General features: G+C 39.4%; 1 protein-coding gene and 1 non-coding gene across 4 annotated transcripts; both read right to left on the bottom strand.

Annotated features, from left to right (window-relative positions):
* Window positions 1–1,549: 1,549 nt before the first annotated feature.
* On the bottom strand, window positions 1,550–104,764 carry GALNT1 (polypeptide N-acetylgalactosaminyltransferase 1). 3 transcript variants are annotated; one of them, XM_075993529.1, is made up of 14 exons: window positions 104,628–104,764; window positions 68,401–68,534; window positions 66,280–66,334; window positions 57,771–58,012; window positions 46,045–46,219; window positions 33,578–33,744; window positions 27,403–27,610; window positions 22,689–22,859; window positions 20,008–20,125; window positions 18,028–18,208; window positions 16,861–17,000; window positions 10,894–10,992; window positions 10,192–10,326; window positions 1,550–3,578 (listed from the first exon to the last, which is right to left on the bottom strand). In XM_075993529.1, the coding sequence occupies exons 4-14, from the start codon at window positions 57,907–57,909 to the stop codon at window positions 3,432–3,434; spliced, it is 1,680 nt and encodes a 559-aa protein (XP_075849644.1). In that variant the 5' UTR covers window positions 57,910–58,012; window positions 66,280–66,334; window positions 68,401–68,534; window positions 104,628–104,764; the 3' UTR covers window positions 1,550–3,431. The 3 variants fall into 3 exon arrangements, with proteins under 3 accessions (XP_075849644.1, XP_075849643.1, XP_075849646.1); XM_075993528.1 differs by lacking the exon at window positions 68,401–68,534; XM_075993531.1 differs by lacking the exons at window positions 66,280–66,334; window positions 68,401–68,534.
* LOC142861789 (small Cajal body-specific RNA 24) lies at window positions 78,102–78,231 on the bottom strand. Its single transcript, XR_012912939.1, has one exon.
* Window positions 104,765–144,179: the final 39,415 nt, after the last annotated feature.

Below are 144,179 nucleotides of genomic sequence, written 5' to 3' on the forward strand. Positions count from 1 at the left end.
AAATCTTCCAATTTTATATTTCTTCTTCAAGGTTATCTTGGATATTATGGGTTTGTTGCATTTCCATATACACTTGTCAATTTCTACAAGAAAGCCTTGTGAGTGGCCGGGCACAGTGGCTCACGTCTGTAATCCTAGCACTCTGGGAGGCCATGGTGGGAGGACTGCTTGAGCTCAGGAGTTTGAGACCAGCTTGAGCAAAATTGAGACCCCATCTCTACTAAAAATTACTTGAGTGTGGTGGTGTACACCTGTAGTCCCAGCTACTCGGGAGGCTCACTTGAGCCCAGAAGTTTGAGGTTGCTGGGCATAGCACTCTAGCCTGGGTGAAGAGTAAGACTCTCGTCTCCAAAAAAAAGAGTAAGCCTTGTGGGATTTTGATTTCATTGACTCTATAGACAAATTTGTGGGAAACTCACATCTTAACATTTTGCAGGCTTTCAATCCATGAACACAGAATATCTATTTATTGTAGTGTTCTATAATTTTTCTCAGCACTGTTTTGTAGCTTTCAGGGCAGAGGTCCTGCACATCTTTTAACTTTCTTATCTATTTTATGCTATTATAAATGGCATATGTTAAAGTTTAACTGTATTTGTTGTTAATGTATAAATAGATACATAACTGAGCTTCATATATTTGCCTCATGTTCTGCAAAATTATTAGTTCTGGTAAATTTATCAAGAAAATGCTTGGTAATCTTCAGGAAATCAGAGAATGTAAGAAATGTCATATAATTGGAAACAGATCTGATTTTCCAAATGGCATAAAAAGTGACTTACTCTTTGTATACAATGTCTCACAATTTACCAACTTAGAAACACTACCTTCTGAATTTCTTTCTCCTTTGAAGAACTTGTTAACTATGGAGTTAAATTTGCTCTTGGTATATTTCATGGAAGATGAGGAGTGTACCAAATACTCACAGAGAGATGCCTCTGTTTTTCAGCTAAAAGCAGAATGGGGTAATGAGAACATGGCCTACACACAGTCCTCCATCTGTGGAATGGTGAACACTCTCAATGTTCAGTGGCAGAACTACTTCTCATGAATGTCAATGAAGATAGATATATTAAAATGTACTGGGATTGAGTGGGGTGAATAGATTTGTGAGATTCAAATTATCCTTAATTGTCACATTTATTAATTCTTCGCTGGTCAAATAATAGTTCCATCTTTTCATCCTTTACTTTCTGTTTCATTCATTCTTTTCTTTCTAATTTGATTTACAATAGAATGATTAGCATATATCCCTAATCTATAAATAGTTATGATGAACAGGGATCCACTCTAACTTCAAATAAAACCAATATAAGGCAAAACTATTCAGGAAATATTTTGTATTTTCAAAGTATTTAGGAATTCTGTTATTAGAAAAATAAAGGCAATGGGATTATCTATTAGGTTCTAAAAGTACCCATGAATTAAATAATCACTTACAATCCCAACTTAAAAACAAAACAAAGCCTTAAATCACATTGCTGTTAAGCTTTTTTACAGTAAGAAATAAGAAAGACCAAGCTACGTTGGAGTATAAAAACCTCAAATTCTGAGCATGAAAATAATTTATTGATTAGACATCTGGTTTATTCAAGCACATTAGGTCTACTGAAGATAGAATTACCATAGCTCATGGAATAGAAAAAAAATTCCATCCAGCATCTGCTTCATTTCAAAATCCTAGGGACATGGTTTACGCATTCTGTACTGCAGTCTCACCCTAAAGTGTCCCCCTGTGCTTGATGCGGATGAACTTGAACATGATATGAGAAACTCTGTGTATACTCAACTTGGCAAGTATCATTAGTGATGTGACTTTGAGAAACATTCTTAGGCACAAGAAATAGCACTGCCTACAGTGAGAGTCTTTTATAATCAAAAAGAAAAGAATTCCATTAAATATAATCTTACAAACAAGAAAGAAAATATGCATTTTTGCCAATGGATTGTTTTACATATCAGGGAAAATGTCACAATGAGATTTTCTAACTATGAGATTAAAAGATTAACTTTTAATTGATAATCAACTTTTAATTGACACTCAGGTGGTTTTGTGGTACTAAAGATCAGAGAAAAATAAAACCAATTTAACCTAAATGGAATTTAGGGAAGAAATGCAGGACTATTAATATGGAGTAATCCCTGCACTTCTTTGGCTAAGTCATTAAAAAATGCCAATTAAACATTTTCAGTCAAATTTTATTTAAAAAAAAGCAGCAGATCAACATTACAATTTCAAGAATCTAATCTAAATATGCACTTGACAATGAAGCACATCTGAGTATGGAGTGAAAAAGGTCTTCCAAAAAAACCATCAAATATATTATCTCCAAATACCCAAATAATAAATCACTTCTGCAGGCCTTTTGTTAAGTGGAATCATAAACAAAGAACTGAAGATTTATTGCTGTCAAAACAAATCTGGAGTACAGTAGTATGAATCTTGGGTATTAAGCATAATCCGTAGAATCAAGTTAAGAAGTTGGAAATCTGGTAGGAAATTTGTGTGTGTGGATGTGTTTGAAAAAGTCTATAAGCCAGTTGACCCAAGAGCAACTGAGATATCTAACTCATTCAGTTGGCTGCAGACATTATTATGTTAAATTTCCATTTTTTTAGAAGGCAATTAAAAATCACAATTCCAACAGCCCACAAACCAAATAACCAAATAAAAAAAAATTGTAGAAAGAAATTAAAACTATGTTCAAAGAGCCTTTTTTTCCAGCTCAATTTCAGCACCCCAAGGAAAATAAAAGCATCCATGACTATCACAGATGAAAATAAAATGAATGTCATTGGAATCAGTTATTTTTCCCCACTGAGGTATAAAATCTATATAGAAATTTGATACTATACTATAACAAATTGTACTTCTCATAGTTCTGTTTTAATTTTCTTTAAACCCTGTTTAATATAGTTTTTTGTTGTTGTTGTTGTAAAAATGTTTTCATGATTCTGAATCTGGTTCCAGTTCTTTTCATTTATTTTTAAATCAATATTTAATATACTGGCTACCAGTTCTAATCAGGAAAAAAAATCTTGGAAATCTCTTCATTATGACAGCACATTCAGTAGAAATTACTGATGTGCAAGCAAACCATAAAAGATGCAGCTCTCCGGAAAGCACATTTTGTTGATTGTTTCATTGTCTAAATATTCTTTACCATGATTCTTGATGAAAGACTCTTTCAATCTTGTAAACATCAGTGTGCACAGTCTCACTACTATGCAGTTTCACGTCCGTGGACAGGAAGAAGGCTGGTTCACAGCTAGTGAAAAGCTAGAGGAGTCTAAGTTTTAATGGCTGATAAACCTTACATCCTGCAGAGGAGGAAAGCACTTTTCCTTTTTTGCTACGTAAGAATGTGGCAGAAATGTATGCTGAGGTAGCCCAGTCAATCCTTATTTCTTCTTTTCTTGTAAATTTGGTCTTAGAATATTTCTGGAAGGGTGACATTTCGAAGGAGCCACTGCTGGGACCGGCTTCCATTGCAGTCTCTGATGCTGGGCACCTGGCTATCCTCTTCCGTGGCTTTATCCAGGCACTGATTACTGTTCACATGCTGCAGGGTTAGTTTCTGAAAGTGACAGAAAAAAACACTTAACATGAAAGTGGAAAAAATTAAAACACTTCAATCATCATTTTTGGTGATTATTAAATTCCTCTGTAGAAAAGGTGCCTTTGGGGGCAATATAAACTATTTAAAAGACAATGCAGAAAAGGTACATATTTAAAGATAGTATTAAGAGCTACGTGGAAGGGAGAAAGGCACTGGGGTACTGTGGGGCATTTGCAGTAAAATGACCTAAATTCTAAGTCCTAATTCTGGCATAAGCTCTGTAACACTACGTGAAACTTTTTTTTTTTTTTTTTGGTGCTTCAGTTTCCTAAGGAAAAAAAAAGGGGGGGGGGGCTAGATTAGTGGTTCCTAATTTAGGATCCTTAAGCTATTTTCAAACAGCTATTTCAAAATTGTTTCATTTCCCTGTGATAAGGCTGTTTAAGTTAATTCAGTGACTCCAAACCTCAAGTTTTTAGAAACGCAGGTCTTTCTGAAGACTTAAAAGTGTAAGAATGTCGGGACAGCTGAGATTAGTTACAATCGATCTTAAGTTTATATCCATATCAAATCCAGAGACTATCCCTGTGGTTGAGGAAGAAGAGCACAGGGATGTGGAGTCCACAGACTGAGTTCGTAGCCTGGGTATCTTGGGTTTTTTCATTTTTAAAATGAGAATCACATAACATATGAGGGTCTAAGGACTTACCAGTATCCAGCCATGTAACTGTTCTTGTTATATTAACAATGGCTGGATACTTGCCAGGCAGCTATTATATTTTGAGCACATTTTGTGAGGTAGAGATAATGAGGTTAAAGTACAAAGCACCTCACTTACAAAGGAGGTTCTTAATAAATGGCTGACAGTTATAGCTATACATCTTCCTATCTACTTATTTACATTCTAAATTTGATGCTGACTTGTTGGTTTTTAGGATAATTTCAAAAGGGCAGGACAGGTTAAGAGTTAACAGATACACAGTTGTAATGATCCACACCAATGACTCTGATATAAATTCTGATCTTCAAGTATTAATAGTTATACAGGAATCTGCATTACGAGTTAACCTGTAAGTTTACATAACTAGGAGGAAATGTGAAATGTTTAGCACATATGTATCTGATTCTTTTACTCATGGCTCTATTTTAATTTAATTCTTTTATCTGGAGCATTTCATTTTCTGAGGCCTCTGAATTTGAAACAAAACAAAATATAATAATTATATACAACTATTTTGACTTCCAGCCATTTATTATTCTTCCACATTGTGGTCAAAGCGGTAACTGGCAAGGGGCAGTACACATTTGCAGATGTCACCATCAACACTGACTTCAGGTTCACTATTATATACTTTAATGCTTGCAAATGTGTAAGAATAGGACCTGAAAGAGAGTCAGCATGGTTGTGGTTATTTTTATTTTATTTTTTTAAGTAGATCTTGTATAATTTATTGGTTGAGAGTTTGGGCTCTGCAGTCAGACACTTCCTGGAGTGAATTCCAGATTTGTCATATACCAACTATGTGTCCCTAAGCAAAAACTTAACCTTTTTGAGATCCAGGTTCCTGATCTGTAAAAAGGGGATAAAAACACTCACCTTACCGAATTACTGTGAGGAAATGTGGAGAAAATGTACACAGAAGTGCTATCTAGCCCAGAGTAAGTACCTGATAAATAGTACTTACAATTGGAAAACCCAACATCTTAGCAACGTCCTGAGCAGCCATAAACACAACTTAGCAGCCAGAGAGCTGATGCTCAGCATGTGCACTGCGGTCAAGGCCTCAGTCTCAGGCACGATAAGAGCAACACAGACAAGCCCTCCAGCATTCCAGAAGTCACTGCAAAGCTTCTCCCAGTAGGCATGCCTTATCAGGCCCACAGTCAGTGTAAGTAAAAACAAAAAAACAACTAAATCCAACAAAAATTTTAGTTGGCGAGTTGATCTCTCTCCTCCTCCCCCCCCCTCACTTTTTTTGAGATAGGGTCTTGCTCTGTCACCCAGCTAGAGTGCTGTGGTGTCACCATAGCTCACTGCAGCCTCCAACTCCTGGGTTCAAGTGATTCTCCTGCCTCAGCCTCCCAAGCAGCATTAGGCTGGACTAACTTTTCTATTTTTTTTGTAGAGACCTGGGTCACGCTCTTGTTCAGGCTGGTCTCGAACTCCTGGGCTAAAGCATTCCTCCCATAGAGCTAGAACCCATTCTACTAAGTGAAGTATTTCAAGAATGGGAAAACCAGCACCACATGTACTCACCAGCAAATTGGTATTAACGAATCAACACCTAAGTGGACGTATAGGAGTAACATTTATCAGGTGTCAGGAAGGTGGGAAGGTGGAAGAGGGGATGAGTATATACAACCACAACGAGTAAGATGTGCAACGTTTAGGGGATGGACACGCTTGAAGCACTTACTTGAGGGGGCATGGGCAATACATGTAACCTTAACACTTGTACCCCCATAATACGCTAAAATAAAATAAAATAAATGAAAAATAAAGCATTCCTTCCAACTTGGCCTCCCAAAGTGCTAGGATTACAGGCGTGAGCTGCTGTGCCTGGCCTTCTCATCCCAATTTCTAAAAACGTGTATTTCACTTATCTAGATTCATTAAAATAAACCCATCACAGAAACATAGGTTATTGCTCCGTGCCAGGCATTAAACTGTTCAACATCCAGGCAGAATCCCCATAATTCAGAAGGGGAGCAGCCCCTCGGGAGACCTGGACTCTGGTGAACGACCCTGTCCGAGACACAACTCTGGCTGCTGACAGCAGGTGCGGAGCTCTGTGGCTCTCAACACTGCAGGCTCTGTCTTCGCAGCACTGGGCAGAGGACCCAGGCCACACTGACGAGCCTCCACACAGAGAGAGATCAAGGCACCCGGACAAGCCACTGCTGGAACCAGCTTCCATTGCAGTCTCTAATGCTGGGCACAAATATTTAACTGTAACTTTTGAAGGGGAGGATAAAAGCTGTAATTAATCATGCCATAATGCCTACCTGCAACCTAGAAAAAATAATTTGCCCACCTGCTGCCCTCAATCTCTAAATGAGATTGGGTATAAATCTACATCTTATTCCAGAAAAGACAGACATAAGTAATCAAAGCTGAAGAGCCTGGTGTCATGTTATCAATTTTATATAATCTATGATATAAACAAGACTTAAAGATACATGAACATACACATTTACCAAAGACAGATGGTATTGTGCAAAGAATCCTGGATCGAAAGTCAAGAATTCCAGGTTTGAGATTTAGTCACACCATTTACCTGCTCTGTGACCTTGGGCAATTAACTTCTAACCTCAGCTTCAATTTCTACTTCTATAAAACAGTGTCCCACATTTTATTTCTAGAGTTTCTCTGAAATCTAAGAGTTCTTGGTTTTAGGTTTAGAGTCTAGATTGTTGATATAAATATCTGTTATTTTTCCAGACTGTTATGTTTTCAGTGGATGGAGACAGGACAATTCTAATGGCCATTCCCCTGCAGAGCTCCCCATTCAGTCCACTCAGGACCGCACCACAACTTGACTTCTCCCCATGCCCAATTTTGCCTTCTCCTTCTCCTTTTCACAGGTATTGATCCCAAAGGGGTTACCTAACAAATATCCTATGCTAAATTTTATCTTGGAGTCTGCTTCTGGGAGAAACCTGTTTGTAACATTAAAATTTTATCTCGGGGGGGGGGGGGGGGGGAACGTTACAAAGTGATCCAGAAGTTTTATAACCTCAAACTCATAACTGGTTCTTTCTAAATATTCCAACCTATCTCCAGCTTCTTACATGTCTTATCATAACTTTTCTTTTAGAAGACCTGTTATGGTCAACTGTTGGCCAGCCAACAGCCATTCCCAATCCCTGTCTCTTGGCTACCTCATACTATAAGAAGCCTAGAAAACCCAATGCTTGCTCTCCCAGCCTCCCTTGCAGCTAGGTGTCACTATGGGGTATGAGACATAAGCAGAGCCTAAGGGGGTTCCAGGAAAGGCTTTTGCTTTCCTGATAAAGAGCAATAATATGGTTTTGCAACACTTCCCCTCCTATTTTCTTTCTGCCTTGAGTTGGGATGTGACAGCAACCATCTTGCGGCTATAAGAAAAAGCCAAGAATGTTACAGCAATGTTATCCCTGACATCACTATGCCACTGAATCTACCTACCTCCAGACTTAATGTAAAAGTAAATTCCTACTTACTTTTATATTTATTTTAAGCTACAATCAACAGGTTTTTATATTGCCAAATGAATATACTGTCATTTTCTAATGAACTTAAAGGTGGGAAGCTTGGTTGGGCGAGGTGGCTCACGCCTGTAATCCTAGCACTCTGGGAGGCCGAGGTGGGCGGATTGCTCGAGGTCAGGAGTTCAAAACCAGCCTGAGCAAGAGCGAGACCCCGTCTCTACTATAAATAGAAAGAAATTAATTGGACAACTAATATATATAGAAAAAATTAGCCAGGCATGGTGGCGCATGCCTGTAGTCCCAGCTACTCGGGAGGCTGAGGCAGAAGGATTGCTTGAGCCCAGGAGTTTGAGGTTGCTGTGAGCTAGGCTGATGCCACAGCACTCACTCTAGCCTGGGCAACAAAGCGAGACTCTGTCTCAAAAAAAAAAAAAGTGGGAAGCTTTTTCATTTTTCAAATTTTTTTGGTTGTTACAATGGCTGTAGGGTGCCACTGGCACTTACTATCTGCAGCCAGAGATGCCACACATCCTGCAAAGGATGGGGCAGCCACACACAAAATGGCAGAAGCATGCACTAGGGGAAACACTGGAACAGAACATTCAGTCCATTTCCTGAGCTATTAATATATTTAATACCATTTTTACTATAGTTTGACTCTGTGAAGACCATGGTCTCTGTCTTCTACCACCTAACAATCTAATAGTAGAGAAAAGACTGATAGGTAGCTATAAAGAAGCATAGCATTATAGGGATCAGAGACTATTTATTTATTTACTTACTTTTTGAGACAGAGTCTCACTCTGTTGCCCAAGCTAGCATGCCATGGCGTCAGCCTAGCTCACAGCAAGCTCAAACTCCTGGGCTCAGGCGATACTCTTGCCTCAGCCTCCCGAATAGCTGGGACTACAGGCATGCACCACCATGCTCGGCTAATTTTTTCTGTATATTTTTAGTTGGTCAATTAATTTCTTTGTTTTTTTAGTAGAGACGGGGTCTCGCTCTTGCTCAGGCTGGTTTCAAACTCCTGACCTTGAGAGATCCGCCTGTCTCTGCCTCCTGGAGTGCTAGGATTACAGGTGTGAGCCATCACAGGGAGAAAAGATAGCCCAAGTCATAAATTTGGGCAACACCTCCATTTAAGAGGTAGAATAAAGAAGCAGAGAAAGCTAAGAGAAAAACTTAAACAGTAGTACATCTAAAGCCAAGTGCTAAGAAAATTTAAAATACTATCTGCTTAGCAACAATAAATGCTACAGGCCGGGGGTGGTGGCTCACACCTCTAATCCTAGCTCTTTGGGAAGCTGAGGTGGGAGTATTTGCTTGAGGACAAGAGTTCAAGACCAGCCTGAACAAGAGTGAGACAACAACTCTACAAAAAGTAGAAAAGTAGCCAGGTACAGTGGTGCACACCTATAATCTCAGCTACTGGGGAGGCTGATGCAGTAGGATAGCTTGAGCCCAGGAGTTTGAGGTTGCTGTGAGTTATGATAATGCCCCTGCACTCCAGCCTGGGTTACACAGTGAAACCCTGTCTCAAACAAAATAAAACAAATAACAAAAAACCCCCAAACATCCAGTAAATGCTATAGAGAAGTTAAGGAAAAAGAGACTGGGACGCTCCTGACTTTGCATTCAGGTGCTGTTTCTATATAGCATCAGGGCAAGACAAGAGAGAGGGATGGAAGACCAAGAGCCATGAGTGCCGGCCATTTACTCTATGTTACAGAAAGAGGGAGAGAAGTAAGATGGTATGCAGAAAGTAAAGTAGGAACTAAAGTTCTTCCCAACATGAAGAAGAAAACTAGTTCTGTTTGTAAGCTGAAGGAAAAAGAACCAGATAAAGAGATTACTAAAGATGCTGGTCCTGGCTGCAGAATCACAGGGCAAAAAGCACAAGGTGAAAGATCAGGCAGATAGGAGGACAGGCAGAGAGGTTTAGTGGGGATGCTTTGACTTATCTTTTAAATACCTCTATGTGGGAACAATTTATGGGGGGTGGAGAGAGAGGCTCCAGAGGAAAGCAAAGATAAATATGAAAACTTTTGTTATATATGTCACTGAAAAATCATCACAAGCTAGAGTTTTGTTAATTAAAACTGACCTTTTACTTGTTTAATTCAGTAATTTAAAACGTCTACTTCTTGCTCTGTTTCTCCTAAACTAGACTATAGAACTTGAGGACATACAGAAGGAACAGTGGCTACTTAGTAACAAGAGCACAGGGACTGGAGGCAACTGTAATTTTGTAAGACTAATAATTAAAGAGATTAAAACATCTTCAATTTACTTATTTTTCCTCATCTGTCAATTTCCAGTGTATAAGAACAGTTTGATCCATATTTGAACTCCATAAGAATTCATTCCTTTAGCGATAAAGTATATAAATATATCCAATGACACACATAATTTTATTCCTACAGGCAACTGCATAACTCACCACTGGGTCATACTCCCAAAGCTGGTTGCCTTTTAGGTGGTGGCATTTAAGCATTGTGACTGGGCCATTAAGTTTGGAAACATCTAAGCAAAGGTCATCTGTTCTAATTTCTTTGTTGGCAGTATAAGAGAAAACCTGGAAAACAAAAATGCACACATATAAGCTTAAACAGAAAAAAAAATTAACATTTCAGGTGCCCAATTATCTGGCAGGAAAAATACCAGTATTTCAAGATACGTGATTTTTGCACTTTATTAAAGTAGTGGAGAATAAAATGACTCAGAAAAACTACCACTAAGTTTATAGAAAGGAAAGTAAAAATGATCTTGAGTTCTCTGTATACAATGAGGGTATTGTCAAGGGTTGTCATCTGTTTGACTAAAAAAGGCAAAATAAATTTCATGCTCAGCAATGTAAATACAGTGCTCACAAGGGGCCTTTTACAAATGTTTCATTAAGAAAGAAATCATTAGATTGAAGGCTTCCTTTACCTAAAGGTCTTTATTCCTCATTAAAGGTAGGAAAATATTTCCTGAAAGACGTCATGGGATAAAAAAGGCAAAGTAAAAACAAATCTGAAAATTTTCCCCTTTAAATGTTTACTTTTTTTTAATCCCCAAGGGGTGGGACTAAAGGCATCTATATACATATTTTTAATTTATTTCAGAATATTATGGGGTAAATGTTTACGAAGATACTCACCTGATTTCCTCCCATGCCGTGACAATTAAAAATTCCAACTTTTTCATTCTCTTTTCTAGCCATGTTATCTAGACATTGATTTGTTTCCACATTTCGTATCTATGGGACAACAAATAATGAAAATATTAGAAGTTAAAGAGGTTAATTAGACAGATACACACATATATGGATAAACTAAAAATAAACCTAAACTGTCCCCAGTACTACTCTGAAATAACCTCAAATTCCCCAGGTGCGGGGGTTGGGGGTGGTGGTGGTGAATGGAGATACAGAGGATATAAGACATAAAAAAGAGCATTGCCTAAACATTTTTATACACAAAATCCACTCCCTTCGCCCTAATACCATGTCTTTCTAATTGAGCACCTTAGGTTGCTATAATAACCTCAATTTTCTCATCAGTAAAACAGGGATAAAAATCTCTCTCTCAGGTTTGTTACATGCTCTAGATGACATAATGCACACAGAGGCCCTAGCAGAGACTGGCGCATAGCAGGCACACAATAACTTGGTTTTCTTTCCTTATCAACAGACACAGAAACTCTTCAACTCCCCCTTCTGGAGTAGCAACTTAGGTGTACCTCGCCATCACTTAAAAAATATTATTTTTGCTGTAATCCTAGCATTTTGGGAGGCTGAGGTAGCAGGATCACTTGAGCCCAGGAGTTTGAGGTTGCAGTGAGCTATGATGAGGCCACTGTACTCTAGCCTGGGCGACAAAGCAAGACCCAGTCTCAAAAAAAAAAAAAAAAAAAAAAAAAAATATATATATATATATATATATATATATATGTTGATTTTGGCTTTAGGAGTTGAAAATAATTATGAATGCACTCATTCCTGGGAAACAAGGCAAGAACTGAGAGCCTAAGGTTTTTAGTTTCTATTATAGTCTCACCAGAGTCTCAGTACCTCTTTTAGGGTGAACAAGTAAGAGCCCTGATAAAGCACTTTTGAACCCACCATTAGCGAATCTGGATTCACTTATCCACACTCTCTGCCACAAGGGACATACTGGTTAGATCTGAGAAAGAATATGGGTGTCACTGGCTAAAATCACAGGCTCTCAAGCCATGTTCAAATTCTGTCTCTTCCTCTTTGTGGTTGTGACCTTTGCCCTGTTGTCTAAACCATTTATTTGAGCCTCAATTTACTTATCTGTGAAGTGGGATAGTACCGTGTTTCCCCCAAAATAAGACCTACCCATAAAATACGCCCTAGCAGGATTTCTAAGCATTTGAGCAATATAAGCCCTGCCCCGAAAATAAGACCTAGTGATGGGCGTCGCTACGCAGCGTATCTGCACAACCCATGCATTTCGTTGCGGAGCGGTAAAGAAGAAGAGCAGCCCTTCTCATCTGCCCCATTGTGACAGCTACTATCCCAGAGGTGACTGGAAAAGTGCAGGCAGCCCCACTAACAAGGATGGCTCCCCCTGTCAGGTCCCGGCCATCCTGTGCGTGCCGCAAGCTGAGGCTTTGAGGGGAAAATAACACATCCCCTGAAAATAAGCCCTAGGGTGTCTTCTTGAGGAAAAATAAATATAAGACCCTGTCTTATTTTCGGGGAAACACGGTAGCACTTATCTCATAGTGTTGATGTGAGGATAAACATCAACATTAATTTAGTTTCAGGTCCTACAGGAGCTATGGAAGTCAGAGTTAACTGAAGCCAGACATTCTAAATATCTATTACCTTAGTCATATTTATATTTCTGATATCCCTTTCTGCTCAAAAATCTATGATCTCAACATTCCCTGGGTCCTTGAAGCAAAAGACGTCTGAAAGGCTAAACTCGTGTTGGCAAAGGAAGGCTCGCACAGGTGAAGCTATGGTCACAAACACAAGACCTGTTGCCGAACTGTGGCAGGTGCTTGAGAATGACCTCAGCCCCAGAAATCAGATCTTGAACCTAGATGATGTGACCTAGTATTAGGGCATACAAGGCTTAAGACCAGCTGCTAAGTTAATAAGGCAATAACAAGCATGCCCCGAGTGTGGACTCTGTGGATTATCCAGAAGCCCGCCTACATCAGGCAAGAGCAAGCTGACTCGGCAATCATCTACCATCTATCAATGGGTTAGACAAGTGCCTCTTTGTTAACATACGCCTATACTTTGGCCTAGCTAACAATGCTTAGGCATTGTGCAAACTGGGTCAGTTTGAAGGAAAAAAAGTACTCCTCATTCTCAATTCTTTTTTTTTTTTTTTTTGAGACAGAGTCTTGCTTTGTTGCCCAGGCTAGAGTGAGGGCCGTGGCGTCAGCCTAGCTCCCAGCAACCTCAAACTCCTGGGCTCAAGCGATCCTCCTGCCTCAGCCTCCCAAGTAGCTGGGGCTACATGCATGCACCACCATGTCCGGCTAATTTTTTCTATATATATTAGTTGGCCAATGAATTTCTTTCTATTTATAGTAGAGACGGGCTCTCGCTCTTGCTTAGGCTGGTTTCGAACTCCTGACCTCGAGCAATCCGGCTGCCTCGGCCTCCCAGAGTGCTAGGATTACAGGCGTGAGCCACCTACTGCGCCTGGCCCACTTCCTCTTTCTTGAAACACATCTTTCGCTTAGTCTCAGGGACACCACTCTCTTGGTTCTATTTCACTGTTCATTTCTTCTCAACCTTTTTTTGTGGATTCCTTCTCATCTCTATGATTTCTAAAGTGTAGAGTTCCCCAAGATGTGGTCCTCAGTCTTCTCTCTCCCACCTACGTTTGATCCTCTTAGAATGACCTCATGTAGTTTTTGGCTTTAAAAACTGTCTATGTACTGACAACCCTTCACTTTGGATCTCCACCATCAATGTCTTGCAAACTGAAAGATTTTAAAAGCAACTACCTACTCAACATCTTCACTTGGATCTCAAACTTAATGTGTCCCAAACTGCACTGCAATCCCTTCAGAACCTGCTTGGCCCACCGGCTTTCCCATCTCAGTGACAGCAACTCCACAGCACCAGGTCTCAGGTTTGACATCGACCTTGACATAACCCTTGACTACTCTCTGCCTTTTGCCAACACAGCTGCTCTACTCTTGCTCCCACACAGTGTTTCTCTATGTAGCAGATAATCTGGTCCTTTGCTAATGAAAGTTTGCTCATGTTTCTCTGTAGCTTCCTATCTTACTCAGAATAAAATCCAAAGTCCTCACTGTGGCCTACAAGCTCTATGTGATTTGATCTTCTTTCTTTGACCTTATCATCTATTACTCTCCCACATGTTCACTGTATTCCGGACAACTGGCCTCCCTGCTGTCTCTGGAACATGCTATGTACACCCTCATCTTAGAAACCTTTGTACCTGTTCTTCCCTGTGCCCAGAATACTCTTTCCCTAGAAACTCATATGGCTTGCTCTTTTACTTCCTTCAGATCTCTGCTCAAAAATCACCTTTTGAGAGGCCTTTTCAACTTCCCTACATAAAACAGCACTACTACCCATGCTCACCAGTCATTCTCTATCCCTTCTGCCCTTGCCACCATCTGACATATTGTATATTTGTCATAATATACCTTCCCACATAGACTGTTGATCTCAACCAGAGCAGGATCTTTGCTTTACTCACTGCTATATTCTAAGTACTTAAAATATTTTTGAATGAATGAAAGGACTGAAGAAGTAACAACCTCCTCAGGGTGGGGGGTTACTTTTCCTGAGTGTTAGGAAGATTCAATCCTGGGATACAGCCTGGTTGTAGCCCGGTCCACACTTGTCATCATTTGCTATTGTGACTTACAAAAAGAAATTTCATCCTTCTATTAATTTCTATCACAGAAGGGTTAATTTTTTTTTCCTACTTGGCTTCATATTTTTTCTAAAAGCAATTTTATAATGAAAAGTTCATAAAGATTTACAATGAAGTCTTTTTTTTTTTTTTTTTTTTTTTGCAGATTTTGCAGATCTGCAACTGCAGATGGTGCAGCCTGTTAAGGAAACACATGGCTCTAGTGAAAGAATAGTGGGGAAAAAGGCAAGATTCCACAGTACTGACCTATTCCAGGTATGTCAACTTAATGGAAATTGAACTCTTAGGGAAGACAAATGGGAGAAAAAGAGTATCATTTAGACTGAAAGGGTAAGAAGGAGGAAGGAGGCAAACAAGAGAAGTTTAATTTTAGTTCTATCAACTGAAGAAAATGCTACAATAAAGGCTCCTAAGGATAAAGTAGGGGCTGGAACAATAGGTGAGTGAAGATAAGGAAGGCTATCAATGATTGCTCCTGACAGTGTATCCCAGGGGTTAGTAAACATTTTCTTAAAGGGCCAGAGACTAAATATTTTAGGCTTGTGGGCCATAAAAGTCTCAACTCTGCTGTTGTACTGTAAAAGTAGCTACAGGCAGGAAGTAAATACATGGGCATGGCCACATTTCAGTAAGTTTATTTACAAAAACAGGCAGCAAATTGGATTTAGCCTGCAGGCTGAAGTGTGCTGATCCCTGCCATGGACAATCATATGCTTGTGCTCCTAGAACTCTTCCTTTTCCCTCTAGTCTAGAGCCTTTCTTTAAGTCAAGTGATTACAGGGTTAAGACAAGAATGGATTAATCTTTTTACAAAGGGCCTATGTACAACTAAGGCATTTTAATTGCTAAGACTGTCCTAGAAAAAAATATGCCAGATTCCAAACAAAGGAGTTTGAGGAAGGGGACAGTAGAGGAAGAAATGACTGTACTATAATAAGGTAGAAGTTCTATGTCCTTTTGTAAAGAACACGTAGGATATAGAAACAGTTATGTATCTACTAGAAAGGTGGATAATAAAAGGAGGAGCTAACAAAGAGATAAAAACCACAGGATTGTGAGTAATCTCTACAAACACAAAGGCTATTCATACAAAGAACTGTCCTTTGTGCATTAAAAGATAGCTGCCTTCAAACTTTTTTGATTGCAACTCATGGTAAGAAATATTTTACATCATGACCCAGTACAAACAAAATTCCTTTACTGCAAGCAATGCACTTTCATATATTCTTTTTTTAACTCTTAAACAATGGTGGTCATAAGCAATTAAATTGATTTGTAATCTACCACTGGGCGGTGTTGAAAATCACTACCTTGAACAGGATGATCTTGGGGAGTTAGAAGATTATTAAGAAAAGATACCTAGAACATTTATGGTCCAAAATCCTGAAGCATTATACTGTAATAAAGAAGAAAAGGAAAAGCAGTGCTTCTAGGTAGAACATAGCACTAGCCCAACACTTCTACTCCCAAAACTAGAAGGAAAAATCAGTTAAATTGCAAATTGGTTGAAGTGCTAACTTAAGGCAGACTAATGATTCAGGTATGCATATTGAAAAGTCTAGGGCAATCATAAAAACAAAAACACAAGTATGATAACTAAGTCAATAGAAGAGAAAAAGTTCAATTAAAAAAGAATGGCTTTTGGCCTGGCGCGGTGGCTCACACCTGTAATCCTAGCACTCTGGGAGGCCGAGGTGGGCGGATTGCTCAAGGTCAGGAGTTCGAAACCAGCCTGAGCAAGAGCGAGACCCCCATCTCTACTATAAAGAAATTGGCCAACTATTATATATAGACAAAATTAGCTGGGCATGGTGGTACATGCCTGTAGTCCCAGCTACTTGGGAGGCTGAGACAGAAGGATCACTTGAGCCCAGGAGTTTGAGGTTGCTGTGAACGAGGCTGACACCACGGCACTCTCTCTAGCCTGGGCAACAAAGCAAGACTCTGTCTCAAAAAAAAAAAAAAAAAAAAAAAAAGATATACCAAAGGCCCAACTGTGAAAAGTTGGGGGTAGAGTATTCTTATTTTAATAAAATATAACATGAAAAAAATTTAATAAGACTTCAAGTTATGAGGTAGACTCTGTCAACTAGCAAAAACTTCCCTACACTTGAGGTTATATAATTTTAATATGAAGGTCCTTCCTTTATTGGAAGTTTAACCTCTGTTGTTTTTTTATAAAGAATTAAGAACATAATAACCATACAGAATACACATATTTTTACCTCTCCCAGTGAGAAATAGTGACGTGGAATTTGAGAATCAGGATAAATATTCTCTAGGTACCAAGAGAAAGGTTTGCATTGTAGTTTCTGTCTTAGACCAAGTCTTGATGATATATCTCCATAATCTACCTTTGTAACACCTGTTGAAAAAAAATAATTGACTCTGAATTATTAGTGTTCCATTAGATAGCATACATCTATCTGTATATTGAATCTAACAATCCAGATGAACGGGAACAGTGGTATCACTTGGGTGCTGTGTGACTATACAAGTCACATCCCATGAATCCACCACCCAAAGTATAAACCACGAAAAGACATTAAAATGTGTTCTAATTTTTCAAGGAAAAATTAAATTTATGTGAGAATAAAATACATGCTAATAATATTAAATACAAATATAAGTTATATGGGATCGGAACACTTTAATGTATGTTACGGCAAAACCAAAAGTATTGAGAGCTATTTTGCTCAAATACTCAACATAGCAATTGTTTCCAGTCAGCTTTCTCTCACAAAACTCACTGAACAGTGCACAATGCCACTCAACACTCCTGCTGAAACTGAAAAAGGAGGGTAGAATGGTACCAATGTCAGGCTGACTTACAGCTGATGGAACAGCTCTTCTCACAAAACCCTGAACAGCAGAGCAGAGTTCCTAGGGAGAAGCCCCTTGCAGCATGATACGGGGTTCTGCACTGGCCTCCTGACAGCAAGGAGGGTCTGCCCATGGGGAATGCTCGGAACCCACTGCTAAAACCGCAGTTTTGTTATGCTAAACGAAGAAGCCAAGAATCAAGATGACATATGCTAGGAAAATGCCAGAAAATCAACAAAATGAAACTTCACAAGAATAAATATTAAATGTTGCAGTTAGGTTTAAAAAAAAAAAAAAAAAAAAAACAGAACATGGGTAGTAACACCTGGACTAGCAATACTGACCAGGATAATTTATTACTACTGTTAATAATATATTATTCCAGGCATTTTGCCAAACACTTTCTATACTGTGTGTGATTTCATTATTCCTTACGGTGACCTTATGAGGTGGGTGTTCACCTCTGCTCAAAGCTCTGCTTCCACTCTTCTTACCTCTCCTCAGAATGCATCAGGATCACGGACAAGAAAGGTACGGTCTTGTAATTTTTAACGCAAAATAATGCTAACCTGGAGAAATTATGTAGAAGAAATTCTTGAATTCATCCATCCACACTTCTGCAAGTCGTCTGTTATTTTTATTGATAATCTGCCCTGTGCCTCCTGGAAACGTGTAGGGTGTAGCTTTCCGAAACACATGCCCGACGTGTGAGCACGTAACAATTTCCAAAGTTCCTCCACACTGCCAAATCTGAAAGCAACAGCAGAGATGACCGCGTAAGGTGGAGCTGGGTAACCAGGAAAAAGTTCAGCTGGGTCTTCTCATGGCATTTTTTCTTTTCAGCTGACTAGGGGTTTGGCTTTTCTTTAAACTTAAATGGAAATACTGTAGTTACTGGTAAAAACCTTCCAAAGTACCTTCACACTACCAAATCTGAAAAGAACAGCAAAGAGGAACATATAAGACTGGTGGTTTTTAAAAAGCTGTTGACATCTAGTTTAGCTGTGAAAAAAATAAAGAAAGAATAAAAATTTTATAACTATTTTTAAATTAAAAAAAAAAAGTTGTTGACATCTGCTGAGTTTCATAGAATCAAGGGCAGACAGTGGGGCTCCTACTATATGGCTACAAAGCCAGTGCTTCCTCAGGAGCAAATGTTTCTCTAATTTTTGCTTATGATCAAATAAAAAGTTGAAGATTAAAAAAATACAGAAAGAATAAGTTAAAGGCTAAATACGGAAAAGACATGAGATCTAGAACAGTACTTTTCTAACTGCAGGCTAAGAGGACCAGAAATTCAAATTGATGAATTACAACTAGCACTTGTTAACAAGGACATGCTGTTTCACCAAATGTTTAAAGTTTGTGTTTTGTGTGTATAAAATGCATCAGTTACTGTGGTTCATGGTAAAAACAAAACGAAACAAAACAAAAGAACTGACCTGGCCAGATTCTAATCTGTTTGTCCTTCTCCAAACCTGTGTTACAGCTCGTACATGAAACTGAACAAAGGAATCTAGACTAGATCCATCAAAAGTTCTTCAGTGCGATAGTGAAAGCATGTTTTGTTGTCTTTGTTAAGACAGCAAAACAAAAATGGGGGTAAAAGAAAGATCATCAAGTATGGGCTCACATCCTTAATTTAATGGAATCCTTCTCCTTTCAAAATACATATTTTCCTCCTAAGTTAAAAATCTCATAACTATTTATAATTAAAATCATGCAATTAAATCAAAACTTTGAAAAGTTTTGATTTTGTTAAATATTCAGTGTTCCCATCTTCAAGTTTTCTCAGGATCATAAAGTGTTAGAGCTGGATAAGATCTATAAGATGATGTAGAGTTCAACCCTCTCCTTTTACAAGAGGGCAAAGTGATTCACCGGGAACAAAACAAGTTCGCTGGTTCAGATTACAGCACACTTGTAGTTTCCACTATAATAAGTTATGTGTCTAAATCTGATTATTTAAAAAAAAAATACAATGTCATATAAAAATATGTTGATTTTAGTGAACATGAAATATAAATACTTTATATAAAGTTGACTGGGTTTAAATTAATTTAGAGCCATTAAAGAATTCTTTTGTTTTTTTTTCTTTTTATTAAAAAATATAAAGCTGGTAAAAGTGATCAGGTTTTATATAAGAAAACAATTTTCACACCAGAAGGAAAAAGCATATTATAAAATATGAATATGAAATTATGTTTGGGCAGTTAAGTACCAAAGTAGCATATATGAACTTCATATTATTTTTTATTTTTTAGAGATTAAATTGCTTCCTTGAAAATAACAGAAATTAAAAACAACAAGGGAATCTTGTTCAAGTTTTATAATCGAACTCTAAAGGTAACTGAATTATTTGCTCTAACAATTTGAATGCTTAATGAACCCTTAATAGTATCACCAAACTTTTTATGGACTGAAGGCTCTGAAGTCAAATTAGACTCATATTAAGTTCAATTTTTTATTTCTTAGAGACAGCATGAATAATCAAAGCATATCTATGTTTGAGGTTAAATAAAAGACGTATTTTTTCAAAGAGAACTTACCCTAAAAGAAATTTCTAGGTTTTCTCCTCCCCAAATATCCATTCCAGCATCATATGTTCCAATTTCCTGAAAGTAATCTCTGTCTATAGAAAAAAGGCCTCCTGCCATTGTAGGTGTTCTGAAATTCAATCATAATACTATACCATTAATTTTAACAATTAAGTAGTTTTATAACTGTTTATGACTACTGAATAAATGCATATTCTCACACTTTTTCAGAAAACTTTTATTGGCCTCCAGGGTTTTTCCGCATGTTTATGCTACATTATTTGGTCTTTAGCCAGGTCTTGCACCATGGTCACGCTGACTGCTAGACCCGTTTGGTTGCAGCTTCTGCCCAGACACCCTTCTCTGCCACGGTCCTACAGGTGCTTCACATCTCTAGCACTTTTCTTGGTCCTCAGGTCCTGACCAAGCTTCCACCTCAAACTCCTTAAACTGAAGCTATTCCTCGCAGTTCTCTCCATTGGACTGTGTACCCACTCCATAGTTCCTAGTAACTATAAAGGCTGACTGTATTAACCAACTAGACTCAGGTTTTTTTTTTTTTTTTTGAGAGAGAGTTTCACTTTGTTGCCTGGGCTAGAGTGCTGTGGCATCAGCCTAGCTCACAGCAACCTCAAACTCCTGGGCTCAGGCAATCCTTCTGCCTCAGCCTCCCAAGTAGCTGGGACTACAGGCATGCACCACCATGCCTGGCTAATGTTTTCTATTTTTGGTAGAGGCGGGGTCTTGCTCTTGCTGAGGCTGGTCTCGAACTCCTTAGCTCAAACAATCCACCTGCCTCGGCCTCCCAGAGTGCTAGGATTACAGGCATAAGCCACCGTGCCTGGCCTGTGCCAGGTTTTAAAGGGTGGCAAATACTATAAAGACATAAGATAAAACAGGATGAAAACAATGAAGCCCTTTCCCTACACCTACCAAACATCTTTTAGGAAAGGAGGAGACAAAATAAAGAATAAAATCACTGCCTCCTGACTCAGTATGGTACATTTTCTGCAAAAGAGGAGCCCAATTCATCAAAATATGGCCCAGGTATGCAGAGGGTAGGAATAGGTGAAATGAAACAGAGAAATGATAATGGAGGAGGATTTAAATAAATGAGTATCAGCCCATTTGATTTCCAAGAAGGATGAGTAAGGAGAAACAGTGGACTCCAACTAGGAGAAAACAATTAAGTTCTGGGGCCCGAGAATACCATGAGGACCATATTTTAAGATGAACTTGCCACCTCTGTAACCCTAAAATGTACTCATTGTATGCTCTCCTGAGGCAGCATTGGCCTTTCCACAGGAAACAGTTGTTACCAAAAAAGGTTTGGACTTATTTTGATTTTTAGAAGGAAAAAAAAAAAAAAGAATGAGAAAATGAGTCAGAGAAAACAGGCCAAAATCCTGAGTTATCATTTAGTACAGGAGTTTTTTGACCTGAGTTTTTTGTATGCTAAATTTTCTGTATGTGCATGTGCATTTTTCCCTTTCATTAGAAAAAACCCATAGCTTTTATCAGATTTTAAAAAGAAGTCCATGATATTCAAAATATTTAGGAACCCCTGATTTAGCTGGTGAATTGAACTACAGGTATCCCAGTGCTTTGAGACGCCAAGGCAGGAGGATTGCTTGAGACCAGAAGTTTAAGACTAGCTTGGGTATTATAGCAAAAAGTAAAAAGTGTCTGTAAAAAGTTAGAAAGAAAGAAAGAAAGAAAGAAAAAAAAAACCTAGCTGCACATGGTGGTATACACCTATAGACCTAGCTACTCAGGAGGCTGAGACAGGAGGATTATTGGAGGAGGGAGGGAGGGGGAGAGAGAGAGAGAGAGAGACAGACAGACAGACAGACAGAGACAGACAGACACACTAAAAGAACTAATAGTAAAGAGAGGAAAGTCTCTTATACTGCTAAGAACTCAGGCTGGCTAGGGCAAAGAGCATACAGTTAGCGATAAATCTCTTTAACACTGGCAGAACTACAGTTGAATTCAAGGGAAAGCTGACAATGAGATGCCCCCAAATAGTAGAAAGCTAAAGCTTGGTTCTGAAGGAACTCAATTACTACAGAAGCAGCAGGTTGATGAAATTGGGATAAATTCTAGGATGGCTCAGAAAGCCCAAAGGTCCCAATTTCATGAAAAAAAAAAATCTATATATGACCAAGTATAGAACAAAAGAAAAATCAGAAAATTCATTAATGGAAATCCTTTTCATACTTTGTATAATACTAGTTATTTTTATGTTTAATACAAGCTTTCCTAACTCTACCAGTACAAGCCTGAATTTAAAATCTTATGTTATGGTGCTAGGACCCAGTTTTAGGTAATATTTTCACATACTGACACAATTAATTAAGGAGCCATTTAAGCTACATATTATTATCCTCAAGAACTAAATTAAAGCACAGATCTGGCTTCTACATTTGCAAAATGTTCATTATGTTATCATTTCTCATGTGCATTAGATTTACAGAATGAAAAGTTCTAGTTTTATTAACTGATTGGAGGAAAAAAGTTCCCCTTTTAAAATACTGATATATGAAAGCCATAGAAAGATGGCTCTTAACTACGTGCAAAGTACACAAATGCTTCATGTTTCTCAAAATACATTTCTTCTTTGATATGATTCCCAGAGCTTCACAATCTTCTGCCAATAAAACTTTAGAGAAAATGTTTAACAAATCAATTACCTGACAGGAAGAGTTCGATCACCTTTCCTTCTGTCCATTTCTCTTTGGGGAACAGGATACCAGCGAAAATTGAGCTTCCAGTTGAATCCGCCATAGGTCATATCAGACCCTGCCATGTACTCAAAAGTGTCATCACTGATCACATCAATGATAGGACATACCACTGTTCTCCTAAAATCATACAAGTGAATTTAAAAGTCTTTCAAAATGTTACTGTTTGATGCCTACTGTAATAATATGACAATTGTATTCTTAGTGTTTTTAAAATAAAAATATACTCTATCATGTTAAAGACAATGGTGAAAAACTTTCATGGTGTAGTTATTATACTGAACTAGCATCATAATTATTTACAGGTTGATAACCTTCCATCTCAAGTATGAATGTGAAAGCATTCATACTTTCACATATTTGCTACACGTAAAAATACTTAAAATGTTTCTATGTGTTTTCAAAAACAAAAACACTGTTATTGACTACATATTTAAGAATTTCAAGGTAAAACTTTTCTTAAAAAACCCTTGGACATTTTAATTCTTTATAGATAAGTGAATGTGTTCACATATATAATATTTTGTTTTTGTTTTAAGAGTAAACTTCTAGTAGTGAGATTACTGAATTAAAGGCACTACTTCTTCATTGCTTTCCATAAATGTTATAAGCATATATTTCTCCTGGCAGTTTCCCCAGAATGCTATCAACTTTGGATGCTATTTTCTTATATTTTTGCTAATATAACAACATTAAATAATATCTCTGGCTTTTTAAGATTTGTATTCTAATTATTAGAAAGGATATGGGCGACTTCCGGGGCCCCCGCTCTTGGGACCCCAGAACCTCGTCCACGATAAAAAAAAAGAAAAAAAAAAAAAAAAAAAAAGAAAGGATACTTTGCCTGCAGGTTTGTATTTCCTTACATAAACTGAACATATTTTTTTCGATTAGCACTGTGATTTCTTTTTTAACAAATCTGAAATGACCACATCATTTGGTCATTCAGACCAAATCTGAATGACCATCACACTAAATGACCACAGACCTTTCTAAGGAAAGGTTCCCTACTCATAGCCTTTGGCAGCCATATTTTATGTGATCCATCCAATAGGTGTCTTATTTAAGAAATCTTCCACTCCTCCAAGATCATAAAGATATTCTCCTATAATGTCTTAAAAATAAGTATATTTTTGTTTTTCACATTTAAGTCTTTAATCCTCAAGGAACTGATTTTGGGTATGATATGCACTAAATATCCAATGTTATTTGTTTTCTTCATGGAGAACCAGTTGTTCCAGCACTATTTAATGGTCTCTTTTTCTTCTGCTGTAATTATCAGTGCCTGCTCTGTCATAAATCTATCTAAATCAAGTATGCATATAAATATGGGCTGGTTTCTAGATGCTACTCTGTTTCACTAGTCTATTTGTGAATTCCTGCATCCATACATCACTGCCATAATCAGTATAGCTTTAAAATACATCTTGATGTCCGGTAGGGCAAGCCTCCTTATACCTGACTCTTCTACAGGAGCATCTTAATTATTTTTGTTCTTTTTGCATTTGTACATCAGTGACAGAATCAGCCTGTCCGGTTTCTCAAAGAAAATTTTGTTGAGATTTTAATGAAAAATGCATTGAACTTACAGATCAATCTGGGGAGAACGGATATTTTTATAACATTGACTTTTCTATCTGTGAGCATCATCCTTCTTTCCACTTAAGATTTATCAGTGCATTTCTTTTTTTTTTTGAGACAGAGTCTCACTCGTTGTCCAGGCTAGAGTGCCGTGGTGTCAGGCTAGCTCACAGCAAACTTAAACTCCTGGGCTTAAGCGATCCTCCTGCCTCAGCCTCCCAAGTAGCTGGGACTACAGGCATGCACCACCATGCCCGGCTAATTTTTTCTATTTTTTAGTAGAGATGGGGTCTTGCTCTTGCTCAGACTGGTATCGAACTCCTGAGCTCAAATGATGTGCCCACCTTGGCCTCCCAGAGTGCTAGGATTACAGGTGTGAGCCACCGTGCCTGGCCTATCAGTGCTATCAGTGCATTTCAACAGTTTTATATTTCATGCATCTTTTGATAAACATAATCCTATGTACAGTCTATGATTTCCATTGCTATTATAAATAGTATCTTTTATTTTTACATTATATTTTCTAACTATTCCTTGCTGGTGTGGAGAAGGTAACTGACTTTTCTATAGTGATCTCCTATTTGGCAACATTGCTAAATTCTTATTATTTCTATTATTTTGTGTAAAGATTATTTTTCTTCACAGATAAACACATCATCTACAACTGACCTGTTTTCTTCTTTCCAATAAAAAAATAATTTATTTATTTTTTGTATTACTACAAAATCTAAGACTGCTAATGATTCTATCTGGTGACTCAGGACATTCTTATCTTGCTCCATTTTTAAAAATGCTTTTACCATTTCTTCATTAATATGAAGTTTGCTTGTTAAGGCTTTTTTTTTTAAAGCTATGCTTTCCTGGATTAGTAAATTTCCATTCTCTAATAGTTTGCTAAGTATTTTTTAATTATAAATGGATGTTAATTTAGGAGAACCCCTTTTTCTGTACTTATGGAAGTGATCGCAGGTGTTTTTTTTTTTTTTTTTTTTTTTTTTGAGACAGAGTCTCGCTTTGTTGCCCAGGCTAGAGTGAGTGCCGTGGCGTCAGCCTAGCTCACAGCAACCTCAAACTCCTGGCTCAAGCAATCCTCCTGCCTCAGCCTCCCAAGTAGCTGGGACAACAGGCATTCGCCACCATGCCCGGCTAATTTTTTATATATATTAGTTGGCCAATTAATTTCTTTCTATTTATAGTAGAGACGGGGTCTCACTCTTGCTCAGGCTGGTTTCGAACTCCTGACCTCGAGCAATCCGCCCGCCTCGGCCTCCCAGAGTGCTAGGATTACAGGCGTGAGCCACCGCGCCCGGCCCGCAGGTGTTTTTAATAAATGTGTAATCATAGTTTTAAAAATGTTAATGGGGTGTATTACATGAATTGGTTTTATAATATTATGCTGAAGCAATTAGCTTTATATAATATATACATGTACACACACACAGATATATATACACACACACATATACATGTATTGCTGTTCCAATTTGCTGGTATTGTGAGATTTTTGTACTAGTGTTCATGAATAGCTTTGGGCTGTAATTTTCCCCATAGTTCTTTTCTAGTTTTCATATCACAGTCATACCAGCCTCATAAAAAGAGCTTGGTTGGTTCCCTTTTCTCTATATTCTGTATACAAATTCTTAGGGGAAATTTGTCTCTCCTTTTCTCCTCCATACCAAGGTTGAGATAGGTAAGTTTTCTTTCATGTGGTAGGATTTATTTTTCATTCTCACTTTCACTGAGGTATAGATTTCAAGATTCCAGCTTTATACAGGTGTTTGCTATTAATCTTTCCACCTTAAGCAGGGCTTAGGATTTGTCTCCTATACTCCTGCCTTGTTTGTCTATTAAGGCTGAAGCTTACTGTTCCCAAAGTTCAACAGAGACTCTACCAGTGAAAGCTGGCTTTAGTGTTTGGATTGCTCATTTGCTTGCACTTCAGTTTGAGATCTGCAGATTTCTTATAGCTGTGCCAACTCAATGATGCATTTAAAAATTTGCTTGCCTTTTATCCAGCTTTTCCAGTTAAAAAAGTTATTCAGGATATCTAATTCACCATACAGTCCTAACTGGAAGTCATTGTGCATGTTATTTCAGCTAATTCCCTTCCATATTTCTGTCATCACCTCACACTGCTTTCTCGCTATGGGTTCAGGTTCCAGTTTCTAGAGATTATGTGTTATCTTTATGCAAAGCAAATATTTCCTAAATCAGTCATCTATTATTTATACAAGATAATCTATAGAGATATTCTATTTCTTTGATTCTTCACAGCAATGTTCTCTTTCTAAAAGATGCCGTACTTTCTCATTAGCCTACTGCTAGTTTTTCCTATTTATTCATCTTTGAAAAGTGACAGATGTAGGTCCAGCATCTGCCAACAAGCAGAACAGATGCTGTGGCTTAGCTCCCCTCCATGCTGCACTTGACTTGTAAAAGTTTACCCCACTAAAATCTAAACCATAATGTTGACACAGTCAACCTCTAGCTCAAATTGCAATGACAAGTAAGAAATTCAACTAACGCTAAGTCTAGCAGATTGAAGTTAGGTTCCCCTCTGATGCACAAGAACTAAGGCAGAGCCAAACAACAGGAAATTCACCGAAAAATTGTAACACGGAAGACTATAACCGTAAGCATGCAGTGCACCAATGTTCTTCCTGCATTATCTAAGATATGGTGCTTCCATAAACAAGTATTTCAGGTCACAACGTGCTTCTCTCTACCTTCTTCTACCTCTTGTTGTGCTATAAGCTGAGAGCTAAAGTCCAAATAAGGACGCAGATGGAGATGAGATGGTCTGCCTGCGTACCTGTTGTGCTCCTGTTTTGTGAACGGAGCATGCAGTATACATTCCGACAACATGCTTCCTAATCCATCCCCACTAACAGGACAATTTGCCAACATCCCTGCCAGGCTTTAGAATGTATTCTTCATATTTCATTTAGAGTGCTCTTACTAGGCATTTTAAAGGAAACTTGGGAGGAAATTATTTTTATATTTATTAAAAATATAGAATTTTACAACTCACCATACAGTTTAGGACAAATGTACTGAAAACAAACAGATGCCAGAAAATTACCTGTCATGTTTGATCCTGGCTAAGAGAGGCTCCAGCCACCCTACTGTGCACTCACAATGAGCATCCAGAAAGGTGATCACCTGGCCTTTAGACACAGCAGCTCCTTTTAATCTAGCTCTGATCAACCCAGAACGTTGTTCCATTCGAATTACATTAACTGGTACTTTCAGTTTTTTCACATAACTCTCTAGCGGTCTTTTCAAAAAGTCTGAAAAATTAACAAAAACAAGATTATAGCATGAAAAAGTGTGACCTGGTACTCCCCAGATATAAAGCAATTTTAATTGACAATATTCATTCAACACATATTTACTGAGCACTCTCAGTGGGGCTCCCTGACTCACCCATTTTGCTAAAGGAAGCCTTTTTATTACCTGAGAGTGTGGACTAGAGCTGCCGCTACCTTATTACACATGGAATTATTAATAGAACAGTGCCTGTAGGCACAGGCTTAACCAAGGATAGGCATGTTACTACATTTCTCGAAGTGACTCTCTGGCAGGCTCGATTCTTTTTCCAATCGTGCGTAAGGATCAGTAATAGAAAGAAAGTAGTTCGAGCTTATTAAATCCAGACCTCAACAGAGAAAAGAAACAGAATATGCAACAGCTGTAGAGTTCAGAAAATTGTGGAATTTCTTCAAAGGCGGAAACAATTGTCTTGTTGATCACCACAATCTTTGACTACACAGAGTTTTAATCAGGAGGCAGGAAGCTAGGTCAAGAAGTGAGGTCAAGCTCAGAAGAGAAATGCTGGACTGTAATTGCAAAGCCAAACAGAGACCCCTGACAGACAAGTAGGTCTAAGGAAAAACGTTTTTAAAAGGCAAGGGCAATTGAAGGGGAAAAGAGAAAAGGGATGGAAAAGGGGAGAAGGAGAGTTATGTGGGTGTATAAAATCAACAGCTATCCAGGAGAGTTCCAATAAGAGGTTACGCTCCTTAGGACTTAGGCAAGGATATAGGACAAGGCAAGGATGTCCTACCTCTCCAAAATTCACATCTTTTAAAAGCAGAAAAGGTACAGCTACCTCAAAGCAAAGAGAAAGGATTTTTCAGATCAGGTTAATTTGCAGAATTTATGCCAGAGAAGCCACTGATGGTAATATGGCCAAAAGTCTTTCAAACTAGTACCCATATAACAGGTATGAGGAAATCTCTCTAGGGAAGGAAATACTTGAGATAGAACTATTGGGACTCTCCTAGAGAGGCTGTCCTCATACCTATTAATTAAATCCTGAGAGGAGGGACCCAAAGGTCTTCCTGTATAATGGGGTGGGAAAGATAAAGTAAGACCATTTGGGTAAGACCAAAATGACTCAGTAATGAAGTAGTCAGGGATATGAAAGCTGTGAAAGAGAAAGGTCTATGTGTCCCACTACACCAGAATACTGACCGTTTCCATTTCTGCTAATGTATTTCCTAATATTTGGGCTAAAAGGTGTATCTGAAAAGTATCACTGTGATTTTATGAACCAAGTCTTAGGGTCAGAAAGATCTAACTTGATTCTGAGTAAAAAGGTAAAGGTAATGCCAATACCAGAGAAAAGCAACATTCTGTAGTAGTAGCTAACATTTTGTGTCTGTTTAGCATAATGCTAGTCTGGTTACATATTTTATCTCACTTAATCCTCACAACCACCCTATGAGGTTAAGTGTTATTATGCACACTTTAAAAATGAAAATCTAAGGCTCAGAATATTACATGAATTTGATCAAGGTGATACAGCTTTTCAAGGGGTGGATCTAAGATTCAAACCCAGGTCTGCCTAACTTCAAAGCCCATCTTTTTATCCACAGCAAGAAAATCCTAGAAGGGAATTCTAGAGAGAACAATTTAGGACTGTGGAAGCACCTATCAGACACAAAATTAAAATACTTTATGTCCAGAATTTGATCGACTCTCATGCGGTAGGGTATGAGATATATTCTAGTACCTTAGATTAGTCAAGGTTGGGTGTGTCATAAACAATGTGTCTTCCCAACAAATTTTCCAAAAATATTAGATGGTTTAAGATGCTTCTTAAGAACCAAAGCAATCTGATCCCCACATCTCACATCTCTGAAAGCTATAATACTGTTGTGTCTATGAACAAAATAAAAAATGCTTGATTCTGTGGTCTGGTAACTCAAAAAACTTACTATTCTACAAATTTTCTTGGCATATTTGTTTGACATCTTTGTAGCTTTCATGCAATAAGGCTAAGAAATAAGTGGCTTCCTATAAGTTGATACAGAATTATGGACTTGGGGCTGGGTGGGGGATTAGGAACTAATATTCAAGCCTCACATTACAAAAATGAAACCATGAGTTAAGTGACTGTGGTTATAAACTACTATTTAATCTAAAAACAAAGGAAAATCTTGTTTAATTATTAAAGTATCTTTACAACTACTGGTCTATAAATGGATCCCTGAGCATCTCTCAGAGTGTGAGGTTGTCACAGAGTGTGAATGTCTGGGAAAATTCACTGTTCACAGCAACATCTGAGAAGTATTAGCCAGAACTCTAAAGAGTGGTAGGGAAGAGCAAGGAATTTAGAGTCTAATAAATCTGACTCCTAATTGTTACTAAATATAAACCTCTGCTTCATTTAGTATAAAATGAGAAAAACAATAGACATCTCAGATTAGAAACATTATATAAATTCTAAGTCTTAAGATAACTTTCTGAGATGATGATTACATAACTTCTGACATAAACTAGGCATTCATCCAGACTCTGACTTCATTACAGATCCTATAACAGTAAGGTTGCGTCAGAAGCAATCAGAAGTGAAGTGCACAGCAGTTAAGAGGTCAAGCCCTTGATTTGTACAGTCTGGATACTCTACCACACTAAGCCTCATTTTCCTCATCAATAAAACAGAGATAATTATAGCACCTACTTCATTCTTCTTTAATAAACAGAGTCACTCAGCAGGTTAACTGTGAAATCAAGTATCCTGAGGCCATGAGCAGACTATACATGCTACACAACCTAGTTATGAAGTCTGCACAGAGAAGGAGTAAATGTAAAGATTAAAGGACTGGTAGATGATTCATTCATTCATCCATGCATTCATTCATTCAATAAATTCTAGACTGTTCGCTGAGTAACAGGCACTGTGGGCACTGAGGAGACAATGGTGAGCAAACAGCCCTGATGGGCATATAGTCTATTGGGGGAAGGTAGGTATTAAGCAGACAAGTAAATAATTACAACTCTGGTTGGAGCTATGCAGGAGTAAAAGTGCTCTGAGATGTTTTCAGAGGGACATGACAGGCTTGTGGAGGTCAAGGAAGGCTCCTAAATAAATCACACTTGAGCTGAACTCTGAAGGTTGTCATCCAGGCTGAAGAGACAGTGGAAAAAGACATTCCCTCCAGAACCATGTTCTGAGGAGAGAGGGACAGCACCAGTACAAGCAAAGCCCCTGAGAATGGAAGAAGAATACTTCTAACAAATCAAAGAAGAAAACTGTGGACAAAGGGCAGTGGTATGGGAATGGGGTGGGTGGGAAACAGTTCAAGACATAAATAGAGATGCCAGATGGCGTCAGGTCCTGCAGGGCTTAGAGGAGGGGTTTTGCTCAGAGAAGTGACATGATCAGATCTGCATGCTTTTAAAAAGCTCACTCTGCATGCAGCATGGTGAACAGATGGAAAGGGGTAAGAGAGTATGTGGGGAGATTAGTTAGGCTAGTTAGTCTATTTCAGAAGTCCAGGTGAGAAACGATGGTGCCTTGGATTTGTCTCATGAATAGGAAAAAGCAGATTTAAAGAGTTACATAAAAGTAAAGAGCTTGTTCTGGTTTCTGGGCCCAAAAATCACCACTTAAACAATGGGGCCAAAGAGAATTACATTAGATGATTCTCAATCTGGATAGCAAGAATGCAATTATAATCACGAAAACAAATTCCTAGTGGTTCCCAGATATTAGAAATGCTGACCCAGATATTTGAGGCTTTCCAGGCAGAAAGATAAAGGAGATCCAGATCCCTGATCAGGGACTCTGGGGTAGCACTCAGGGACCTTGCCTAGTAACTGAGAGTCTCAGGTGAAGCAGTGAAGTAGATAGCTGCCCACACCAGTTTTCTCTCACAAATTTATGTAGGTTGGGGTATGAAGCAAGGCCTGCATGAGGGAAGGGAAAGAGCTGGTGTAAGTGAGTTTCTTTGTCACCTATTGTGAGTCCATGCATCTTTCTAAGTAGGCCATATCCTACAAAAATTTACTATTCTACACAGCCTTCTCAGGCATTCACACAATGAAGGGAAGAAATGGAAAAATAATTCATTTTATCTCAGCATAAATATCTCTCCTGGAGGAATACTTAATTTAGTAACTATCAACATATAAGAAAACCAAGCATAAGTCACTTGCAGGATAAATGTTCGTAAATTTTTTTTTTTTTTGAGAAAGAGTCTCACTGTGTTGCCTGGCCTAGCTCCTAGCAACCTCAAACTCCTGGGCTCAAGCAATCTCTCTGCCTCCGCATGCTGAGTAGCTTGGATTACAGACATGCGCCATCATGCTTGGCTAATTTTTTCTATATATTTTTAGTTGTCCGGCTAATTTCTTTCTATTTTTAGTAGAAATAGGGTCTCATTCTTGCTCAGGCTGGTCTTGAACTCCTGACCTCAAGCAATCCTCCTGCCTTGGCCTCCCAGAGTGTTAGGATTATAGGCGTGAGCCACCTCCCCTGGCCAAATGTTTGTATATATTGTTCCTTATATTAACTTTGGTTAATTTTCTTACAGATGGATTAACTCCTAACAAATTAGCTATGTGAGGTTTATATTTCTATTGCCAACAGTAATTATTTCCTTTTAAATGTGGCATTCTTAATCTATACAGCTCTCCTTCATTTTGACATTTAATTATACTATGTGTTATATTATTTAAATTTCTTGTGTGATTATAAACTGTCTCTTTAATTAGATTAAGGAGGTGAGATATAAGGTGCTTGAGAAGGTGGAGTATAACTTATTCTTTATTTGCACCAGTACAATCTGGCAAAGTAACAAGACTTAAATTGTTATTAATGCATAAATTACTCCCAATAATCAATGTATGATGTAAATAAACTTAATTACTGTTAAATGCACATATTTAGTTGGGGGTGTAGGAAGAAGAAGGTGTAATGCTTGACTAAATCATCTCAGTAGATGCAATGAGAGAATAGACAAGAAAGTTGAAGGTTCTAATAAAATGATGTGTCATGAAGTTTAGGGCTGATAATGGAAGGAAAAGCAGTAGGGAACTATTTCCTTGGCTCCTTCCAAATTTTTCTCATGTGGACATAGGAACACTGGGAGAACACACGACAACAATGATTCATAACTAGACATGCTGTGAATAAGAAAGCTGGGAAATATTGGGCATCCAAGTTTAACAAGTTTCTTTACTAAGGGACTAGGCAGAGCCTTTTTCTACATAGCATTTTGCAGTGTGAAATCTCTAGGAAGGATTCAGAATAAATAATGTTGGTCAAGGCACCTTTAATTACTATATCCTTTCCCAAAGAGTGTTTCATGAAACAGGTTGGGAGAGTCTAAGCTTGTGAAAAATTTTGAGATTCTTTTAGGATATTTGGGCCAGAGTCACTGTAGAGATTTATCATGAGATGAGAATCATATTATTAATACTTATCACCTTTTCATCCTTCCTGATCTTTGTATGCACCTAGTTAGAGATCATTTCTGAAACTTAGAAATGGACAAAATAGGGAAACCTAAGACGACTCTGGAGAAGGAAGGCTCACCCAGCTAAGGCGCCACTTTGCTGTCAAAGGTACTTCCACATGGAACTAAATTTCTCCATTCATGCACGTAAGTAGGCTCTCGTCTCTCTCTCTCTACTGACCTAGAACTGCTGCTTCCCACAGAGGAAATCCTAACAAAATGATGTGGGTTTGGTCACTATTCTGCATAACTGTTTACATTATATAGTGTTATTTCTTTTTAAAACAAGATTAAGATGCACCATAAATTAAATGTTAATTAAAGTAATACTTTGAGTTTGACAAGGGTGTACTTTTTTGCATATGTGAATGAGTCCAAATGTTATAAATATTTTTGGGATAAATTAGAAGTCTGTATAAAGTTATTAGGTTAAAAGTTATAGCAACTAGTTTTTTAACCATTAGTGACAAAAGGTGTAGCATATGATTGGCATTAAAATTTAAAATTTACCTCTTTCACTGGCATCATCTACTAGAACAATTTCTTCTATCATGTGTCTTGGAGAGCGATTAATGACACTATGGACAGTTCGCAGAAGTGTGCTCCAAGCCTCATTGTGGAAAACAATCACCACACTTGTTGTAGGAAGATTATCTGGATACACCTTTGTTTTACACCTAGAGACAAAGCAAATGCCTTTATAAAAAGTGACTGTTAAGATTGCATAATAAATGAATCCGGACTAGAAGGGGGCGACAGAACAATAAAAGCAGTTTGCTCTAGTGGTGGACTCTTGGTACCTTTTCAAATACTTAAGTTTTCGTTAATGTTACATGTTTAATAAATAGTATCTATTTAAAGTTACAAATTTAGATTAAAATTATTTTGAAGATGTCATTTATATTCTTAAAATGAGGCACCTGTTCCTGATGAATGTTTTCAGTTGATTTACTTTAACAGAGAATGAACTAAGGCTCTATTATCAATACCAAACTGAATGTATTTCAAGAATCCAATTAGACAAAAAAAATCAGAACCACTGGAGTTTACTCAGTGTAATAACCTAAACAAGGAAGAGAAATAATGTTTACTGAGTATCTATTAGGTATTAGGCTCTTAATCTTCCTAGTCATTCGCTAAGGCAGATACCTGGAGCCACGTTTCGCAGAGGAGAAACTGAGCACAGAGACAGTGAGGAGGCAGCAGGGCGGGAGTGAGGACTCCACAGCCCACGTCCTGCTGACTGGACTCTTGCTGCTGCTGCTGCCTCCATCAGTAAGTATCAACATCATCTCGCTTAGTAAAGCCTATTTATGCCTGAACATGCAATCATCAGGAAGACCAAACACACCCCAAATCAATGTATTAGTTGTAGGTTTCTAGCACTTTGTTAGGCAACATGGTCTCTTCTTTAAACCTTGTTAGCTAGATGAAATTCCTAGACAACAGACAACTAGAGAATGGTTAACAGCAGTAAGTAACCAGATTGAGGGATGTGTTTTACAACATAAGCCCCCTGAAGAAGTACATACATAACTCTCTTGGGTATTCCCACTGTAACAGCTGCTCCAGCCTCCACTTTCTTCCCTTTCCTACTTTCTCTCAAACTCCCAAGCCCTGCGCTCTCCAGGCTCACTGTAATCACCTGTCCATAGGAGATTACACCTTCTATTGACAGGTACCAACAAAATACCAACAAAACCCTTTTTCCGACGCTGCTAAAACAACCCTTGTTACTGAACACTCTACCCTAGGGCTGCTGGTTGGCAGCTGAAAAAAAGGAAAAGGGAAGGAAAAAAGATGACAAGGTAAAGGGGTCAAAAGAGGGAGAAATGGAAGGAGAAGTCACTGTAGCCCTTGTCTCTTCTCTCTCCCAGGAAAAAAGGTTAAACACACAGCTTCCAACGTCCTTCCTTATATCCCACTGTAGCCCTCCCAGCCTCTCTACCACTCCCCCAAGATCACCTTTCACAGCAGAGTCTCCATTTCCCATTACCAGTAACCCAACATCTATCCACTGATCCACAAGACCACAGCTTCATTTTCACCTCAAGGTCCACTCCCCTCTCACCCTATGCTCGCTCCAAGGACCACAAGGTGGCCCGTACAGCCTGCCTCCCTCCCTCCCTCTCTGCAGCTCCCTCCCTCCGAGTCTGAGTGTCTCGACTAAAGAGGTAAGGGCACAAAAGACTAGTTAGTTACCTAGGCTACAGGGAAAAAAATGTGACCTTAATCATTCCTAATAATATTTCTGAAAATAGTTTTTCCATCAAAACAGTTATAAATGCTATAAGTGGTGGCTAGATTATTTATCTATAAAATTAGTGGTAAGCTTCAGGTACATCCTAGATGAGCAAACCAAGACACTCTGTTTTTCTGGGAAGATGCATCCTGAATGCCTGACTCACAGATTACTGGAACCAGACTTTGAAGTCAGGAATGGCTTATGCCTGGGTAAAAGGGGAACAAAAAAAGAGCTTCTTGTATCATTTAGTTGAATCATATTATGTTATATACAATCTCCTTTTCCAAGTTAATCCTACTTATTATAGCAGAATTGGGAAGCAGAAAACAGCCAGGGTGACTGTGTAGCTGCTAGCTTACTAAAACAACAAAAACAATAAAATCGAGTGAGACAGAGAAAAGGACTAGGCAAAATGTACAGTGTACAAACAGTACTGATAGCCATGCCCATGGCCAAGAAGCAGCAACGAAGACAGAAAAATCTGGAGAAAGCAGATCCTGCAGAAAAGAAGTGATAAACCAGATTCTTGGATGATATATTGAAGAATTAAATTCTAAAACTGTATGAAAAGGAATACAGACCATAAGAACACTAGAAACAAATGGGATGGAAAATCAGAGAAGCAAATTAGGATCTAGAAGAATAGATGACAAAAAGGAAATTTCTAAATCAAAGAGTTAATCATTCAGAGAATGTAACACATTCATGAAGGATAATATTATCTCAGAGCGAATCAGGAAATATAGAGAAAATATGGAAAAATCATAACTAAGCTCAGAACAGATATGAAAACATACACACACACACACACACACACACACACACACCCCTACCCAGAAGAGTCATGAAGCACTGGAGAACCACCAAAGAGCCTTTCAGCATTGTGGCTAAGATTTTCCAATCATGGGGGTTAGTTGGGGGTCTACAGGACACAGAGCTGAGGATGAGCAGAAAGGCCACAGGCAATGTTTAGGAAGCAGCTTTCTTCCACCTGTCCCAACTGAATCTTCTATCCTCAGTTATGAAAACTAGCCAGTGCATGTGTATGCTAAGTGAAAAAAGTTACATAAAAGTTTAACAGCAAGCTTTGGCTTAGGAAGAGAGGGAAGTCTTAACCTTTTTATTAAAATATTCACAAACAGGCCGGGCGCGGTGGCTCACGCCTGTAATCCTAGCTCTCTGGGAGGCCAAGACGGGCGGATTGCTCAAGGTCAGGAGTTCGAAACCAGCCTGAGCAGCGAGACCTCGTCTCTACTATAAATAGAAAGAAATTAATTGGCCAACTAATATATATAGAAAAAATTAGCCGGGCATGGTAGCGCATGCCTGTAGTCCCAGCTACTCGGGAGGCTGAGGCAGGAGGATCGCTTGAGCCCAGGAGTTTGAGGTTGCTGTGAGCTAGGCTGACGCCCCGGCACTCACTCTAGCCTGGGCAACAAGTGAGACTCTGTCTCAAAAAAAAAAAAAAGAAAAAAATATTCACAAACAAAAAGTTTACAAAGTGTAAGCATACAGCTGAATGAACTTCCAGGAAGTGAATGCATTGAATTGTCAGCACCCAGATGAAGAGTATTCCCAACACCCAGGGGCTCCTTTGTGCCCCTCCCAAGGTAATTACTCTATTAGACTTCTAGCAATACAGATGGGTTTTGCCTGTTTTGGGAACTTTATTTAAAGAGAATAATGTAAAGCAGTAGTTCTCAAACTTTTTGACTTATAATCCCCTTTAGAGGACCCCAAGATCTTTTGTGGGTTATAGCTATTGATGTTTACTACTTAAGGTCAGGAGTTTGAGACTAGTCTGAGCAACAGCAAGACCTTGTCTCTACTAAAAATATAAAAATAAACCATGCTTGTAGTCCCACCTACTCTGGAGGCTGAGGCAGGAGAATGGCTTGAGCCCAGGAGTTTGAGGCTGCAGTGAGCTATGACAATGCCACTGCACTCTAGCCTGGGTGGCAGAGCAAGACTCTGTTCCTAAAATCAATCAAACAAACAAAAGCCACCAAGAATTTTAAAAACAGAGGAATTCACAAACATGTATTACATCAGTTATCAGAAGTGACTCATCACTGTTAGTGTGCCCATTATCTACTTATTGCCTCTTAGCTCCAAATGCACCTTTCATTACCTGCTCTGTGAAAATGGAGCTGGCCCCTATTCAGCATTTCTCCTTTGCAGCAGGCATGATGCATACATAAGGTTTGCCAGTAGAGGGTGCTGGAGGGACATTGCAGGAGGAAGAAACTTCCCTTCCTGGTTCTGGTGTGCTTCCATTTGTTTTCTTCTCCCTCCTACTGTGTGGCTGCCAGTGGAGTGTGGAATACACCCAGAGCATTTACCCACTGAATTTCAACAGCACCCCCACAGGCAGATTCTTAGTGAGTCTCCCAGGGACCCCAGCAGTTGGCTACCTGCACTGTGGAAAAATGGTTCCTTGTCTGCCAATCTGGCTCTGATTTCCTACCAAATGCAAACCAAAGTGTATTTCCTGCTTGTTAGGCCTGCCTACCAGTCCGCACTCTGAAAGGTACTGTGCACCAAGTCTGGCCAAGGGGTAACCAGCATACTTTTTCACCATCCATCCAGTAAGCTGCAAATCAGACCCTCTCCAATGAGGTCTGAATCCCAACCCTAGGGAAGGGGCTCCTTTCCAAAGTTTTTCCTTCCATTAGCCAGGCCATGCTCAAAAGTAATCCACAAACTGGAAGTGTACACTGGAGGCACAAAGGCAGAGCCCCAAGAGAAGCCCTCTCTTCAGATCTGAAGAATGAGAAAGGGGTATTTTAAAGGTCAGAAAGAGTAAACTCCTTCCCCCTCCGACCCCACTTCCCTCCTCTCCTACTGTAGCAAGTTTGAGAAGCACTAGATGGGAACAATGAGCCTCGTGGGAGTGGGAAGGGTGTAGAGAGGTCAGAGTTACTAGAGGAATTTTTTATCTTTAGTTTTCAGTTTGATCAGTTATACATGTACATAGCTTAAAGAATCAAACAACTCTCCAAAGCTTGTTTTAAAAAAACTCAGCTGTTCCCCTCATTTCTCTGCCATTTCTCCCTTCCCATAAAGCAACCTACTTTTGATTCTTTCACCTGTTTCCTTTGGTATTTACCATCATAATTCTAAGTCCTATGTTTGTATATTTACTTCCTGATTTTTTTCCTATTTCTAGGTATCACATATTGACTTCCTACTAGAGAATATGAAGATTTTTTCTCTCCTACCCTGTCCCAACACATATACTTCCTAGTCCTCAGTCTCCCAACGCAGTTACATACTGTTTGGTGACATCATTATTTAATGTTTCTATTAGGACTATGTAAAATGCTGTTCATAGCTGAACTGTATATCATAAATAAGTTTCCTTTTCTGCACAACATTGCCCCTCCACCTCACCCTGGCTTGTTTTTCCTTTTTCTTAGTTTCCTATGTATTTGCCACGAATTTCAAACCCAGAGAGCACATCCAGAGAAAGGATGAGTGGAGATGAACAGGTTTTTCAAACTATACCATCACTACCATAGTGACCTGGAGTTGATGAAAATCCCTGATTTGTAAACAATGAATGAAAATACAAGTGGTTTCATTTATGTCCCTATATACAACACTAAGTAAAAGACAGCTTACATATTGAACACTCCTTATAAGTGACTTAAAGGATTACTGAATAAATTCTGATTCAGGAAATGCACTATGTAGTCTGAGAGTTAGCTTGAATTGAGTTCCTGCCTTCATGCGCAGTTTACAGTAGGGTTCCTGTTCCTATGGGAATCTAATGCCGGCTGCTGATCTGCCAGGAAGCAGAGTTTATGTGGTAATGCCAGCGATGGGGAGCAGCTGTAAATACAGATGAAGTTTTGAAGCTTCGCTTGCTGTTCACCTCTTGTAGTGCGACCTGGTTTCTAACAGGCCACGGACCAATAACGACCGGTCCATGGCCAGGGGTTGGGGGACCGCAGATCTACTTAATTTCCAGTTCCAAAAGGGTGGCAGAGAGGCAAGCTGACTTCACTCCCCAGCACAGAAAACCAAAACCAAATACACAGCACTGAGATCCACCATCAACTGTGCTAAACACTTACACTGGCTAAGTGACAAAACAGGCAAGGCCACCTACACCTATGCCTGGAAGTTTGTGTTTATATGTGTCTGTGTGTAAAAGGTTTTAAATCATTAATTTTATTTACTCAATAGTTAGTACTATTATATTTTCCACTTTTCTCTGGTGTCAGTTTTACTAAGGTATATTTTTCTAGGAACTGGTAATTTCAATTTACATTTTTAAATTAATTGAGATGTCACTTATAATATTCACTTATTTTTTTTTTAAGGCTGGTCACGTGAAGCTGTAATTTTTATTTTATTGTGGTAAGAACACTTAATATGAGGTCTACCCTTTTATAATAGGCTTTTATGTGCAGAATGCAGTACTGTTATCTATGGGCACAATGTCATGCAGCTCTCTAGATCTTGTGTAACTGAAACTTCAGGCCCACTGATTCACAACTCCCCTTTTGTCCTCTGTCCCCAGATCCTGGTAATGATCTTTTACTCCCTGCCTCTGAGTTTGACTATTTTAGATACCTGATATAATCTACTTATAATCTTTAAAATGTCTGCAAGATGTGTAGAAATGCCCTGTTTTTCGCTTCTGCTATTTAGGAAAGCATTTTTTAATTTTGTTAACTCTTCCCAAAGAACTTGCAGCTTTGCTGAGCCTCTATATTCTAATGTTTGTATTCTATTAATTTCTCCTCTTTGTAATACATTATCTTTTAAGGCTTGGATCTGTAGTGATGTTACCTTTTTCATTCCTATATGGATCTGTGACTCTTTGTATTTTCTTGATTGGTCAATTTTATCAGGTTTTTTCAATGAACCAACTTTTCTTTTGGCTTTGCTCTTCTTCTATTGTTAATTATTATTTCCTAAGCTTCCAATCTTTATTTAAGTTTCCACTCTTACATTTGTTCTCTTTAATTTGCTGTTCTTTTTCTAATTTCTTAAGACAGTTCACTGATTTTCTATTTTCTTTTTTATAAAGTTATATGCATTTAAAGCTATATGTTTTTTTTTTATTTCAGCATATTATGGGGGTACAAATTTTAAGGTTTCAGATAATGCCCTTGCCCTCCCTCCCCCCCCAAGTCTGAGCTTCAAGTGTGACCATCCCCCAGACGGTGCACATCTCACTCATTATGTATGTATATACCCGCCCCCCTCCTCCCCTCCCAATACCCAATTAATGTAGTTCCTATGTGTCCACTTAGGTGCTGCTCAGTTAATACCAGTTTGCTGGTGAGTATATGTGGTGCTTGTTTTTCCATTCTTGGGATACTTCATTTAGTAGTATGGGTTCCAGCTCTATCCAGGAAAATACAAGATGTGCTATATCACCATTGTTTCTTAGAGCTGAATAGTACTCCATGGTATACATATACCACATTTTATTAATCCACTCATGAATTGATGGGCACTTCGGTTGTTTCCATAGCTTTGCAATTGTGAACTGTGCTGCTATAAACATTCGAGTGTAGGTGTCGCTAAATGTTTTCATTAAGCATGGAATTAGCTATATCCCACAAGTTTTGATGTGCAGTATTTGCAACATTTTGCATTTGCATATTGTAGTATTATCAACTACAGTAAAATATTTTCTTCCTCAATGCACTTAATGCCTGGTTAATGGGAGTTACAAAAAGAGAAAACAGACAAATGAGACATATAATGAACCTATCCAATCATGAATCACACTATCGGCCAGATTTCATACCTTTACTACCACAAACACACAATTTATATGACTTTAAGGATACTGATACAAGATGCCTTTAGGTTTAATTATCAATCCATAAGAAAGAGAGTGAACTGAGGAACACATTCAAATGATAAAGTGATGCAGTCAACAAAATGCAGGCTGGGAAAGACAGAAGACACTCTACCTGGATTCTTTAAATAATAAACTATAAGGAAAAAAGAAGATGGAGAAGGAACCTACTGAGTAAGAGACATATCCACCAGCTGTATAGACCTTAGTTTGACCGTGATACTTATACTGTAAAAAAATAAATATATAACAATGGAAGTATGAATACTAACTGTGTATTTCATGGTATTAAGGGATCACTGTTTATATTTTTTAGGTGTAAAAATGGTATAATTTTTCTCTTTTTTTTTTTTTATGAGTTTTTATCTTCCAGAGATACATACTGAAATATTTAGAAATGTTATGTCTTTGCCTGGGGCTAAAGAATCTGCTTCTAATCTTACTTACCTGGTTGTTCATAAAAGGCCACAAACCTCGTAGGCTTCTCCATAGTGTTGTTCCTATTGTGTCAGCGGCCTTACCCCAAAGCAAATGATCCCAGTCAGAGTAAAAGACCAAAGTGTAAGCCACAACCTAATCTTGAAAGTGACACTCTTATCACTTGTACTGTGTTCTACCGCTCAAACAGACCAACCCTCATGCGATGGGGAAAGAGACTATACAGAGGTATGAATACCAGGAGGCAGAGACTGGTGGGGGACATCGTAGAAGGTGAGTGACTGCATTAAAACAAAACTGTCAGCTCTAGGAGGCTAAGGTGGGCGGATTGCTCAAGGTCAGGAGTTCGAAACCAACCTAAGCAAGAGCAAGACCCCGTCTCTACTCTAAATAGAAATAAATTAATTGGCCAACTAATATATAGAGAAAAAATTAGCCAGGCATGGTGGCACATGCCTGTAGTCCCAGAGTCCCAGCTACTTGGGAGAGGCTAAGGCAGTAGAATAGCTTGAGCCCAGGAGACTGAGGTTGCTGTGAGCTAGGCTGACGCCATGGCACTCTAGGCTGGGCAACAAAGTTGAGACTCTGTCTCAAAAAAAAACAAAAAACAAACAAACAAAAAAAACTGTCAGGAATTATTGAAGCTAGGTAGTGAATACATGAGGATTCATTTTATTATAATCTCTATTTTTAGATACATTTGAAATTTTCCATAATAAGTCTTTCAAAAGTTTTTTTTCCTTAAAAAAAGATATCAGTACAGAGATGGAGCAAGAAGGTATAAAAAGGCTACTCAGTGGTGGTAGTGACTCTGCTTCCCCGCCGGCTGGCCAGAAGGACTGCCTCGCAGCAGCCTGCACAAAGGTGGACTGTGTCGAGTCTGAGGAGTCCTTGTTAAGCCCGAAATTTGGTGCACAAGCATTTGTATCACACCATTTAAACACTGTTCTTAATATCATGAAACTGTTCAATGTTCAAAAGCTGGTGACTTACCATGCACTTAAAAGCTACTCATTAATAAAAGTATCTTCAATAAGCACATAAAAGACAAAAAGATATAAATGCTTAATGAAACATGTTGAGAGTGGTGATGTGCTCAAGGGAGTTATTAAAAGTACATAACCCACTCTGGGAGGCCGAGGCAGGCGGATTGCTCGAGGTCAGGAGTTCAAAACCAGCCTGAGCAAGAGTGAGACCCCGTCTCTACTAGAAATAGAAAGAAATTAATTGGCCAACTAATATATATATAGAAAGAATTAGCTGGGCATGGTGGCATGTGCCTGTAGTCCCAGCTACTCGGGAGGCTGAGGCAGCAGGATTGCTTGAGCCCAGGAGTTTGAGGTTGCTGTGAGCGAGGCTGATGCCACAGCACTCACTCTAGCCTGGGCAACAGAGTGAGACTCTGTCTCCAAAAAAAAAAAAAGTACATAACCAATTCTACCTGAAACAATAACAGTTTAGGCTCTTAAAGTAAGTGTATCGTTGTTTATAATACAAACATTTTAACTGTAGACTTTGAAGAGTCTGTAGTGTTCTCCAGTAATGCTTAAGCTGTTTAGAAAAGTAAACAAGTTTGTGAAAAGCCAAGATTACAGTTAAGCTCTCTTGACTGATCTCCACTCAACCAATTTGCTGGATAAAAAGATACTCTCCATCCTCTTGTTTTAATTTTTACATGAACAATATTCAATAGTTACCTTATTATGTCTTATTCACAGCTATGCTATGTAGTAAACTATGATTACTTTTGTTTTCTCTGAGTAACTTTTTAAGGTTTTCCCTTGAAATCATGCTTAATTTTTTCTCACTATGGTTTTCTACGTATTTGCTACTATAATTCCATCCCAAACTTCCCATCAGTTGTCCTAATCTCCTCTAAAGACATTCAGCAACACCAGGTCTAACTTCAATGACATCTTCAAGTCTCTCCCGACATTTTGTGACCAGCACCTGTCTTGGCTGGTTGCCTCTGTGCCTAGATGATTCTCAGTCAGGGACTCCCTTCACCACCCTCAGGAGATTCTTGCCTCCTCTCACACACGTTGGCTCTCCTGTTTTCTACATTCCACGTCCTTCTTGCCCTGGGTTTATTTAAATCCTCATTTGATGGAGCACAATCTCTAGTAAATTCCACAGAATGGATGTTTGGTAGGTCAGTGTTTTGAGACCTTGTGTGTCCAAAAACATCCTTAGGCACTTGAGTGCAAATTTGGCTGGATACAGCGTTTTAAGGTGAAAATTATTTTCCTTTAAAATTTTGCTTGTTTCTAGAGTTGCTGTTGAGAAGTTTGAAGACATTCTGATTAATAATCCTTTGATTGTGACCTGCTTTTGCCTCTTAAGAAACCTGTAAGAGATTTTTTTCACTTGAGGGTTGGGATCCCCAGTGTTCTGAAATTCACAATGTCTTGGGGTGCACTCTGTTTTCATCTATTGTTCCAAAAAGTTGACGGGCTCTTTCAATCTGAAAACTTGTGCAGTCTAGTTATAGAAAATTTTGTGAGTAGATTCTCTCTCCCCTTTTACATATATTTTTTGAGACGCATATTATTCAAATATTAGACTCCCGATTGTCACTTCAATTTTCAAGTAATTTTACTATAGTCCACCTCTTTGGTTTATTTTTTATGAAAGATTTCCTCCTAACTTGCATTTTTTTTCTTGAATTTCCATAAGCTCTTTCTGGTTCTCTCAGTGTATCTTCGAATAGTATCCTATTCCTGTTTTATGGCTGTAATATATTTTCTATTTTGCTGAGGTTATTAGTTACTTCTCTTTAGTTTTCTTTTTCCTCAATACTCTTTGCTTCCTCCAAATTGCTTTCCTCTCTGTCTTGGACTTTACTGTTTATATTTGATGATTTCCTATGGTGTCTAGTATACCTTGTTTATCTGTTTCTTATTAAGAGTAGAAGACTAAAAGGTTGAATGCAAGCTCTGAATACATGAGTGGGGCTTACTGACTATGAGTTTCTATGAGGGTGCTCAGGTTGTGCCATTAAGTTGGAAACTTTACAAATCAGTGTCTGTAGGTTTTTTCTCTAGGGCTAGTCCAATTCTGCTGAGAAAGATCCTCCAATCTCTTGCCTGGAGGAGGTAAGCCTGGCTGCCAGCATTAATGGGAACCATACGGGGCAAGGTGGCTGGGCGTCCCAGCAGCAGAAGGTACAGGTCCACTTAATCCACCTGTTTCCTGTATAATTCCCTTGCTTTTAACTGGGCCTGTTGTACTCTAGTCTGGACACTTGTATTACCTTCTTCTTCTGGAGCAACTAGACCTCTTATATTGCTGATAGGAGTGTAAGTTGGTATAAACATTTTGGGAAAATGTCTGGCAGCACATGCTAAAGCTATATAAATGGGCCAGGTGCGGTGGCTCACGCCTATAACCCTAGCACTCTGGGAGGCCGAGGTGGGTAGATTGCTTGAGGTCAGGAGTTCGAAACCAGCCTAAGCAAGAGCGAGACCCCATCTCTAATATAAATAGAGAGAAATTAATTGGCCAACTAATATATATAGAAAAATTTAGCCAGGCATGGTGGTGCATGCCTGTAGTCCCAGCTACTCGGGAGGCTGAGGCAGGAGGATCGCTTGAGCCCAGGAGTTTGAGGTTGCTGTGAGCTAGGCTGACGCCACGGCAACAGAGTGAGAATCTGTCTCCAAAAAAATAAAAATAAAAATAAAGCTATATAAATGTATAACCTATTCCTTTCCCTAACACATACCAAACAGAAATGGGACCACCTTAAGTCACCCAAAAGACATGTACAAGAATGTCACAACAGCTTTATTGATAATAAAAAAAGTAGAAACAACCCAAATGTTTATCACTATATAAACTGTAATATATTCATATAACAAAGCACTGTACTGCAATGGAAAAGGATAAACTTCTGTTATATGCAACAATATAAATTTCAAAGATACAAAAGAACATATATTGTGTAGAACCATTTAAAAAAGTTCAAAAAGGACAAAACTAAGTTTAGAGAGGTCAAAACAATGGTTGCTTCTGGGAGTGGGAGTACTGACTGGAAAGGAATGTAGGGAACTTTTGGGGTGATAGAAATGTTCTATGTCTTGATTTGGATGATGGTCACATAGGTATATACACATGTACAAATTCAGTAAGCCAAGGAATGTTACTTCACTGTTTCAAGTTACACACAACTTGAATCTTTTTCTAAAAAGTTGAGTAGGTAAATACTGTAGTAATAAAGAAATTTAAAATCCCCTACTAAACCATTTAACTAGATGATTATGTCCCAATGCATAAAATACATAGTTCTAATGATCAGTAGTAGCTTGAGGCATTATTTTTATCAGCATTTAATTATTTTCTAAGCTGGGTAAGTAGTGACTTAGTGATACATCATTCACTTCAAGAACAATCAGCACCAAAGTGCAATTTACTGGGAATTCAGAACATACTTTTCATTTAAACACTATCAAGACCATACTCGGTACTTACCCTTCTAACCTAACATCCGGCAAAGATCTGTTGAGGGCAATCATTTCACTCGCCATTAAATTGAACTGATTGATTTTAAACATCTCTTTCATCTTTTCTTGATCCTCTTTAGGAATGACGACTGGTTTCCCCATTTCTCCAGGACCTTCATGAGGCTTTTGTACTGGCTCTGGAACTAAGAATAAGGAGGAAACTTAACAAACATTAACTTCATAGCAATTGATTCATGTTCCTGTTTAATAACATTTGCATTTAAATTGTGCCTTCAACAACCAGAACCATTTCTGAGCCCACCCTCTGCAGGTCTGTTAACACTCTGAGGGATTGACCTATCCCCCACCTCCACGCCAGTGCCCCGACTCAAGACCTCCTCCCCTCGCCCACTCACCTGAGTCACTGCATAGCGTTGGTGCTTCCATTTCATATACAACTGCCACTTTAACCTCCCTAAAGCACAGCCTTCATTCCTACTCCCATGGTCTCTTAGAGTCCAACCTCTTTTTTTCTCGCTCCATCACACAGGCTAGAGGGCAGTGGCATCATCATAGCTCACAGCAACCTCAAACTCCTGGGCTGAGGTGATCCTCCTGCCTCAGCCTTCTGAGTAGCTGGGACTACAGGCTATTTTTCTATTTTTTGGAGAGATGAGGTCTCACTCTTGCTCAGGCTGCTCTCAAACTCCTGACCTCAAGTGATCCTCCTCCAGCCTTGACTTCCCAGAATTCTAGGATTACAGGTGTGAGCCACTGCACTGGGCCTGAGGTTGACTCCGACCTCTGTAATTAGAATTTAACCTAACCTCCCAAACCTATCACTTGCTGGGCTTTCCTACTCACCCAGGGTACTTCATCTTTCAGTCAAACAGCCACTCCCTATTTCCCTTTCCAACCTGCCTGTCCTCTGGCTTCCATGCCTCTGCTGACACAGTCCCTCCTTGACATCCCCTTCCCACTCCTATCCTGGCAACACCAAACCCCATTATGTTGTCTTTCCAGGCCAACGAAAATGGCTTCTATTGCCCACAGCTTTTTGCAATCTCTCTATAATGATCATTTACTACTCTTTCTTTTTTTTCTTTTTTTTTTTTTTTGAGGACTGGAAATGTTCCCACATTTACTACTCTTTTATTTTTGAGACAGAGTCTCACTCTGTTGCCCAGGCTAGAGTGAGTGCTGTGGTATCAGCCTAGCTCACAGCAACCTCAAACTCCTGGGCTCAAGCGATCCTGCTGCCTCAGCCTCCCGAGTAGCTGGGACTACAGGCATGCGCCATCATGCCCGGCTAATTTTTTCTATATATATTAGTTGGCCAATTAATTTCTTTCTATTTCTAGTAGAGACGGGGTCTCGCTCTTCCTCTGTCTGGTTTTGAACTTCTGACCTTGAGCAATCCGCTTGCCTCGGCCTCCCAGAGTGCTAGGATTACCCATTTACTACTCTTTTTTTTTTTTTTTTTGAGACAGAGTCTCACTTTGTTGCCCAGGCTAGAGTGAGTGCCGTGGCATCAGCCTGGCTCACAGAAACCTGAATCTCCTGGACTCAGGGATCCTACTGCCTCAGCCTCCTGAGTAGCTGGGACTACAGGCATGTGCCACCATGCCCGCCTAATTTTTTGTATATATATTTTTAGTTGGTCAATTAATTTCTTTCTATTTTTGGTAGAGACGGGGTCTCGCTCAGGCTGGTTTCGAACTCCTGACCTCAAGCAATCCGCCGGCTTCAGCCTCCCAAAGTGCTAGGATTACAGGCGTGAGCCACCACGCCCGGCCATTTACTACTCTTAACTGTAAGGAGTCTTATCCTCTAATCCATTACTATCTCTTATTATGATGATTGCTAAACCTGTCTATGTACCTCCTTTTCCCCACTAGATTACAATCTCTTTTTGCTCAAGGTGTGTGTGATTCATTCAAACTTCTGTGGAGTTTAGCACAGTGCCTTATGGGAGTTTTATAACTATACACTGAATTAACATGTGAGTAAAAATGCTATTCAAGATAAGCCACGATGAAAATCCTAGACTTGATAATAGTCATTATAATAAGCTTTATGCAATAGTAGACATTATAATAAGCTTCATGCTTTACTATAGCATCATGAAAGATAATTCTAATCAAAAGTAACATTATCTCTTGCTATATACATAAAAAGAGTAATATGTCAGATCAGCACTTCCCAAACCTTGTTCCTTACTAAATGCTTTTGAGATGTTAGTAAGTGTTCTAAGAAAAATAGGTTCTGGGATATTTGGAAAATGCTGTTGAACTTCTCACCTAAAACGGATGGATAGAGAATGAGGTGAGGCCAAGAATGGGAAGAAAGTGTTCTGTCTTTTGTTTATTTTGAAAGCTGAAAGTCTTATTCTCCTGTAGATTGTTTTTTAGGCATCCGAAAAATGTCTCTGCAAAAATGATGGCAGCAAGGCAGCAGAAAAGCCATCTCCTTTCAGTCAAGCATCATCTGCCCAAGAACAGCACTGGCTGGTACTGCTGACCTGTAGGATGACTGTTTCAGATGGTGGTGCAAAGGAACCTACCAATATCAGACCTGCAGAATATGAAATCATTCACTGTGTCCTGAACAATTCTTCCCAGAATATAAAAATCTATTTCAGAGAACTATGAAGAAAAAAATAGTGTACAATGAATTTCCCCTGTTCTCAGAACAATCTGTGATTTTTAGGAGGGACATTAAAATAGTAGAAAATAACTTCTAAAATTACAGAAAATTCAAGCAACATAGTTTTAAAAAACAAATTCTGCTTAATGTTTGCCAAGTAGGTAAGCTCTTTAGACAAAAGGGTTGGCAGAATTTTTAAAGAATTCTCAAATGACAACAATTCTCAATAAGTGTAATAAGAGCTATAATACAAGTACGAAAGTATAAAGGCTCATATAAAATAAGCTTTTAAAGCTTTAAAAATCATAAATTATAAAACTCTTAGAGTCACTGCTACTTACTTGTCTCTGAAAGTAAAGAACAATCAATAGGTTTGGGGATTGGTACTTTCAGGGATCAATAGGAAACACCAGAGTTCTGAAGGTGAGAATGATCTTTTGCGGATGGCACAGATAATAATGAGTAGGTGGGAGACATCTAGTGGCCTTGATTATAAATATTCTCCTGTTATCTGTGCCCTATTTTAGTATAAGAAGATGATGCTTTATAGAAAAGTTAAAATAGAAAAATTCTCATGCTGCGCAGTTTTAAAATGAAGTGTACCAAGTTATACATGTATCATCTATAATAGGTTTTTGTGGGGGATTGAGTGGGTAAGATCCTGAATCTAATCAAGCCTCTGGACCTAACTACCAACCCACAGGAAATACAGGGGATGGCCGGACACAATAAACACCATTAAAGGGGTGCAAATCCTAACTGTGAGAACCTGGAAAAGAGAAATAACCCAATTTCTTCTTCAAAAACAACCAAAACAGGTGGGTGGCAGACAAAAAGAAAGAGGTGTCCATGCCACAAGAGTAGCCCTGAGTTGACAACTCTTAAAGCCAGAAGATGGGTATATGGGAGTTTAATTTCCTATTCTTGCTACTTTTGTTCATGTTTCAAATTTTCCATTGGGGAGGAGAGGCTTCAAGGAAAACTCAAGAAATTATTACTCTAAGTACTACAAAGTGTAAACTTGATTGCTTATTGCATAAGAAACTATATGTTATTTCTACTATTTAAGAAACTTAAAAGTTGAGGTCTTAAGGACGAGGCAAAAATGGACAACATATATAGTCCTGTTGACAGAACATTTTACAAATTTCATCATTTGATATTTATTACTAAAATCTGAAAATCTAGTAGAGTGCCCACATTATATACTCGAACTTTCTGGCACATATGAAATTTCAGAGCCACATTTAAAATTGCCATTAATTAAAAGTTAAATAACTATATTAAGAAATTATAATATCCTGAAGAATTAAATGGGCTAGTAAACTTATTTTCCTTGGTAACGAGACCTGGATGAAATGCATACAGTTAATGAATATGTTTTTACTACCAATGCACTTACAGTATTAGAAAACAACCAACAAAAAGGATGGTAAGCATTAGCTTTCATGTACTCTATGTACCAGTCTTTTATGTAAATTGAAAGTGAGTTCATTGAAATTTTTGTTTGAAGGCAACTTAAATTGGTCTGTATGCCATTTCATGAACTGAAAAAAAATGTCTTCACATAAAATTTTACATGCAGTGGCCAGGCACGGGGTGGTGGCTCATGCCAGTAATCCTAGCACTTTTGGAGGCTGAGGTGGGAGGGTTGCTTGAGCACAAGAGTTCGAGACCAGCCTGAGCAAGAGCAAGACCCCGTCTCTACTAAAAATAGGAAAAAATTAGCTGGGCAACTAAAAAGAGAAAAAATTAGCCGGGCATGGTAGCATGCGCCTGTAGTCCCAGCTACTCGGGAGGCTGAGGCAGGAGGATTGCTTGAGCCCAGGAGTTTGAGGTTGCTGTGAGCTAGGCTGATGCCACAGTACTCTAGCCCTGGCAATAGAGCAAAACACTGTCTCAAAAAAGAAAAAAATTTACATGCAGATCATTTGTAAGAATCAAACCAACTTTGACAAGGGAGAAAGGTGTTGTTCCAAAGCATTATGTGAGAACAAATATATCTTATTATATACTTCTGTTAAGTTTCATTTACATGACAATGTAGACAAGTATAATGTTTTAGTATACCTATCTACCAAGACAACTACACATTCACTTTTAAAGCCTCCAAATAAGATTAACATATAAAAACATCGTAGAATCTTTAGTATACTTAAGACAGCTTTCAAATTTCTAATTTGTATTTCTCTCATGGAAGTAGAATAAAGAGAAGTAGAGTTATATGACTCCATTGTGGGGAAAAAAAAACTAATAGAAGGCTAAAATTTTTTCTCCCAAACTATTTTCTAATCTTACTTTACAATACCATCTTTACTGTCTTTATACACTATATTTCACTATTCTAAAATACTTCTTACCGCATTTTAACAACTCAAGTTGGGATGTGGCTTACAATACTTGGAATGTTTATGCTTTCATAGTGGTATATAAAGTAAGCATTCTATGAATAATAGAAAGCATGTAAGATGAAATGAAATGTAGCATATTACCTGATTTTTTAAACATCAAAATATTATCTAGTCCAGTTGGCTTCTGAGAGGTCAGACATGGCCCGTGGACATGGACATGAACTGTACATAGTAAAATGGAACTTCCGGATCATAAACAATGGAAGAAGGAACACCTTTGGAAACTGTCTGAGTGAAGTTGGCTGCATGAGGGCTAAGGGATCCATGGGGCACGTAAGATGAATTAAGTAATTTAGATAGAATGTATCCCTAGAGTACAGTGTCCATGTTCTTTTTCAATGTATTCTTCTTAAAGAACCATGAAAAATGCTTTTTACATTAAAGTTTTAAAATTTAAAAAAAACCAAACTATTATCTATAACTTAATTCACTGGTAACTCTCTGCTTCTTCAACATCCTTGTCAGTTTTAATCCTTGTTCCAATTTCATGTTCAATTTATTCATATTGTGTTCCATATATAAAACTCAACACTTAAAAAAATTGTAGCAGCTTTCTGAAAGCCTTTACTAGTAATATTTTTAAGTTGTTATTCATTGGAAGCTTTTTCTATAAACTATATTTCTCCAAGGCTTCCTAAATTTTGACAGTTGAAATAATTCCAGCATAAGTACATGAAAAGTTGAATCATCAACATTTTAATGATCTGAAAATCAAGCACAGTGCTGGCATGAAGGATTAATTCCTTCTTGACATTGCATCTGCAAAAATATTGAATATTCTATACAATATCCAAATCTATAAATTGAATAAATGAGCTAATTCTGGAAAGCAGAAGAGTAGTAAAAATATTCCCAGGCCATAGCCCACACCACCCTTGTTTTTCCAAGGGAGACCAATCTGACTCTAGCAAAAGAAGAATTCTGCTATTTTCAGATAGTCTGGGGTATAAAAATATAAGTATAAAAACTATAAATATAGAACTACTCAGGAGAACAAAACAAACCCCTCTGCAATCACCAAAGTCTGGCCCACTATTACTCGAAGCAGGCAAGTAACAAGTAAACAGAAGAATACTAGAAAACTATTAAATATCAACAACAATCCTATAAGAGGTCTTCAGCACTATCATAAGGATAATCAATCCATTCTACTTAAATCTTGGACACCTTTATTCACCACACAAAGACCGGAATTTGGTAAATTTCACCAAATCAGTACCGTGAAGTACAATGTTCAGAAATAAGTTCCTCGCCATACTGAAACAATTGCTCTGGAGTGTCATACATGCTCATCGCTTTTTCGCTTTTTGGTTTTCAAATGCCATAGAAAACGAAGATCCTGGATGTCCTATGTGTTCTAGCAAGAGAGACTTCCAGGTCACGAAACGCACCTGCTACTTCCGCTATTTAGTCTACATCCTTGGTGCCATCCTCCCTCGCCAGCCACGCTAGTAAAAAGCTCTCTTCAGAGGCTCTGATGCAACTCGGGACCTCTCAGCAACCACTGCACCACAACTTCACATCGGAGAAGGTCTTTCAAACGGTTCTTGCTTATTAGCATCAACTGTCCGTCCTCCTCCATCCTCCTCCGATCATTTCTCCCTCTCCCTCAACCGCTGAAGGCTACAGGAGGATTTGAAAAGGCTGCTCTAAAGCCCCTCCTCAGGTCATCTCCCCTTAGCTATTGGGCTCCCCCTCTGGCTTCTGGCTCAGCCCTGGTCTCACTCTCCCACTGCAGACTCCTCCTCAGTCGGTCCCGCTGGACGCCCCGACACCCTCAGCTACTGTACAGCCTCTTCCCCGACACCCTCAGCTACTGTACAGCCTCTTCCCCGACACCCTCAGCTACTGTACAGCCTCTTCCCCGACACCCTCAGCTACTGTACAGCCTCTTCCCCGACACCCTCAGCTACTGTACAGCCTCTTCCTCGTCTGGTCTCACAACACACGGCCCCGAGTACAGATTTAGCTCAAATCCAGCCCTCCTCCAGAGCCCACGAACCTCAACCTTTTCTGGGACAATTGTTCTTTCCCCTTTCCCCCAGAGGCAATGATGCTCTCTCTCACCTCCACACTGTTACTTTCAGACCATTTCTCCTTTACTCTGTACTTCCGTACTTTGTACAAAACCTACTCCCTTTCTTTGAAACTCATGCCACCAGTGGTTTTCAAAACTGTATAGCCTTAGAACCCTCTTTGAGGATAATCCTTTTCTAGTGGTTTTGATACTATGTCATCTCATCTGCTGAGAATTTGTCCTTTCAAGTATTTCTCCTTTCCCCTACGTGTTAAACCTCTTCCTCAGCATACACAAATAACACATACACAGAAAACCAACTCCTGCTCCATTTCTTTTTCTTTTTTTTCCAGACAGAGTCTCACTCTCTTGCCTGGGCTAGAGTGCCGTGGCATCAGCCTAGCTCACAGCAACCTCAAACTCCTGGGCTCAAGCAATCCTGCTGCCTCAGCCTCCCGAGTAGCTGGGACTACAGACATGCACCACCATGCCCAGCTGATTTTTCCTATATATATTAGTTGGCCAATTAATTTCTTTCTATTTATAGTAGAGACAGGGTGTCTCACTCTTGCTCCGGCTGGTTTCGAACTCTTGACCTCGAACAATCCGCCCGCCTCGGCCTCCCAGAATGCTAGGATTACAGGCATGAGCCACTGTGCCCGGCCTGGCTAACTTTTTCTATATTTTTAGTTGTCCAGATAATTTCTTTCTATTTTTAGTAGAGATGAGGTTTTGCTCTTGCTCAGGCTGGTCTTGAACTCCTGACCTTAAGCAATCCTCCCACCTCGGCCTCCCAGAGTGCTGGGATTACAGGCGTGGGCCACTGGGCCTGGCCCCGGTCCATTTCTTTAACTGTTGGGAAACCCACTTCCCTTCATGCAGAAGCTTCCTAAAGAATAAGCCATGTCTCTATTAATTTACCAGGACATGGAGCCTGCTGGCCTCCAGGGTTACCACTCCCTGAAATGGCATTTGCCAGGGTCACCAACCCATCACCAAACATATCAGAAACACCTCATTTTAGGTAAAAATCTCTGAATGAACATCACTCTTGGGCTTCAGTGACCCACTCCCTCTGTCTTCTCCTCCTACCTTTGACTTCTGAGAAGCTTTCTCTTCCTTTAGTGACCCTCCAGGATGGCCTCTCTACTACTGAGTCTGTCTCTTCCAACTGCACACACGCCCCCTGTACAGCCTCATATACAGACAAGGCTTTAACCCCCACCTCTGTCCTCCACCTTGACCATGCTCTTCCATGGAACATCTCTACCAGCACACCATCTCACAGCATCCACCCACCTTTCCATCAAGGCTGCTCCTCCTCTGGGGGCTGCTATTTCCTATCAGCCTTTCCAACCAGGGAGACCTGAGAAGATACTGTGAGGAAGTCTGCTGCAGTAGAGTATCAGCTTGAGCAGGTGTTTGTTAGTTTGATAGGGAAGGGGAAGACCTTCCAGGCAAAGGAAAGAAGCATGTACAGGATAAGCAGGTAAGAGAACAGAGTCTATGGATGGGACAACGTGAGGACACCTGAGAGCCACCTGAGACTTTTTCCCTTACTCCTTACATTCAGTGGCTCCCCAGGTTACATAAATTCCACTACCTAAATAGTTTTCATATATATATATTCATTCCCGCTCCACCTCCAATGTGATTTCAGTGTAGGTCCCAAGTATTTTTCCAAACTTTCACAACAGCCTCAAACTCTCTGCTACCTGCCTCTTTCTTTTCCGGTCCATCAGCCACATGATCACCAAAGCTTTCTTCTTAAAGTCAAGGTCCTATAGGGCCTTCCTCCCTCGTTTAAAGTCCTTCAGTGACACACCACTGCCTATAGGATGAAGTCCACCATCCTTAGCATGCCATAAAAGGCCTTCTGTGACATGGCCTCTGCCAGCCTCCCAGGCTTCATTCCAAGCTCCTGCCTCCTGTTCTTCCATCTATCAACTCTGTTCTGTCACTTGCTTATCTTGCACATGCTTCTTTCCTTTGCCTGGAAGGTCTTCCCTTCCCTTATCAAACCTAACAAAAATCTGCTCAACCGGATAGCAGACTTCCTCACACAATCTTCTCAGACAACCCAAGGCACTCCCCTCCTTTCTGCTCTTGTGCACATCTCTAGAGCGGTTTTTATTACATTGGTATTTACTAATACTCTTTCTCTTTCATTAGATTGTGAGTTTCCTGAAGGGAGGAATTCTGCCTTATTTTTCTGTTCAACTGTGTATCACCAGCACCTGATACACTGCCCAGCATGTATCAGAGTTAAAAAACACTCACCAAGTGAATCTTCACATGCTACAGTTTCCTATTCATTCTTACTTTCGAGCCTTTGCATTTAAGGTGGAACACCATGGGCTTATTATACCCGGCAATGGATTAAGGTAGGGTGAAGGGAAAGTTAATCCATTCTATTTGGTAAAAGAATACCCACGTTTCTGAGTGGTGATCGGTCATACTTATTCTTTGATTTAAATTTAGACAGTGAATACAGCTCTCATAACAGTTAAGGAGGCAGTGTTGTTTTCTAACAAAGTTAAAAAACCGCAGAGCCATAAAGTAAATATTACACAAATTAACAGGCTGATTTTGGATAAAAATGTATTTTATTAAAACTTAAGGGAAAAGTGAATATTTAAAAGTTATGAGTTAGCCTAGGTATTACTAGAATCTAGTGCTAGCAACTGAGCCTAATTTTAGGCAAATTTCCCAAGAAGAAATAAATAGAACCAGTTATATAAGCCCACATATAAAAATTACAGTTAAGTAGGCACAATTACTGATACAAATCAATACTTTTTTTTTTTTTTGAGACAGAGTCTCGCTTTGTTGCCCAGGTTAGAGTGAGTGCCGTGGCGTCAGCCTAGCTCACAGCAACCTCAATCTCCTGGGCTCAGGCAATCCTCCTGCCTCAGCCTCCCGAGTAGCTGGGACTACAGGCATGCACCACCATGCCCGGCTAATTTTTTCTATATATATTAGTTGGCCAATTTCTTTCTATTTATGGTAGAGACGGGGTCTCACTCTTGCTCAGGCTGGTTTTGAACTCCTGACCTCGAGCAATCCGCCTGCCTCGGCCTCCCAGAGTGCTAGGATTATAGGCGAGAGCCACCGTGCCCGGTCTAAAATCAATAATTTTTTATTGTAAATTTTGGGGGACGACCAAGTACCCTTCTCATTATAAAAGTGCAAAAATTTAAATGTCGTTATATACTTTTAAAAATTTATGTTGAAAGAGTAATTATTTGTATGTAACTCCTAAAAATCATGGAATTGCTATACAGCTATGTATTCTATAACTAATCACAGAGTTCAGAGCCCAGAACAGCTGGAATACTGACTCATGTAATACAGTCATTTTCATTATGGTTAAAAAATAATAATTTTTAAAAAGGCAGCATTTGATGAATGAGAGGAGCTTAAACCTGCATTTTCCAATGTCCCTTGCCAAAAATATCAGTACTACCTAACGAGGTCCTTTATATTTGTATGTTTTTGCCCGAGACAGAGTCTTGCTCTGTCACCTCAGGTAGAGTGCAATGGCATGATCCTAGCTCACTGCAACCTCAAACTCCTGGGCTCAAGTGATCCTGCTACCGCAGCCTCCTGAGTACTGGGACTACAGGCATGCGCCACCACACCTGGCTGATTTTTTCTATTTTTGGTAGAGATGGGGTCTCACTCTTGTTCAGGCTGGTCTCAAACTCTGACTTCAAACAATCCTCCTGCCTTAGACTCTCAGCTAGGATTACACGTACGAGCCACTGCACCCAGCCAATGTTTTCTTTCTTTTTCATACCAGACATTGCAATGATCTCACTGCAGCCCCTATTCTATAGCCCAATCTTTTCAGAAGCTCCCCCTAAAAGCACTAACTGGAGCTACTTACAGCATTAACAAAAAGAACTCTCCAGATTACATTTATCTATAATGACTTAAGCAAAAGCAATCTCTTTTGGTACCTTATAATGCAATATTAATGTTCCACTCAGCATTACAGTATTAGACTAATCTTCTGTACAATTTTGATTATTTCCAACTATGAGAATCCCATATTATTTGGTAACATACAGAAAATTAACTACATTTAACAATGAATGCAGAAGTTGAATTTAGCAATCTATACATGATAGTTTAATATTTTTACCTGTTCAAGAACCCACTGGAGGCCGGGCGCGGTGGCTCACGCCTGTAATCCTAGCTCTTGGGAGGCCGAGGCGGGCGGATTGCTCGAGGTCAGGAGTTCAAAACCAGCCTGAGCAAGAGCGAGACCCCGTCTCTACTATAAATAGAAAGAAATTAATTGGCCAACTGATATATATATATAAATTAGCCGGGCATGGTGGCGCATGCCTGTAGTCCCAGCTACTCGGGAGGCTGAGGCAGAAGGATCGCTCGAGCCCAGGAGTTTGAGGTTGCTGTGAGCTAGACTGACGCCACGGCACTCACTCTAGCCTGGGCAACAAAGCGAGACTCTGTCTCAAAAAAAAAAAAAAAAAAAAAAAAAAGAACCCACTGGAGAACTGTATATATAATCATCACATATATTATAGGAAGCCAGTAATTACTATTAATCTAAAAAAGTTAAAATTTTATATTATCTAAATTAATTAGTAAAAACCAGTGATATATTTATCAAACATTATATTATACAAACAAATATTATAAAATATCACTCACCATCCCCAGCAGGAAGTCCTCTCTCCTTTTTTTCATCACATTTGTTGCATTCACTGAAGTAAAGCAGCAGGAACATATCCAAGAGTACCCAAATCAAGGAGGTGGCTAGGACCACCTTGCAATATGCAAATTTTCTCATGGCACTTTAAGTCAAATGCAAAATTTTAAAATATATACATATAAATATACAAAGATCATGAAAATTATTCCAATCCAGTTTCATCAGAAATCACGTTCATACCCTATAGAGGAAAAAAAGAAAAAAGATCAACTTAAAACTTTAGAACTTAGAAAGTGAATTATAAGAATATAAGATTAATATTATGAATATTAAATAACATAAATTATTAATGATCACTAATAACATGTTTCTGGAATATAAGAAGTTCATCTTGGAGCACGCTAGAGCAGTCCGGGGGACCTCAGGGAGGCAGGGAATTGCCCACTGAGCAGCTGGCTCTGAGGCTCAAAGTTCTGCGTCACTCATGCTCAGGGGAGATGCAAGCCCAAAGTGCACTCTGATGCAGTGGACTAAGGGAAACACAGTTTGCACGTGTGCCCACACTGAAAGGCACGTAAGCAGATACTCTGAAGGACTGCCGCGATGAGTGACGTAGCAGCTTCTTACAAGGGCAACTTTGTGGTGACCAGCAGAGGTGTATTTTCCTGAACAATTCAGGACAGGCCAGTGGGTTTATCTATGACATAGATATAGTAGTTCTTACCGACTTCACAAGGTTGCTGGACAGCAACCTGAAAAAACACTAAGTGATACTAATAAATACAATGTATTATTGTTTATGTTCATCTCTCTGGGGACTTTGTCTCTTGACTATATTCCTCCTTTCACCAAACCAACACTCACTGGCTGCAAGGTGAGAACAAAGATGCTACTGTCATATTCTCACCTCAAAATCATGCTATTCAATACCTGATACAGTATCAGCTACAGTGAGCAACTACTGATAACTATAGTAGTTATCAGTAGGGGTGAGGGGAGAACATGGAACAACAGTTCTCATGAGATGCTAGATATATACATTTATATTTTGAGCTACTTTATGTGAAAAGCTACCTCTTTTGGTCCTTGGCAAACAAAGCAAACAGCCTGACCGCTAGTGGGTTTCAAATGTGGCTTTATGGTCTCTAAAATCTGATTCTCCCACCCCCTAAAAAGGCCTACAGTCCAGAACACATAAATATAAATCTTTGTAACTTTGCATGCATTCCTATTTAGTTTTTGCAAGGAAGCCATAATTAGATTTTGAAATCGAAGGCGAAATGCAGAGGGAGGCGGGTCTGGGAGAGGAGGGCTGTGTGGCACACCCTGCCAGGGTAAGGGGCGGTGAAACATGACCGTCAGACCTAAGCCCCAGGTGACTAGATGGATGATGGTAAAGCAACAAAGAAAGGAAACAGACTAAATCATGAGTTTGATTCAGCTCACGCTGAATGTAAGGGGCCTGGTATCAAGGTGTCCACAAGGAGCCAGGAGGGTAACTGGGTCTGATGTGAAAAGACAGGCTTGTCAGGCACACACAAGAAGTAGCTGGGGTCACCAGAGGGGACAAGATGGCCCAGGAAGAAGGCAGAGAGGAAAAAGGGAGCTAGAACCTCAGGAAACCGACAACCTTCCACAAATCACAGAAGACAGACCCTTCTGAGAAAAGCACAGGAGAAGTCAGGGGAGTGACTTCAGTGGAAGAAGAAGGGGTGAAAGTAAGACCCTCTACGAGGTTGAGAAAGACAATAAAGAAAGACCAAATGATCACAGTGATTGGCTCTAAGGACAGGTCATTAATAATTTGGGGTTTCTATTACTGTTCCCCTGCAAGGGAATGAGCTCGTGTGGAAGGCTTGCTCATCTCTATAGCTTCAGAGTAAACTCTCAGAAAATGTTTTCCAAATGAAGGAAAGAAAAGAATGGAATGGCACAAGAGATACTATCTTAACCTGTCTTCCCATTTATCAAACGCACCTGCATTGTGGCTAACTAGTTTAAGACTCAAAGATGCAGGTCAGTTCAATGTATTAGAAAGGGGTAAGCTACAGTAAATTTCTGCTTTCAGATTCATTTAAAGCAGCATAAATGTATCAGGGAGAAATCTGGTAGAATGTAAAGAACATGTAAGAAATTTAATATTTTTTAATCTGTTGTTTATGTTAAAGAAAAAATAAAAAATAAAGGTGGTCTTATGTCTTAAAAAAACTGAAGATAAAGTACCATGTATGTTGCCACAGATTCTTGTCATTGTCACCAAATATATAAGGTTCAAAAGAATAGAAAAATGTTTCTTTAAATATGGCAGATAATTTTTCCTTCTAAAGAGTTAAAAAAATTATTAATTGGTACTAAGCATTGTAGGTAAGATTCTAATTTTCACATGTGATAACCAGTATTATTTCAATTTTATGGAAAACTAGTACAATGTATTTAATGAAGCAATTTATACCTTTATTTCCATTGCTATTTTAAAGTTATTCCTTTATTCTCCACTTAAGCATCTTCTGTGTGTTGTTCACTGTCCGTAAAATTAAGGACACAAGGAAAACCAAATCCCATTCCAAAAGCTCAGTGGGAGAACGAATCAGCAGGTGGGGAAGACAGAGAGTTGGGGGAGAAGAGAACTGTCCCATAACGAATTTTGGTCCTTTAAGAGACTACAGGACATCAAGATCCTAAAGTAATATATTAAAAATGTCTTCAGACTTCATTATTTGATCCAAGAAATTCACAGAGGCCAATTTTATGATATTTTTGACACAATGTTTTTCATGATAGAAAAAATTAATATATCTCAAAACCAGACTTTGAAAATTGTATATTTAAGTTTTTTTTTCTCAAGGAAATTAACTTCTTCCAAACTCCTATTAATGTTGTGACCCCATCCCATGAATCAAGAATGGCATCTAAAATGGTGAATCCCTTTCTAGAAGGGTTTTTAATTTACTTGCCCAGATCCACGAGACAAATCACCATTTATGGCAGCTATAGCCTTATGAAATGTATTTCTTAAATAATAAGACAGGAAAGTTGGAATTACTCCTTGATCCCTGGGATGCAGAATGAAAGTTGTGTTAGTGGGTATAAAAACAACATTAATCTCCTTATACATCTCTGTTGGAGTCTTGGGTGACCAAGTACATTGTCAATGAGCAGTAATATTTTGGAAGGAATCTTTTTTTCTGAGCAGTAGGTCTCAATAGTGGGCTTAAAATATTCAATAAACCATGCTATAAGAAATGTGCTGTCATCCAGACTTTGTTGTTCCAGGTATATAGCACACCCAGAATAGACTTAGCATAATTGATAAGGGTCCTAGGATTTTCAGAATGGTAAATGACCATTGGCTTAAACTTAGTTTGACTGCACTAACCCTTCCTCCCTTCCTTCCTTCCTTCCTTCCTTCCTTCCTTCCTTCCTTCCTTCCTTCCCTCCCTCCCTCCCTCCCTCCCTCCCTCCCTCCCTCCCTCCCTCCCTCCCTCCCTCCCTCCCTCCCTCCCTCCCTCCCTCTTCTTTCTTTCTTTCTTTCTTTCTTTCTTTCTTTCTTTCTTTCTTTCTTTCTTTCTTTCTTTCTTTCTTTCTTTCTTTCTTTCTTTCTTTCTTTCTTTCTTTTTTTGAGACAGAGACGTGCTTTGTTGCCCAGGCTAGAGTGAGTGCGGTGGCATCAGCCTAGCTCACAGCAACCTCAATCTCCTGGGCTCAAGCAATCCTGCTGCCTCAGCCTCCCGAGTAGCTGGGACTACAGGCATGTGCCACCATGCCTGACTAATTTTTTCTATATATATAGTAGTTGGCCAATTAATTTCTTTCTATTTATAGTAGAGACAGGGATCTCACTCTTGCTCAGGCTGGTTTCGAACTCCTGACCTTGAGCAATCCGCCCACCTTGGCCTCCCAGAGTGCTAGGATTACAGGCGTGAGCCACCACGCCTTTAAGAACTTTTCCTTGCCATTCACAACTTTACAAACCATTTGGCATAAGAGGCCTGGCTTTCAGACTGTCTTTGCTTCCTATATGCCTCCCTCACTAATCTTAATCTTTTCTAGCTTTTGATTTAAAGTGAGAGAAATAATTACAGTAGTAACATTTAAGATCACTATAACAGATACAATAATCATGAAAAAGTTTAAAATATTGCAAGAATTACCAAAATGTGACACAGAGAAATGAAATGAACACATGCTGCTAGAAAAAATGGTACTTGAGAGATTTGCTCAATGCAGGGTTACCACAAACCTTCAATTTGTAAAAGAGAAAAAGAAAAAAAAAAGACCCAATCTAGGAAGCACAATAAAACGAGATACGCCTGTATTTTTGAGTCACAGTTCATTTCAAGCTCTCTGGATATTTACTGAGTTTTGGCCAAAGATGTTCTTGATGCTGCGTCAGTTCTGTAGATGGCACAAGCACCAAGGCAGTAACCCACACCCAATCACATTATTAAACACCAGTAAGAGACATGCCATTCACATTGCAAAAGAGAAACACCAACTCAGGAAACCTGACAGGAAAAGAAACATCCAGATGGAAAGGTTCTAAACAGGTTTTATCAGAAGGCAACATAAGGCACAAGATTTTGTTTAAAGTAAGTTTTTTCTGCAGTTGTTTTGTTTCTGTCTCTCCCTTACCTAAAACCCTTTACTGGCTTCCCACTGTCTTAACACGGTCTTTCCCACAGGCCCGCTTTGTCCTAAAGACCACTGATACTGCAGTACCCACACCAGAGAGTCCTCACTAAAACCCCATGGTCAGGTAAGTCAGGGAGATGTTTTATACTCTACTTGCCCTGGGAGAGTCACATTGCATATTGTCACACTAAAGAGTCTGTGAAATTCTGTAAATAAGCAAAAGTAGGAAACTTGTTTAATTATGTTAACTCAGAACTTCCCATTTTCAGGCATGAAACTTTCCCTATCCACTTTGTCTTTTTTGTAGAACACAAAGCAGGTTTCAAATAGCAATATACCAGTCAAGATCAGTTCTATATTCTGGAATCAGACAATTTTTAAAACACACTATGGGTTACTTGCTTTCTGCAAAACTGGTATTTCTGTGAATCTGCAAATTCTGTAAAAAGGAATCCCATTGTGTTCAAAAGCCAATCATTCCATCAATCCAAGAATGGATTAATAAAATGTGGTATATGTATACCATGGAGTACTATTCAGCTCTAAGAAACAACGGTGACATAGCACATCTTATATTTTCCTGGTTAGAGCTGGAACCCATACTACTAAGTGAAGTTTCCCAAGAATGGAAAAACAAGCACCACATATACTCACCAGCAAATTGGTATTAACTGAACAGCACCTAAGTGGTCACATAGGTACTACAGTAATAGGATATTGGGCAGGTGGGAGAGGGGAGGGGGGCGGGTATATACATACATAATGAGTGAGATGTGCACCATCTGGGGGATGGTCATGATGGAGACTCAGACTTGTGGGGGGAGGAGGGGAAATGGGCATTTATTGAAACCTTAATATCTGTACCCCCATAATATGCCGGGAAAAAAAAAAAAAAAAGATTAACAGCACCAATAAAAAAAAAAAAGCCAATCATAAGAAATACTTTCACAAAGTGAAGGTTAATTTTGTTATATCTTAACTGTTTTAAGTTAATATTTCTGTATTGGTCTTTAACATAACATACATCTGCATAATACAAATAGTTGTGCCTGTAATATTCTGAAATTAAAAAAAATAGTTGTGGACAAAAACGGGAAATCTGAAAGTTGCCATTATATAAATCCCTAAAAGTAAAGAATTTATAAACTTCTCAGAGAAATGAAGCTTGCCAACTATTTTATTTTCAATTATTTTTTTCTGAGTTTAGAAAATCATACTCTAAAAATTATAGCTAGCATTAAGTATCACCTTCAGCAAATGCAACGTTATTTCATGTAGGATACCACAAGAGTTAACAATAGCAGGTCTGTTGTACTTAGTTCTTGCTAATCTTGTCCAGGGGATGCCTGGAGCCATAGCAATGACCCCAGCCAAACTCTGAGAACTAAACTCATGGGGTGTTCATAGTCACTGTTAATGATCTTTCTGTGTATGCTCCAGGCAGTGAGCCAGGATGTACTAGGCTGTCAGCACCGCCTTACTTCATCAGATTTATGACATGTACCTGGTATCTGGTGTAGGCTCCCACATTTCTGTTACCAGAGCCAGTCATATGACAAGAATGTACCCATCTGACCAGCTTCCTATAAGAACTATGGACTGGAACACGTGTGCTTCACCAGCTAGTGACATCTTGTATGTGTCTCTATCATCCATAGCTGGAGAGAAATGCATGTCCATGTGATTCTCACAGAGAGGAGACTTGGAAGCTGATGCCTGACCTCCCTACCATTCATCTTCTTCCTGCTGTCCCTGCATTGTATCCTTTGCTGTAATAAACCTTAGTCATGAGTAGAGTTGCCTGAGTCCTTCCAGCAAATCGGTGGTGATTTGGAGCCTCCCCCCCCCCCAAAAAAAAAACAAAAACAGATACCGTTAAGGAATTTGGTTTGTTATAATACCTACTTCTTTCATTATGTGTCAGAAGCTAAATGATCATAATCCCAATTTCTCCCAATTGATAAATCAGCCTATAAGAAAAAAGTTAACATTCCAGGCCTGAGACTGCTATCCTTAGAAAGGTGGCTTGGGAGCCAAGATTGGCCTTTGGCTGGCATCTGGAACTTGAATGGTAACTTTCTCTAAATGATAAGTTTGACTCACTGTGCCTAAACTGTTCATACAAACAACATAGTTTTTGTTAAACACCTTCTGGAAATTTGGAATTTTGGTCTGTGCTAGGCAGAGGGTCCCTACGTAACCAGCCTCAGTATAAACCTTGGGCATTAAGTCTTTTTTTTTTTTTGAGACAGAGTCTCGCTTTGTTGCCCAGGCTAGAGTGAGTGCCGTGGCGTCAGCCTAGCTCACAGCAACCTCAAACTCCTGGCTCAAGCAATCCTCCTGCCTCAGCCTCCCAAGTAGCTGGGACTACAGGCATTCGCCACCATGCCCGGCTAATTTTTTATATATATTAGTTGGCCAATTAATTTCTTTCTATTTATAGTAGAGACGGGGTCTCACTCTTGCTCAGGCTGGTTTCGAACTCCTGACCTCGAGCAATCCGCCCGCCTCGGCCTCCCAGAGTGCTAGGATTACAGGCGTGAGCCACCGCGCCCGGCCTGGGCATTAAGTCTTTAATAAGTTTCCCACATTTCACACATGTTGTCACAGTTCATTGCTGGAAGAATTAAGCACAGCCTGTGTGACTCCACAGGGAGAGAACTCTTGGTTTCCTCCAGACTTTACCCCATGCACTTTTTCCCTTTGCTGTAATAAATCTTAGCTAAGATCCTGTGTGTTCTGCTAGCCAATCACTGAACTTGGGGGTGGTCTTAGGAACTCCCAACATAATCATATTAAAATAAAAGTGAGTATCTATTAGGCCAAATGCTAAAATTCAAATTTGGGTTCAAATTTCAGTACCAACATGTAGTAATTAAGTGACCCTAGCGATGTTACCTTATCTGCAAAACCTGAGCCTCTTCATTTCTTTAATTGAGAAAAACATACCCACCTTATAGTCCCATTGCACTAAATTAAATGAGGGAATGAACAACACACTCATACACCATACACACTCAGATTTTAAATGGTATTTCTTGAAGCACTTTCTTAGATGAAACAAATCATCAGGAACCTTTCATATCTGTACTAGTGCAATAAGAATTCAAGTGGTTATTTGGAGCACTGCAAAGAGAAGCTCAGAGACAAACTTTCATCCTGTATCTTCCACTCTGGGCTCTGTGAATGATTTCCAGATCACATGACAGGATTATTGAGTAAGCTCAAGCAGGTTAAATCCTACATAATAAATACCTTTTGATTTCTGAACCTAGTCTTTATTTTGCATTCAAACTGACCTCCCTAATAAGAAGTGAAAGTATTAATAATAATCAATTGCACTGGGACTATCCTTTATGGTTATATTTCCCAAATTACTAAACTAGAATTTTAGTACAAGCCATTCTCTTGTGTGTATATGAGGCATAAAGTCCAATCAACACAAGTTTTTTTTTTTTTTTTTTGGAGACAGTCTCGCTTTGTTGTCCAGGCTAGAGTGAGTGCCATGGCGTCAGCCTAGCTCACAGCAACCTCAAACTCCTGGGCTCCAGTGATCCTTCTGCCTCAGCCTCCCGGGTAGCTGGGACTACAGGCATGCGCCACCATGCCCGGCTAATTTTTTATATATATATCAGTTGGCCAATTAATTTCTTTCTATTTATAGTAGAGACGGGGTCTCGCTCTTGCTCAGGCTGGTTTTGAACTCCTGACCTTGAGCAATCCGCCCGCCTCGGCCTCCCAAGAGCTAGGATTACAGGCGTGAGCCACAGCGCCCGGCCTCAACACAAGTTTTGAAACCCACAGAGCTGTAACATTAAATCCCAATGTAAAGAGAAGTAGAACCCTGAAGTCATTCACTTCCAACTATCAACTTACCCCAAAGTGGTTTTTCAAATGAATTCATATCCCAAATCCACATGTCCCACATCTCCTGTTGAAAAATAAATTTCCTAAAATCAGTTTATTTCAGAGTAATTCTATCCTCCCCCCTTATCTCAGCCACCCTGTTCCACCGGACTATAGGCCAGTTGCCACCTGAGCACAAGGACCATGTATGTCTCATACAGCTACTCCCCCAGTGCTGCCATAGTACCTGACACAAAATACATCTTCAGTTACTGTCTGTTACGTGAATGAGAGAGTCAAGGAATAAAGTATTACTGAGATTCAACACCACACTCAGTGGAAATACTATAAAATTATCTTTCCTCCTTTTAACTTCCTGGGTGGGAAGACCAAAGACACACAGACAGTACCTGTGACACATTTGTCACTGCACCCCTGACTGAAGTCAAGTGATCATGCTTGGCCATCTATTCCCAATTAGTCCAAGACAACTATGGCCTTTCTATTTCTCTAGCCAGTATAAGTGACCAAATCCTGATTAATGAGACCGGAGGGGAAGTCTCTACGGAATCAATCAGGAAAAGTTATGCCCCTTCATAGAGATGCTGAAGGAGAAACAGTATTTTTCCACCTTTGGACATTGTACAGCACACTTAGAAATGCCGTAGCCATCTTGTGTCCATGAGGGAAACTGTCATCAATGTGGATGGCATCATCAATGTGCTGAGGATGACAGAGTGAAAACATGGACAGCACACTGGACCCTGACAGGACCCAAACTTCCTGTTATGTGAAACGATAAAGCCCTCACTGATTAACGGGGTATTCTGCTTCCACAGACCAAAACATCCTGATACACCACTCTGCAACCTACAACTATTAATTTAGATAGGTATGTATATTGTGAAGAACAAATGAAGATATATATCAATGGAGGATCTAAATTAAGGAGCTTACTTTTATAGGAGACCACATAGAAGTAGAATTTCAACATAAATTTAATAGCTATAATTAGAACCTGGTGTATGACACGTCCATCTTAGACACAGCATTATTTAATCTATCACAGAATTACACATCCCCAATTCACTCAAACTTTGTCAACTATGGGCAAGACACTATGCTAAGTGGTCTGATGCACATAAACATGAGAAAGGTTCAGTCTCTATCCTCAAGAAGCTTGCAATATCGAGGGAGAGATAAGAAGGTGAGATTGTACGGCATTTCACAATTCACAAAATGCTTTTATATTTTTGCAAAAGTGACTAAAGTTGTTAAGGGGCTACAGTGCCCAAAGGAGAGAAACCGGGAGGAGAGAATGACTGGGGAATTGGAATGACTTAGGAAAAGGCTAAAGAATATTTCAAGTGGATAAAACAGTGTGAGCTAAAAGAGGGAGGCAGGAAAATGTAGGGACTATCTGGAGAATAGCAAACTGAAGAAATGGAAGATATGCTTGAAGAGGTGTGTACAGAACAGAGGAAACCTTGACTATTATGCTAAGGACTTTGAAGGGCAATGGCCAGATAAGTCACTGATTTCTTCCCAAGTTTTTGTTTTTATCTCTAATGACAAAAATTGAATTACTACAATAGAACACACTATGTAGAGGTTTCAGGAAATGTGTCTTTCCCTTCCCCTCAACTATGAACTTAGACACTAGGAAATACACTGTCCACATAGAATCATGTAAAACACAAAACCACAAAGTCTTAAATGGAAAATTCACTTGATGGGATTAACAGATCATAGACAAAGGAATATAAGGTCAGTCAATTTAAAGACAGATCAAAAGAATCATAGTACAACAATGCACTAGAGATCCTATCCAACACAGTAAAACAAGAAGAAAAAAAAGATTTAAGAATTAGAAGAAAACAAAAAAAAAAGAAATGATAGAAAATCCAAGAAAATAAAGAGAATTAGTGAGAACCTTTAGCAAAGATGCTGGATACAAGATCAACATACAAAATTCAACTGAATTCTTTTGCATCAATAACTAGAAATTTGCTTAGAAAGAACTAAAGAATATTAAGAGACACCATGCTCATATGTGGAAGGTTTACTACAGTAAAGAACTAAATTCTCTTGATATTCATCTATCTACTTAATATAGTTCCAATCAAAATCTCAACATAGTTTTTTCTCTACCTTTAAAAGTAGATCTTGAGGCCGGGCGCTGTGGCTCACGCCTGTAATCCTAGCTCTTGGGAGGCCGAGGCGGGCGGATTGCTCAAGGTCAGGAGTTCGAAACCAGCCTGAGCAAGAGTGAGACCCCGTCTCTACTATAAATAGAAAGAAATTAATTGGTCAACTGATATATATATAAAAAAAAATTAGCCGGGCATGGTGGCGCATGCCTGTAGTCCCAGCTACCCGGGAGGCTGAGGCAGAAGGATCACTCGAGCCCAGGAGATTGAGGTTGCTGTGAGCTAGGCTGACGCCACGGCACTCACTCTAGCCTGGGCAACAAAGCGAGACTCTGTCTCAAAAAAAAAAAAAAAAAAGTAGATCTTGGCTGGGTGCAGTGGCTCACGCCTGTAACCCTAGGACTCTGGGAGCAGAGGCAGGAGAATCACTAGAGGTCAGGAGTTTGAGACCAGCCTGAGCAGGAGCAAGACCCTGTCTCTACTAAAAAGTAGAAAAAAAATTAGCCAGGCAACTAAAAATAGAAACAATTAGCCAGGTGCAGTGGCATGTGCCTGTAGTCCCAGCTACTCAGGAGCCTGAGGCAGGAGAATTGTTTGAGCCCCGGAATTCACCATTGCTGTGAGCTGACTCCATAGCACTCTAGCCTGGGCAACAGAGTGAGAGACTGTCAATCAATCAATCAATCAAAAATAGACCCTAAAATCACATGGAAGAGCAAGGCCAAGAAAGCCATTACAATTTTGAACAACAAGGTGGGAGAACTCTTGTCTATCATATATCAAGCTATGGTAGGTAATAAGGCAGTGTGATACATGAAGCAAAGAAAGATTAAAAGACCAATGAAACAAAATAGAGCCCAGAATCAGACCCACATGAGTATGCAAACTTGATATATGACAGAGATATCACTACAAACCATTGTGAAAGGGATAGTCTATTCATTAAGTGCTCATGCATATATAGAAATAAAACAAAATTCCATACCTCATTTACAAAAAAATCATTAATCATTTAAAGATGTAAATCTCTAAAACAGGCAAATATCTTCATGTCACTGGGTTGGAAAGAATTCTTTAAACAATACTTAAAAAGCACAAATCATAAAAGAAAAGAATAATTTATACTACATAAAAATTAATTTTTTAATACAACCATAGACATCATAGACAGTTAAAAGATAAGCCAATATCTAGGAAAAAATATCTACAACACAAATAATGAAGGGAAGATTAGTATCAGAATGTATAGTATTAAAAACATCTCCAAATCAAAACAAAGAAAACACGCACAATTGAAAAACAGTCAAAAGATATGAATGAGCAAATCAAAAACAAGGAACCATAAACAACCAATGGGCATATAAAAATATGCTCAACCTTAGTAGTACTCAGGAAAATGAATCTAATCTCATCATATTGGCAAAAACGCAACTATTAGGAATAAGTTAAGGAGACACTCATACACTATTGTTCCCAGTGTAATTTGGCACAGCCACTTTGGCAGTATAGAGCATTTTGGCAGTAGAGAGCAAAGCTGAAGAAAGCACTAACTACCCTATCACTCAGTAGTCCCACTGCTAGGGACATACCTTGGAGAAACATGCACAAGCCCATAAGGAGATACGATTGCAGCACTGTTTATAATGCACCCTCCCCCCACCCCACAAAGTAACAACCTAAATGTACATCAAAAGGAAAATGGATAAATGAACTGCATAATAAAATACTATGTAGCACATAAAATGAATAAATGAGAACTATCTGCTCCAGTGTGAATAAACAATGTTGAATGAGATAAAAGCAATGTGCAAAATATGTACAGTATTCCATTAATACATAGTTTGAAAACATGTTAAAATAAGACATATTGCTTATGGACACAAACATATTATAAAGACATAATAATATGGATGAAAATAATAGACCAAATTCACATTAGTGGTTATTTCTGAGGGGGTAGGGAAAGGATTTAACTATATTGGAACTTTTTTTTATATATATAAAGCTCTAAATTGTAGCAGCAATAGTTGTTGAACTCAATGTCTATTTCCCTCTTCTTTCTTGCAAATCAAACTGCTGTATTACTATAATAAAAGTGGCAATCTCTTGGACTGCCTTGCAGATTAGAGTGGCCAATAAAATAAAATCAAAAATCACTGGGTGGGGCTGTGGGGAAGCTTTTTAAAGGGACTGACTTCAGCTGGGAGTTGGGCCCTTTTGTCCTTACCCCATTCCTTGATCCTGCTGTCTGGAATGTGAACACAATGGTTGGAGCTGCAAGGACCTTCTTTGCAACCAGGAGATAGCCTTGTGAAGGAAAGTTGCAAGCTAAGCATTGCAATGCAGAATGATAAAAGGAGCTAGGTCCTTAGTGACCACACAGCTGCCATATCCTGCAAGGAAAAAACCCCTCTATGTTGTTTAAAGCACCTTGGGGGGGGGGTGGTGAAACACAGGGATCTTTTAGATGCAGCCAAATCTAATGCAGACACAGAAGGAAACAGGGCAGACTGTGAAGACATAGGGAAGGTGGGTTCATGACTTGTTCCTTATCTTCTGCTAACTGTACTTCTCAATAGCTTTTAAATTTTTTATTTAAAAAATCTCTTACTTTTTAGATTTTAAACAGTGATTCTCCAATGTTACCCACAAACAACTGCTGGCCAACAAGTTAAGAGGGAACGCAAAGGCAACATGTATACTCTATGAGTTGGCCAACCAGAGTGGATAAAGAATTCACTAGAAACTTGCCAACCACACTCTTGAGAGCACGAACACCATCCTATTGTCACCAGTACCACCACTGCCAGTTTGGATAACAAACAAGACTGCAAGATCCAGCAGTCTCTTGGCGCTCAGGCTAGGGGTGAGAAAGACGAAAAACAATCTGCAAACTAAATGGAAATCTCTGTTGTCATTCCCTTTCCCCTGTTTTTCCTTCTCTGTGCATTTCCATACTTCTGCAAGCTCAGTGCCATACTTTTCCTTCTCCACAACTGGATTATCCAGGAGAAAAAAAAGACATGAAAAATATCAAAGCACTCTAGGATGAAATTTTGGTTGTCTTTTACATTTACAAACATGAAGGTTCTTTTCAAAATTGCTTCTCTTAAAACACTGTCTGATGTTACTTGGATATTAACTTAAGTAACTTTTTGAGATCTAAAAAGTTTTCAAATTTGCTCAATAGACCAAATAAAAACCAAAACTTAGGGTGGGAATAGATTTCAGATTTTTGTCCAAAGAACAACCTGAAATATTTAGTTTCCATTGAAAAACTAAACAAAACAAAAAAATCTGTTCATTTACAAGCATATTACAGAAAGACAGTGTTCAGTTAGTCATAGATTTATCACTGGTACCACACATTGCAAAACTCACATATTCTTCCTTTTCTTTCATTAACTAGTCAGCAATTTGGTACATCAGCTTTTGTGTTGTTTTCCTAATTTGGTTTCTGTCTTAGTTTCTCCCAGATGTTTGTTATTTATTTATTTGGACAGAGTCTCGCTTTGTTGCCCAGGCTAGAGTGAGTGCCATGGCATCGGCCTAGCTCACAGCAACCTCAAACTCCTGGACTAAGGCAATCCTTCTGCCTCAGCCTCCAGAATAGCTGGGACTACAGGCATGCGCCAACATACCCAGCTGATTTTTTCTATATGTATTAGCTGGCCAATTAATTTCTTTCTATTTATAATAGAGACCGGGTCTCGCTTTTCCTCAGGCTGGTTTCAAACTCCTGACCTTGAGCAATCTGCCCACCTCAGCCTCCCAGAGTGCTAGGATTACAGGCGTGAGCCACCATGCCCGGCCCCAGATGTTATTTAATTTCTCTTAGTTTGTAATCTTCATGGTTGTTCTGAATTCTCTCCTTCTAATTTTTCTGTGAATAGCTATTCTCTACCTCATTCCCTCAATTTGGTCTTCGCTATTGTCTCAAACTGTTTCTGCACTGATATTAGTTAGGATCCACTCTACGGGATGACATCTCAAGTGACTTTTGAAATTTTTTCAGAGCTTTGGGAGGTTGATTATAAGATTTGCTTCCTGTTCTCAGAACCAAAAAAAAAAAAAAAAAGTGCAATTAGCTGTCATTTACTTAACAATGTAACAGAAAGTTAACAAGTAAATTGTTGGAAAAAATCCCTGAAATAATCCCACTATTTAATTCACACCAATAACTCAAAACATCACTTATGCATCAGTTTTTAAAATTCCATCTAATTCTCAAAATTGCATTCTACTAAAACCTCTAAACAGTTGGGTTACCTCTTTTCCTTCTTAAAAACACTAAACAGTTGCATATGTTTGCCTTTATTACTAATAAGAATGTGACTATTAATAAAAGATAAATTTTTTGTAGATGACATTTCTCTACTTGAGCTTTAGAGAATTTAAGAATTAAGTCCAGGTCGGGCACGGTGGCTCACGCCTGTAATCCTAGCACTCTGGGAGGCCGAGGCAGGTGGATTGCTCTAGGTCAGGAGTTTGAAACCAGCCTGAGCAAGAGCGAGACCCCGTCTCTACTAATAATAGAAAGAAATTAATTGGCCAACTAAAATATATAGAGAAAAAATTAGCCGGGCAAGGTGGCGCATGCCTGTAGTCCCAGCTACTCGGGAGGCGGAGGCAGCAGGATTGCTTTAGCCCAGGAGTTTGAGGTTGCTGTGAGCTAGGCTGACGCCACAGCACTCACTCTAGCCTGGGCAATAAAGCAAGACTCTGTCTCAAAAAAAAAAAAAATGGCCATTCATGAGAAATCTTTTCCAAACACACATTATAGCCTTGTCTCAAGCTTCCTTCTTACAACCATAAATTCACAAAGAATAAATAAAAATTTTTAAAGATATATTTAAACATTATCAAAGAGTGTATACTTTTTAATGAATACAAAATCATTTTACAGCATTACAAGTTCTATTTGTACTGTATATAAAGCTATCTCACTGCATAAGACAAGTTAAATTTTAACTATAACTTTCGGTTTTGCATTTTGCTGTACTGTTAAGTGTAGTGCTGCCCTATACACATTAAGTGCTTGATTCCTCCCCCCAAAAGAACAGCAAAATAGTCTAAAAGAAAACATGAAACTTTCACCTGATACAGCAAAGTTTATGGTTTCATTATAGAGAATCCTAATCTTAACGAAGGTTAATTAAAAGAAAAGAAGGGAGAAAAGGGAGAGAAATAAATAAAAATAGGTATTGTTTTATTAATATTTCTTTTTAAGAGCTTTTTCATAAAAACCAAATGTACTATGTGAATCTTGTTTGAGTTTTGAATCTACAGGCACTTTAGGGACCACTGGAGAAATCTGATTATTAGAAGCTACTTTATTATGGTCAGCATTATGGTCATATTAGAAAATGTTCTCATTTTTAAAAGATCCATACTGAAGAAAGTTAGAGATAAAATGACATGATATCTTCTATTACTTTAAAATACTTGGGCTTGGGGGTAGGCAGGAGATTGAGAGGTGAAGCATGTGTGGAAAAATCTTGGTCTTTGTCGAATCTTGAGGATGGATACGGGTTTAAGGGGGTTCATTTTACTATTCCCTCTACTTTTATATATTAGAATTCTTTGAAATATGAAGTTAAAACAAGGAAATAACTTTTCAGTGTGTTTCAGATAGCTTAAAGCTAAATTAAGATTACCAATGGACTTAACTTTCTACTTTGGCAGGCTAAATATTGCATACGCTGGTGTTTTGTGAACAAAAATCAAGGCATGTAGACATTTGTTCACTCAGCTTGAATTTAGTAAGTATCTATTTACTATAACGCCAAGCACCAGACTACAGGAGAACAAAGATGAGTTAGACAATGTCACTGTCCTTAGGGAGGAGAGAGTCAATATGAATACTTGTAATAAAGGATTTTTGGTGGTCTGAGAAGGGCCTAGAGAACAGGAGCCCCAGACAGAAAAAGGAAAGGAAGTTGTCCGAATGCCTGCAATGTGCCACATGCACTACATTCATCCATCACCACTGCTCAAACGGGAGAGGAACTACTCCAGACGTTTTGTTTGTTTTCATACCAGACTCCTCCCCCAGCATCAATGAGTCATAATCTATTGAGTATGGGGCTCCTCATTGGATGAGTATACATTAGAGAGAGAATTTTATCCTAACACCCCTTTCAAGGGGTTTTATTTTCATTTCCAGTTGAGGAAGCTGAAAAGTCAGAAGTGTTTGGGGTGGGCAGATCATCAACATTAGAGGACTGGAGGGTCTGCAAGGTCACACAAGAATCTAAAGAGCGGCGTCATACAAAGGAGGGCACAGAGCTCTGAGAAAGGAGTTATGGACAATGCTAAATGCTACAGAAAACAGTTAAGTGACACAGGAAGCTGTTTCTGCCAAGTATTCAGCAAACTACAGTGAGTTTGCAGATTTAAACATGACACTAAAACATCAGAGGGTTTTACAAACTGTAAATTTGTTTGTAAATTATGCTAAGTAAAAGAAATCAAATATTACTCAAGACGTCGGCTTGAGGATATCTCAAGCCTTAGTCCTAGCCACATTAGCCATATGCAATGCACACTGGATAAAAAATACCTAGAATCCCCAAAAGAATAAAGGCTATCTTTCTTTTAATAGGGATATAAGTTAAAGGAGGAGAATAAAAGCATATTACTGAGCACTTACTGTGTGCTAAGCATTCTTACAGGCACTATATAACATAATCTTTCCAACAATCCCACAAGCAGGTACAATTATGCTCATCATCTTACAGGTAAGAAAACCAACACTTTAAAAAGTTAGGGAATTTGGCCAAAGTCCCACAGATTATAAACGTCAAATGCCAGAATTCAAAATGAGTCAAATTCCAGTAATCATGGTAAAACCCACAAATCTATACCCTTTATATTGTCCACCTCTAGAATTTACATAAATGGAGTCATACTATAATGTATTTTCCTGCCAGTATTTTTTTTTTCTTTTCAAGGTGTCACTCTGTTGCTCAGGCTAGAGCTCACTGTAAACTTGAGATGACCATAGTTCACTGTAAACTTGAGACTAGTCTTTATATTCTCCTTTTATGTAAACAAAAACTAAAAGATCTTAATTTTAATGATATGGTTTTCTACCTTTAAATCGCTTGTGTGGATAATTATATTAATAGACTTTCTAAAGCAGAATCAAGCTTGTCTTCCTGGAATAAACCCTTTGTTCAATATGTAGTATTTCCTTTATACATTGCCGAATTTAGCTTGCCTAATTATTTTTGATAGTCTCTTACTCTTTAGCCACATTTTATTGCTTGCTAAACATATTAAATATTTATTTTATATTCTATATCTGACAACTAGAATATCTGCAATGTTTGAATGCCTGAGTACATGGTCTCCTTTGCTCTGATTAACTCACTGTGGTTTATTTGTAGTGTTTTTTATTGTTTTTTTAATCGTGAGATCATGTTCCTAGAAACTTCACCTGTAACAATTTTCTGAGGCCTGTGCTCCTATATCCCTCCAGTGAAGATTTGGTTTGATACTCAGTCCCAACAACATGAAACCACTTTTCACTAAATTCTAGGCTTGGGTTTTTGTTTTTGTTTTTTATTTTTGAAGGCAGTATGAACTCCAACCCCAAATTCAGTTAGAGTGGACTTGTAGTTATGATTTCTCCGGGAAGATTATTTTACTCTTCTAACGAAAAACAAGCTGTGACAGGCAACCCTCTTTACCCCATTCCTACCCTCTCCACCCCACACTTTTCCAACTCTTGCACTGTGGGATAGGTTTTTTATTTTGTCCTAATTTACCCACTGACACCTTTCAGGGAATTTTAGCTTTATACAAAAGCCACTGGATCTTACTTCTCACCCCGCCTGATCCCTAGACTCTGTCCAGTACCCTATGGTCACCCTGCAAACGCCAAAGCTCCAGCCTGCCAGGGACATACAGATACCAGAACCCTCAGCACAGCAGCCAGTATCACTACTAGCTTACCTTTCCTTCCTGGATTCAAGATTTCTTATCTTGGGCCTCTGAGCAATTTCTTTACTTGCTTGACAGCTCAAACATGCATTTAAAGGATTCAGTTCGGTATTTTTATTTTCAATGTTTCATTATGTGGGGCTTTTTTTTTTTTTTTAATTTCTAATCTGCCGCCATGACAGAAACAGAAGCCTCTAAAATTCTGAATAGTCTGATTACTGAGTATTTTTCCCCAAAAGAAATGTACCTCTACTTCTAAAAGCCAAAGGAAAAATGATTCATTCAATTAACCAATATGTGCCAAACACAGTTCTAGATGCTTAGCACATATCAGTTAAACAAACATTAATGCATTCAAAGTGCCTATGTGGGAGGAGAGGAATAGATGGCAAACAATAAACATAAGTAAACTGGATTATAGCACAGAAGGTAGAAAGAGCAATGGAAAGAAAGAAGAAATCACGTAGTCAGGTAGGAAGGCTCAGGAGTGTCCAGCAGTGAGGGGTTTGCGATTGTAAACAAGGTAGCCGAAACTAAAACATTTCTTATTTTCTCTTAACACACTACCAATTAATTTTTATTAAACATAAAATTATAAGAAACTATGAGTATTTTCCTCTTCTCTTGGTGTGAAGTAGGATGAAGGACAGCCTACAGATAGGTTAATACTATCGGACTATGAAGTAATACTACTTCATAGAAATTAGACACATTTTAACAATAATTAAAGATGCTCAAAAATTTATAATGCTACCTATTCAAAAAATTAAAGTAAAAATTTACAACAAGCATGATAGGATCAGAGTAGGTACTTAGTGTTTACTAACAGAATGGTTAAATGAGCAGAATTATCTTTCACATTTCTCAAGATAATTATAATCTAATTAGTATCACTATTAAGCAGTTATTTTGCTCTTTAAACCTAATCCAGAAGGCAACTTGTCCAATTATATTTCCTTCTATCTTTTATGGAGATGTGCCCTATTTATAACTCTTTAAAACAGGTTTTTTCTCTTCTCACAAGAATCATAAAGTTGAGCTATTAAATCACACCTTAAAATATTTAAATTCAAATCCAAGACAGTTATTTGCAGCCTATTTTCATTACTTTTCACGTCTTTTTTTTTTTGGCCTGGATATGAATTTTTTTAATCGTATTAGATGTACAGTTTTTTTTGTTTTTTTTTTTTTGAGACAGAGTCTCGCTTTGTTGCCCAGGTTAGAGTGAGTGCCGTGGTGTCAGCCTAGCTCACAGCAACCTCAAACTCCTGGGCTGGAGTGATCCTTCTGCCTCAGCCTCCCGAGTAGCTGGGACTACAGGCATGTACCACCATGCCCGGCTAATTTTTTTTTTTTATATATATATCAGTTGGCCAATTAATTTCTTTCTATTTATAGTAGAGACGGGGTCTCGCTCTTGCTCAGGCTGGTTTTGAACTCCTGACCTTGAGCAATCCGCCCGCCTCGGCCTCCCAAGAGCTAGGATTACAGGCGTGAGCCACCGCGCCCGGCCAGATGTACAGTTTTTAAAAAGTCCTGTGCATTTCTGTTTCTCTGTGACCAAATAGGTTAACAGGTAATTTGGACAGAACCCCACTATTAAGAAGGTTAGAGTTACAGATTTCAGATCCTGATTTCCAAAATAGGTAGCTATTAGATAATGAACTCATGCCACCCAAGCTACAGACTGAGGGGAATGATGCAATGAGACCAAAAAAAAGTGGGAGGGGAGTTTTTTGTTGTTGTTGTTTTTTTAAATGTCAGTAGTGGAACGATCCACCCTTTTTACTTACAAAGGGTGAACAGAAAGCTACTATATTTCTCTAGGACATTTACAAAGAGTTATCTTCACCTTGAGAAGAAACTGAATAAAAATAAATGTCCACATCTCTTCACATCTTAATTTTTCATTCTATCTCTTAAACAGTAGATAATAAAGCTCACATTTTATATAAATACTGTGTTAAAACTTTTGTTGGGATCCCTTTTTCATGACAAGAAAGAAATTACAAAAGTTTTCACATACACACAAACAGACTGGCTGGGCATGGTGCCTCACACCTGTAATTCTAGCACTCTGGGAGGCCGAGGATCTCTTTAGGTCAGGAGTTCGAGACCAGCCTGAGCAAGAGCAAGACCCCATCTCTACTAAAAATAGAAAAAAAATTACCTGGGCATGGTGGTGCACACCTGTAGTCCCAGCTACTTAGGAGGCTGAGGCAGAAGGATTGCTTGAGCCCAGGAGTTTGAAGTTGCTGGGAGCTAGGCTGATGCCACAGCACTCTAGCCCGGGCAACAGAGTGAGACTCTGTCTAAACACACACACACACACACACACACACACACACACACACACACACACACACAATACAGTTGAAAATGTTTCCTGAGGTAGTCAAATACATTTTAATTTTAACAGACTAACATGCTAAGATCAGCTACTGGTGGTAAAGCTGCCTTGTTAACACACCGCCCAGTTCTAGTCTGGCTGTGGCCAACTGCTACTCTCCTTCACTTTCCAGTTCATGAGAATTCCTCCTCTATTTAGCAAACAGAATTAGACTACCCAATTCCCCAAATTTAACTTCCTCTACCTCTTGACTTTTGCCTATGTGTTGGACCTTGATTGAATTTTATTTTACATACCCTCAGGTGTGCAAAAAGAACAAATTGCCTTTAAAAAACCTGAGTCAGACAATATTTAATGACAAATATTTCTACAAGTTTGCTGTAAATGACAGTAAATTTTCTTATTGATTTATACAAAACAGGAAGAATAAAACCCAGAGACAAAATAAGGTCTCTGATTGCAATTAAATATATTTTTGTGAAAGCAAACCAATGATCATGTACTTAAAGGAAAATAGCCTTGATAAAATATTAATACTTATATTTCAATCCTTAAAATGTTAGTAGTAAGCTATGATATATTACAAACTATTAAATAAAATACTGAAAGTTAAGCTACGGTACAGATTGGAAAATCTCCACAGTATATTCATCTGCCTTACTTCTGCTCACACAATGTTCCCACCTGGGAGGTACCAATCCCTTGGCTAATTTAGTAGCTTAGCCAAAGAATGAGAAAGAAAGGGAAAGCATGGTTCCAGGACCTCCCCCCTCCCCACTCCCCAACACACATGCACTCTAACCCAAACAGCTCCACCTTTATCTGTTCTACACACTGGAGCTTGTGAGAAGATACTATTTGAAAATGTACTCCTGCTACTAAAAAATTTGAAAACTATCCACCTATAGCAGTAATTCTTAAAATGTAGTACAAGGACCCTCCCTGCCCCTAGTCCAGGGGTCATCAAAACCCTTTCCAGGGATATGCAAGGTCACAACTGTTTTCTTTTTTATTTAATTTTTTAAGACAGGGTCTCACTCTGCTGTCCAGGCTGGAGTGCAGTGGTGTAATCACAGCTCACACTCCCAGGCTCAACTGATCCTCCTGCCTTATTCTCCCCAGTAGCTAGCACTACAGGTCCCCCCTACCACGCCTGGTGAACTTTTTTTATTTTTTGCAGAGGCAGAGTCTTGTAATATTGCCCGGGCTGGTCTCGAACTTCTGGCTTCCTCCCCACTCAGCCCCCCAAAAGAGCTAAGATTTCAGAAGTGAGCCACCACGTCTGTTCCAAAACTATTTTTATACTATGCCAAGTCATCATTTACCTTTTCACTCTCATTTCCTCCTAAGTATGTGGCTGTGGTCCAGAGTCTACCTGACATGCAACATCAATAGACTGAATAGAAAAGGCGGCGTAAGAATCCAGCAGTGAGAAGTTAGACACTAATGAGATATGCACAAAATGTAAAACGATGTCACAAATGTTACACTTCTAATTTTTTTGGTTTAGAAAATAGTTATTTATCATAAAAATACATTTACATGAATATACATGTAATGGGTTTATTATTATTTTAATGAATTCATAATTTTTAAATTTCTAGGTTATCTTTTTTCTAAACTAATCCTGTGACAGATTATGGTTTTTATCTTTAATGTGGTAAATGTCAACACATATAATCCACAAAATAAGTTCTTTGGGGTCTTCAGTAATTTTTAAAAGTATAAATGGGTCTATAGAACTGTAAGATTGAAAACCACTGATCTAAAGAATAAAATTCAAGGCCGGGCGTGGTGGCTCACGCCTGTAATCCTAGCACTTTGGGAGGCCGAGGCGGGCGGATTGCTCAAGGTCAGGAGTTCGAAACCAGCCTGAGCGAGACCCCGTCTCTACCAAAAATAGAAATAAATTAATTGACCAACTAAAAATATATATACAAAAAATTAGCTGGGCATGGTGGCGCATGCCTGTAGTCCCAGCTACTCGGGAGGCTGAGGCAGTAGGATCGCTGAGCCCCGGAGATTGAGGTTGCTGTGAGCCAGGCTGACGCCACGGCACTCACTCTAGCCTGGGCAACAAAGTGAGACTCTGTCTCAAAAAAAAAAAAAAAAAAAAAAAAAAAGAATAAAATTCAAAATCCATAGTAAAAATAAATCCACGCTTATATTCATTCCACAAACATTTACAAAGTACCAGTTTTATGCTGGGTTCTAGGTCTACAGCAATAAACAGGACAATGTTCCTGCTCTCATGGAACTGTAGTCAAGTGTTGGGATATAGGCAATAAACAAAAAGTGACAGGTAGTAAGTGGCGCTCAATAAAGAAATAAAAAGAGGAGTTGGCATGTTCGTAAGCTATTGGGTGGCTAATTTACACTGGGTGATCAGGAAAGGCTTCTCTGAGTCTCCACTAAGGAGACTGGAAGAGCAAGGAGCCAGCCACAGGAAGGTCCCACAGGAGAGCCTTCTAGGCAAAGGCCTTTGGGACTCTGCCCATCACAGCCCTGCCCATGCCCTGCTCTCAGTCACATCCGACCACTCCTAGTTGCCCAATTTTGCCACACTTTTTCTGGCTTCCATGTCCACACAGGCAGTGTCTCCTCCATCTGAAATGGGCTCTGAAATGAAATTTCTCTCTGAAATGGCCTCAACAAATTATATCGCTGGTCCTATTCCTTGAAATGTGAACACAAAACATACTGTTGATTCTATAAAAATATACATGGTTCCAGACACAATGGAGACTAAGAAAACAACTGAATAGAAGTGATGTGTTCCATTAATTTCAGAAAAATGACTTTCAGAACTATTTTGTAACTCTATCAAAAAGAATCAAATGTACCTTGAAGAGAAATCCTGGAGATTAATTTCATTTTTAAATATAAAAAACAATTATTATTTGGTACGTCATTGTTACAATGTATGTCTTCAATGTAGAGGGATAATCTAAGGGGATTAATACCAAGTGAAGAGTGCGTGGTTGGTTATAATCAATATAAAAAAATTCATTTTGCCTCCTACTCACGACTTTCCATGTTTCTGATGATAAATTGTTCCCATTCTCCATTTTTAAAAATAATTCTCTTATAGGAAAATTGTTTTTGGACATATTTTTGGTCTCAAAAATATCTATGATATCAAGACAGTAAAGAATTAAAACATAAAATTTAGAGCTACAATTTAAGTGAACTATATTATGTATAGCAATGCTTTCAACTCATACATTTAACACGTAATCTGAAAGCAAACAGAGACTGCCAATGGTACCAATGGGCTTCAGGTAAAATTATCCAAGAGAAAACATTCCAAGGAAGAGGTCTGAAAAAACAAAGCTATTTCTACATCCCAGGAGATAGGCTGCAGGAACAATGCTCTATTAATCTCATGTTATCCCATATATTCTGCATAAACTGACAGCACTTTGACCTGAATTTTTCTTGGATAAAAATTCAATGACACCCTAAGCTTATTGTGTGCATATCCTCTAAAGTACCACTAATAGCAATCAAAAATCAACTTCGTAAAGACAAATGCAGAAAAAAATAAATGAGATAAGATTTAAAGTAAAACAAAACACCAGTGGCAAATATGTCAATGAACAAATACAAAATATAACAAATACAATGAACAAATACAAATATAAAAAAGCTAAAATAAATAAATAGTTTTGATAAAACTAGGTAAGCTGGATTTCTGGAAAACTGTGGTTTGTAAGAACAATTTTATATGACATAAAGCATTACACATGTTACTGCTCTATACCATGGTAGGCTTAGGGATTTTAGAAAGCTTTGACTCTTGTTCACTGATACGGAAGAACTGTGAAGCTCTTTTAAGAAGGAATATCTGGCATTTGGACTGACAGTGCCCCTATGATACCTGGTGTTTAGTTATTTCTTATGTCTTGAAGAAAGAAAGAAATGGGGAGGTAGCCAATACTTATAGATTAGATGATTTAATATTGTTAATATTTAATTCTCCCAAACTGCTATATAGATTCAAAGTAATTCTGCCAAAATCTCTATAGACTTTTTAATAAAAATTGACACAGTCATCCTAAATTTATATCAAAATTTTAAAAAAGATACATGAAACACACTATAAGATGTCCCCCAATATAGACGTCTCCTTCTGCAGTTATACAACCCCCAATTTTTGCTAGCACATGGACCATTAGAATAAAGATACCTTTTCCTCTCCTTTGCAGTGAGCTTCTAGTTGATATAAGAGGAAGTCTTGCATGTAACTTCACACAGGTGTGTGTCTAAGGACTAAAGCATGCCCTTTCTTCCACTCTTCCTCCATTCTGCATGGAACATGAATGTGATGGCTCAGATTTCACTTTAGATCACAAGGACAAAAACCAGACCCTGGGTCAGCAGATAAGTAGGTTGAACAAGTAGATCCCAGGAAGCCACAAAGCTACCATACCAGCCATGAGCTGTCTAGGCTCAGACTTAGACATAAGAGAGAAACACCTCTTCCCTGCTTCAGCTGCTCTTACTCTGTGTCTCTGCAACAACTACTAATACCCAATCCAATCCTATAGCATGCAAGGGACCCAGGTATGCCAAGCAGGGCAGAAACGCCATAGAGCTCGGCCTCACAGAGGGAAGCAGAAACACAAAGGCTCTGCAGGACACAAGGCCACACCAAGGACCCCAGCAGCAGGAATCAGCATGTCCCTCAAGGATGCCATGAAGACAACCGTGCTCCAGATGCCTCTCTTCTTTCTCTTTTCATCCCCAATCAACTCTGCTCTGTCCTTTTTCTCTCCATCCTCACTTCCTCAGACTTCCTCAAATTGTCTACCGGTGATTATGGCTTTTTCACTCTCTCATGGCACCATGCTGGACTTGGGGCCGCTGTCTTAGTCTTGAAAGTTAAATTCTCAGGAAGATAGTGGAGTGGCCGACTTCACTTATTATTTCAAGCTGGTCAGGCTGCCTTGGGTATGGTGCACACTTCGGAGGGGTACGAAATATGACCGACCGAGAACACCTCTGAGCGGGGACTATGGGGGTCAGATGTTTCCTCTGGAAGGTGATATAAATATGGTCGGTGCTATAACTGGTCTACGTCACACAGGATGGTCAGAATCTATCTGTTTAAATCCCAGCCTCCAAATGGAAAGACAGAAACAAAGGGATCTGATCTAGAATCCCAAACCCCATTTGAAACATTCCAAGGGTCTGACCTGGGATGTTACACATGTCAGAATTCAAATGCAAAATGCTACTTTTAAAAGCAAGAGGGAAAGGGAAGGAGAAGGTCTATTTTTAATGAGAAGTAAAGAAGATACAATTATTTTGCCCTTTCTCTGGTATAATGTATCACCTGAGAGAAGGGAAAACTCCAGAAAGAACTAGGGATCCAAACTAGAAATTGGTATTTCCTCTCTTGAAGGCTTTTTCTAATTAATTGCTCTAAAAGTGGCTTTTAAAATAAACAGGAGCTAGGAAAATAATGAGAGTAATTGTAATACCATTCCCTACACATGTTCCATGAGGGTAAACAAGTCTTGAAGCTTTCGTTGCTGGAAGCTGGAAGACAGATGAGGTTTTATATCCCATACAATACTGTGAGTCATCAGTGCTAGGCACCAAATATTTCTTGTTCTCTCCACAGACACGTGGTAGGTTTGCACTTTTCCACCCACTAGAAATATAGGTTAGCCCTGTGACTTGTTTTCACCAATGAGATGTAAACAGAAATGTAACGTCTCACTTCCACGCAGATGCTTTAGGAGATAGTGCACAATCTGCCCCGCTCGCTTTCTCTCTACAACAGAGCTGCCAACATTCTAGACAGTCACCACTCCCTCAGCTTGGGTCCCAGAGGGACGATAAGGTAAAACAGAGTCCCCAGCCAATCAGTCACAAAGCCGACAAGCTTTGCTGTTTTAAGCCATTGAGATTTGGGGACTGTTTGTTAGCATAGCATATCTCTTCCTACTCTGGTATCTACAAATGTGAATGCCTATAAATATTCATAATTGTTTTATCATCACTGCTAATATAAAGACTAGTTTTCCTGGTGTGTACCTTCTTACTATGCTAAAAGTAACAGCACTTAAAAAAAAATGCAGGCAACTGAAATCTTGAAGCAAGAGATGTCTTGGTTAGCTCCAAAGTTTAGCTGGGGAAAAAAAAAATCGCTGTTTAGAAGAGCCAAATGTAAGCAATGGTTTTAAATTAATAAAAATGTTGATAATTACTGAGGTGAGATAATGAGTATATGACGATTCATTATACTATTCTCTATACTTCTACACATATTAGACATTTTCAACAATAAAAAGGAAAGAAAATGGGGAAAAAAAAGAGAAAGATAGATCTGAAAGGCCTTAAAGAACTTTTTAAAAAGTGCTACTGATGTTAAGCCCTCTGAAAGAAAAAAAGTTTCTAAAACACTTTTTGAAAAGTTAAAAGACTTTACCAATGTTATTTACAGACAAATTGTAGAAATGGAATGTCTTGGAGTTGCTAGATTATGAAACCATAATAAATAAACCATTATAAATTTATTTATAAACCATAAAAATGTGAAATGCCTCATTGTTTTTTTAAAAACCTCTCCTTAATTCAGAGTCCTCAAACTTTTTAAACAGGGGGCCAGTTCACTGCCCCTTAGACCGTTGGAGGGCTGGACTATAGTTTTAAAAAAACTATGAACAAATTCCTATGCACACTGCACATATCTTATTTTGAAGTATAAAAACAAATGGGCAAAAACACCCACATGTGGCCCACGGGCCGTAGTCTGAGGACGCCTGCCTTAATTCCTAAAATCAAATTTAACCAGATATTTTTCATGGGTTCCAAAATTAGAAAATATTTGAGATGAAAAGTATACTGCTGCTTATTCAGGGCAATCTCTTTGCTATTACTGAACAGGAATTTTAGGTCTAGTGACATAAGTAGTCAGTGGCAAAGTAGAATCTAAAAGCTAGGTCCTGAGTCCTAATTTATGTAGTTTCTAACTCATTAGGTTGGGGGACTAGCCTATTTGACAGTATCCTGGTGTTCTACTTGCGAGCCTCTAGCAAAAGGATCCTGTTATCTCTTTCCATGGCAGTTCTGCATTATGACACCTGTTGGGATGCCTTCAGCCATAAGTGAATAGAAGTTCTACCTCAGACTGCTTAAACGTAAGGAAACTTACTGGCTCACATAACTGCTAGTCCAGGGAGAGTGTGGAGTTCAGAGTTGGCTTAACCTAGCAGCTCCAGCTCCATTCCTTTACAATTTTCTCAGCTCTGACCTTCCTGAGCTGATTTTTTTTTTTTTTTTTTTAGTTTGATAACAGTACTCTGCAGCAGCTCGGAGCCTCACATTCACATACAAAGATGTCTACGCAAGGAGAGGTGGCCTCTCCCCACGCTTCTGGCAAGGAGAAAAGTCTTTCCCAGAAGTTTCTGCAAACGTTTCTCGACCTAAAATGGTAACATGTCTATTTCTGAATCAACCCCCAGCAAGGGGAATGGGGTGAGCACGACTGCCACAGATCACTCAGGGTCCAGCTCTGCCACACAGGGGGAAGACAGGCCATGACGAGGAACAGCCACACGCCACTACGAGGACAGCCAGAGGTTCCTAATCCATAGCCCAAGGAGCCTTAGAAAGGTAAGGAGTTGCCTCATTAACTCTTTCCAAATAAATTATATAATTAACGCATGTACGTGTACGTGTCAAAGATACATACTACCATTTAAAAATAAGTACAGAGGAAGTGATGTCACCAAAATGGCAGAGTAGAAGCAATCTGGCTTCACCCTCCCCCACGGAAAACCAAAAACAAATATTCAGCTCCAAGATGTTATTACCAGCAACACCCCAGAACCCAAATCTGACGCTGAGATAATCTCTGAGGCCAAAGAGAAGTGAAAACCTCTGAGCAAACATTAAGAGGAACAGACTTTTCTACCCACAATACCTTTCCCCCAGTCTACCAGGCACTGCACACTTCCTTCCAGTCTCATAGTTTCCACACTGGAAAAAGATCAAGGTGGACAGCCAGCTTCCCCACCATCTTGGGTTCCCTTGCAAGAAAACTCAACCCAGGGGAAGCAGCCCAAATGCCTATATGGAGAAAAAGCCCTGGGGGAGCTACAGACTAAGAGGAGGAGGGACCAGAAATCCTACCTTACAAAAAATGCTAAAGGGAGTTCTTTAATTTGAAAGAACAAGACACTAACATGCAAAAGGAAAACACTTGCAGGTATAAAGCTCACTAATAAAAGTACATCAATTCAGAATACGCTAATACTATAATTGTGGGATGTGATTCACTCATATCTTTAGTATGAAGACTAAAAGAGAAATCTATCAAAAATAATAAATACAGCATCCTGTGAAGAGACAATATAAAGAGATGTAAATTTAGACAAGAAAAAGTCATAATGGAGGGGGTAAAGTGTAGAGTTTATTAGGTTTTCCCCTTGTTTCTTTTCTTTTCTTTGTAATCAAAGTTATACTGCCACCTGTCACATTTATGGTTTTTATAAGCCTCATGGTAATCACAAAGCAAAAATCTATGACAGATAAAGCTGGGCACAATGGCTCACGCCTATAATGCTAGCACTCTGGGAGGCTGAGGTAGGAGGATTGCTTGAGGTCAGGAGTTCAAGACCAGCCTGAGCAAGAGTGAGACCCCATCTCTACAAAAAAATAGAAAAGTTAGCCAGGTCGAGGTAGTGAGTGCCTCTAGTCCCAACTACTTAGGAGGAGAGGTAGTGAGTGCCTCTAGTCCCAACTACTTAGGAGGCTGAAGCAACAGGATCTCTTCAGCCCAAGAGTTTAGAGATTGCTGTAAGCTATGATGGTGCCACTGTACTCTAGCTGGGGCAACAGAGCAAGATTCTGTCTCAAAATAAATAAATAAATAAATAAATAATAAAAAGCTTCTCCATAGCAAAGAAACCCAACAAAGTGAAGAGAAAACATACAGAATGGGTGAAAATATTTGCAAACTATCCTTCCAACAAGAAATTAATAACCAGAAAATATCAGGAACTCAGAGCAAAAAAAATTTTTTTGGATTACAACATGGACAAAAGATCTGAATAAACATTTCTCAAAAAAGACACAGAAGTGTCCAAAAGGAATATGAAAAAATGTTCAACATCACTAATTGTCAGAGATAAGCAAATCAAAACCACAATGAGATATCATCTCACTCCAGTTAAAATGGCTTTTATCAAAAAGGCAAAAAAATAACAGATGCTGGTGAGGATACAGAGAAAGGGGAACACTTGTACTCTGTTGGTGGGAATGTAGGTTAGCATAGCCACTACGGAAAACAGTATGGAAGTTCCTCAAAAAACTAAAAATAGAACTGCCATAAGATCCAGCAATCTCATTGCTGGGTATATAGGCAAAAAAAAGGAAATCAGTGTATCAAAGAGATATCTACACTCCTATGTTTATTGTAGCACTGTCTACAATAGTCAAGATATGAAATCAACCTAACTGTCCATGAACAGATAAATTGACTAAAAAATGATACATATAGATTATGGAATATAATTCAGCTATAAAAAAGAATGAAATCCTGTCATTTGCAGCAACATGGATGAAATTGGAAGTCATTATGTTAAATGAAATAACCCAGGCACAGAAAGATAAATACTACATGTTCTTACTTATGCGGAAGCTAAAAAAGTGGATCTCATGGAGGTAGAAAAAACAATGAGGGTTACCAGAGGCTGGGAAGGGTAGAGTGGAAAGGGTAAGATGAACAAAGATAGATTAATGAGCACAAAAATACAATTAGATAGAAGGAATAAGATCTAATGTTTGATAGTACAGTATGATGGTTATACTTAACAATAATGTATTGTATAGTTCAAAATAGCTAGAACAGAAGAATTGGAATGTTCCCAACATAAAGAAGAGATAAATGTTTGAGGTGATGGATGTCTAAATACCCTGATTTGATCATTACACATTGTATGGAAGTATCAAAATATCACATGTACCCCCAAAATATGTACAATTATTATGTCAATAAAAAAGGAAATAAAAAATTAATCTTAGAATGTTACTTAAAATATCAGTTGTGAACTGTTTTATAACAGTGAATCTGTTTAAAATCTGTGAACTCTGTATTAAAGTGTTTAAACAAATTTCTTTAAAAACTTTTCTTACCACTGCATTTAAAATTTTACTGTGAGGAATTTACATATACATATTGAAAAGATGAATCTTATAATATTACTTAAAAGATGAGGTATGAACTGTTTTATTACAGTGAAATGAACTTTATTAAACTCTGAACTCTGTAATGAAGTCTTCATACATGTTTTTTAAAGATTTCTTAAGATTGCCTTTAAGGCCCTCTTACAAATAGTTCACATATATATGTCAAAAGATTAATCTTAGAATGTTACTTAAAAGATGAGCTGTCAACTGTTTAATTGCAATGAATTTAACTTTCTACCAAATTGTGAACACTTCTGTAATGAAATGTTTAAATCTGCTTCTTTAAAGACATTTCTTACCATTGCATTTAATGCCTGACTGCAAGGAGTTTACATATATGTTGAAAAGATGAACTTAAATTGTTACTGAAAATATTTAAACTATTCTATTATAGGGAATCTGACTATTTAAAAAAATATATATATAGATCCTCTAAAAACTAATAAACACAAATTCATTTAAAAGTATTAACTAATCCATGTTAGTATTTTAAATAGCATACAGGCAAGGTAGCCCCAGACTACCTGGGTTTGCGTCCTGGCTCTGACACCTACTATCAAGTCAGTTCACACAAATTGTCTACATCACAAGACTGTTGCGATGATTAAAGGAGCAGTGTGTAAAGGGCCCAAGATCAGACACAGTATAAGTTGCACTGAGAAAAGTACTAAATAAATTCTAGCTATTATTGGTCTCATACAAGTAAACTATTAATATTATGATGTGATAAGTAATTAGATTATTTAAAGCTGAAAAGGGGCCTGGAGGAAGTATTTTGTTTTAGCTGCCCAGCATTTCCCCTTTCTAATTTCCTTTTGGAGAATCACCTGTCCCCCACCTTGTACAATCTTGGCGAGAAGGAAAATCTATATGTCTCCCCTCCCACTATGGAAGCCAAAGGGACACCTGGAGATTCCTGCAAATATTGTAAATAATTATTCTCACTGGTACACCCAGTATGACCTGGGTTCAGCCAATCAGATGCGCTCTCCAGGAGTCTTAAAATTTTGGGTAAATAACATGCAAAAGTGAAAGAATATATGGAGTTAAATCATCCCAGTGGTAACATCCTGATCAGATCATTCCTGTAATTCTGCTTCCCAGAATCCCAGAGCTGCCTTAGTTTCTGTTTCCCAGCCTGATTCTCCAGCATTCCACCAGTTCTATAAAAGCTTCTAATTCCTTTCCTTACCTCCTGCTTGAGTGAGGGAGAGCTGGATTCCACTGCCTGTAACTGGAAAACCCAACTGAGAGAAGTGAACTAAGATCACTGGAGTATAGCTTGAAGGTACCATGCTGGGACTCAGACTGGAACAGGGGCTCTGCTCAGGACAGAACAGTAAGTCCTGGAAAGGTGTTTTAGGAAGTGCAGTGAGAAGCCAGAGGCTGAGACACAGTGAACAACAGAATAAGGTATGGGGTCTGTCCCAGAGATGTGGGGAACAGCAGTGTAGAGTCGAGCTGCATCGGAAGAAGGGAGTCTGCCTGGTTCTCAATGAAACTTTCTGCCTGGTGAAATTTTAGGGCAAGTATTTTTATGATGTGCCTTTCAAAGAGTTCTGTGACAAAAAAGTACTCAACCTCAGCTTCACTGGTGCTCTGCAAGGATACAAAGGGGGAAACCTTTCATAAAGAAGCAAGTCTCTGTGACCTTCTTTCTCTGGTGTAAATCCTTTTTCCCTAGTCCAACACACTTTAGCATAGAGAAGGTTCATGTTCATAATGAAACTCTATAATAGTTCAATAGTATTTAAAGGCAGAGAATATTCAGAAGGGAGAGAACAGTATAAAAGCCCCCCAGCTGGCCTGCTTCAGGTTTAAAGTCCTCAGCAATTTTTTCCAAGAATTCTATTTTTACTACTCTAGTCAGTATCACTAGATCCCAGTCTACTTTGACTTGTCTACCTATTCCTACCTTCCTTCCCAACCTGAATCAAGTTACAGTTACAGATCCCATTGGGGGTCTCTGGAGAAAAGTTCTTCCGGTTCCTGGCTCAGACAATCCCCTGCAAACTACTGTGAAAGCTTCATGCTTCTCTCTTCTGACATGATCTACCCTAACCTCTACATTTAACCTCCAAGTTCTCCCAAAACTCTGTTTTCCCTGGTCTTCATAGTGCCCTCTCTCCAAAATAAGCATTTCCTACCTTCTCATTTCTCAAAATGCACCCCAAATTTAACCTTTTAAAAATGCTTACCAGCAAGCCATGCCCAATTGTTGATGTTTTTCCTTTCTAGCTTAGTTTTCGTATCCTTTCATAATATTCTAATTCTAAAAAAAAAGAGGCAACTCTCATCTGGCCCAGAAATATTCATAACTTCCATTTACAATGTTAAGAAAAAATGACTGGGGTGGAACAATTACTTTTCACTGCATACTTTTTGGGACTATCAGTACATTTTACCATGTGAATGTGTTACTTTCCCTATTTTAGTAAAAGACAAAAGATTTATATGATCTGAAGAGAAACCAGAGTATACCTTTCCTATTTTAAAAAAAGGCTGCCATTATTTAATAATGCAATATATATATATGTATATCATCTTCTTACTTTCCCAATGTTATTTTACGCAGAAATGTGCTGACATCAGATAGGGAGAAGAGAGCATCCCTTCATTCATAATTGTTTCTGTTCAGTTTTGTTTGGAGGGTGGCGCACAGACACACAGCAGCTGGTTGCCACAGGCTTACAGTCTGGTTACTAAACAAACCCATGCTCTTCTACTGCTGAAAGTTTAAGAGAAATCTGAAGACATTTTTCAGGCCTCTGGCCTCTTGAAACGTTGGTACTGCAAGTACTTTTAGGCTCCCGATTGGCATGACTACATTAGCCATTGCCACTCCCCACACAAGTCTGGGAGTTGCTGGTAAACTGGATAGATCTGGCCAGAGCTGGCAACCAAGCATCTCTGTGGGTGTGAGTAAAGTGAATCTCTGGCAGACCCCACCCCTCTTTGCCCTAAGCAAATTGGATCAGTCCAAATCATTTTATATACGATTTTATTATCCTTTTGTTCCATATGAGAGTATTTTACATAGGGTATTTTCCATGCTTTTGCAATAGTTAAATTTGAATTACGGATTAGTCAAAATCTGCTATTTAGGTGCCACACCCAAAAGATTTACTTTTATATTGAGAAAGATCTTTAAGGCACCATCCAACCTTCCCCAATGAGTTGATTTCAGCACTACATATACCATCTTCCTCCCCATTTCCAACCCCACCTCAATCCTCTGTTGGTAGTAACATCTAAGCTCACTTTCTTCTTTTTTTTTTTTTTTTTTTTTTTTGAGACAGAGTCTTGCTTTGTTGCCTAGGCTAGAGTGAGTGCCGTGGCGTCAGCCTAGCTCACAGCAACCTCAAACTCCTGGGCTCAAGCGATCCTTCTGTCTCAGCCTCCCAAGTAGCTGGGACTACAGGCATGAGCCACCATGCCCGGCTAATTTTTTCTATATATATTAGTTGGCCAATTAGTTTCTTTCTATTTATAGTAGAGACGGGGTCTCGCTCTTGCTCAGGCTGGTTTCGAACTCCCGACCTCGAGCGATCCGCCCGCCTCGGCCTCCCAGAGAGCTAGGATTACAGGCGTGAGCCACCGCGCCCGGCCTACTTTCTTCTTTTTTTAAGAGACAGGATCTTGCTCTATATCATCCAGTGTGGAATGAGAGAGTGGCATCATCATAGCTCACTCTAACCTAGAACTCCTGAGCTGAAGCGATCCTTCTGCCTCTGCCTTCCAGGCAGCTGGGACTACAGGCATGTGCCACCATGCCAAGCTAATTTTTTAAATTTTTTTTGTAGAGATGGGGTCTCACTGTGTTGCCCAGGCTGGTCTTGAATTCTTGGCCTCAAGCGATCCTATTCCACCTCCCAAAGCACTAGGATTACAGGCATGAGCCACCTCAACCAGCCCGAAACTTGCCTTCTAACAGCATTATCCTCAGCAGCCTCAATCCTGGTGACTTGTCTTCTGTCTCATGGCCCAACACCAACCTACTTATCTATACCTTAAACTCACCCTTCAGCCAAAACCAAACCCAGACATGAAATATCTCCACCTCAGTCTCCTGCTCATTTGGGGCTTAGATTTCCTCGCCCCTGCCAAACCTGATCTTCTCCATCTGCTTCCAAGTCACCTCCTATTCTCCTACTTAGCCAGGCTTCTAGTTTCATATGTGCAGTTTCTAATACAGAAGTCATACAACCTTTGTAATCATGTAATCTTTGACACACAAAAGTCCCCAACCTCACTGGACCTTTGACCCTTACAATCTAACCCTAGACAACTCCCTCTGTTCACTTTTTCTTCTTCAACTTCCAGGATATTGACACTGCACAGAAAGTTCAGAAATGACAATGGCTGAGTCCACTGTAAACCCATGCTGACCAGTCAGACTCAGCTACACTATAGACTATTCTTTACACCTGTGGTCCCCACCCACCCCCCACCCCCCACCCCCGCTGTCTTGGAAAAATTGCCTTCCATGAAACTTGGGGATGGAGCATACAGCAGGAGGTGAATGGTGCGTAAGCCAGCAAAGCTTCACCTATATTTACAACTGCTCCCCACCGCTCACATCACCACTTGAGCGCTGTTTCCCTCCCCACCACCGACTGGTCGGTGGCAAAACTGTCTTCCATGAAACTGGTGCCTGGTGCCAAAAAGGTTGGAGAACACTGCTTTACACCATCTCCCCTGTACTCCCTCCCTGACCCTCTGCCTTCTCCTGTGCCTGCACACCTCACAGACCATCCAACAATGCCCACCTGACCTGACAAGGCCATCCCACCTCATCACACTCAAGTTCCCTCCACCCCACTGTTACCTCACACTCCCTCTGCAACTCCCTCGAGTCCTTCCTTCTTCCCAAGGGTAATACTCTTGACCTGTACACTTAATTACATCCCTTTCCACAGCCTTGGAGGCCTTGTTGCACAAACTACTCCTCTCCGCTCTCTCACACTCACCAGCCACCTCCACCATCCTTTCTCCTGAGGTAACTTTCAGGCCAAACTAAGCCAGAGAGGAGGGTTTTGTCGCCCCCTCCCCTTCAAAAGTAAGATTTTAAAAAGTGGAATTAATTGTCAACATTTAAAAATCAGGACATTTCACTTGAAAACTTAAGACTTGCGGCTCCTCTGGTAAAACAAAATCCTCACCACCATCAAGTGCACGTACTCGAATAGCAACATCCTAGGAGCTGACTGTGGTGGCCCCTAGCAATGGGTGTCACCATCTCCAGTCACCACAGTCAACCTTCCTAGTACCAGGGTACCCACACTGACTCTCACCCACCATACCTCCCTGGCCTGCCATACTCTACTGCCTATAAAAAGTTCTGCCCCTTCCCACCCTAAAAAACATTTCCCTCGCCTACCCCCAACACAAGCTACAACCTTCTTCTTTCTCCTCTCCAAAACACTTCCTCCAGGAACAGTCTACATTTGCTGCCACCATTTATTCACCTTTTACCCCCTTATAACATGATTTATGCTCTTCCCTCACTGCCACAATCATGGAGAGCACAAAAGGAGCAATGCCTGTTCAACAGCATTGGGCATCGGTGACTGTCTCCTTTGTAAGGTCTCTACTATTGGCTCTCCTCACCTTGCCCCTTCTAATTCTCCTGGGGAGGAAATCATGTAGACCTCCCGAATGGTTAAATGCCTGAAAATACCTCTAAATGCCATTACAGACTCCTTCTGTATGGGACTCTCATAGACCCCAAACACTCAGCACACTTCCTTCTCCCCTGTAACACTGCCAACAGGTCTTGGAATTTCTCTCGAGGAACAAAACAACAGAAAAAGAAAACTCAGTCTGAAGGTAAGTATATTGATTTATTCAACATATAGTCATTCTTCCTCAGGTGGTAGGCACTAATGCTTAAGTGACCAGTAAGAGAAGATCCCTACCCTTACATGAGGAATTCACAGTCTAGAAATGACACAGATGGATAAGCTGACAGTGGCAACATGATATATAACATGATATGATAAAGAAAAAACAGAGGCGCTAAGGGGACTGTCCACTACCACCATTTGAGTCTGGGCCTCCTGCAAGAGTCTCCCAACTGGCCTCCACACCTCCTTCTTCCCTGTCCTACTCTTTCACGCAAATCTATTCTTCATGTTGCAGCAGGGGTGATCTCCTTAAAACCTGAAGCATAGTTCTCTCCTGCTCAAAACCTTAATAGCACTGAGAACAAAGTATCAGCTGTCCCATGCCAAGTTTTCTACTTTTACTTCATCCCCCTTCCCTTGCACCAATAGCCTGTCAGCCACACCGATCTTTCAGTTCCTTAAACCAAGCGTCCTCAAACTATGGCCCGTGGGCCACATGCGGGTGTTTTTGCCCATTTGTTTTTTTATTTCAAAATAAGATATGTGCAGTATGCATAGGAATCTGTTTATAGTTTTTTTAAAACTATACTCCAGCCCTCCAACGGTCTGAGGGACAATGAACTGGCCCCCTGTTTAAAAAGTTTGAGGACCCCTGCCTTAAACAGAATGTGTCCTCTTCTGCTTTGTGGCCACTGCACATACCATTCTTTTTAGCGAAATCCTCTTGTCCCTGTTCTTTGTGTTATCAAAATCCTTTGATCTCTGGGTCAGCCAAAATGTCATCTGCCCCATTATTTACTTAATTGTCTCTATTTTTGTCTGCCTCATTAGACTGTTTGATCAACGAAGACAGGAATCATGTCTGTTTAGTTCACTTTGTATCCACAGTAGTTGGCACGCACCAGATACTCAATAAAGACCTGCTTACAGAGGCTTATTCCTCAAACTCTCCACCACTCCCTGTCTTCATCATCTCAACCTGAAGACGCTCATCTGCACCTCCAGACCAGACCTCTCCTGCAAGATCCAGTCCTTCAACTGTGATGCTTGCAGGATAGCTCCAACTGGAGCCCCTCTCTGGCCCCTGCAACTAGATATGCCCCAAGACACACTCATCAACTATCCTTAAACTCTCTTTTTTTCCATTTCTCTTAATGGTGACATCCTCTTAGAAGTTGAGTGATTGACTTGTTTTTCCTTCACTCATTGACAGGAACATTTGATTCCATCTCTAAAAATGCACCTGTATGTTCCTGTACACAAAGTCATCTGGACTAATGCATCAGCCTCATGTCCTACATCTAGTCTTCTGAAATAACAATCACCCACCTACATGTACGTTAAAGATTAAGTTTGATGGTATCAATCAATATCCTCATCAAAATCCTTCAACAGCTCCTTCCGGTCTTCCAAATAACATTCATACTCTTCTGCTTGGTATTCAAAGCCCTTCTCAATCTTGCACAAACTATCCTAGTAAGGTAGTCTAGTTTGGTAGCTGTGGTTAAGACCATAATCTCTGGAGCCAGACTGTCATGCTAAATGCAAAGACATGAGATAGGTACAGATCCCAGCTGCATCCCTTAACCTCTCCATGCCATCTACTTGTTATAAAGAGCAACTGAATTAATACAAGCAGAGCACTAAGAATAGTACTTGGTATGTGGCCAGAGCTACCTACACTGTGTTTTATTTGTGTTTTGCAGCCCAATCTCCACTTAGCAAGAGCCTACATTTCAGTCTGTCTGAACCAATTCACAGTTCCCCTAATACTCCTTAAACTTTCCCATCTGAGGTGAGAGCCCACCACAGCCAAAGACCAGCTGATAGGCTGCCGAGGTACATTCCCTCCTCTAACTCTAAAGCATTTCCAGTCAAAAGCTTCTGCCACAAAGGTCCTTTCTGTCCAGGAGTGTCTATACTCCCATGCACTGAAACGCTGCTCATCAAAAAATTTCCAGCCCTATCCAAAGACTCTCAGTCTACAATTAGCCACCCTCTTCTTGCCTCTACTTTCTCATTCCTCTCCCAATTTTCTGATCAGACCACCCTACCCCCATTTTCTGTCCTCAGTGGCAGAGCTGTTTCAGTTATCTTTTGCCCCTAATCTAGGTAAAAGTTGGAACTATCATAAAACAAACATAAGACAACTCTGAGTGTGGAGAGAGGGAGGCACACTGGCTAGAGATCCCAGGCCCCAAGGAACAACAAAACGGTGAGTTCCCTGGGATTTATTTTTGCCTCATATATTCCTCATATACCCAGATTTGGAGCTGAAAATATATCTGCACCTCCACCCCAACGGTGATAAAATACCTATACAGAAAATAAGTAAAGACACAGAACTCCACCGCATCATCTACCAACAGGATCTAATTGACACTTACAGAATATTCCACCCAACAACAACAGAAAACATATTTTATTCAGGAGCCAACAAAACGTATACCAAGACAGACCATATCTGGGCCGTAAAACAAACTTCAATAAATTTAAAAGAACTGAAATCATCAAATCATCACACAGAGTGTGTTCTCCAGTCACAATGGAATCAAACTGGAAGCCAAAAACAGAAAGGTAACATGAAAATCATCAAACACTTGAAATCTAGGTAGTACACTTCAGAATAATCCATGGGTTAAAGTGGAATTCTCAACAGAAATAAAAATACACACTGAATTTTTTTTTTTTTTTTTTTTTTTGAGACAGAGTCTCACTTTGGTGCCCAGGCTAGACTGAGTGCCGTGGTGTCAGCCTAGCTCACAGCAACCTCAAACTCCTGGGCTCAAGCGATCCTACTGCCTCAGCCTCCCGAGTAGCTGGGACTACAGGCATGTACCACCATGCCCGGCTAATTTTTTCTATATATATTAGCTGGCCAATGAATTTCTTTCTATTTATAGTAGAGACGGGGTCTCACTCTTGCTCAGGTTGGTTTCGAACACCTGGCCTTGAGCAATCCACCCGCCTCGGCCTCCCAGAGTGCTAGGATTACAGGCGTGAGCCACTGCACCCGGCCTACACACTGAATTTAATAAAAATAAAAAATTATAACATATCAAAATTTGTGGGACACAGCTAAAACAGTGCTGAGAGGGAAACTTATAGTGCTATATGTCCTTACAAATATAAACGTAAAATTCTCAACAACATATCAGTAAATAGAATTCAACAATGTATTATCAAAAAAATTATACACTATGACCAGGTAAGGCTTATTCCATGGATGGATGTAAGGCTGGCTCGATATTTAAAAATCAGCAAAAACAAACAAAAAAACCCCAGAAACAATCAATATAATCCACCATATCAATAGGCTAAAGAAGAAAAAATCACATGATCAAATCAACTGATGCACAAAAAACACTTAAAAAAATTCAGTATCCACTCGTGATAAAAACTCTCAGAAAGATAGGAACAGAGCGGGGAACTTCCTCAACTTGATAAAGAGCATCTGCAAAAACCCTACAGTTAGGCCAGGCCCGGTGGCTCACACCTGTAATCCTAGCACTCTGGGAGGCCAAGACGGGTGGATTGCTCGAGGTCAGGAGTTCAAAACCAGCCTGAGCAAGGGCGAGACTCCGTCTCTACCATAAATAGAAAGAAATTAATTGGCCAACATATATATAGAAAAAATTAGCCGGGCGTGGTGGCACATGCCTGTAGTCCCAGCTACTCAGGAGGCTGAGGCAGCAGGATTGCTTGAGCCCCAGGAGTTTGAGGTTGCTGTGAGCTAGGCTGACACCACGGCACTCACTCTAGCCAGGGCAACAAAGCGAGACTCTGTCTCAAAAAAAAAAAAAAAACCCTACAGTTAACATTATACTTAATGGTTAAAGACTGATATCCCCTAAAATCAGGAACAAGATTATCCTTTGTCACCATTTTTATTCAACATAGTACTGGCAGTAAGGCAAGAAAAGGAAATTAAAAGTATGGAGATTAAAAAGAAAGAAATTAGGCCGGGCGCTGTGGCTCACGCCTGTAATCCTAGCTCTTGGGAGGCCGAGGCGGGCGGATTGCTCAAGGTCAGGAGTTCAAAACCAGCCTGAGCAAGAGCGAGACCCCGTCTCTACTATAAATAGAAAGAAATTAATTGGCCAACTGATATATATATATAAAAAATTAGCCGGGCATGGTGGCGCATGCCTGTAGTCCCAGCTACCCGGGAGGCTGAGGCAGAAGGATCACTCGAGCCCAGGAGTTTGAGGTTGCTGTGAGCTAGGACGCCACGGCACTCACTCTAGGCTGGGCAACAAAGCGAGACTCTGTCTCAAAAAAAAAAAAAAAGAAAAAAAGAAATTAAAGTGTCCCTATTTACAGGTGACATGGTTGGTTGTCTATATAAAAATCCCAATGACTCCACAGAAAAACTCCCATAACTAATAAGTGGGTTCAGCAAGATTGTGGAATACAAGATCAACATATGAAAGCTAATTATATTTCTACATACTAGCAATGGGCACCAAAAGTAAAAATACAATTCCATTTATAATTGCTATTTTTAAAAAAAGGAAATATTTACATACAAATCTAATGAAACAAATCTAATAAAATCAAACAAAACATACACAGGACCTATATGATAAAACTACACAATGCTGATGAAAAAAATCAAATATCTAAATAAATTAAGAGACAAATTGTGTGCATAGAAGGCAAAATGCAACAAGAAAGATGTCAATTCTCCCTGATTGATACAGATCTAATGCAATTCTATCAAAATTCCAGCAATATTTTTGGTAGATATAAACAAGATTATTCCACAATTTCTATGGAAAGGCAAAGAAACTAGAATAGCTAAAATAACTTTGGGGAAAAAAGAACATGGAAGGAATCAGTCTACCCCATTTTAAGATTTATCATACAGCTACAGTAACCAAGACTGTGTGACAATGATGGAGGGACAGACACATACATCAGTGGAACAGAATCAGAGAATCCAGAAACAGACTCATACAAATAAGACAGCCTTTTCAACAAATGACTCTGAAACAACTGGACATCCACAGGCCAAAAAAAAAAAAAAAAAAAAAAACCATTGATACAAATCTCATGCAAAAAGTAACTCAAAATGAATCATGTAAAACCATAAAACCTTTACGGAAGGAAAAAAAAAAGCCTAGAAGAAAATCTTTAGGATCTAGGCTGGGGCAAAGAGTTCCTAGACTTGACATCAAAAGCATGATCCATAAAAGAATAAATTGAACAAAAGACTTCAACAAAATTAAAAACTTTTGCTCTGCAACAGGCCTATTGAGGGGATGACAAAATAAGCTACAAACAACATATCTGACAAAGGACCAGCATCTAAAATATATAAAGAACTCTCAAAACTCAATAGTAAAAATGACAATCCAATTAGAAAATGAACAAAAGATAGTCTTCTGAAGAAAATATAGAAATGACAAATAAGCACATAAGAAGATGCTCCACATCATTAGCCATTAGGGAAATGTACATTAAAACCACAATCAGATATTACTACATATCTATCACAATGGCTAAAATAAAAAAAATTAAAAACACGTGACTAAATGCAGGGAAACTGATCAGTTATACATCAATGGTGGGATTGTAAAATATTCTAGCCACTCTAGAAAATAGTTTGTCAGGTGTTTTTTTTGAGACAAAGTCTCACTTTGTTGTCCAGGCTAGAGTGAGTGCCGTGGCATCAGCCTAGCTCACGGCAACCTCAAACTCCTGGGCTCGAGCGATCCTCCTGCCTCAGCCTCCCGAGTAGCTGGGACTACAGGCATGCGCCACCATGCCCGGCTAATTTTTTATATATATATCAGTTGGCCAATTAATTTCTTTCTATTTATAGTAGAGACGGGGTCTCGCTCTTGCTCAGGCTGGTTTTGAACTCCTGACCTTGAGCAATTTGCCCGCCTCAGCCTCCCAGAGAGCTAGGATTACAGGCGTGAGCCACATCGCCCGGCCAGTTTGTCAGTTTTTTAAAAAACTAAACATGCAATTACTGCACAATGCAACAATTGCACTCCATGGCTATTCTCCCAGAGAAATACAGACTTATGTTCACACAAAAACTTGTACACAAATGCTTATAGCAGCTTTATCTTTATAGTCAAAACTGGAAATAACCATATATTCAACAGGTGAATGGTTAAAAGAACCATAAGAGTAAATCTGTGCTATGGAATACTACTTAGCAATAAAAAAGAAGCAACTATTGATTCATGTAACAACCTGAATCAATCTCTGGAGAATTATGCTGAGGGGGAGGAGGGCAGGAGGACCAATTCCAAAAGGCAATTATTTTATGATTCCATTTATAAAACATTCTTGAAATGACAAAATTATAGAAATGGAGAAAAGATTACCGATTGTCAGGGTTTAAGATGGGAGTGGAAGTAGTCTTGGCTATAAAAATGCAACATAAGGACTTGCAGCCAAGGAAATGTTCTGTATTTTGACTATCAATCACTGTCACTATCATGGGTCTGATATTGTACTATAGTTTTACATGATACCATTGTGAGCAACTGGGTAGAGGGTACTTGGGCTCTTTATGAACTGTTTCTTATAACCACATGTGGATCTATAATTGCCTCACCACAAAAAGTTTAGTTTAAAAAAAAAAATCACTGGACCTTCACTCACTGTTCTTTAAGTAAGGATCATCACCCAAATATGAACACTTCACAATGACTCTACCTCTCACCCGTTATTAAACCTAGCTTCATGCTAGACTAAGTGAGGACACAGATATAAATGCAGTCCTATCCGTACCCTTAAACACCACACACTTCAAGGAGATTGACAAACACAAGCATAGACAAACACCGTGCATGACTCCATAAAGGATAGAGGATTTGAGCAAATCTATGAACGAGAGACAAGTGGAGGTGGAGAGGGGACATCTTGGGAAGGAGAAGAAATCATATATAAAGGTACAGAGCAAGAAATAAACACAGTGCGTAAGGGGCATGTGTGTGTTGTGAAATAACAGGAAGATGGGATAAGCAGTGTAGTGTAATTACGGAGGGTCCCCAGAAGCTGGCTACAGGAGTTCCAACGTCATGTACCCAGAGAAGCCCTCCTCACCAACCCAGCCGACCTAAAGCAGCAGCTCCCTCGCCACCCTCTCCAGTGCCCTTGACTTCTTTATAGCACTCATCACAAGCTGTAATCATTATGTACTTATTTGCATGTTTATTTAATGTTGTCCAACCCCCAGTTATCTTGAGACTATAGCACTGGACTTGAGTTGGCACACATCAATCACTCAATAAGCATTAATTGAATAAATGAACAAACGATAAGTATTGACTCCTAGCTCTCTTCTTTCTATGCAGCTGCCCCACTCCTCTTCCCCATTACCTGTTGCATTTGTCCCTCTGTGACCTACTGTCTCTTTGATCTCTCATCTTTCCTTCCTTCTCCACTTTAGCCCAGCTCTTAACCCATCAGAAAAGACTCAGTGTATTTTAAAACAGTGGTTCACAATTGCAATAGTGTAACGCTTTTCTAAATCTCAACCAATTAGGAACTGTATCCAAGAAATCTGTTACTGAAAACAGTACTAAAGTTGTATATTGTTACATAAGCATGATAGAAGTATATATTACATAAATAAATAAGTAAAAGCAGAAATAGGGTTATCCCTGTTGTGGCCTTACTTTTCAGAGTATGAGAGCCTTTTCCCAGAACTGAATGATCCTATCTGGTCTATGGAAAGCTGTCCATCAAAGAAAGCCAGGACAACACTCCTCAAGGATACCAAAGTCATGAAAAACCAGGAAAGACTGAGAAACTGTCACAGACCAAAGACTAAGGAAACATGATGCCTAAATACAATGCAATACCTTGGATTGGATCCTAGAACAGAAAGAGGATATTAATGGAAAAACTGGTGAAATCCAAATAATGTCTGGAATTTAGTTGTTTAAAAAGCTATATAAAAGGCATGAACATGATTAAGCTTCAAATCTATTAATATTATTTTATATTATTAAAAAGTTAGGGCATGCAAGTGAGCCAGAAACAAAACTCCGGTCAGGGTAGCCTGGGCTTCCACCTGAAAAGCTACAAGTAGATCTATTTTCCTTTTGCTTCTGGTACCATGCTCTCACCTGATGTCATCCATGAGATTACCTTGCCAGTAACTGCTAACTAACAACCAGTTTTAACTATTCCAGCATATTCATTTGTTTACACAACAATCATTTACTGAGTGCCAACTGCTTACTAGGTACTGTAAAATCTCTAGGGATATATGGCTTGAAAAGGAAGCCACAATTTCTGCTCACATAAAGCTTAACTCTATTGAGAAAGCTAGGCATTTAACAAGCATTTGCATAAATGGTGAGTGCTCCCAGGAGTTTCGCAGCCCACTGCTTAAAAGAGGCACCAAACCAACCATAAGAACATTCATTAAACCCAGTTATCACTGGCATTCTGAATAAAGGCCTCCAGACTTTAAAGTGCACACAAATAATGTGAAATCTTGTTAAAGCAGATGCTGATTCAGTTGATGTGAGCTGAGGCCTGAGATTCTGCATTTCTTTCAGACTCCGAGGTGACAGAGAGGTTGCTGGTACAGGAACCACACTGTGGAATAGCAAGGCTCTGAAGTACCATGGAAACAACCTCAAACTATCACGTAAGATGCAAGCTCCATAAAAACAACGGCATTTTGTCTTTCTTATTCACCACAGTACCCAGAACTTAAAACTGTGCCTCACAGACAGATGGCACCCAATAAATATTTATTTATGGGATAAATAAATGTATGGTCTAGATCAGCGCTGTTCAATTGTAGCCACATCCTGCTATGGAACACTCGAAATGTGGCTAGTGTGACTAAGGATCTGAGTTTCTTTAAATTTAAATTTCAATAGCCACGTGTGGTTAGTGGCTACTACACTGGGCAATCCAGGTGTAGACACAGACGCGATGTAAAGAGGTTTGAATCCCAACTCTGCCCTTAGCTTGTGACCTGCAAAGTTACAACTTCTTAGGGCCTTAACTTCTTCATCTATTGAAATAAACACAAGACCTCCTAACTCTCAGGGTTCTTGACGTGAATTTTTACAATGCAATGCATTAAACATAAGGTGTAATTGCGCTGACATTCTCTGCCCTCCACAAGCAGTTCACAAAGACTACTTTGCCTATTGCCCACGCCTGCCAAAAAATGCCAAGAGGAGTTTGGCTGATGGGTTGGTTAGCTCAGTGGCTTTGAGAATCAGGACAAGGTCATAAATTCGGAGTGGGGGGAAAACCGTCCCTTAGCAAAGTTGACCAGGTAAGAGAGGCTATGACAATGCAAATCATCACAATTCCTGGTAAATCTTTAAATGAGCATCGTATTGGTCACGGGTGAGTAAATGACATTTCATTCATTCATTCTTCCAGGAAAGGCTGCCACATTACCTAAAGCCCGCTACTTCCCAAGCACAGACTTCGCTCATTCGGGGCCGCGTCCCCTCCGCGGGCAGCGGGTCGGGGGCCCCCACCCCGCGGGGCCGGCGCGTGCTCCCCTCCCCCGTCGCGCCGGTCCGGCGCGGGTCAGGCCGGCACCGCGGCTCCAAGTACCGCACGGCCGAACCCAGAAGCCATGTTTAGCTATATTTTTGTCAATAAAACAAACTTCCGTCTTCTAAAGAAAAACGGTTTCAACTCAATGTCAAACTAGGACGGAAACTCGCTGCTCGTCGCAGCTGCCACCCGGAGCTGCCGCGCGCCCAGCGGCCCCGGGGTCCGCGCCCCGAACCTGCGCCGAGCCCGCCCGCGCCCCGGCCCGCGGCGGCGCCGGCCACAAAGGGACCGGGACGCGGACGCGGCCGGGCCTCCTCCGCCTCCTCCGGCCCCGCGCGGGCGGCCCGGCTCCCGGACGGCGGCGCGGCGGACACTCACCTGGCTCCGCGCGCGGCGGCGGCGGGCGCTCCTCGGGGCCGGCCCGGGCGGTCGCGGCGCGGTCCCGCGGGCCGCAGCGCGGGCGCTACTCTCGGGCCGCCGTCCGCCGCGCCGCCTCCTCGGCCACTGCCGGCGGCTCCCCCGGCGGGCGGGCGGGCCCGGCTCGGGCCCCGCCTCCGCCGCGCCCGCCCCCGCCTCCGCGCCGGGCCTCGCGGGCGCGGCGCGCTACTCGGGGGGGCCCCGCATGCCGCCGCCGCTGCCGCTCGCTCGGGGCTGCCTCCGCGCCGCGGGCCGGGGCCGCAGGGCCGCCCGCAGGCCGCTCGGGCGCGGTCCGGGCTGCGCGCGGCGAGCCAGGCGGCGGCGGCCCGTGCGGCTGCGCGGGGGAGGCGGGGGCGCCGCGCGCGCGCGCCCGGATGCGCCGCCCCCCTGCGGCGAGCCCGCCTCGGGGCCACGCGCTGCCCCGGGCCCGGGAGGTCCCGGCGTCTGGCGGCGGCCTCCTCTCCCCAGCCACCCGCGGGCGGCGCGGAAGCGCGGCGCTGGGGCCGCGGCCCGGGCGCGGGCTCCGTCTGCGCTGGGCTCGGCCGGGCCGTCCCGGTGGTGGCCCCGAACCTGCGTACGGACAAAGAGGCTGCCGCAGCAAGTAGAGTAAGACTCGGGCCGTTTCACGTCGAGCAGGTCACCGGGTGGGAGAGGATGAGGGTGTCCTCGCCGCGCCGGGGAGGCCCTCGCATCGGTCCCCGGCTGGGCACAAGGCCGCCCTGACACGGTGGGGCCGTCCGCGGCGGCCGAGGAGGTCGGGGCCGAGGGACAGTGCGGCCCCGCGGAGCCCCGCGCCTGGCGACCGGGATGCAGAAGGTCCGGACCGAGAGTGGGCGAGGAGAGGGGAGGCCACCGACCCCGCTGCCGGAAGAGGCAGCCGGGCCTTGGGGGCAGAGACGCCCGGGCCCCCTGCAGAACGGGGACTGTTGGGGGAGTCTTGCCCTGACAGGGGCCCTTCCACTGTGGCCCCTTGGGAAACACTCACCTGCTACAAGTTCTAATGCTCACCCGTGCCCAACCCTGAAGAGTAGAATACAAAACCTTGGCTCGCTATGCCTTGTGAGTACACAAGGCATAACCAACCCCAACAATTCTTTTAATAAATTAATATTTTGCTTAAATCATTCAGAGGTTTGTGTCTTGTTGTTTGCCATCAAAGAGCTGGAATAAGAGGCCACTCAATTATTTTTATTATTTAAATGGCCCCGTCTTAAACTTTGTATGTTGTATAGGTTCATGTAACCAAAAGACTATAAGCAAAAAAAAAAAAATTTACTGAAGATTATCTCTGGAATTTTACTATCCTGTTTTGTGCTTATCTATATCTTCCAAGTATTCTAAAATAAAAGTAAAAAGTTACTATTTTTAAAGTGCTTACATAATATTTTGAAACAAAGTCAATCGTGGTTAGCCTGTTAATGTTCCACAAGGAAACTTCACTTTGAAATAAAGTTGTAGTCTTTAAAAAATACTGTATCAAAAAAGAAGTACTCTATCTTGAGAGGAAAGATCTGCAAATCATCTGATAAAGGACTTGTATCCAGAATATATAAAGAACTCTTACAACTCATTAATATGACGAATAAGCCCATTTTAAATGGGCAAGAGGAGTGAATAGACATTTTACCAAAGATGATACTGAAATGATCAACAGCTACATAAAAGGATGTTTGACATCATTAGTCACTAGGGAAATGCAAACTGAAAGCACAATGGGAAGGCTCTTGACACCCACTACTATAGCTGTAATAAAAACAGATAATAACAAGTATTAATAAGGTGAAATTAGAGCCTTCTTACATTGCAGCCACATTGGAAAACAATTTTCCAAGTTTTTAAAAAGTTACATTAATACATAAAAGTACCATATGACCCAACAATTCCACTCCTAGGTATACACGAGAGGATTGAAAATACATTCATATGAAAACTTGCACATAAATATTAATAACAGTCTTAATTCACAATAACCAAAAAATAGAAACAATCCAATTGTGCAGAGACTGCTGAGTGGATATACAAAATGTGGTCTGTCTATACAGTTGAGAACTGTTCAGTAAAAAGGAATGCCTTCCATGAGTACCTTACTCAGAGAAGACACTACATAGAGGAACCTCAAAAACAGTAAGCTAAGAGGGAAAGCCAGGTCCAAAAGAGCCCATATTGTATGATTCTATTTATAGCCATGCCCTGAACAATGATTTTTTTTTGATCATTGATAGACCACCTATACTGTAGTGGTCACGTAAGATCATAATGAAGCTGAAAAATTCCTATCACCAAGTGATGTCCTAGTCTTCATAAGGTAGTAGTGCAACAACTTACCTTTTCTATATTTAGATGGATTTAGATACAAAGATACTTACCATTGTGTTACAATTGCCTATCATATTCAGTACAGTAGCATGCTGTACAGGTCTGTAGTCTATACCACATTGCCACATACCTAGGTGTGTAGTAGGCTATACCATCTAGGTTGATGTAAGTATACTCTTTCAGGTTCACACAAGGAGGAAATTGCCTAATGATTCATTTCTCAGAACATATCGCTGTTGTTAAATGACACGTGCCTATATATGAAATGTTGAGAAATGGCAAATTTGTATGGGCAGTTGATTAGTGATTGCCTAGAGCTGGGCTTAGAATGCACAGTGACTGCAAAGGGTAACAAGAGATCTATGCAGTGATAGAAATGTTCTAAACTGGATTGTAATGGTTGTACAATTCCGTGAACTTACTAAAAACTGGATCATGCACTTGAAATGTGAATTTTATGGTACATACTATTACCTTAATAAAGCAATTTTTTAAAAAGTTATCTGTGTACCATGAAGTAGCCCATGATGATAATACCTTTTAAAATCTGGTTACAAGTTCTTTGCAAGAAAAGATATCTTTAAAACAGATGGAAAATTGTGTGCTGTTTGCACACAATTGTGCGATGTAATAAAATGCACTTTTGGAAACTGGTTGTATATCCAAGCACAATTACCTTTCAACACCCCCATTCTACTTACTCCTATTCAATCAAAAATGTATCTTCACCTTTACCCAGTAAAAGAACAGGAAATGGGGTAGAAAAGGGTAAGCATGTTTGAGAGCAGGAGAGAATTGGATGTCTTACAAGAGAGTCAAGATTTGCCAAGAAGGAAGGAGTGAAAGGGCATAGATGAGGAAAATCAAAGTAAGGACGTGGACATACTCCTTGCCACTGTTAGTCTTGTTTCCATTTGGCTCTGCCCCAGGACTTGCTGGTTTCCTCCAGTTACACAGATGTGTGCCTTAGGGAGAGCACTGCCTTTGGATAGTGCTTATTATGAATAAGGCCTAGTGGTTTGTTCCCAGTTAGCTGGAAAGGAAAGGAATGGCACCTAGGATGGATTCAGGGTTTTTTATGTCGAGATATGGGAAATTGCCTGAAGCACGGGAAACTGCCCAAGAATGATTGACCCATGTGGTGGGAGGGAAGAAGAGAAGAGACCAGGTTGGTTATGAAGAATTGTACATTGAGCACCCATAGCTGCAGAAGAGCAGAAGATGGTGATGGCTCAAAGAGGGACAGGCAAAGACAAGTCCACACAAACGATGTGAAGTACACGGAATCACGAAGAATGCATAAACATTATCATTTTATGATTTTTTTACTCTGTTTTTGCTCTTGCAAAACAAAGGCCTAGTGGCCTTGCTTTGTGGCTGCAGCCTCAGGAACGTGGTTGTCCTTCCCCCTCTCACTGCATATTATATACTGCTTGGAGGCCCAGGAACAAGAGGGGGTAGATTGGGTAGAAGCAAGAGCCATGGTCCATTTTTCCACTGGGTGGGGATCGGATCATGTCAGCATGGCGAAGACAGTGCTGGGCAGAGGAAGGTGGCATCACAATCACTCAGGAAGCTGCCAAAGCCTTGGATCTGGTAATCAGAGCAGTACATTTTAGGCATTTGAGGGAGGCAGGGCAGGCAACTGTGACTAATAGTTGGAATATTGTGCTAGATGGCTGTATCCCAAACTCCCAAATCCTGGTGGCTTAGAGCAACACAAATTCCTTTCTGGCCTACACTCCACATCCTGCGAGGGTCAGTCAGGGCTCTACACATCACCGTGAGTCCGTGCTGAAGGACAACCCACAGCAGCACATGGCTCCTCACAGGGAGACATTAGGAGGGCACGCGGAAAATTGTGCACAGTCTCTTAATGCTTCCTCCCCAAGCATCTCTGTTCTGCATGCATTTCAATGGTCAACCAAATCCCGAAATGGAATCAATCCCAGCATGCCCCCAGAAAACAGAGAGCTGGGGATATTTGGATTGCAATATTGATGATTGTCAAAAGTATCAACATCGTAGGATAACTTCTTTTAAGTTTTTACTTTGAAATAATTATAGATTCACAGGAAGTTTTAAAAATTGATCAGAGAGGACCTTTGTACCTTTTATCCAGGTTCCTCCGGTGGTTATGTCTTACCTAACTGCAGTATAATCTCAAAACCAGGAAATGGACGTTGGCACAATGTGTGTGTAGAGCTCTGTACCATTTTAGCACATGTCCTGATTCCTGTAACTACCACCATCAAGATACAGAGCTGTCATATTAAGTTCACATGGCCTAGGTGTGCTAACTCTGACCAAAGCCAAGAGGTTTCACCATGATTCAATAGCCAATTATATTTATGTTCCAATTCACGGTTTATTGCGAGGCCTTCACACACCATTAATTATGTAATTAATTTTTAACACACAGGCAGTAATCAAAGGGGAGTAACAAACCACAGTGATGGGTAAGGTCTTCTGAAAGATGAATCAAGTGGGTCTAGAAGTCCTTCTGACACTGACCATGGGTGGTGATGGGGGTGGTGGCTGTTTCTCTCCCGCAGAGCCTCTGGTGACAGTTGCCGAGTGGGGAGAAGGCCTCAGAGCTCTCACAGGCAGAGCCCTCAAAGGCGGCTCAGACAAGGCCAGGTCCTTGTTGCTTTTACAGTCTTCTCAGATGTGTCCGTTTGCACTATCTCAGCCACCTTCCACTTTCTGTTGGTTCATTTCAGGTCTCAGGTGTCCCTGGGCAACAGCAGGTCCACCTGAGTCACTCAGTCACTTTCAGGGGTAAACAACTTCACTGTGGGCTCAATTCTACTTGACATGAATGACTCCATGTTGAGACATCAAGCTCACAAATCATTATGATATATCAAGACCTATTCCACCCCCACAAAGATCTCCCTACGTTACCCCTTTATAGTCACACCCTTCCCCACCCCCCACTATCTCCAACCCCTGGCAACCACTCATTTCTTTCCTGTCTCTATAATTTTGCTATTTAGAGAAGTTATATAAATGGAATCATACAGCATGTGGCCTTTTGAAATGGTTTTTTTTCTTCTCAGCATAATGCCCCTGCATGTAGTCAAGCCATGTTTTTTATTTGTTTATTTATATGCTATCTACTCTGTCAACAGGGCAGAGATGGAAGTGCCGGGTCTCCACTTGGTCTTCTCAGACACTAGCCCAGCTGGAGAATGGGGTTATGAGGGTCCCTTGTTACAACAGAGTGAAGGTGGGAGTGTAGGCTCCCTAGCCAGCCTTTGTAGACTGAGAGAGGGGTGAGGTCACATATTTTTTCTTCGGTGTTTGGCTGGAATAGGGTTGTTATCATCTAAACGTTTTCTGTCTTGCTAGGTTGCCCCTTTCCTGCTCTTTCGGCTAAGGAGAACAGGCATTTCTTGGGTTTTAAAAAAGTTTTACTCTGTGGTGTTCCTGGGTTGCCCACTTCTGCAGCACTCGGTCCAGGATATACAAGGTAAGAAGAAAACTAGTGGAACTCATTGCCCTGTCATTCCTTGGATCCCAAGATCAATTACCTCTGTATCCCTACAGATCCCTAGTCAATTGCCTTTTTCTCTTCACCTATCAGAGTCTTTTTATGTTTATTCGACATATAATGCTCAGGCTTTTAGCTATTCTTAGTAGGAAGTACACTCCATCCACTATTCCACCTTGTTCTGGAGTCAGAAGTTGAGAATAAAACTTTAAAGCAGAAATTAGATTGCAGATTATTCCCATAAAAAGTCACTTCTGGTTTCTTGCAACTCAATCAGCTTTCTTGAGTCAGAGAGGAAAGGGAAAATTTACTGCAGGTCCATTGGAAATTCTACATACACATGTTGGACATGAATATAGGCTATAATGTTTACTGTAGTGGAAAAATGCTAAAAACTGCTAGATCAGAGACTCAGTGGGACCCTGAAGTCAGCAAGTATGGAGGGGTGGAACAGTGGAGACAGCCAATGAGAAGAGCAAGCCCGAAGCACTGCAGGTGGGGCAGGGCTTACATCGATAAGGCCCAGGACATACCAATGGGACACAAGGTCAATGAAGGTGAAGAAGATGGTGTGCAAAAATGAACCTAAGAAACTGAAAATTACAAAAGTCAGACAAATCATCAATATGATTTTTTTAAATTTTATTTTGAGGAAAGCAGGCATCAAGATAGAAGGAAAACTTAAAACAGGTCCAAAAATCATCAAGGACAATCAAAGCAAGTCTTAGGAGGCAGTGGATTTGGGTAGCAATTATTTGAAAAGAAATCAAATGGCATAAAACTTCAAATGAGAAAGGAAAGAGGTGATGAGCTCCTGGTTCAAAAGAAATACTGTAGAGTAAGATGACCCAATTTTTAGCTGTGAATGCATATGAATTCGTGGTATTGTTAGATGGTATTAAATACTTAGAAAGACTCAGTGAAAAAAACCCATGTCAAGTAGCGCAGAGTAGCAGAGATAACCGCAGGTCTTTTCCAGTTAGAAGTGGCTTTCAAAGGTTTACAAAATACATTTTTTTGGCCTCTTCTTTCATCAAGTCATATCTTTCTAGTTCTGCAGGGCAACCGAACAGTCTATCTGAATAATGATCTACATATTTCCAGCATAGGAGTGAGACACTGCTTTTTGTAAATTGAGGCCCAGGGGATACAGTAACAAAAGCTACATGACTTGATAGCAATACCTTGACATATGCCATATCACTTGCCTACATGCCCTTACAATAATTTCCACCTCTGAGGACTCTGTTTTTACTCTGCAGTCCATCCTACACAGCCCTGCAATACCTGCCCTCCTAAAATATCTAGTTTGTGAAACCACTCTCTGTCTGCACGTGGCAGTCAAGCATTCCTGACCGTTCACAGCTGGTTCCCTCCCAACTATCCCAGACCTCTTGCCACAGCTTGTCCATAAGAGTTCTTTGTCCAGCCCCACTACCCACCTCCTCCTTCCCCACTCACCACGTGTATTATTTATTATGCTATCTGTTTCTTCCTTGCCTACTTTCTTCCACCTTTTTTCTACCCTAAAGATTCCACTGCAGTGCAATTTTCTCCACCTTCTACAACCTCTTCTGTTAGGTCAGCCCACAGGCCAGGTAGCCCAGGCACAATAGGATTTGGAAAGTGACCTAGAGTAACCTAAGGCTAATTATCATGTCCTTAACTGTCCATCAACGTGGTTCAGTGGTGATGTCTGAACTATGAGGAGGGCCCAGTCCAGACACTATAAAACAAGACCCCAGACCACTAACAGAGCCCTTTTGTTATGATAGGGGACTGTTCCTCCTCTGTAGTGAATGTATCTTGCTCTTGCTCTGTGAACCCATATCCTGCTCTTGCTCTGTAGACCTATCTTACTCTTCCTCAATAAACTTCATTTCACACTTGCCTTACTTTTGGCATGTCTGGTCATTCTTTAGCCAAGAGCACACTAAGAACCAAGAACAGACAACTACGATCTGACAATTTCTGTCTGGTGGTTACCACTCTTACCTCTCATGGTAGATACCTCCCTAACTCTATCATTTCAATTCTTGATTTATCATCATTAGATAGTGTGTTTGTCAATTTCTGCTGCCATATAAACAATACCCAAATTGTGGCTTATAACAACAAGCAGGCATTTCAAGCTCATGAGACATCGTCTGCAGCTATGCTGGACTTGGTCAGGCTTGGCCCCATGTGTCTTCCCATTTGGGGACTTTAGGCTAAAGGAGTGGCCATCATTTGGGGCATGTTCTTCTCATGACAGAAGGCCACAGCTCAAGAGGAGCAACAGAAACAAATTATGATATTTCTGGAAGCCTCTGTTTAGAATTGGCCACTGTCAGTTCCATGCACATTCCATTGTTGAAAATAATTCACATGGCCAAAGCTAGCATTAATGGACTAGAGAGGGAACTATCTCAGCTCTATGAGGAGTCATGCCAAGAATCACATGACAAAGAGTGTGGATGTATAATCTATTACAGGAGAAAACAGATTTTGGAACAATGATCTGATCTATCATACACAAATATCTATGAGTCTCACTTATCAAAGACAAAGAATTGAGCTCATTACCACCACCCATCTCCATCCTCTCCTGAAAGTTTCTTAGCTGTGTAATTCATAGTTCTCCTATTGGCTTACTTTATAACTTTACATTAAATAGATAAAGTGCTTTCTTGATCATTCAACTTTAGATAGTATTTCTCAAGTCTTTATTATAAAGAATGAGGATATGTACACCCTTATATTTTTATATGCCCTCTTCCCTTTCTAGCTCACAACTCTCACATCATGAAGGTTTGTAATGCTTCTATTGTGTGTTTTAGAAGTATAAGTCTTTTATGCCTTGTATAGAAGTTGCTTTTAAAAGCTAAAATTGAATAAAGGGCATTTATAATACTATCATTGTGTACCTATTATTTTCCACAGAACCAAGAAATATCATTGGACTCATAGCAAAGGAAATGGAATCTTTCTCCTAAATATGTGTAGCTACAAAATGAATATGTCAAAAACCAGGATCAAATGGTTTATCATTCATCACACTCCATATGCTATTCAGAATCATGCTACATTTCATTTGTTTTTTATAGACTGTGATCTGGGTGTAGAGCTATTTATTTTTAAAGGTGTTTCTGTTTGTCTTTTTTCTTGTTAACAGAAGAAACAATCACCTCCACTCTATGACTAAGTTCATACAACTTCTTAAATCATACTTATTTGCTGACATGAATACATTTTCTTATCAAATACATTTGTCTCCAAGATGTCTATGTGTTTAAATAATTACCTTTATACCTGCTGTCCACACCATAGCCTAGTTCTTTTCATCGCTATTCTGAGTTGCAACCATTCTTTCTTTGATTTTGTATCTTCATATTTTTTGATTTTACATTTTCATTTTCCTAGCGCATATGCTAAAATGATTTTTTTTCCAGAGATGGAATTAAATGTTGAGTCTTTTCAGTATTTCTTGCAGACTGGTAAATTGGCTGGGCATAGAATTCCATGGCCCAAGCCACTTTCTCTTAGCACTTTGAGGGCATTGTTTCATTGTATTCCAGCCTAAAGCTGGAAAATCTGAATAGAATTCTCATCCCTCTGCAAATGAATTGTTTTTGCTCTCAGGAAGCTTTTAAGAGTTTTCCCTTTAACTTAGTATACTAAAATTTTATAAAGATGTGTGAGTCCTTTTTCAAAAGCAGGCTTTTTTTTTTTTTTTTTTTTTTTTTTGAGACAAAATCTTGCTCTGTCACCTTGGCTAGAGTGCAGTGGCATCTAGCTCACTGCAACCTCAAACTCCTTCACCCAAGAGATTCTCCTGCCTCCGCTGGGATTACAGGCGTGTGCCACCACACCTGGCTAATTTTTCTATTTTTTGTAAAGTCTAGGTCTCACTCTTGCTCAGGCTGGTCTCAAACTCCTGACCTCAAGTGATCCTCCCGTCTCAGCCTCCCAGGGCTCTAGGATTATAGGTGTGGATTATATAGGATTATAGGTGTGAGCCACCTCACCTGGCCTAAAAGCAAGAATTTTTATGTCCTATTACATGGTCAGCAGTGCTGAAGATGTGGAGAATATGCAAGAGGAACACAATTATTTCTCAGAGCATTTCAATCTATAGGAGGACATTTGCAGTCTAGCTAAAGAATGAATTATTAAGTAGCTCTTATATAATGAATTCTTAATAAGTCAAATTGAGTTCAGTTATTTACTTTGTGTCTGATGAGATTGTGTAGAGTAGAGGCTATTTATTTTTGTACCTTCTGGTAAAAATATTAAATTCTGTAATGCTGTGGGAGGGAACAAAGTCAGCCATTTCTTTGCTCTATTGTCTCTTTTTGCTAAAACGTAAAGTTAGGTTTTCTGCTAATTCGTCTCCATTGCTGTCATTGAAAATAATTTTAAGATAAATATTTCAAGTTGTATTACAATAGGCCATTCAGTTAGTAAATGACTAGAAATTAATTATTTTTATTTTCTGTTTTTGACTTGTATTAATAACTTCACTACATTTACAATAAGTTTCTTGCCAGCTTGGTTTGTCTTCTGTAGATTCTTGCTATGTTCTCCTCTTTGATCATAGAAATCGCATCCCCTAACCTTGACCACTTTTGTCTTTTCCTTGTGGCTACAATCCTAGAAGTGGTCTAAGGCCAGATTGCTGCCATCACAGTGAGTATAATGACATGATCTCCTTTCAAAGGAGATGAGAATAAATGAGATGTGATTGAAATTATAGACTCAAGCTGGTTTCCGAAAAAAAATGAATAACTGAGAATGCCACCTTCAAAGTCTTTATAATCTCCAAAAAAAAGAAAACAATCAAGGACTATTCTAGAGAAATTGATTTGGAAAAAGAGCTTACTTCTTTTACGCTAAAGCCTTGAGATCTCTTAAAATCATGTTTCTCAATCCTTAGTGTGATTCAGAATTCCCTAAAGATGCTAGTTAAAAGTGCAGCTCTCTGGGCCCCACCCTTGGAGCATATTGGAGCAGGTAGAGCTGGCTCTATCACCTCCTAGTGCTGGAGACCTTCCAAGAAAGTCTTTGAAGTTTTTGATAAATCTTGATCCAGAAGTTAAAAAACCTAAGGATCTGAATTGCAAAAAGAACAACTAAATGTAATTGCCAAACAGTTGCCACCCACCCCACCTTCACAAGGTGTTGCCATGTTCAGAAGGACTTACAACATTTATATTTCTTTGGATATCTGTTGATAACTCAGACAAGTAACAGTTGTTGATTAAGTGAGATGAGAGGACATTGAAATATTCCCTTTGGGAGGTTTCTCAATGCACCTTCTCAGACAAATGATTGGAAAATAAATCTTAAAGCAGAGGAACTTGAAATCCTAACAATGGATGTATGTGTGTGCGTATACACACGTATACTCTAGCATACACATACTCACATTCTTACATATACAAAATGTGTACCAGACTTTTTACTGGGGAGATGAATGTTCGTAATCAGAAGGAAATGTCAGATCTTTCCTTCTGATGCCTTGTTGGTCAGAAAAGCCATGAAAGAATAAAATAATCTGAAAGAGAATGGAAAAATGAGATGACACATTAGGAATTTCAGGATAGGGAGAAACAGTGAGGTTATGTAAATCCCATCCTTTCTGTGATGGTTTAAAGCTCTTCCTGACACCCCCACCAAGTGGTTATCACACCAGATTGGAACTTCTCAAGGGATGGGCAAGTCAGTGATTCCAGAGGTTACTCATTCTGCTTTTGTTATAATGCCCTTAGAGAGTTCTTCCTTACATTGACAAGAAATCGGTACCTTTTATTTTTGCCTTAACATTTATTTTGTCTGACTTTAATACAGTTATACTACCTATTTTTCTATTTTGGTATTTTTTTCCCTATGCTTTCCTTTTCAACTCTCTGTGCCTTATGTTTTAGGTATATCTCTTGAAAATGGCATATAATAGCTTTTTAAAAATCTGCACAACAGGCCGGGCGTGGTGGCTCACGCCTGTAATCCTAGCACTCTGTGAGGCCAAGGCAGGAGGATCGTTGGAGCTCAGGAGCTCGAGACCAGCCTGCGCAAGAGCGAGACCCCGTCTCTACTAAAAAAAATAGAAAGAAATTAGTTGGACAACTAAAAAATCTACATATAAAAAAAAAATTAGCTGGGCATGGTGGCACATGCCTATAGTCCCAGCTACTCGGGAGGCTGAGGAGGCAGGAGGATTGTTTGAGCCCAGGAGTTTGAGGTTGCTGTGAGCTAGACTGATGCCAGTCTAGCCTAGGCAACAGAGCAAGATTCTGTCTCAACAAAATAAATAAATAAAATACGTAAGAAAAAAAATCATTCTGCTTTTTTCCCTTCACTTTATTTTTACGCATCTAGTAGTTTGGAAATGATATGCTCCATTTCTATTTTTTCTAGAAAGTTTAACAATATTTAGATTTACTGATAATTTTATTGACTTAATTACTTACCATTTCTTCTTGTATGTCAGACCATTTCTCTGAGCTCTTTTGCTATGGCCTTAAGCACAACTTTTAATATTAGCATTAGAGAGGGGCTGTTGGTATTAATATTAAGCTATCTGTTTGTCAAAATGTATCTTTATTTCTTCTTGATTCTTGAGTTTCCATGAGAATACAGTCCTATATTAATAGTCTCAACATATTGAAGATACTATCCCACTGTTTTTTGGCTTCCATTGTCACTGTTGAGAAATCAGCTTTCAGACAGATTTTTGCTTCTTAGTAAGTAGTCTATCTTTTGTTCCTGGCTGTTAAAAAACTTTTCATTTTGAAATAATTACAGATTCACAGGAAACTATAAAAGTAGTAAAGAGAGGCCCTTTGTATACTCCCCCAGTTTTCCCAAATGCTTATGTCTTACATAACTATAATACAATAGATAGCAAGGCTGGTCCGAGTGCAGTGGTGTTTACAACTAATTGATCACAACCAGTTACAGATTCCTTTGTTGCTTTTCCACTCCCACTGATTCACATGACTAGCCTTAAAAAAATACAATAGCAAAACAAGGAAATTGATATTGGTACAATGTGTATGTGTAGTTCTATGCTATTTTATCACATGTAGATTCCTGTAAGCATGACTCACTAGTTTCAAGATACAGAACTATTCCATCATGACAAAGATCTCCCTCCTGTTACTCCCTGTAGTCACACTCAGAACTCCCACGAGCCCTAACTCCTGGCGACTGCTAATCTGCTCTCCATCTCTATAATTTTATATTTTTGAAAATGTTACACAAGTGGAATCATACTGTATGCTATGAACTGAATTCTGTCCCTCCTCTCCCCATTCATATAATGAAGCTTTAATACACAATGTAACCATATTGGAAAATAGGGCCTTTTTATTTAAGGTAAAACAAAGAGACATGAGGGAGTTCCTCTCTCTCTCTCTGTCATGTGAGGACACAGCAAGAAAGTGGCCTTCTGCAAGCCAGGAAGAGATCCCTCACCAGAAACCAACACTGCTGGACCTTGATCTGGGACTTCTAGCCTCCAGATTGTGAGAATTTCTGTTGTTTGTCATGGTAGCCAGAGTAGTCTAATAAATTGCATGTGATTTTTTGAGATTGTTTTTTCCCCCACTACATATAATACTCTTGAAATCCACTGTAGTTGTTGAGTGTATCAAAAGTTTGTTCCTTTTTATTGCTGACTAAAATTCCACCTGGCTTCTTTTAAGAGCTTCAATTTGTCATTCGTGTTCTGCAGATTAGCTATGATTGTGTCATTAATTGATCTCATTAATTCTGGAAGATACTCAGCTATTATCTCTTCTGATATGACCTCTGTCACATTCTCTCTTTTTTTCCCTTCTGGAACTCTGATTAAATATACATTAGATGTTCTCACTCTATCCTTTATGTCTCTTAACTTTTCTTGTATATTTTTCATCTCTCAGTATCTCTATATTGTATTCTGGGTCATGTCTTCAGATTTATATTCCAGTTCACTTATTCTTTCCAGCAGTTTAATCCAACCATTTGAGTTTTTAATATCAATTATTATTTTTATAACAACTTTATTATAATACAATTCACATACCAAAAAGTTAATCCTTTTAAAGTACAGACATTTAGTGTTTTTTAGTTTATTTGCAGAGTTGTGCATCTACACCCACTGTCAACACCTAGGACATTCTCAGCAACCCAAAAAGAAACTCTGTAGTTAACAGCAGTTACTTCCCATTCCCCTCTCTCTTAAATCCTGGAAACTACTGATCTACCTTCTGTCTCTATAGGTTTGCCTATTCTTGACATTTCATATAAAATGGAATCCTACAATACGTAACCTTTTGTTAGTGGCTTTTTTTAATTCACCATGATGCTTTCAAGGTTCATCCACGTGGTACGAGTACTTCATTTCATTTTATTGCAAGATAATATTCCATTGTACATACCAAATTCTATACCACTTTTGTTAACCATTCTTCAGTTGATAGACATTTAGGTTGTTTCTACTTTGTGGCTATTATAAATAATGCTGCTATGAACATTCATGCACAAGTTTTTGTTTAGATATATGTTTTTAGTTCTCTTGGTTATGTATATAGGAGTAGAAATGCTGGGTTTTGTCGCAACTCTATGTTTAATCAGTTGAGGAACCGCCACATTATTTTCCAAAGTGGTTGCGTTATTTGACATTCCTACCAGAACGTGTAAGAGCTCCAATTTTCCTACATCCTGGCCAATACTTATTGTTCCCATCTTTTTTATTACAACCATTCTAGCTAGTGTGTGAAGTAAGAGTATTTCATTGTGCTTCTGATTAGTAATTTCCTAATAAGTATCTTTTTGTGTGTGGATTGGCCATTTGTGTACTTCTTTGGAGAAATCTCTAGTCAAATCTGTTGCCCATTTTTAAATTGGGTTATTTGTTTTTACATTGCTCAATTGTAAGAGATGTTTACATATTCTAGACACAAACCACTTATCAGATATACGATTTACAAATATTCTTTCCCATTCTGTGGGGTGTCTTTTCACTTTCTTAAGGTGTCTATTGAAGCAGAAAAGTTTTTAGTTTTGATGAAGTCAAATTTATATATTTTTTCCGTTGTTGCTTGTGGTTTTTTTTTTTTTTTTATGTCATATATAAGAAACCATTGCCTAATCCAGAGTCACCAAGACTTGCTCCCATATTGTTTTCTAAGAATTTTATAGTTTTAACTCTTACATGTAGGTCTTAGGTCTATTCAGAGTTAGTTTTTGTATATAGTGTGAAGTAAGAGTCCAACTTCATTCTTTTGCATGTGGATATCCATTTGTCCCAGAACCACTTGTTAAAAAGATTATTCTTTCTCCTATTGAATTGTCTTGGCACCTTTTTCAAAAATCAATAGATGTAAAAGGTAATTTCTGGAGTTTCAGTTCTATTCCATTGATCCATATGTCTATTTTATTCTTATGTGCTGTCTTTTTTTTTTTTTTGAGACAGAGTCTTGCTCTGTTGCCCTGGGTAGAGTCCAGTGTGTCATCATAGCCCACTGCAACTTCAAACTCCTAGGCTTAGGCTAATTTTTCTATTTTTAGTAGAGACGGGGTCTCACTCTTGCTCAGAGCTCATCTTGAACCCCTGTGCTCAAGTGATCCTCCTGCCTCAGACTCTCAGAGTGCTAGGATCATAGGTATGAGTCACTGCACTTGGCCTAACATTGTCTTGATTACTATAGCTTTATAGTAAGATTTGAAATCAGGAAGAGTGGGTGCAATAACTTTATCTTTCTTTTTCAAGTTTGTTTTGGCTATTCCAGATTCCTTGCATTTCCATATGAATTTTTGGATTAGTATGTCAAAATCCCTAATATTTTGACAAGGGTTATGTATAATCTGTACATCGTTTTGAACATTATAATAATTTTAACAATATTAAGTCTTCTAATCTATGAACATGGGATGCCTTTGTGTTTATTTAGGCCTGCTTTAATTTCTTTCAATGATGATGTCTAGTTTTCATGTGTACAGGTTTTACATATATAATCGATTTTTATATATTGATACTTTATCCTGAAACCTTGTTGAATTTATAGAGGTAGTTTTACTTCTTCCCTTCCAATCTGGATATCTTTTATTTCTTTTTCTTGCTTAATTACCCTGGCTGGAACCTCCAATATAATGTTGAATAGAAGTGGTGAAAATAGATATCCTTGTCTTGTTCCTGATCTTAGGGGAAAAATATCCAGTCTTTCACGTTTAAATATGTTGTTAGCTATGTATTTTTCACAGATGGCCTTTAGCAGATTGAGGAATTTTCTTCTATCTCTAGTTTGTTGAGTATTTTTTCATGAAAAGATGTTGTGTTTTGCCAAATACTTTTCTATGTCTATTAAGATGATTATATAGCTTTTGTCTCTTATTAGTATGGTGTATTACATTGATTGATTTTCATATGTTAAGCCAACCTTGCATTCCTATGATAAATCCCACTTGGTCATGATGTATAACCCTTTTTATATGCTGCTGAATTTAGTTTGCTGGTATTTTCATGAGGATATTTGAATCTGTATGCATAAGGGAAGTTGGTCTGTAGTTTTCTTATGCTGTCTTTGTCTAATTTTGGTATCAGGGCAATACTGGCCTCAAGAATAAATTGGGAAGTATATATCATCTGGTTCTAATTTTTGGAAGGTTTTCTGAAGGATTGATATTAATTCTTCCTTAAAAGTTTGATAGAATCCATTAGTTTAGCCATATTGGCCTGGACTATTCTTTGTGGTAAGTTTTTTTTTTTTAATTGCTAATTCAATCCCTTTACTTCTTATAGGTCTATTTAGACTCTCTCCGTCATTTTGAGTTAGTGTTAATAGTTTGTGTGTTTCTAGGAATTTGTTCATTTCATTTAGGTAGTATAACTTGTTGGCACACAATTGTTCATAATGTTCCCTTACAATCATTTTTATATAGCAAAGATCAGTAGTGATGTCCTCTCTTTCATTCCTGATTTTGGCAATTTAGTCTTCTCTTTTATTCTCTTGGTCAGCCCAGCTAAAGTTTTATCAATTAAAAAAATTCTTTTTAAATCAATGAAACTTTTAAGGGCAATCATTAATACAAAAGGATGAATGAAAAAATGAAAAACAAAAAAATAAAAAAAAGAAAAAGAAAAAGCCCAAAAGGATGAATGGATAATGTTGTAATCTTAGAGTTTGGTTGAAAGAATATTTACATTAAATATAAAGCAGTAGTATCATTTTGGAGAAATATCTAATGTTTACCTAAGAGAACTGATGAAAGGAAATAGACTTTTATTGGAATTTACTGATATTCTAGCTGCAGAGGAGTCTGCTTTGAATATAAATAGGGCATAAATATGAGTGAATTTATTTTTTTAAAAAAAGAAACTTTTAGTGATTATCTCTATTATTTTTCTATTCTCTATTTATTTCCTCTCTAGTCTCTATGGTTTTTTTCCTTTTGCTTTTTTCAGGTTTAGTTTGCTCTTCCTTTTCTAGTATCTTAGGTAGAATATTAGGTTCTTAATGTGGGCTTTTCTTCTTTTTAAAATATAGGCATTTCCCTCTAGGCATTGCTTTCACCACATCCCATAAGGTTTGGTATATTGTGTTTTCATTTTCATTCATCTCAGGGCATTTTCTAATTTCCCTTGTGATTTTTTCTTTGACTGTTTGGTTACCTAGGGGAATGTTATTTAATTTCTACATATTTGTGAATATCCTGAATTTCTTCTGTTATATATTTTCAATTTCACTCCATTATGGTCAGAAAATAGATTTTGTATGATTCCAAAATTGATTTTTAAGTTTATTGGGGCTTGTTTTATGTCCTAGCATGTGGCCTATGCTGGAGAATGTTCCATGTACTTGAGAACAATGTACATTCTGTTGTTATTGGCGGGAATGTTCTATTCAAGTCTGTTAGGTCTGGTTGGTTTACAGTGTTGTTTAACTCATCTTTTAAAAATTGATCTTCCTACTTCTTAAAATATTATTAATATTATATTTTTCATTTCCAGCACTTCTTTTTTGTCTTTGAACATTATCTTGGTTATTTTTAATTGGCTCTTCCTCTCTAGTCATATTTTGACTCCCCTGTATAAATTTCTATAGACACGCTAAACAGGCTTATTTTATATTCAGTATCTGATAATTCCGATAACTGACATCATTGCATTTAATAGAGTGACAGCTATATGCTGTCACTCAGGTTACCTTGTGTTTGTGTATATTCTTTAATATCTGACAGCAAGCTCCTGTCCTTTGGAACTTTGTGGAAGTCCTTTGAGGCCTAACTTTGAGCTATATTCTTCATAAAAGATTTGTCTTGCTTCTGTGGGTGCCTGAATTACTTTAAATTTTCAGACTGAGGTTTTTAAAGCCTCATGGATACTTTGAATTCAGGAAAACCCATGTGAGGCTTTCTGAGGATTACACACTATCAGGGCAGACTTTTTCCCTCTTCACCCAATGCCAAAGTTGAGACAGACAAGTTTCCTTGCTGTTTTTTTCTTCAGAGTGAGATTATTTGTAGTCTATAATTATACTGCCACTGTGCCTCTTAGGGTTCTTAAATCTGTGCAGGGATCTCCTTTTATTTATTTACTTATTTTTTTTTTTTTTGTATTTTTTTGAAACAGAGTCTCGCTCTGTTGCCCAGGCTAGAGTGCCATGGTGTCAGACCAGCTCACAGCAACTTCAAACTCCTGGGCTCAAGCTATTCTCTTGCCCCTGCCTCTTGAGTAGCTGGGACTAGTACCTATGCTTTGGACAGGTCTTGGATTTTAGCTCCTGTTCATCACACCCTGCAAAGCCATACAGTGAGAGTTCAAGGTCATCAGGGTTGGGCAGATGGCCTCAGATGAAAGCCAACCTCAGGGATGTCTTTCCTATCTCGATTTCAACTTTTATTTTATTCTTGGCCCATGAAACTTCCTTACTGCCTTGCAAGCTCATTGACACATTTATGAATGCATGTATTTTAAAATTTTATTCATCAGTTTTAGTTGTTTCCTGGCAGAGAGTTAAGATATGTTCTATACATGTCTGTTAGGTCTAGTTGGTTTATATTACCATTTGTCATTTTTTAAAAAATTGATCTTATGTCTGGTTCTTGAAATATATTTTTCAATTTTAGAACTTCTTTTTGTCCTTTAAAATTATGCTTGCTTATTTATTTTTATTTTTTTGTTAGAGACAAGGTCTCACTCTGCTGCCCAGGTTGGAGTGCAGTGGTACCATTATAGCTCACTACAACCTCAAATTCCTGGGCTTAAGTGATCTTCCTGCCTCAGCCTCCCAACTAGCGCAGATTACAGGCACATGCCACCACGCCTCGCTAATTTTTTAATTTGAGATGGGGTCTCAATATGTTGCCCGGGCTGGTTGCAAACTCCTGGCCTCAAGTGATCCTTCTGCCTTGCCCTCCCAAAGTGCTGGGATTGTAAGTGTGAGCCATCATGCCTGGCCTATGCTTTTAGTTAGCTCTTTCTCTCTAGCCATATTTGATATATATGTGACTAGATAGTACTGTGGGCAGTGGTATGATAGTGTGGGCAGTGGTGTGGTCTGTAGATCTATAGAATATAATAAATATTAATAACTGCTCCATACTGCCCCATGCTATCAATTCGTCCTCAGAAGCACAGCAACTTCTCCAGTTTGGTGGGAAAGCATGTATTAAAAAGTTGCCTCTTTCAACTACCTTCTTTATGCATCTCACAGTCAGAAAAGACCCCCTTTTAAGAGGAGGTGCTTGTGGCATAACTATTCCTACTGCTCCTCCACTTTTGTGTTCACCCAGCATCCTTGACACCAAGAAGAGATTATTCTCAGAAAGAAAAAAGAAAGAAAGGTAGATAGATTAGCAGCAATCACCAGTGTGTGAAGGCAAGCAACAGGGACAGAGTGCCACGCTGGAGGTCAGGAGCAGGAGGACAGTCAGATGCAAGAGAGGCGTGAAATGTGAGAGCTAGGGGGAGGGCCCTTGGCCATGGAAGGTAGTGTTAAAGTGCAGCAGGACAGCCCTGTGTTATCTGAGGTCAGCTTTGCATCAACCTCTCGTCCTTTTCCAAGCTGTGTCTCTATATCTTTCAAATTGTAGCATAAAACTGCCACTATAGACATTGCTGGCAAAGCTATACCCCCCCTTACAGCAGACACTGTCACTCTATTAATGTGGTCAGCCAGAGCTGCTCTAGCTTTGCCCTGGTCACTCATTTTGAGCTATCACCTAAAATACCCTAATCCTTTTCCATATCTAAGACTAATTCATCTCTCTCCCATTTAAAAAAAATCTGTTGCAATTTGATGGGTTTTTATTTTGTTGTTTTTAAAATACGAGTGCACGAACATGCATTTATCACTTCACCTTGTTAGATGCAGCCTGCCATTCTATGAAGTAAGAGTGTTTGGCCCAATTCTGTCTTCATTAGTATTTACTATCTTTCTTGGCTTCATGTCATCTGTCAATTTCATGAGAACTTCACTATCTATGCATCCAAATCACCTGTAAAAATACTGAGCCAGATTAAGACACACATCTTGAAATTTCCTTCCAAGCTGACGTCAATGCATTGCTCAATAGCCACCCGTTGGGTGTCATTGTTTAACCAGTTATTATTCCACCTAGTTGTGCTTGTACCCAGACGAGTCTGTGTGGCTGTCATGTACGTTCTTGTCAATAGCCTTGTTGCAAGCACACATTTTGCTAGCCTACAAGTGTAGTAACCATCTCAAAAGAGTGAAACCTAGACAAGTTTAACAAGACTTGTTCTTGGTGCATTCGTTTAGAGCCTAGCAATTCCCAGTGCTTTTTAAATTACTCACCAACATCCCTTTATTAATCCACTCTGGAAAATGACCCAAGATTGCCATCCAACTCATCATTTGGGGGTTTATGGACTATGCCTTCATCCTTCCTTTGAAGATCAAAAACATACCTGTGGACTACTGTCCTAGTACATTTCAACAAGTTCTCTTGGCAAGGTTTTTATGAAGAATTAGTGAAATGTCCAGCATAAAGAAATTGGCAGTGGAATGATCCGCATAATGCTCAACCAATACTAGTTTTCTTCCTCCTTCCCCATTTCAACCAGAAAAAACAACTTTCCATTTAAATCCCTTAAAATTATTCAGCCTTCAGTGTGCAGATGGGTGGATTCAAAAACAAAATCATGTAGCCTACTTGGTTGTGCTCTTATATACTATATTAAGTAGGCAGCTGTAAAGGAAGGCCTAAAATACAGGAGCTTAAGCAAAATAGAAGTTTATTTTTCTCACACATAAAAGCTGGATAGACACCTCTGGTTGCTATGGTAGCCCTGTAATAAACAAGGGCCCAGCATCCTTCTCTCTTGTTGCTCGGGCATGCCTCACAGATTAAGATGGCTGTGCCTGCTCTTTTCTTTACCTCATTATTTTAGCCACTGGGAAGACAGGAAGGAAGGATGGGGAGGGCATGCTCCTTCCTTCAATATGAATACCCCAGGAATTTCATACATCATTTTTGCTTTTATTTCATTGGCCAGAATTTAATCACATGGCTACATCTAATTGAAAGCGGGACTGGGAAAAAAAATCATCTTCATTTTAGAAAGAGAAGGGGCTTCCAAGGGTGACCAGCTCATCTTGGTTTACCCAGGTCTTTTTTGGTTTTAGCACTGAAAGTCCTGCATCCTAAGAATCCCCTTAGACCAGGGAAAACAGGGATAATTGGTCATTACTCTATGTCTAGCTAAAATTTGTAGGTTCTAAAATAAGAGGAAGAAATGGACCTTGAAGGACCGTTAGATCTTTTCCTCACTCTCCAGTTTGTCTTGTGAGGCTGCTATTTCTTTCTGTTTGTGGGAGGCTTTTCTTCATTGTATCTGAAGCTATTTCTCCTTAAAATAGAAGATGAAAGCAAAATAGGTGTTAAGGAATCTGCACTGGCTGTGTATAGTCAACATCACATCTATTATCCACTCTTGCTTCTCTTGCCTCTGAATACTTACTGAAGTCCCTTTTGATGATCTTGGTACTAAAAGAAAAAGGACACTCAGACAATTCCAAAAAGAATATATAAAAATAGCCGATAAGAACATGAATACATGCTTAACATCACTGGTAATCAGGAAAATGCAAATTAAAAAACCCACAATGAGATCCCTCTATACATACAATGATTAAAATTTTAAAAGACTGATAATATCAAATATTGGTGAGGATGTGGTGCAACTGGCATTCTCATAAACTTGCTGTTGAGTTTATAAAACAGTATGCCACTTTGCAAGACAGTTTGGCAGTTTTTTTAAAAAGTTAAACATACACCTACCATATAACTCTGCCATCCACTCCCAGGTATTTGTCCATGAAAAATAAAATCTTATATTTATACAAAGACTTGGTCACAAATGTTCATAGCAACTTTGTTTGTAATAGCCATAAACCTGTACACAACCCAAATGTGCTTCAACAGACGAATGGATAAACAAATTTGGGTACATCCATACAATAGGATGCTATTCAGCAACAACAGCATGGATAAATCTCAAAATCATCATACTGAGGGAAAGAAGCCAGACAAAAAAAAGAAACAGAGTACTTATTATATGATCCCATTTGTATAACACTCTAGAAAATACAAACTAACATATAGTGACAAAATAGATCAGAGAGTTGCCTGGAGACAGTGCAGGAGGAGGGATGAATGACAGAGGAACAGAAATGTTGAGTATCTTGATTTTGTGGTGCTTAATTCTACACTTCACATTTCTGCAGTTTATATCTTAACAAAGTAATTTTTAGAAAATGAACTGGTTTTGGCAAAACTAGGATATAGTGTCAGAAGTCAGGATAGTGGTTAGCCTTGGCAGGGTCGGGGGGTGGTTGGGGTGCATTGTTATTGGAAGGAGCCCTGAGGGTGTTTCTGGGAAGCTGGCAATGTTTGGTTTTTTGAGCCGGGTGCTAGTTACATGGGTGTGTTCAGTTAGTGAAAATAAATTGAGCAGTACAGTTGTGATTGCTGTGTTTTTAGGTATGTGTGCCATAGCTCAGCACATACCTTTTTTTGTTTCAGAAAAAATAAAGCCCCATATCCTTTTGTGCATTATTCTTCCTGATATCATTCTTACATATCTGTCTAACCCTGCAAAATTTTCCTTGGTTCTGCTTCCTGCTTTCCATCTTGTGCGTGTGTTTGTGTGTTTGTGTGTGTGTAATCAGGGCTTTCAGAGAATACCACAATTTTCTTGCAAGTATGTCCTTATTTTCTCATTAGAAAAACATACTTAATGGTATGTTTGGTAGTCCATTATACCTGATTGAATTTTAAAAGCAATTTGAGACTGTAGACTATCAGCTCCTCGAGAGCAGGTGTTGTCTTCCAACACGGAGAACAGTTCCTGGCATATCTTATGTGCTTCAAAAATACCCATTCACTTTATGAAGGCTGCTGCACATCTTCTTAATGAGCTACCTAATATGTGTTTCTTTTGAATAAAGTAAGCTCTCCCTTCCTATTCTACTTTTCAATATCATCATATCAGTCTTAATTAAAACTGAATTTGCCTTATTGGCCATGGCCTGCACATTGGAGAAACTGAGGCCATGAGCATTTAGTCCTCACGAGGATCACTGGGAATTTCCTGCTGTCTTCTTTTCTTTCCATGCCATACTTGTTTTCCCCCCCTCCATCTTTCTCCATATTTTGTATCAAAACCCCTAGATACCGTTCAACTTTATTCACATGTACGTAGGCTACTTTATTTATTGTTTAATATTAAGATTTACTCCGCACGGTGGACTTTTGAGTCATTTTGTTTTCATCATCATACACCTCTTTATTAAAAACAATTCCACAAACTAATATTTGTTAACTGAAAAGAATAACAAGGTTTATAATCTGGAAAAGGAGAGCTTTGTTTCCCATAAAGGGTTTATGGCATACAGAGGCCATTCTGGCAGGCTGGAAAGCAAGGCTCCCAGCCACAAGCCAGGAATATGTGCTTCAGGGGACGGACAAAAGGAACAGAATTTTATACTGAGCAGGGTGGCTAACTACAGGTATTTAACAAGCTATAGGCAGAGTCATGCATATTTATGAAAAGAGAACTTTGTACCTGCTCGATGGGGCTCTCTGGCCTTTTATGGGATCCATGTTTAAAAATGGCTGCCTTCTATGTCAAAAGGTGAAACAAGGACATGAAAACCCCCTCTGCATGTGTTCTGTAGACTGTTAAAACCACTTTGTGGTTGGTGGTGTTTTATCAGGAAAGAATGCTGGTCTGGTCCTTAGGAAATAAAACCTGATGGCCATTAGCAATGGAAGGGTAGAATGATGTGGGTTCCATCTCCCATCCTGTCCTGGCTGGGAACTCAGTTTTAAGGTTTCTCTGGGGTCCCCGTGGCTGAGAGGGGTCCATTCAGTCAGTGGGGAGCTTAGGATTTTATTTTTAGTTCACAATATTTTAAAAATCTTCCTGAGCAGCTCAGCCAGTCTCTGAGCAAGGGTGTTCTTTCCTGTCCTTGTGGGATCCACTTTATCTCTAGTTAGGAACTTCTCATTCAAGCCCTTTACATTAAGGTCCAGAATACCAAATGCCCTGAGACCCTCTGGTAAAAAACCATTGCCTTCCTGTATTTCTCCCTCAAAGTCCCTGTGGCATAATAAGAAATGTTTATTTTGTCTCTACTCTCCAGTTGCTGAAACAGAGCTTCTGAAACTCTTCTAACTTCCTGGGTGATAGGAGCATCTTTGATAAAACAGTTGGCCTTTGTTCCCAGTTCCAGACACAAGGGCTTCTAAGACCCTTGGAATCTCTGCATGATCAGAGTGCTCCTTTGGTTTTTCGTTTAACTTTTTATTTATTTTAATTTTTCTAGAGACAGGAATTTCTCTGTGTTGCCCAGGCTGGCCTCAAACTCCTGACCTCAAGTGATTCTCCTGCCTTGGCCTCCCAAAGTGCTGGGATTACAGGCATGAGGCACCGCACAGGCCAAAGTGTCCGTTTGAATCTTAATGCGATGACTGGTAGCTGAAAGCTTTTGAATAGCTTCAGGATGGGGCTGGTTGCCAGGGGAACCAATAATGTGATTAGAGGGTTGGAACTTTCAGCCCGACCCCCTTACCTCCATGGAGGGGAGAGGGGCTGAAGATTGAGTTCAATCGCCAATGGCCAATTATTTGATCAATCATGCCTATGTATTGTAACCTCCATAAAAACTGCAAGCAATAGGATTCGAAGAGCTTCCAGGTTGGTGAACACATCCTTGTGCAAGGAGGGTGGCACACCTGTAATTCCATGGGGACAGAAGTTCCTGCACTCAGGACCTTTGTGACCTTCCCCTATGCATCTCTTCATCTGGTGGTTCATCTGTATCCTTTATGATATCCTTTATAGGAGACCTGTAAATGTAAGTAAATGTTTTTCTGAATTTTGTGAGCTATTATATAGCAAATTATCAATCCTGAAAAAGGGGTGTGGAAACCCCTCTCTTATAGCTGGCTGGTCAGAAGTACAGGTTACAACCTGGGACTTGTGACTGGCATCTCAAGTGGGGGCAGTTTTGTGGGACTGAGCCTTTAACCTATTGGGTCTGCTGCTAACTCCAGGTAGATAGTGTCAGAATTCAGCTGAATTGTAGGCCACCCAGTTGGAGTCTGAAGACATAATTGTTGGTGTGGAAAAAACCCACACAGTCCCATAAACAGCTTGCAAGACGTAGCAAACATGCCATTTATATTCCTTAGGCCTTCAGTCTCCTGTATAATAATTTACAAATATTAAAAATCCTTTCGGGTGTCTTTTAAGCAGTGCCACTTGTCTTTCTGCAAATCAGCACATGTGAATATCTTGAGGGTGAGTCTGAGATAAAGTTCACCCAACTCTGTCACACCTAAGAAGGTGGCACTGTCCCTTGGCCATGCCTGGATCTATCACTCCCTATCTATGTATCCATCTATCTATCCATCCATCCATCCATACAAAATTTTTCCAGGTTTCATACATTTTCATTCAGTTGTGATTTTCTAGTATTATACTGGTTTTTCACATTCTTCTCTGATTATCTTTTGGTTCTTGTCGACGACATTTTGATTCAGGTTATATTTGAATTCACTTCCTCAGAATTTCACATTTCCTAGTTTCTTTTCTTTCTGGGAGTATATTATTTCTTCCAATATAGCTCGGAATTTTACCTCTTCTCTCAAGTGGCATCAGAATAATATAAAATCAATCTTTTGACAGAAAAGAAATATGAATGCAGAAACCTGAGTATCCCTTTAAAGAAGGGAATGGGCTTTTGATGAAGGGGGAATGAGGACGCATTCTCGTGACTCTTTGTTTATTCAGGTGCAGTTCAGTAAATTGCGTCTGCTCCGGAATATTTCCAATGCTCGTGGGTAACACAGCTCATTTCATTGCCAGCCTGTGTGGACTAAGATCAAACGTGCGTGCAGACAGCATTCTGCTGTACTCTGGTTTTCCCTCCTGGATTCCATTCACCTTTTGCTTAGAGCCACTCAAGGTCCAAGGAGATAAGAACTTTCTCAGCTATGTTACAGTCTGCCTTTACCTTCCAAAATAAAACATGAACCTCACGCATATATCTCTAGGTTTGTGAACAATATCTTAGATAACCTCACAAAGCCAAAAACAGAATAGAGGAGAAGACAGTGGAGTGGCTGCTAGCTTGAACTTGGCTCTGAATTTCTAGTGGCCATGGCCTCCAGCATATGCACCAGTGTGACAGAATGAGAGCCACATGCAGGCAAATGCCCAGATGGGAGGGGAGAGAGAGCCCAGTGCTGTTGTCCTAAAGGCTTGCTCTGCTCTGCCTGGTCTTGGATTATTTACCCCAAACATTCTTGCTTAATCTTGTATTATCTGTGTTTCTGTCACTAGTAACCAAAAAAATCCCTGATGAGCACCTGTGTCCCCCATACCCTCATCATTAACTGGATGTCTGGGGAGGCAGGTAGGACCTGGACTGTTTAGGCCTGCAGGCCTTTGTTTGGTCATCCTTGTCCTTGGAAGGGAGGAGAGAAAGAGGACAGCTCAACAAACAGCTAAGAGGTGGAAGTTGTGGCTGGTTACTTCAGACTCTGGGCCAAGGTTACCCTGGTAAACTAAGCCATCTAAGCATCCACAGAAAGCAAAATGATGACAGTTCCCGAGCTTTAAGCAGACCCCCTCCCTTGTCTTCAAAGTCCACTTAAAGCTGTTCCTGTTTGAAGGGGAAGCTCTCTGCAGAAGTGCCATTTGCTCCGACCATCGGAGACTCACCTACCCCCTTCATTTCGATAATAAACCTTTTTTGGATTCTCAGGTACTGGTTCATTTTATTGCGTAACAATGCGGTGAGGTAGGTACTGCAGTATTTTTATATCCCTGCTGGATTGGTAAGAGAACCAAGGCATAAAGAGAATAAGTCACACGCCCAGGTCGCGCAGCTGCTAAGAGGCAGAGCTGGAATAGCAGCAGATTTGAAATTCCACAACCTCACCAAAGGTCAGCCATGGGCTCCGTGTTGTCCTGGGTCTCTCAGTTGTTACCTCTTTATCAACGCCACTTAATCATAAATAGCAGATCCATCCCATGCACTTATTTCCTCTGCCCCCCAAACCCCACTAAATGATAGTAAAGAAACAAGGAATATATTCCCCTACAGGACAAAGAACATTAAAGACAACAGTGGATGAGGAATTTGAACACATTTTTTTTTACAAGGTTGAGCAGAAAGATGGTGAAGAGAGAAGTGATCTAAGAAAGGTCAGAAAGAGACTGCAGAGTGGCTCTACTGAGCTGGCAGGTGGGGAACAGCCAAAAAGCACAGGAATCAGATCATGTTTTGAGTCCCGAGTCTGCTTATTAACCGCACGCCTATACGCAGACTCCTTGCCGTCTCTGAGCCTGTTTGTGTGTTTGTAAATATTAAATACTAAGCACACTGCCTTCCTTGCAGAATGGGTTTTAAATGAGATAAAGTACTCATGTGAGGTGTCCGGCCCATCATTAGTGCTCAATAACTTGGACCCTTTCAAAAAATATACCTAGTAACTATTACTCCAGGTGTAACTATTGGTGTATGAAAATGTCACCCTCTCACGGGGTGGCGATGCGAGAGGGACTGGCGTCCTCAAATATGGATGAATGCTGGGGTTAAAATGGGAGAGACACTCAGAGCATTTACCAAAGGTTTCAACATGCTCCTAACTTTTGACCCAGTAAGTTCTATCTCTGAGAATTTCTGCTGAGAAAATAATAATTTAAAAAGCAGATAATGAGGTGGTTTATACCCTTAGTTCTGCTGCAGGCAGAGAGATCTAGACTGAAGTTCCCACTCTGTCTCTAAAAAGGTTAATAGCTTATGGAAAATTACTCAACCTCTCTTGGCACTCCCTTTATCTTTCTATAAAGTGGAGATGAAAATGGTACCTGCTAGATAGTTCTTGTAAGAATGTATGTAAAAACTTAGCCTGGAGCCTGACTCACGTAAGACACTCAATAAATACTAGCACTTTTATTTACAGTAATGGAAAAGAGGGGAAAAGATAACTAAGTATCTAAAAGCAGGAAAATGGTGAATTTTGGAAAGAAATATTGTGCAGACATTAAAAATGATGTGTTTCATCTTATATTTTCCTGGTTAGAGCTGGAACCCATACTACTAAGTGAAGTATCCCAAGAATGGAAAAACAAGTACCAGATATATTCTCCAGCAAACTGGTATTAACTGAGTAGCACCTAAGTGGTTACATAGGTACTACAGTAATAGGGTATTGGGCAGGTGGGAGGGGGGAGGGGGGCGGGTATATACATACATAATGAGTGAGATGTGCACCATCTGGGGGATGGTCATGATGGAGACTCAGACTTTTGGGGGGAGGAGGGGAAATGGGCATTTATTGAAACCTTAAAATCTGTACCCCCATAATATGCCGAAATAAAAAAAAATAATGAAACATTTCAAAAAAAAAAAAAAAGATGTGTTAGGCGATTATGTTCATGGCCTTGTTGTAGACAAAGATTTTTTAAGCAAGACACAAAAAACTCAAACCAGAAAAGAAAAGATGAATATACTGAACTTCCTTAAAATTAAGAACTCTTATTCAGCAAAAGACACTATTAAGGGAGTGAAAAGGCAAACCACAGAGTGGGATACTTGTATCGAGGATGTAATATGTGAAGAACTTCTACATATCAATAAAAAGGGCAGACATCCCAATGGAAAAATAGTCAAAATATTTGAATAGACACTTTACAAAAAGAATGTCCAACTGAAAAGGCGCTCAACATTGTTAGTCACCAGGAAAATGCAAATTAAAACCACAATGAGGCTGGGCGCTGTGGCTCACGCCTGTAATCCTAGCTCTTGGGAGGCCGAGGCGGGCGGATTGCTCAAGGTCAGGAGTTCAAAACCAGCCTGAGCAAGAGCGAGACCCCGTCTCTACTATAAATAGAAAGAAATTAATTGGCCAACTGATAATAAAAAATTAGCCGGGCATGGTGGCGCATGCTTGTAGTCCCAGCTACTCGGGAGGCTGAGGCAGGAGGATCGCTTGAGCCCAGGAGTTTGAGGTTGCTGTGAGCTAGGCTGACGCCACGGCACTCACTCTAGCCTGGACAACAAAGTGAGACTCTGTCTCAAAAAAAAAAAAAAAAAAACCACAATGAGAAACCATTAGATACCCAGAAAAATGACCAAAATTAAAAAAGAATGACAATACCAAGTGTTGGTGAGAATGGGAATAGCTAGAACTCTCCTTTGATGCTGGTGGGAGGGTAAGTTGGTATACCACTTTGCAAAATGGTTTGGCAGTACCTACCAAAGCTAAATGGACATTTATGACACGATCGTATCAGTTCTACGCCTAGATATATATCCAAGAGAGATGTATGTGCTTCTGTCCAAAAAGAGACAGGTATGAGAATGTTTGTAGCAGCTTTACTCATCAGAGTCCCAAATAGGGAAGAACCCAGATATCCATGCATAGTAAAGCAAATAAATAAATGTTGATATCTTTATACCATGGGGTATTTATACACTAATAAAAAAAGAATAAATTACTGGGACATGCAAAAACATAGATAAATCACACAGGGCTAGTATTTAATAAAATAAGTCAGCTACGAAAGAGTACTTGTTGTAAGGCTTCATTAAATCGAGCTCAAGTATAGGCAAAATTGAAGCAAGCAAAAGGTAGCCTTCTGAGTGCTGGAAATATTTTTTATATAGATCTGGATGGTGGGTACATGGGTGTGTACCTACGTCATAGATCATCAATCTCTACACCTAAGGTTTGTGTACTTATTGAACATTAGAAATACCTCAATAAAGAAGTAAACAAAAAGAAAAAAAATGATGTTTACAAGGAATTCTAAAGGCATGGGGGAAGATGTTGTATGATGAGAAGTGGGAATGAATCAAAACACTACATGGAGAATAATCACAACATTACCATAAGTATTTAAATGAATGACAAGAAGAAAAAACTCTAGGGTTAACAATTGGTTTTTCCGAGGGTGGAATCAACTGTTTTCTTCATGTTTTCACTGTTTCTTCAAAATTTCCTTCAGTGAATAGGTATTACCGTCATAATTAAGAGAAATTTTTTAAAAAATTAAAGTGCTTTAAGATTTGCAAGTCAGAAATTAAAAGGAAAGAAAAAAAATAGCCCAACTAAATAGCATTCATCCCAAATGTTTTAATATTGCTATAATTGCCTAATTTTGATCCTTTAAATGTAATCTAAAAATAGGTCATACTGTGTATTCAATAACTTTGAACAGGTTAATTTTCGCTTATTCTTTTATTAATACATTGTAGGCAAAAATCAAAGAAATAAATGGATCTACATTAAGTAGTTAAATGTGTTGGAGACAAAAAGGATTTTATTTTGCATTTTTTATTACAGATAAGTTCTTGTTTCTTTTGGTTATTAATGTGTAAAGTTGTCTTAAACAGGCTTTATTGGCTTTCAAACATTTCAATAGAGCCCCTGCCTGTTAATGACAACTCCTGTCTCCCCCTCACCTTGGATTCTGAGTACTCATTAGTTTGAGGTTAAATGGTCATGGTGGCTGGGGGGAAGCACAAAGTCTGGGGAATGCGGGAGCTTGTCAGGCCCCATTGGACCCCGCTGGGGCAATGTACCCAGTCTTGTCTGATTATCTTGCTTCTTATTAAAATCATGTTCCCAGTTAATCAGAGCATATGAAAGAGGCTGTCAGACTTGTGGCAGCCATAAAACCTAACCCTCTGCTAGTTGGCCCTGCATTGCTTTCCTGCTAACCAACCCCCTCCTGCCACAGGACTATGGGCCACTCAGGCCCATAGTCTAGAAGGGAAGGACCCCCACCCTTAAAACTACAGCAGGTAGAAGACATTCAGGAGAGGGGAGGGTTCAGGACCTCGCTCTAAAATAATAATAATGGACATTTTCAAGCATACATAAAAGTAGAGAGAATAGTATAATGAACCCCAAATTACACATGATTACACATGACCCAGCTTTACCAATTATCAATATGTAGCCAATCTTGTTCCTTCTGTACTTCCCCATTCCTTTTGGATCTTTTCCTATTATTTTAAAAGAAAATCCTGATTATCATATCATTTCCATCTATGAATATTTCCAAATGTACAGCTAAGAGATAAGAACTCTATTTTTGAAAGAGAACCGTAACACCATTACTATATCTTTAAAAACTAACAATAATTCACTAATATCATTTACTATCTAGCCGAGGTTCAAATATCCCTATTGTCTGGCTGAGTGAGGTGGCTCATGCCCCTGTAATCCTAGCACTTTGGGAGGCTGAGGCACGGAGGTCTCTTGAGGCCAGGAGTTCAAAACTAACCTGAGCAACATAGTGAGATCTGTATCTATAAAAAATTTAAAAGTTAGCTGGGCATGGTGGCATGCACCTATAATCCCAACTACTCAGAGGCTGAGGTGGGAGGATTGCTTGAGTTCAGGAGTTTGAGGTTACAGTGAACTATCATTGACCACTGCACTCCAGTATGAGTGATAGAGTGAGACCCTATCAGAAAAAAAACACAAAACAAACCCAAACAAATATCCCTATTGTCTATAAATAGCTTTTTTTCCCCAGTTGGTAGATCTGAATCAGAATCCAAACAAGGTCTATATACACCAATTTGTTGATAGTTGATACGTCTTTTACGTCTCTTTTAATTTCTAAATTTCCCCTTCCTCCTTTTTTTCTTGCTACTTCTTTGTTGTAGAAACCAAGTTATTTATTTTGTAGAATTTCCCAGATTCTTATTTGGTCAATTACATCCCTGTGGCATCATTTAACATGTCTTCTATTCCTTATGTCTTTTAAGCTGATAGTTGGTCTAGAGGCTTGATTAGATTCGGTTTGATTATTTGGCAAGAATACTTCAGAGGTGGCACTGTGAATTCCTTGTTATATTGCATCACAACACTTATAATAATGTCTAATTATCTGGCTTTTTGGTGATGTAAGACTGGTCGGTGGGTTTAAGTTATATTAATTCAATTCATTTATTATAAAATTCTTATAAGACTGTAGACAAAATATGTTTCTGCATAGTTAGGGCTTTTTGAATAAATTTTACTGAAATTTGTTTCCTGGCCTGAGTGCAAGCTTAGAAAGCAATTCATGACTGATCAGATAGTGAGCACATTCCAAAGAGATTGACTAACTCTGGCAGTAAGAGGCTCAGGGGCTTGGAGACATCTCTAAATTGTAAAACTGAAGACACGGGGTTTATCTATGCCACAGTGGTTTATTTTCATACCAAAGATTTAGGGTAAGGATCCTTCCATCTGATCTCCAAGGACACTGAGCAAGTAAGGGGGGAAAGTGGTGCCTTTGCCCCTTATAAACAAAAGAAATCCACATTTCTCTGTATCTCACTTACAAAGTGAACCCACCACTTGCGTGGGGTATCTTTTCGAATCTGGCTCTCACATGGCACTCTGTGGGCCTGCTGGGCATGGGAAACCAATGCTGCAGTGTTACTCTGGCTGTTAAGCTTTTTGAGAGTATAAAAAGAAATCTGTCTCTGATCCAAAAACTTACTATGTACATTCAGAAAAAATGAATAAAGATAAATATTAAAGGCCTAACAACAGCAAAGGAAAAAAATCAACTGAATGAAAAGGCAACCTACAGAATGAGAGAAAATATTTGCAAATAATATATCTGATAAGGGGTTAATATCCAAAATATATAAGGAACTCCAAATAACTTGATAGCAAAAAAAAAACAAAAAAAAAAACCCAATTAAAAAATGGGCTAAAGACCTTAACAGACATCTTTTATAAGAGGTCATATGAAGGGCCAGGTGCAGTGGCTCACATCGGTTATTCCAGAGCTTTGGGAGGCCAAGGTGAGAGGACTGCTAGAGCCCAGGAGTTTGAGACCAGCTTGGGCACCATAGTGAGATCCCCATCTCTACAGAAAAAATTAAAGAATTAGCCAGGGCATGGTGGTACATGCCTATAGTCATAGCTACTGGGAAGGCTGAGGCAGGAGGATTGTTTGAGCCCAGGAGCTTGAGGTTACAGTGAGCTATGATTGGCCACTGCGTTCCAGTCTGGGTGTCAGAGCTAGACCCTGTATCTAAAAAATAAATAAATAAATAACACATAAATAAATAAGAAGAAGACATACAAATGACCAATAGGTATAGGGAAAAGTGTTCAACATCAGTAATCATCAGGGAAATGCATATCAAAACCATGAGATATCACCTCACACCTATTAAAATAGCTATTACCAAAAAGACAAGAGATAACTAAGTGTTGGCAAGGATGTAGAGACAAGAGAACCCTTATGTTGTTGGTGAAAATGTAAAGTGGTAAAGTCATTATGGAAAACAGTATGGAGTTTCCTCAAAAGATTAAAAATAGCACTATCGTATGATCCAGCAATCCTACTTCTGGGTATATATCCAAAGGAAATGAAATCAGTATTTTAAAGAGATGTCTGCATTCTCATGTTCACTACAGCATTATTCACTATAGCCAAGATATGGAAATAACCTAAATTCTGTCAACAGGTGAATGGATAAAGAAAATATGGTGTATACACACACACACACACACACACACACACACACAGTTGAACAATGGAATATTATTTAACCTTAAAAAGAAGGAAATCTTGCCATTTGTGACAACGTTGATGAACCCAGAAGACATTATGCTGAGTGAAGTAAGCCATTCTCAAAAAAATAAATATTCAGTGATCTCATTTACATGTGGAATCTAAAATAGTCAAATTCACAGAAGCACAGAGTAGAATGGTGGGTGCCAGGGAGGCTGGGGGAAATGGGGAGATGTTGGTCAGAGAGTATAGAGTTTCAGTTACATGAGATGAATAAATTCTGGAGATCTAATGTACAGCATAGTGACTATAGGTAGCAATACTGTATTATATACTTGAAATTTGCTAAGAGGGTAGATCTTAAGTGTTCTGACACACACACACACACACACCTCAGCTGTGTGAGCTGATGAATATGTTAATTATATGGATTGTGGTGATCATTCACAATGTATACATATGTCAAAACATCAAGCTATATACCTTAATTATATACAATATTTATTTGTCAATTATACCCCAAATAAAGCTGAAAAGAAGCAAACAAAAAAGCCTAACAGTCCCCCATTGGCCTTTTACCTTGTGATTTTTAGCAGCTATTCATGATCATTGCCTAGACCCATTATTCCATTAGGAGCTACAAAACAGTAATATCCTAATTGCATCTTTCATTTTGCAATTAACAGCTTGAATTTCTTATAAAGAAGAAATATCTCTCATTAACTATATGGTTAATACATTAACTATATGGAAATACATTTCTTACAGGAAATGCAGGAATGATTCATTTCATTTATTTACCAATTTTTATATTATATTAGTGCTCTAGCATCCTCCAAAGGTGATCAATGAGGTTTTTAAAGTATTAGTATAAACACATGGATTTTAATATTTTTATATATTTTAATGTACTGCCAGCATAATTGTTCAATCTCTGGCCACCAAAACTCTTTAAGTTAGCTCCTGAATCCTTAGATATGACTCTAGGGGCCCTTGTTTTCTGGTATGAAAGATGTTTCAGGTCATCTTGTACATTTCACATCCCAGACCTGATACCAACCATTTCTCTTTCCAGTGAGAAATGGTCTTTAGAGACCCCAGTCTGAGTGTTAGAGGTGCTCATTGATATGGAGTTGCTCATGGTTTCTATACCCTTTGGTGAACAGAACTGGGAAATATTATTTTTAAGAGTAAAATACATCAAGAATTTCATATTGGTATATCCAAATTTAAAATCATAAGACTTTTTCATGAGTTCATCTGGGTCAATAAGAAAAAAAAGGATTATACGATTTTTACTTCTTTAATTTTGTATTTGTCTCTTTTTTGTATGTGCTAAAAATCTTATTAACAATATTAACATATTTACTTATCTGATTTATCTTACTTTGCAGACGTGATTAAGTCAAACATTTTTAGATGGGGAGATTATCCTGGATTATCATCCAGTTGGACCCTAACTGTAAACACAAGTATCTTTATAAGAGAGATGCAGAGGGGAATTTGATTTTTTTTTTTAAAAGAGACAGAGTCTCACTCTGTCACCCAGGCTGGAGTGCAGTGGTGCAGTCATAGCCTTGGGGCTTGGCCTCCCAAATCTCTCGGATTATAGGCGTGAGCCACTGTACCTGGCTAGATTTGACTATTGAAATAGAGAAGGTGATGTGGTGATGTAAGCAGGGATTGGAGCAATGTACTTTGAAGATGAAGGAAAGGGTCATAAGCCAAGAAATATAGGTGGCCTCTAGGAAGCTGAAAAAACAAGGAAATGGATTTTCCCTTTAAAGCCTCTAAAAGAAACCAACCCTGCCAACACCTTAATTTAATCTCATAAAACTCATCTCAGCCTTCCAAACTCCAGAATTAAAAGAGAGTAAATTTATATTGTTTTAAGCCACTGAGTTTGTGGCTATTTGTTACAGCAGCAATAGGAAGCTAAGTGTGTGGTTTTTTTGTGTGTGTTGTGTGTGTAGTAAATATATATGGAGAGATACAGGGATAGAAACTAGACTTGACTGAAGGTGGCTTATGGTTTTGACTTTGGAATCAGGTAAAAATATGTATACATACACACTGTTCTTGATTTTATTCACTTAACAATATATCGTGGTGATCACTCTATAGCAGTTTAAAAGATCTTCATAATAGATAAATGAATGAATTCAGCTCATGATAATTTCTAAGAAGGGAATGAATAGGTAACAGATTGAGAGTGTGAGGAGAGCTTCTTTAGCTAGAGAATCAAAGAAAATCTTTTGGAGGAAGTGATCTTTTTAGACGAGATTTTAAAAGAAGCAGGCGTATATAAGAGTGAATGAGTCTGGAGGTAGACTTGTGAATGATCCAGGCATGGAAAACATCATCTGTCAAATTCCTGCATTACGGAGTTTGAAATGCTCAAGTAGTAAATAGAGAACCAGGCTGGGTGGGCATGGTGGCTCACACCTGTAATCCTAGCATTCTGGGAAGCCAAGGCAGGAGGATTGCTTGAGCTCAGGAGTTCAAGACCAACCTGAGAAAGAGGGAGAAACTGAGGCAAGAAGATTGCTTGAGCCCAGAGTTTGAGGTTGCAGTGAGCTATGGTGACGCCACTGCACTGCACCCAGAGAATAGAGTGAGACTCTGGCTCGGAAAAAAAAAAGAGAGAGAGAGAACCAAATTGGCTGGTTTTAGGATAGGGTCACCCTGGGGGACAGTAAGTAGAAGGAAAATGAGGGAAATTTGGGGGCTCTAGTCATGTTCTTGTTTTTGGTTTTTTTATTTGGGTGCTGGTTATATCTGTGTTCCTTTTGTGAAAATTCATCAAGGTATATACGCTTATGACATATCCTTGTTCTGTATGTGTGTTATCACTCAGTAAAAATTTACCAAAGAAAAAGGTGAAGGAGACAGAGGAGGGGGGCGCCAGAGTGACTACAGCCCATAGAATGAGGGGGAGGGGGGAATGGAGATGGGAGCAGGGGGAAGGGAGCAGAAGAGGCAGGGCTTCAGAAGTCAGTATGAGGAGTTTGGATTTTATTCCAAGTGGGAGGAAAAGTCATTGCTATGTTATAAACAATAGAATGGCATGTTGTTAAGAATACAGAACTGAAAAATCAGGGCACCAATTCTACCTAAACTTGCAGTTTGGAACAGGTAGTGTTTGGTCCCTGGTTGTGGTTCTTGACCCCATTCCACCCACCATGACACCTGAATGAAACAATGAGAAGGGGCTCTTGAATGTTTTATGAAAATGGACTTCTCTCCTGTATCTGTGGCCCTCCCAGTGCTGTGAAATCCCCTGAGATTAGGCAAATGTCATTAAACCCCTATGAGAGACACCAGTCCAGGGGACCTCCATGTGCAAGGAGATGAGAAACGATGTTTAAATTGCATCTCCGTGATGAGAAAGGAGTAAAATTAATACTGAAGACATTTGAAAATGGGAATCAATGGGAAAATGTCTTCTAAAAATATTCTATTTTTCTATTCTTCTATTCTAATATTCTATTCTTCTATTTTTTACATTTGTATTCAGTAAAATTGACATGTTGGTATGTACAGTTCTATAATTTTAACACACGTATGAATTCACCTAACCGCAAAAACAATCAAAATACACATAGCTCCAGCACCCTTGAAGACTTGTTCTGTGGCTCTTTGGTAGTTGAATCCTTCCTCTACCCCTAACTTCTTGCGATCACTCACCTCTTCTCCTCCTGAGATAGGCATATTCTGAAATGGCCTTATAACCTTCACTGCCTGCTGTCAAACCCTGCTTATTTCCCTCATCTTTTTTTTTTTTTTTTTTTTTTTGAGACAGAGTCTGGCTTTGTTGCCCAGGCTAGAGTGAGTGCCATGGTGTCAGCCTAGCTCACAGCAACCTCAAACTCCTGGGCTCAAGCAATCCTCCTGCCTCAGCCTCCCAAGTAGCTGGGACTACAGGCATGCACCACCATGCCCGGCTAATTTTTTCTATACACATTAGTTGGCCAATTAATTTCTTTCTATTTATAGTAGAGACGGGGTCTCGCTCTTGCTCGGGCTGGTTTCGAACTCCTGACCTTGAGCAATCCGCCCACCTCGGCCTCCCAGAGTGCTAGGATTACAGGCGTGAGCCACCTCGCCTGGCCTATTTCCCCCATCTTAAGTGCAGTCGTGATCTATGACTTAATTCTAGCCAATAGAATATGGCAAAGATTATGGGATGTCACTTTCTTGAATAGCTTATGCTATATGGCAAAGACGATGACGTGTCATTCCCAAGATTACACTATATAATGTAAGACTGTGTTCCAGCAGACTGGAGCAAGAGACCCACCCTTGCTGGCCTTGAAGAAGCAAACTGCCATGTGTGACTGTGTACAGGGAGGGCGTGTGGCAGGAAACGGCGGGCAGCTTCTAGGACCTGAGGTCAGCCAGTAGCCAGTGAGAAGCCCGTGCATAGCTGCGAGGAAATAAATTCTGCCAGCAGTCCTGAGGAGCTCAGAAGTAGATTCTTCCCTGATTGAGTCAGGAGATGAGAATGCAGCCTGGCTGATACGTTAATTGCAGCCATGCGAGACCCTGGGCAAAGGACCCAGCCAAGCCAAATCCTGACCTCTGCCCCACAGAAACTGTGAGATAATAAGTGTGTATTATCTTAAGCCACTAAGTTTGTGGGGATTTGTTATGCAGCAAAAGAGAAACCAATACACCTCCCTAGAGTTTTGCCTTTTCCAGATGTCATTTGAATGGAGTCATAAGTATGTAAACATTTGAGACTGTTTTTTTTTCACTCAGCACAATATCTTTGTGGTTCACTCATATTGCATATATCAATAGGACATTCTTTTTTGTTGTTAAATAGAATTTTACTATATAGAGGCACCTCAGTTTGCTTATCCACTGACCTGTTAAAGGACATTTGAGTTGTGTCCAGTTTTGGGCAATAAAGAATAGAATTACTATATGTGTTTGTGTTCAGGTGTTTGTATGAATATAAATTTTCATTTCTTTGGGACAAATACCTAGGAATATGATCACTAGGCCATAAGGTATATGTTTATTACAAGAAACTGCCACACTGTTTCCAAAGCAGCTGTACTATTTTGCATTCCCACCAGGAAAGGATGAGAGTCCTAGTTAATGCTTATTGTCACCTGCACTTGGCATTACGTTTTTGTTGCTGTTGGTTAGCCATCTAGACAGATGTGTAGTGATGCCTCACTGTGGTTTTAATTTGCATTTCTTTAAGGGCCAATGATGTTGATCATCTTTTCATGTGCCCATGTGTTGTCCTTCTATCCTCTTTAGTAATGTGTCTGTTCAAATCTTGTGTCTACTTTTTATTGGTTTTTTTTTTTTTTTACTGGTGAGTTTTGAGAATTTTAAAAGATATTCTGCAAATGAGTATTTTGTCAGATATAAGATTTGAAAATATTTTCTTTGAACCCGTAAATTGTCTTTTCATTCTTTTCAGGGAGAATTATTATGATGCAATTCACATACCATATAATTCACCCACTTAAAGTGTACAATTCAATGGATTTTACTATATTTACAGAGTTGTACAATCATCAACAAAATTAATTTTAGGACATTTTCATCACCCTCAAAAGAAACTCCCCAACCCTAAAATGTTTTTAATCTTGAAGGACAATTTACCTATTTTTTTCTTTTATGTATCATGTTTCTGGTGTCA

The sequence above is a fragment of the Microcebus murinus genome, chromosome 17 (assembly GCF_040939455.1).
Source record: "Microcebus murinus isolate Inina chromosome 17, M.murinus_Inina_mat1.0, whole genome shotgun sequence".
In the NCBI taxonomy this organism is placed as follows: Eukaryota; Metazoa; Chordata; class Mammalia; order Primates; family Cheirogaleidae; genus Microcebus; species Microcebus murinus.

Bases quoted from the DNA above. Each gene is read 5' to 3' on its own strand.
- GALNT1 (XM_075993531.1), bottom strand. From the start codon at position 57,909: ATGAGAAAATTTGCATATTGCAAGGTGGTCCTAGCCACCTCCTTGATT. The intron at 46,220-57,770 runs GTGAGTGATATT...CCTTATTCTTAG, and splicing joins AGGACTTCCTGCTGGGGATG to TTCCAGAGCCAGTACAAAAG. The intron at 3,579-10,191 runs GTGAGTTATGCA...TGTCACTTTCAG, and splicing joins TTTGGGAGTATGACCCAGTG to AAACTAACCCTGCAGCATGT.